Here is a 123,304-nt window from a genome sequence, read left to right as displayed (position 1 = left end):
CTGTCTCAGACTTGTTCTGTGATGAACCGGTGATCCACCCTGGGTGTCCACCGCCTCCCACCTGATATTGTTTGTTTGCCCAGAAATCAGCACTAAACAAAAGGCAATTAAAAAAACGTGTGGCATTTGCCAAGGCCCACAGCCTGCGAGAAGGATGGACATGGGAAAAGTGGCAGAAGATGGAATTCTCTTATGAATCTTCGGTTGAATTACATCACAGCCGCCGCAAATATTGCAGGAGACCTACTGGAGCCCACATGGATCCAAGATTCACCCAGAAAACAGTTAAGTTCGGTGGTGGAAAAATCATGGTCTGCGGTTACATCCAATATGGGGGTGTGCGAGAGATTTGCAGGGTGGAAGGCAATGTCAATAGCCTAAAATATCAAGAAGTATTAGCTACCTCTTACATTCCCAACCATAAAAGGGGTCAAATTAGCATGCGATGGTGCTCCATCGCATACTTCCATCTCTACATCAAAGTTCCTCAAGACGAAGAAGATCAAGGTGCTCCAGGACTGGCCAGCCCAGTCACCAGACATGAACATCATTGAACATGTCTGGGGTAGAATGAAAGAGAAAGCATGAAAGATGAAACCAAAGAATGTTGATGAACTCTGGGAAGCATATAAGACTGCTTTCTTTGCTATTCCTGATGGCTTCATCAATAAATTGTATGAATCATTGCCGAACCACATGAATGCAGTCCTTCAAGCTCATGGAAGTCATACAAGACATTAAATATGGATCTCACAGCACCACGATTTAATTCACTGATGTTATGCAACATATTTGTGTATTTGAAGTAAGTTATTTGTTCAATTTTCATATTACTCTCTGTAAGCGACAAAACTTTTGTCTTGCCAAAATCTGACCTTTCTGTGTCCATTAAATGATGAATCTTTCTTCAGTGAAGCAAATTTGTTGTCGTATATTAAACATAATTTGGGAGGGTTTCAGCTTTCATATGAGCCATTTCTAAAACCAATGGATGAATTAAAAGTCAGGTTATAAGCTTTTGTTTCTACAAAATGGATAAGCGACAAGACTTTTGTCAGGGACTATACTGTGCATTGACAATAAGGCTGAATCTTTAGCTTTATATTTATTATTTTAATTTGCACATCGCATATTTTATTGTGAAACTCACTGTTAAATTATCTATAAGCACAGTTGGTTTCATGATTAGTTATAAACGTTGGTTGTGTTAAACAAAAACATGGAAACAAACTGGAGCAAAAAACACATAAAAACAAACTGCACATGAACAGAGGAGGACGAGGAGCACGGGGAGGACTCAGATAAACAACAAGGAGATGAGATGATCAGAGAGAGACAGGGCGGCATGGCATCATCGGATTATTATTTCATTTGTAATTTAAAAAAAATCAAAAGTGGAATTCTGTTATCCATGTAGACCTGTTTCAGTTGTTTGAATCAAAAAGCAAAAAAACATCAAATTAGGTTCTGGTATGTTGAGCGTAAAGCTAGAATTTAAAGCATCATGAAGGTGTTGATTTGGCCAAAAGCTAAAGTGACAGCTTGAATTCTGGGTGTTGGTCAGACCTAAATGCACTTCCATGTAATGTCATATTTAAATATCTGTAGTCTTCATGTGCAGCTGTTATGTTAGAAATGAGAAGCTGCATTGCTCAGAAAAATAAATATATTAACATTAGCACACGATTAACAGCTTTCTGCCAACATCCCTCTCTTGAATCATTTGCAGTAACGGTGCTTATTACCATCCTACGGTGTTTTACATTCCTCTTGCACCAACCTGACTGAACTAGGCAGCACGTGATTGGTTCATTTTGTGTGGAGTTGTATGATGTGTAACATGAACATGGAAGTGTTTGTTAGTTTAGCTTCAAAGTAATTCTTGACCAATAAAATAGATGTAACTGTAGAGTTACAGTAACAGAGTCATCCAATTCATGTTCATAACCTGCAGTGTTATTCAGAGTGACTGGGGTTGTTTTAACCCCCCTATTGTCACGAATTCCCATCATACCACTTTCATTCAGACTGCAGTTGCGATAGTGTATCCCCAAAGCAGGTTTGTGCATATTCAATACATACCTCAGAACCTTTTGCAAGCACTGGTTTCTGGCAAGACCGGTCAGAGTGGGACCTAATTATGTTATTATTATTACATATCTATGTATCTATGCTCTATGTGTAATACATAAATTAACAATCTGCACTTAACTTAGCATCAGCTGGAAAGCAAAAACACAAAAAAAATGCTTTTTATCTAATTGTAAATAAATTCAGGTGTCAAAGGGTTAAAAAAAACTTGCTAACTTTTCATCCTCATCAACGAGGCTTCTTTAGTTTTAGTGATTGGAGGGTATGTCTGACTTTTTAGAACCTCCACATCACCACTAGTCTAGTATTAGAACTGAATAAGCTTCTTGGATTGGCAGCAAAACCTGAACTGTGTCATAAAAAGTCCAGCTGCTCTGAATCCTACTCCACCACAGTGACCAAAGACAGAATAAACTGTTCCTCTTTCTTGTAATACTAACCAGGACACAGGCTCAGTCCTGATCTTTAGTCACTGGACCAATGCTTCCTCTGTGAGCTGGATCTCCTGAGAGTCATCAGCAACAGCATTTATGACAGAATCTAACAAACCAATGCTGTGTTAAGTTTCTGATTGTCCTCCTACCAGTACCCCACTCAGGTTTTAGATCACCTAACCAGACTTCCCACGAGCAGTTGTGGCTTTGACATAGTCATGAATCTCCTCACACTGTTAAATCTGGTGCATAAATTGCTAATGCACTTTTCAGAGTTTCTTGTTAGGTTTTGTTTTCTTTTTTGTTTGTTAACAGATTCTGACTAAAGTAAACCCCAGTTCTTCACTGGAGGGACTGAGGCTGCATGTATGTTACTGACCATCTTTTTTTTCCATTAAATATTTAATTTGTTACTCATATGGCCTTGTACACTTGAAACAATTGCCCTCTGTTGCCACAAGGAACAGAAAATAGTTATCATCATTACTAAATTGTGTGACATTGTTCTGATCTACAACATGTTTAATGTGGCAGACACAGTGAGGAACAGTGCTGTCACCCCATGCTGCTGCAGCTCCGTACAGCTATGGGTGCAAATTAAAGCATGCTGCCCCATGGGGGATGTCATTAACAGTCTTTAGGGACACAGTCATGGATTTTTATTTTGTCTCTTTGTTCTCAATAATGTGTTTGGAGGTGAGAGGGTGGTCTCATGCTAAACATGCATACAGCTAAGCTCACAAAGTTATATGTTTGTTCATTTATAGGTATGGTAATAAATGAATACTTTTATGAAATGTGTTTAGGAGGTGCAGTGCCATGATGTGCAGTGAAGACATTTCACATGATGTATATAAGTCAGATACACTGCTTGTCTTTTAAAGGCAGAGTTACTGCTTTGTTTTCAAAGGCCAAAATAATTAAATTTTGTAAAAGAATATTTACAGCAGGCACACTTCAGGCTGCAGAATCAGTGGGATCACTGATCTCTCTGCCATGGTAATTCTCTGAACTGCAGATTTTTAAATTATTTAATTTCAGTTTAATGATGAATAGTCTTTGGCAGATTGATCTGTCCATTGTCAGATCACTGCGTGGAACGGTTCAGCACAGGCAAGAACAAACAACAGCTGTGGGGACCTCTGCTGGTCACTTCACAGAACATAAGATGAAATAAGATAATCCTTTATTACTCCCCTTGTCCGGGGAAATTTCCCATGTTACAGCAGCATGTATCATACAGTAGAGCAACAATAAGCAACAGTAAACATTAATCATCACAGTAAACAGTAATCATAATAACAATCCTAATATTTTCACGAGTGTAGAATGGAAAAAAGTGACTTATGGAATGATGAGAAGTACAAGAGGCTCAAATAGTACAAGAACTGTGCAGATTATATGATAAAAGCCAACGTGATAGAGTCCAGTTTTGTTTTAACATCAGCCATTGTTGCTGATGTTATAAAGTCTTATAGCAGATGGAATGCGATAGCGCTCCTTGCAGGTTAGGTGTCTCAGTCTACTGTTGAAAAAGCTCCTTTGAGACATCACAGTGTCATGCAGAGGGTGAAAGGGATTGTCCATGATGGATGTGAACTTTGCCAACATCCTCCTCTCACCCAACTCCTCTATGGAGTCCAGGGAACAGTCCAGCACAGAACTGGCCCTCCTGACCAGTCTGTTCAGTCTCTTTCTGTCCCTTTCAGAGCTCCCTGCTCCCCAGCAGACCACAGCATAGAAAATAACAGACGCTACCACGGAGTCATAGAATGTCCGGAGCAGAGTCCTGCACACTCCAAAGGACCTCAGTCTCCTCAGCAGGTGGAGACGACTTTGGCCTTTCTTGTACAGGACCTCTGTATTGTGTGACCAGTCCAGTTTGTTGTTGAGGTGAACACCCAGGTATTTGTATGAGTCCACTATCTCAATGTCCATACCCTGGATGTTCACTGGTGCAGTTTGAGGTGTCCTCCTCCTGCGGTAGTCGATGGTCATCTCTTTCGTCTTACTGGCGTTGAGCTGCAGATGGTTTCACTCACACCAGTCAACAAAGTCAGAGATGACTGTCCTGTACTCCAGCTCGTCCCCATTAGACACACACCCAACAATGGCTGTATCATCAGAGAATTTCTGGAGGTGACAGCTCCCAGAGTTGTAGTGGAAGTCCGATGTGTACAGGATGAAGAGAAAGGGAGAGAGCACTGTCCCCTGTGGGGACAGTGCTCTGCTGACCACTACATCAGAAACACAGTCCTGCAGCCTCACGTACTGTGGTCTGTTGGTGAGGTAGTTGATGATCCAAGCAGCAGTCTACTCCCGCTCCCTCAAGCTTCACCCTGAGCAGGGAAGGCTGGATTGTGTTGAAAGCACTGGAGAAGTCAAAGAACATGATCCTCACAGTGCTGCCGGTGTCCTCCAGGTGAGTCAGTGATCTGTGAAGCAGGTAGACGACTGTGTCATCCACTCCAACGTTCGGTTGGTAAGCGAACTGCAGTGGGTCCAGATTAGGGCTCACCAGGGGGCGTAGATTCCTGAGGATGATCCTCTCCGTCATCTTCATCAGATGAGAAGTGAGGGCCACAGCTCTGAAGTGGTTTGGTTCCCTGGGGTTCCTGGTCTTTGAGACAGGAACCAGGCAGGAAGTCTTCCACAACACAGGAACCCTCTCCAGACTCAGGCTCAGTTTGAAGATGCGGAGCAGCACCTGACAGAGCTGGTCTGCACAGTTTTTGAGGAGTCTGGAGCCGATTCCATCAGGACCTGCGGCTTTCCTGGTCTTGATCTTTTTTAGCTCACTTCTCACCTGATCAGCTGTTATGGAGAGGCTGGGGGTGGAGGAGGATGAAAGGAGAGAGGGTGATGGTGGTGGGGGGTGAGACAGGGGGAGGTGGTGGTGGTGGGGGGTGAGACAGGGGGAGGTGGTGGGGCTGTTTGTGAAGTCCAGAGGTGGTGGAGGGTGGGGGGAGGAGGAGAGGTGCTGTTGGTGAGGTGTGAAGAAGGAGGTGGCTGGTCGGTGCTTTGATGAGAGGGGGGAGGAGTGGGAGCAGAGTCAAACCTGTTAAAGAACAGATTCAGCTCATTGGTCCACTCCCGGTCTCCTGCTGCAGCACCCCTCTCATGGCCTCTGCTGTAACCAGAGATGGATCTCAGGTCTTTCCAGACCTCCCTTGTGTTATTATTCTTCAGGTGAGATTCCATCTTGATCCTGTAACTGGCCTTGTCCGCCTTGATGTTCTTCTTTATCTCCTTCTGCACCCTCCTCAGCTCCTCTTTGTCCCCAAATCCAAAAACCCTTCTCTTCTCCTTCAGCAGGGTTAGAGAAAAACCGCACTTTCCTGGTCGGTACGATATTCCCTGCACAGAAGTTAATGTATTCTGTAATAGTGTCTGTCCGTGTGTCGATGTCCACCCCGTGTGGACCACACAGCACATTCCAGTCTGTTGTCTCAAAACAGTCCTGCAGCACCTCAGAAGCCTCGTCAGACCACTTCTTCACATACCTTATGGTGGGGGGTTGTTTCTTCACCCTTGGTATATTGCACCATAGATATATACAAACACTAGATGTCTCGAGACGGAGTCGGCGGCGTCGTCACTTGGCGGCCATCTTAGGACAGGGGACTGCTCTGGCGCACTGTACTGTAGTCAATGGTAAGGTGGATGATTTCCTCACTTTAACACTCACAACTCGCTCAATTCTTGATTGATTTACAAACGGTTTAGTTTATTACAAACCTTATTAACGTGGCTATGATTCAGGTTCAATTCCGAAATCGCAGCTTTTCGTTTTGAAAAATGCGGCATAGTTGTGTGTCTTTTCTGCCTGGCTACTCACATTGAAGATGGTGTTACTCACAATCTGATTTTCAATTATTAGGTTTTCCTGAGACCAACGTTTTTTTGAGAACCTAATCTTTAGGCGAAATTACATTCTTTGTGGTTGTGGTTGTATTTATTTGCTTGTTAAGAGACTTTGATTGAGACCTTAGACTTATTGTTTGTGTACATCTATGCCTGGATTAGTGAGCCTGTAGCCGAAATGCATTGTGGGTAATGTAGGCACCGGGTTCATGAAAAGAAAAGACATCATCTCTTTTTGTTGTGCATTGATTTTGGTTGAGCTTTGTTTTTATCTGTGCATTAGAAAGCTGATAGTAATAAAAAAAAGTGCAATGTTAAATATTAAAATTACATTTACATCCATTTATGCTGAAAAAAGCTGATATCTGTGTTCATTATTATATGAATTCAATGGTTTTAATTATTCTTATGTAAGCAGTAAAACAAGTACATCTCTGACGTTTATAACAAACCAAGCTGTTCTAAAATCGGTTGAAAATTGAGCAATCTACAGTGATTTTAAAATCCATGCTCCATTGACTTTAATGTTATGAGTGATCGAGCAGCCCTGTCCCAAGATGGCCGCCATGTGGCGACGTCGCTCCCCATAGGCTGACAGCGCTCATGAGCCATCTAGTGTTTGTATATATCTATGTGTTGCACCAGGTTGTGATCTGAGCTGCCCAGCGGGGGGAGGGGGGAGGAGCTGTATGCATCTTTGATGTTTGCATACAGTAGGTCGAGGGTTTTACTGTCTCTAGTCTGGCACGTCACGTACTGTGTGAACGTGGGGAAAGTGGCAGAGAGCGATGCTTGGTTAAAGTCTCCTGAGATGATAATACGGGACTGAGGGTGAGATGTTTGCAGCTGGGACACTTCACTGTGGATGATTTCACAGGCTGCAGTCGCATCAGCCGATGGCGGGATGTACACAGTAGCAGCTATTACATGTGAAAACTCCCGGGGCAGATAGAACGGACGCAGATTAACGGCCAGTAATTCAACATCCTTAGTGCACAGCCGCTGTTTTACGCTAATGTGCCCAGCATTACACCATCTCTCATTCACATACATCGTCAGACCCCCTCCCTTCCTCTTACTGCTCTTCTTTACGTCCCGATCCGCTCTGACTAGGTGAAATCCATCCAAAATTAATAAAGAGTCCGGGGTCTGTTCGTTCAGCCATGACTCGGTAAACATCAAGATGCTGCTTTCCCTGTACTCCCGCTGCTGCCTGTATCTATCTATCTATCTATCTATCTATCTATCTATCTATCTATCTATCTATCTATCTATCTATCTATCTATCTATCTATCTGTCTGTCTGTCTGTCTGTCTGTCTGTCTGTCTGTCTGTCTGTCTATCCATCCATCCATCTATCGTTTTGGCTTGTGTTGCACTGATGCAGTCATATGTAAATTTCAATCTTATGGTGAGTTTGCTTGTAAAGTTTCATATTTTATATACTATATTAAAGTAGGTATTGTTCTTACAAAGAGAGGCTGAGTCAAATAACACATTAATTAAATGAAAGTAACATTTGCAGAACCCAGCAAATTTATCAGCCTGTTTGTTAACATACGCAGTTCATTTGATTAAACATTCCTTCACTTATGATTTCATTGTGAACTACTCACACAAACCCACAGTGACCTGATTATTGATTATTAGTTCATGGTGAGCAAAGTGTGGTCATAACTATCATTTGCTATGAAGCTATGTCATTGCTCTTTATCATTAAAGTCTATAAGCAAAGGCCCAAGCAGACACTCATTGAAGGCAGAATGTGGTTGACATCTTGTGCTGTAGCAGTTAAAAGCAAGGTGCCTCACTGGCTATAGTGGTTTCATATTTCATCTCCTCATGGGTGCAGAAGGAAAAATTGTTGGTGTACTACCTTCAGCTTTCTATCTGGGTAACGCAAACACTGTTGGAACCTAAAATTATACAATGAATCAGATTCTGTATTGGAGCACAGATTCTGCCAAGAGTGTCAAAAAAGGGGTAATCAGTAGCATGGCTACTTTGGAGAATCTAAAATAGAAAACATGTTTTGTTATTTCACACTTTTTTGTTGACTGCATAATTCCATACGTGTTCATTCACAGTTCTGATGCCTTCAGTAAGAATCTACAGTTTAAATAGTCATGAAAATAAAGAGAAACCATTCAATGAGAGCTTGTGTCCAAACCTTTGACTGGTAGCATGTATTTGACTCCACCTTCCTGTAAAGTCCATGACAGCGATGCATTTTCATTACAAACTAATTTAAATCAGAAGTGAGGACATGACAAGAACAACAGGTTGTTTCCCACCATTTTACTTTTCATTCTGTGAAATAGTCTGGTTCTGTCCATATAAACATATAAACACCGCTGAACCATATCATCATCCACAACATCTGTACAATTGTAAAAACAAAAACAGAAATCTTGATATGCTTCATTCCGTTTCAACCACGACTGAATTTGCAATTCAGATGACGGTGAACATTCGCTGTTTACGTTGGATGAATCTTCTTTGTTCGTCTTTCAGAGGCCACATCCTGAACCTGCGAGCGTCAGTTCTTTACAGTGTTTTACAGGGCAGATCTGTCCAATGGCGAACATTTTACTTGGTCACTGAGAAACATCTGAATTGATCAACTTACAACAAAACTGAAGCTGTGATTATGCTGCTCAGATAGCATGTCAAAGGCCTGTAGAGGACTGATAGTCAGGCACAGGGAAGTTCATATTCAGTTTTTCAGCTTCTTATTGACTTCACATGTCTGTTTCTTTTCCTCCTGGCACTTGACATAGATTACAAAGCTCAGAACCACTGACACTTTTGCATAATGGAAGAAAAATATGAACTCTGAAAGTAAACTTCAAATTAAACTACAAAGCGTTTCAATTCTGGTGACTGGCAGCACTGATCAGCAGACTCTCACAGTGAACAAATGAAGCCACATGACTGCACATCCTTCACTGCATGTGTTCTCTCACCACGGTGGACAAGGACAGCAGCAGAAAACACCACCTAAGCAGACCATGGGTTATTCTGTCAGCAGTCAAGAGTAAGAACTGAATCTGAAATAAAAATCAAACGTTTTCCCCACTGTAATTAGCTGCTATTGAAGAATTTTTAATAATACTCGGGTGCTCAAACCTGCCTTAAGACTTTGCCCAAAAATGGGCAAAGTCTCCAATCTGGTCTTATTGGAAAAGGAAAAAACAACAACCAAATGTCGATCAGGTGAAAGGTTTTTGCAAATTGATGTCAACATGTTCAGTTTTGACCACTTCTGCATTCATCATGTCCATGTTTGCGTGGAACAGCAAACAGATGATACATGGACCTCCCCTCTCCAAACAAAGCAGCTTTGATAGTCAGGATCCTGGTAGCACTGCAACAGGAGTGTCGATGCCGTTGTAACTGAAAAAGGAGCTCGTTGGTCTCTAGATGTAGTCGTCATCCACGGGTTCTCCTGGTGTATCACAGTGGTGAAGAAAGAGAACCACCACTCTCTGGAACACTCCTCTTTTACGCTGTCTGCGCTCTGAGATCTCTTCCCCAATGGTCTCCATGCAGATGTCAGCAGAAAGTTGTCCTTTCCGTCGCGGGGCATAGATGGTGGCTGCCACAAAACAAATCACAACAGGAAGAAAAACATTTCAAGTGCGAACATGATCCTGATCTGTCTCTGGAACAGGGACAACTCTGAGTACATACAAGTAAATACGGAGAATTCACATGAAGTGACTGCTGATTGACCAGATGGATGACTTGGACTCACTGTTTTCATCGTCCTCAAAATCGTAGCGGGCGTAGCTATTAGGATCAGCTGCTCTCAGAGTCCTCAGCCAGGGGAAATCTGTGATCATGCTGTAGGGAGCACCGTCCACCACTCCTAAACAGCAATAAAGAAGACAGTGAGCATGCTGCCTTTCTTCCATATTTTTTTATAATTGTACACATTGTTTCTTTATTTCATCTAGTAGGAGAGTAACGATACATGTATTCCTACTGAACCGTACTGAACCAAAGTAGAGAATTGTTTTAATTACGGAATTTAAAACCTCATCGTGCCCACAGTTGCGGTGGACCTTCTCTGGCTCACAATCGCACAGTATTGCCAAACTAAAAACAAGTAGGAGTTTCCAGTGGATGACAGATGTGACGGATCGTTTATTCTTCTGCTGGCGCTTCATTATAAACCCAGTCTGTATGGCTTGAGAATAGGATGGCTAATGCTAACAACAACAAAACAAGAAGCCAGAGGTGGAAGACACTCCGGTGTCAATACAATCACCTGTTTGGAATCACTTTTGTTTCCCAGTGAAGTACGAAAAAGGAGAAAACAAGTTGACAGAAAGAAAGCCGTATGTTGACACTGTGAAGCGGTCCTCAGCTATGCATCCAGCAACACGTCAAACTTAGACACACATGTGAAAAAGCACCATCCAAGCACAAGTATCCCTGCTGCTAGGAAAAACCAGCAAACTGTGCAAATGATGCTCCCAACATCATTTAATCAAACCCTGCCTAGCAATTCAGAACGGACTAAAGCAATAACCAAGTCCATTGGTGTTTTCATAGCAGCAGATCTATGGCAAGAGGTTTTAAACATAAGATGAATGTAAGCTTACATTAACTTTACATTATTGCTGTGCTCTTTGTTATAGATAAATGACTACAGTGTGTATTTTTTAGCCTACTAGTATTTTAATATATTTATGCTGCTAAATCAGACCGTACTAACTGGTATTGGTTTTTTTTTTTTTTTTTTAAAAAGCAATTACATTAAAGTATAATTTGTATTTTAGGTGATAGATTATGAAGTTCCTTCTCGTCCACACTTCAGCCAGAAAGTCAGACCAGCTCTGTATGAAGAAACCAAATCTGTGTGGTTCATGACTTGTCCATCTGCTGCAGGACTCACAGCTGAAGGGTGACATCCAGAGCTGCAGAGAGCTTCTGAACAGTGACTGTCCATCACATCACCTCTGACTGGGACACAGTGAGCCATGTGAATATGTGTATATATATATATATATATATATATATATATATATATATATATATGTATATGTATATAATTTTTTTTTATCACTGAACTTGGTTGTTTGTATGTCTTCCTTTTATACAAAAAGTAATCTCAGGTGTAGTTACAGCAGCTCAATAAGCTGGAATTGTTCATGCTGCACTTTATTTTATTTAGTTTATTTGATAATGAGAACTATGCAGCAGTGTTTCTATTCCATTTTTATACATTTAATTTGACTCACTGAGTCGCTAACAGCTCTTTGCTTTAAGAATATAAACATGTTTTAGATGAAATATGAGCACTTTTTAAAATTTTTCCTCTTAACCAAGAACCGAACCATGATTTTAGTGTACCGTTACACCCCATCATCTACTAATTGCTGATTACAATTGTTGTTTACTTGTGCTGACCTTCAAAGTGATATAGGGCGATCAATGCATCATGACAGATTAAAATTGATTTTGAACACACAGACTTAAGATATAAGACCAAACTAATGAGGTTATTTCTTAAATGCAAGCAAGGATTAAATCATATCCTGTGGAATTCATTCTGTTTTCTTTTCAAATTAAGCCCTTAACTCTCTGGTATTCATCTAACTATTTAATGTGTTCTGGGGTCAAAATTTAACTAAAAGAAAAAAGAGGCATCATTTTCTTTGTTTTGTTTTGGAACTTGTATCAGAAAAAACACATATATTACTCATTATAGACATCAGAACTATGAATGAACACATCCGGAATTATGTAGTAAACACAAAAGTGTGAAATAAGTCAGAACATGTTTTATATTTTCGATTCTTCAAAATAGCCACCCTTTGCTTTGATTACTGCTCTACACACTCTTGGCATTCTCTAAATGAGCTTCATTTAGAGAATGAAGCTCATTCTCTAAATGACACACATGTGACACACATTTCACATGTGTGTCTGAAATGGTTTTCACTTCATAGGTGTGCCTTGTCAAAGTTAATTTGTGGAGTTTCTTGCCTTCTTAATGCAGGGATGTGATTTGAGGAAAGTGAAATTATCTGAAAAATTCAGCCAGGGGTCTGGGGGTCAGCGGGTCCAGGGCAGCGCCCGGTGGGGGGACAAGGGGGGCAAAGCCCCCCGAAGCTCCTGGGTTTTAGTGTTATTTAAGTGTCAAAAGTGGACTAAAATAGCAAGTAAACATAAAAGAAACAAGTCATTATATTCATCATATACACATGTATTCAAGTCAATATGTAATATGATAAACTAACAAGGAGCAGAAATTATAATATATATGTATGAATTATATTGATAGTCTATATATGATTTATATAATAATTTTCTCTGATATATTGATTATATTAATACTCCATCTATGATTTATATATATTCATTTTCTCTGATATATAACTTCTATTTATTGTTTTATATAGAAATATGTGTTCATTAGTCAGTATTTTGTTTATATATGTATATATAGCGTAATCATATATTGTCTCTTCAAATTATTAAAATAAGCTAATTGACTTTACTGCCATTATCTGCTTCTCTAACATATATTAGTGTGTGTGTGTGTGTTTACAGTGTTTGCAAAATACTTGTCTACAGTCGAGCTTAATATCAGAATATTCTATTACTGTTAATCCCGCTATGAATATTAAAATACGCCAAACCATTTGTCCTGTATCATAGCTACATGTATGACATTTGCAGCAAAAAATAAAAATAAAAACGCGTGAAAATCAGTTTAATATTCAGAGTTAAGATGGATTAAATGCGCTGTCAAACAGCACTGAGTGGTGCGGGTGATCGGACCAAGAGGGCGGCCGTATTTCTCGCGTCTACTCTTTATTATGTCTATGGTTGCAAGTACACACTACTGATCCCGTATGTTTGGTCCTGTTGTCGCGTCTCTTCCCTCCGCCGGGTGAAAAAATTGCTGGGCATTTGGTGGTTAGAGCGCTTTTCGTACAATTTCCTGGCATGATTTGTCGTTTTCATGTGGTCTATCAGCGCTTGGCATCCTCTGTCGCTGTATTTTGTCTCATCGTCGCACACCATGCACCTCGCTTTCCCAGCTACATCTAACTTTCGATAATGCTCTCCAATCGTTGTTTCCAACTCGTGCTTTTGCCAGCGCACTGTTGACAACTACGTGCGATCCAACCCTATACCCCTTACACCCTATATTTTTTTTCTCATCGAATTTGGGCGATTCACGTTGGGTCTCAAAATTGATACACCAAATAACATGCCTGATACGGTCTCGGAATATCTAAAAGTCGTACCTTGGGGGAAACGAAATCGGATTTTTTGGGGTGAAAAAAATCAGAAATTTTAATTTTTTTTTTTTGAAACGTAAAAAAAGCGGAATTCCGCGAATTTGCGGAAAAATCACATCCCTGTTAATGGTGTTGGGACCATCAGTTGTGTTGTGGAGTAGTCAGGTTGGTCTTCTTCTTCTTTTCCTTTCGGCTTTTCCCTTCAGGGGTCACCACAGCGAATCAATTGCCTCCATCTAACCCTGTCTGCTGCATCCTCTTCTCTCACACCAACTACCTTCATGTCCTCTTTAACCACATCCATAAACCTCCTCTTTGGTCTTCCTCTAGGCCTCCTGCCTGGCAGTGGGAAACTCAGCATCCTTCTACCAATATATTCTCTCTCTCTCCTCTGGACATGTCTGAACCATCTCAGTCTGGCCTCTCTGACTTTATCTCCAAAGCCTCTAACGTGCTGTCCCTCTGATGTACTCATTCCTGATCCTATCCATCCTGGTCACTCCCAAAGAGAACCTCAGCATCTTCAGTTCTGCTACCTCCAGCTCTGCCTCCTGTCTTTTCCTCAGGGACACTGTCTCCAGACCAAACAACATGGCTGGTCTAACCACAGTTTTGTAAACCTTTCATTTTAGCTGAAACCCTTCTATCACACATCACACCTGACACTTTTCTCCAGCCGTTCCAGCCTGCCTGTACATGCTTCTTCACCTCTTTTCCACACTCTCCATTGCTCTGGACTGTTGGCCCTAAGTACTTAAAATCCTCCACCTTCTTGATCTCTTCTCCCTGTAACCTCACTCTTCCACTTGGGTCCCTCTCATTCACACACAGATACTCCGTCTTGCTGCGGCTAACCTTCATTCCTCTCCTTTCCAGGGCAAACCTCCACGCCTCTAGCTTCTCCTCCACCTGTTCCCTGCTCTCACTACAGATCACAATGTCATCTGCAAACATCATAGTCCATGGAGACTCCTGTCGAACCTCGTCTGTCATCCTGTCCATCACCATAGCAAACAAGAAGGGGCTCAGAGCTGATCCCTGATGTAGTCCCACCTCCACCTTGAACTCCTCTGTTACTCCTACAGCACACCTCACCACTGTCTTACAGTCCTCATACATGTCCTGCACCACTCTAACATACTTCTCTGCCACTCCAGACTTCCTCATACAAAACCACAGTTCCTCTCTGGGCACCCTGTCATAAGCTTTCTCCAGATCTACAAAGACACAATGCAGCTCGTTCTGACCTTCTCTGTACATCTCTATCAACATCCTCAAAGCAAATATTGCATCTGTTGTACTCTTTCTTGGCATGAAACCATACTGCTGCTCACAGATGTTCACCTCTGCCCTTAGTCTAGCTTCAACTACTCTTTCCCATAGCTTCATTGTGTGGCTCATCAGCTTTATTCCTCTGTAGTTGCCACAACTCTGCACATCTCCCTTGTTCTTAAAGATGGGCACCAGCACACTTCTCCTCCATTCCTTGGGCATCTTCTCACTATCCTGTTGAACAACCCAGTCAAAAACTCTACTGCTACCTCTCCGAGACACTTCCATACCTCCACAGGTATATCATCAGGACCAAGTGCCTTTCCACTCTTCATCCTCTTCAATGCCCTCCTCACTTCATCCTTATTAATCTTTGCAGTCACCTCTTCTACTCTTCGTTCTCTCTCATTTTCCTCGTTCATCAACTCTTCAAAGTACTCTTTCCATCTTCCCATCACACTATTGGCACCTGTCAACACACTTCCATCCTTATCCTTTATCACCCTAACCTACTGCACGTCCTTCCCATCTCTGTCTCTCTGCCTTGCCAACCTATACAGGTCAGTCAGTCTTACTGTCCAACCTAGAATACAAGTCATCGTAAGCCCCTTGTTTGGCCTTTGCCACCTCTACTTTCACCTTACGCTGCATCTCCCTGTACTCCTGTCTACTCTCTTCAGTCCTCTCAGTGTCCCACTTCTTCTTAGCTAACCTCTTTCTCTGGATCCACTCCTGTACCTCCTCATTCCACCACCAAGTGTCCTTATCTCCTTTCCTTCCAGATGACACACCAAGTACTCTCCGACCTGTCTCCCTGATCACATTTGCTGTAGTTGTCCAGTCGTCTGGAAGCCCCTCCTGACCATCCAAAGCCTGTCTCAACTCTTTCCTGAAAGTCATACAACACTCTTCCTTTTTCAGCTTCCACCATTTGGTCCTCTGCTCTGCCTTTGCCCTCTTCATCTTCTTCACCACCAGGGTCATCCTACACACCACCATCCTATGCAGAGACCGAACAAGCTGACCAAGAGGGCCAGCTCTGTCCTGGGCTGCCCACTGGACTCTGTGATGGATGTGAGTGAGAGGAGGATGTTGACCAAGCTCTCATCCATCATGGACAACAGCTCCCACCCACTGCACCGGACTGTAGTGGAGCTGAGCAGCTCCTTTAGCACGAGACTCAGACACCCTCAGTGCAAGAAGGAGCGCTACCGCAGGTCCTTCATCCCCACTGCCAGTAGTATAACACTACTGTGTAGTTGTTATTATGTGCAATATTTATTATCTTATCTTGTACTTGCACTTTCGTGACTTTTTGCACTCCTCTGTTTTTTGTTCCTAAGAGCCCTGTAACAGTAAATTTCTCCTTTGTGAGATCAATAAAGTCTATCTTATCTTACACTCTCATCTACCACTACTTTGCAGTCACTGATCTCCTTCAGATTACACCGTCTACACAAGATGTAGTCTACCTGTGTGCTCCGACTTCCACTCTTATAGGTCACCCTATGTTCCTGCCTCTTCTGGAAGAAAGTATTCACTACAGCCATTTCCATCCTTTTTGCAAAGTCAACCACCATCTGTCCTTCTGCGTTCCTCTCCTGGATACCAAACCTGCCCATGACCTCCTCATCATCTCTGTTTCCTGCACCAACATGTCCATTGAAGTCTGCACCAATGACAACGCTCTCACTTCTAGGGATGCTCTGCATCACTTCATCAAGGTCCAACCAGAATTTCTGCTTCTCCTCCAGCTCACATCCTACCTGTGGAGCATACCCACTAACAACATTGAACATCACACCTTCGATTTCTAGCTTCAGGCTCATCACTCGATCTGAAACTCTTTTTACCTCCAGGACATTCCTAACAAATTCCTCCTTCAAGATAACTCCTACTCCATTTCTCTTCCTATCTACACCATGATAGAACAACCTGAACCCTGCTCCTAAACTTCTAGCTTTACTACCTTTCAACCTGGTCTCCTGGACACACAGTATGTCCACCTTCCTCCTCTGCATCATGTCAACCAGCTCTCTATCTTTTCCTGTCATAGTTCCAACATTCAAAGTTCCTACTCTCAGTCCTAGACTCTTGGTGTTCCTCTTCTCTCTCTTCCTACGAACACACCTTCCTCTCCTCCTTCTTCGACCAACAGTAGTCCATTTTCCACTGGCACCCTGTAGGTCGACAGCACCGATGGCGGTCGTTGTTAACCCGGCCCTCGACCAATCCGGTATGAAAGTCTTACATTTGATTCGCATGATTGATTTGGCCAAAGTTTTACATCGGATGCCCTTCCTGCCACAACCCTCTGTATTTATCCGGGCTTGGGACCAGCACAATAAGACACTGGCTTGTGTCCCCTTGGTACACACTCCTATTTGACAACTGTTAGAATCCATATTATGGCAAGAACCAATCAGCTAAGTAAAAAGAAACGACAGTCCATCATTACTTTAAGAATGGAAGGAGAGTCAGTCCAGAAAACTGGAAAAACTTTGAATGTATCTCGTAGTGTAGTCGCAAAAACCATTCAGCGCTACGACCACACCAGCTGACATGAGGAAAGGAAGACCAAGAGTCACCTCTGCTGCTGAGAAGTTCATCCAAGTCACCAGCCTCAGAAAAAGCAAGCTAACATCAGCTCAGATTAGAGCCCAGATAAATGCCTCACAGAGTTCTAGCAGCAGACACATCTGTACATCAACTGTTCAGAGCAGACTGACCAATCAGACCTTTATGGTCCAATAGCTGATAAGAAATCACTACTAAGGAAAAGCAAGAAGTAGAAGAGATTAGTTTGGGCCAAGAAACACCAGGAATGGACATCAGACCAGGGGAAATGTGTACTTTGGTCTGATGAGTCCAAATTTTAGGTTCCACCCGTCGTATCTTTGTGCGATGCAGAAAAGATGAACAGATGGTCTCTACATGCATGGTTCCCACCATGAAGCATGAAGGAGGAGGTGTGATGGTGTGGAGGTGCTTTACTGGTGACACTGTTGGGGATTTATTCAAGATGGAAGGCACACTGAACCAGCATGTCTCCCACAGCATCCTGAAGCGACATGACATCCCATCTGGTTTGGTTTAGTTGGACCATCATTTATTTTCCAACAGGACAATGACCCCAAACACACATCCAAGCTGTGGAAGGACTATCTGACCAAGAAGGAGATGATGGAGTGCTGCTTAGGTCAGATCACCTGACCTCAACAGTCACCTGACCTAAACCCAATCCAGATGGTTTGGGATGAGATGAACCACAGAGTGAAGGGAAAAGGACCAACAAGTGCTCAGCATCTCTGGGAACTCCTTCAAGACTGTTGGAAAACTATTGCAGGTTCTACCTCATGAAGCTCATCCAGAGAATGCCAAGAGTGTTCAAAGCAGTCATCAAAGCAAAGAATCTCAAATATAGAACATGTTCTGACTTCATACTTTTTGTTTACTACATAATTCCATCTGTGTCTTTTCATAGTTTTGATGCCTCCAGTGAGAATCTACAATGTAAACAGTCATAAAAAATACATTTCCTGCTCATTTCTACCACAGTATTTAAATGCAGGCACAATTCAACAAAAATATCTTGAAGAAGATTGTTTAGTAGATGTGGATGTGAATTTAAACCTGCAGTGGTAAACTAAAAACCTCTGAAGCGTAATGTTGGTGTGACTATATTACCCTCTAGTGTGTAGATGTCCCGCCCCCAGGGGTATTTGGGAAACCTCTTTACATCTTCTTCTGTCCTGGTGGCCTCTGGAAAGAACTCGTACTTGATTAACTCTCTAAGGGAGACACAAACAAAGAGAGATCAGTTCATAGTTCACTAGTCATTGATCAAGTTTAAATGGAAATCAAGTCTCATACTTGCATATTGACAATACGGAAAGTTTGACTGTTCATTGTTTTGCTAGTTGCAGATCTAGGATGGCAGTAAAAATGTTTCATTCTAAGTCTATCTTTTCCAAACTGTTTGCCCACCTAAAAATTTGGTGTTCTGTCACAAATAATGCTGTCTTCTAAGTTGTGTATCAGATCCAGATGAAAATATTTCTGCACTTTTCTTTTTTACCACAATGAGATTCCATTAAAGGTTGGTAGGTACATATCAAATTTATTGACCGCTGCCCCTACAGGCAACATCTTCTTTTCAGAATGTTGGCATCAGAATGATTCCAAGCACAACATTTGGAATAAACCATGGTAAACAGTTCTTTCTAACATCAAAGAAGACTTTACTCACTGGCTGATGTTGGCTATCGTGTCCATCCAGCTGCGAATGCGAACTTTGTTGCGTATGTTTGGAGGGTTGCTGAATTCGTGCACTATAGCAACATGATACGGATAGGGCCCTTGGAAGAGCTGACGTTCCAATGCTACTGGATCAATCTGAAGAGAGGAGAGAGAAGTAAAGACTGTGAGTGTTCCAATGATGGCAAAGACAACCAGGGAGGATTAGAGGAGGCAAAGGGATGAAGAGAAACAGTGAAATAAAAAAAAAAAACAGTGTTAGTTAAAGCTGGAATGGTTGGCTGGACAGGTGCTGTTAACGTTGTTGTGAAGCACGGAGATATGAGATCCCAGAATCAGCCACAAAGGGGAGACTCTGACCGAACAACAGCTAAATAAGGGAACATTGTGATATTATAACCTGTGATTTATGATCAGATTATGCCATAACCTAATGAATGTGTTTGAACTAACCAAGTGTCTATTTTTTACGTTCCTTAATGTTGAAACAATGTAGAAATCAGAAGAGTGCCTCATTCAGAAAGAATGATGGGTTGATTATTTTTTGGGAAAATGTCTTTTCTTTATACATTTTTATAAGTTGGTTGTTTCTTTAAAAATGTCCTTTTTACTGATTTGATAGGTTTCAGAAAGAGTTTTGATAAATGTTCAAATAAGAGGGTTTTAACTTTGTAATGAGGTGAGAAGTCACGAGCAAAGTGAACCAGGGTCAAATGATTCATCGTAAAGATTAAACTCAAAATAAATTGGAATAAGTCTGGAAAATGGGAGACGGGCTGTCTAGACAGTCCAAGATAGATTGTTCCAGTTCCTTAAAAGTGCAGGTGTCCATGCCGACAGTGCATGGTACACGTGTGTACCCCCCCATCTTCCCCCCTCCCCACGTGAGTGGGGAGGGGGGAAGATGGAGTCATTGCATATGCATAAGGTTCAGTAAACTATAAATTACATCTGATCGAGACGCAAGTTGGGAGTCGTTGCGGGGGTAGCCACCTGGCTGCAACCCAGACATCAGTCTGAGCACAAGGGAGGATTACCACGTAACTTTGGATGAGTGGAATAACTTGGTCTGCAAAAGGAATAACTGTTCTGATGGAATTATGGATTAAAGGAACTGCTCTTTCTGCATTGTTGGAGGATTACAAGACTGTGATCTGGATATAACACTGACTGATGGAGTATTACTGGAATTTATTATTTCCAAAGGAATAACACCAAAGGGGATTACAACAAAGATTTTATTGGCCCAAACAGCAAAATTGGATACATGCAGATCTGAAATCCGGTCTAATACTCTCTTTCCAGCTTCACCCTGGGTTCCTGTCAGGGCTCAGGTGAGCAGCCGGGTGTGGCCACACCGTGCTGCTCTACCCACTCCAAATTACATATTTTGCATGATTATTACTCTTCTTTTAGGAAAGCATGATACCAGTTAGGAGTTAGGATGAGTGATTTGAATATTATCTAATGTTTGATTATTTGTCTGATGATTTATTGGCTATGCTTTTGCCCTGCTAAATATATTTTAAATAAAGCATTATCCTGCAATTAAAGACAACAAATTGCAAGTGCTATTTTTTATCCCTGAATAAATGCTTATACATCTAGCTCTGGATGTAAAAAGTCAGATTATTGCGTGCATAACAATAGTAGAGGTTCTGAAAGGTTACCTAATCATAGGGGCCAGGTTGGCCCGGTATAAACATATCCTAGAGGTTGTCTATATGTCCATAACCTCTGAATTGAACCTAGCAACTTACCAAGTGCAAGATCCATAAGAGGGGAAGCTGCCGTTAACAGGCGTGACTGGTGATTAAATTTAACTACACCGAAGTGGCTACTCGGTTAAATTAATTATTGGAGGTAGAAGGGATAGGCATTTGGATGTAGGCAGTGAGAAAGCTAGGCGAATTTCCCTCGTTTACCAGCTTAACAGTTCTGCAGCATCCCTCTGAGCTAGATTTCAGGGGGCAGTAGAACCAGACCCGTAGGATGGAGAGCGGGTCCAGTGATTCCTTGACAGCTGAATAAGTTAATTAGGGGGTCTCTGGCCCTGAGGATCAATAACGTCCAACAGGTATCATTAGATGGTTTAAAAGACACTGGTGGCCCATTTGGATGCATAAACTCTACTTTGGCATACTCCTCGTACACAGGAGTTCTAGGTCCCAAACAACAAATATGTAAACTTTGAACAAAGTTTGAGATGATGCAGGCAAACCCATGGACTCACCTTACTACCAACAACTTAAAGTCCAATTTCTCTTGATTCAGCCTCGGCTAATCGAGACTTCAATGACTGAGAATCTTTACAGACATCTCTTCTTGCTGAGCAACTCATTCTGACTGGATGGCAAAGTCTCAAAAGAGTCCTAAGCCTCTAATCTCTTTCTGTCAATCTGATTCAATTCAGTTTTCTTTATATAGCGCCAACTACAGTCAAATTGTCTCAAGACACTTTACAGAACCCATATGTTTGAAACCCCAGAGCAAGCCCCAAGGCAACAGTGGCAAGGAAACACCCTTTTAACAGGGGGGGAAAAAAAAAACCTTGAGCAGAACCCGGCTCTTTATGTGGGGGGACCCATCTGCTGCTGGCCGGTGGGTTGAGAGAGACAGAAGAGGTAGAGAGGTGGAGAAATCTGATGCCATCTGAACACGTCTGCTTTAATGCTGAATGTGCTTCCTGATATTTTTAAACGGAAGTTGTGATGGAAGTTGCAATGGAAATGTTAAGTTCAATCTGGTGAGATCGGACCTAATGACATTTCAATATCACTTTCTACATGGCACAGACTAAAAATGCATTCAGTTGCATCAACATATTACCATCTTCCTGCAGTTTGTAGAAATCTTTCCTCTGAGTGTCTCTAAAGCAGGGAACTGTGTCCAGGTGAGCTGTCACTCAGAGTTGTAATTTATAAGCTAGAGTTAAATGATTTATTCCATAGCGGATGTATATATTTTAAGTAACTAATACTGTAAATATCAAAACTTTCCTCTCATTGTTCTTTGAAACTTTACCAGAGCAAAACTAATTTCCAAACTGCCAAAATCCAGAAAGCACACGAGGTGTGGTAGCAGGGACAAACACCGAAGAGACTAAAGTAGAGTTCCAGCTTTGACTGCACTCATTAGAGTGTTTTTGAAACTGCAGCTACAGATCTGGAGGAACTTGCAGTGACTATGACATCATACATCAGCATCTGTAAGGACACGTGTATACCAATTAACATACAATTCCTACTCTTACACATACAATAACAAACCCTGGTTTACAGCAAAACAGGCCAAGGAAGAAGCGGGAGAAGTCAGGAGTGGAGAAAAAATCCTGTAGAACCAGGTCAGAAACACACTGCCAAAGGAGATCAGAGTATCAAAGAGGTGCTATAGTGGTCAACTTTGCCATGCCTACATGCCTAATTGTCTTGAGATGCTGTCATGTGACAGGCTGATAAGAGAGTTGTGTTAACAAGCAGTAAAAAAGGTGTAGCTAATGAGGCGGCCAGTCAGTGCAGACATGAAACAGTCCTGCTTAAAACAGAGCTAAAACCACAAGTTAGCCAGTCATGGGGAAGTTAACCATATTTTAAGGTTAAAACTTGAAAGGCACACCGGAGACATGACAGACTTTCATTAATTGTCTGAAAAGGGGCACAAAGTGGGACAAATAACATCAGTTAGATATAACCTTAATGGTTTAAAATGCATAAGAATAATGAGTAACAACGGACTGGTTGTAAGCGTCCTGACAAAAACAAAAAAGATCAAATATGCAAGATCTACAGGGAAAATGCTCCTGGGCTGCAGGGGATTTTTCAGTAGCAGTGTTACAAGTGGACACTAGGAGAAACACTCTTGAGTAGCAGGCTGCAGAGTCCTGGTGAGTTTTCTTCTTTTGAATTGCACACCTTAATTCTATTAACTTGTAGGCTACAAATAAAATCAAGTTATTTAATTAGGCTGAATGGCAGCGCTGTAACCAGCTCTCTTAATACATTCACAGTTAGAACTCATTTTGTAAGGAGACAAAAATGGCATCCCACTTTACCAACCTGGTGCATAGGGCGCATGTAGATGATGCGGTTCCTTTCAGGAGGCATTCTCAGTATTTGATCGAGGACCTGCTCCATCTCCAGTTTCTTACACTGAGCGTAGTCAAACCTGTTCACTATGGGGGCACTTTCCACTTGCAGCTGCTTCAACACTCGACATCTGGTGGCTTTTAAGAGAAAGGGAGGACACAAAGAGCCAAATCTGTTTGTGACTGAACGTTTTCCCAGTTAGCACAGAAAATAAAGGGAACATGAATGTATAAAATGTCTGCCAGCATGAGCTGTCAACACAGAGTATAGCAGATATGAGAGGCTTCCAGAGGTTAACTGGATATTCAACACGATAGACAAAGGTTATAAGGTATAATTTATTACCTAATTTTAGTCACATTTGTAATTTTATAATGATTCCCTTAAAAAAGGCTAATTAATCAACTGGTACTGCGCAACACTCTAACACAAAGTTTGCTTTTTTGGTTATTGTTTGTATGACGTTATTAGTGAATTTATCCAACACTTCGGTCCAGTCAAATCCTGACAAAATTACATTAAAACACCTATGAATATTCCATCTCCGTAGCATGCCTGGCGACCAATTAGATCTACACAAATATTCACAACTTCAATATCAGACGACAAACTCTGCACATGTAACAAATTTTGTGTTTCTTAAAAACGATAGCGTACATTCAGAAATCATACGACATTGTATTAGTTCGCTGTCACAGGTTCCTACAGTGACAGCTTTAGGTTGAAGGTTTTCACTACATTTCAAAAGCACATCAATACGACTCTTGAGTGTCTTTGTCTGTCAGTTACCATGAACAAACATCATCTTGGGGCAGTCTTTGAGGACAAGGTCAGTGATGCCACAGTTGGTCAGAGTGATTCCCACAAGGTTCTTACTCTTCAGAGACAAAACCTGTGCAAGCAAAGAATAGGGTATCTTAATTGAACGAATAACCAGTATACAGTGCATGCAGCTGATAAAGCCAGTCATACCTGCCCCTTACACGGGCACCATTGTTCAGTGGTAGATTTTAGTATCCAACAAAACCATTTGCAACAGAAAAGCAACAGAAGAACAGAAGACAAATACGTAATTTTTTTTGCATATTGTTGCCATAGCAAATGTGAAAAATAAATTCTTTAAACCTTGCATGGCCCACTCTTCAATAAACAAATGTCTACAGTTTATACTGTGTTTGTGTGTGTGTGTGTGTGTGTGTGTGTGTGTGTGTGTGTGTGTGTGTGTGTGTGTGTACACCTGTACGTGGTCATCCTCAGTAACTGGGTCTGAGGTGCTGGTTGATTTGTCAGCCATTCGTTTCCTCCTTACGGCTACTCGAGGCTTGGCTCTTGAAAGATCTATACAATAATAACAGGAAAATATCACCAAAATAACAGAACAGTTTGTATTACACTACCTGCTGATAAATAGGCTGTCGGCAAGAAAAATAAAACCACACACCATGATTCTAGTGTGCATTTCTTTAAGTACTCACAAAAAACAATTCTAAAATAAATGCAGTAGAATCACAAGTAGCCTTCTTTTCTCACACATTTATCTCACTTGTCAAACCTGTCACCAGCATTACCCACAAAGTCAGACGTTTAGGTGCATGAAGCCAGTGTGATAAAACAGCCTGGTGCCTGTTGAGGAGCATGCTACAGACTCCTGGAAAGTTTTCTTCTTTTGAATTCCACGCCTTAAGACTTTTAAACTCGTAGTCTACAGACCAAACTGAGAGTTACTCAGTTGAGATCACTTGAACAAATGTGTCGATTTTAGTGCAGCTGGTTGTAGAGACATAAAAGGACTCGTGTAATGTTAGCTGGCTGATTAACCCAACCAGCCAACAGAATGTAGAATACAGAATACAGCTTGTTGTCTTGTTCTCCAAAGACACATTTTACACGAAATACATATTTTGCCATGTCGATTTCCAGACTTTGTATGCCATGATTTTGAATGGTACAAGGACTAAAGCAGACAATTTACTGTTTATGTTCTGTGATGACCTTAGTCACGTTTGACTTTCTGAGTGTTTCTCTTTTTCCTTAACTTCTGTGTCCAGCGTTTGTAACTTCAGTCTTACCTGTCTCAGGTAACAAGGACACCGAAGATGTGCGGGTGCAAGATCGGGTCAAGGGTCTCCTAGGAACAAAGTCCTCATATCTGCCGTGACTCTGCTGTAAACCTGAGCAAACAGCAGAGGCAGGTCCAGCAGGGGCGTCTTGTCTCTCTCCTTGTCCCGTCTGCAATGCTGGTGTAGTGGAAGCATGGTTTACAGAAGCACCTCTGGTCTCACGACTGTCCACGCCATCATGACAAGAATTTTGTCTCGCCCCAGTTTCCCTGCCTCCAATCTGTGCTCCAGAGGGACCCACTGTCCCAGCATTAGTCCTGCCAGCAGGTCTATCAGTGGTTGTTGTGGCTCTGTGCGTGGTGACTACCACCACCCTCCCACATCCACCCACATGGCCGGATGTAGCTGCCACAGGTCCAACTCTTCCTACAGAGGCAGACACTGGCCTCACACCAGCCCTTGATGCAGTTCCAGTACTCCCAGTGCCCTGTATCGTCCTACTGTCAGGCCCTGGCCTTGCAGCGGCCTCCACAGTCTCAGTAGCGATTCCTTTACTGCCAGTCCTCCTGCTGCTCTCAGTAGCAGCCTTCATATCGGCCTTAATCTGTTCGCTGGTCACCTGACAGCTCTTCTCACAGCTGCTCTCCAGCACTGGAGCTTTTGGCTGATCAACAGAGACCGACACGTCTACATTGTTGCACCGCCGTAGAGGAGTTTTTCCTTTACCTGGAAAAACATATGTACACATTTAGGACACTGGTATAGTTATATTCCTGCAAATTCATTTTATTTAGGCATTTATTCTAGATTGAGCATTTCATACTATGTCTAATTTTGTACATTTATAAAAAAAAACAAATTCTAATTCTTTGGAAGTTTTTCTGTTTATTTCTTTACAACACTGAATCATGATCAATTTAATTTTGATTTTAACACAAACGACAAAAAGTCAACTAATTAAAAAGATAAAATGTCAGATAAGTGGCTGCATAGTGATTCAACCCCTTTACAGTGCCTCATTTAGTTCAACACATGTGCAACAGGTGGACAGACGGGACACAATCAGTGAAACAGTCTGAGCACAGTAAGTGTGTGGACTGTAGTAAAAAACAAAAAACACCCCATACCTGCACCTGAGGGGTTCACTGGTCAAGCAGTAATCCTGGCTATAACTACATCGTGTGTGAGGGGCTGGATACAAGAAAATTTCTGAGTCAATGAATATCCCTTGGAGTAGTTAAATCCATCCACAGTTAAATGGACACATGCGTAAAATTGCCTGGAGCAGGCCACTCTCAATAAATGAATGCCTGTGCAAGAATCGATGAATGAGGGAGGTCACCAAGATACCATGACTCCTCTGAAGGAGCTTCAAGCTTCATTAACTGAGATGAGAGCAACTACACACACATCTGATGCCCAGGTTAGTCACCAGCTTGATGTGTAAGTGGAAAAGAGAGAGCCACTGTTAAAAAAAAAAAAGTTTCTTTGTTGTCCACTATTCATAATGACAGTTTGCCAGCATTTGAGTGCCAGTTACAGTAGGAGTTATGGCCAGTGAATGACTTTTAAATGTTTTATTTTTTTTAGGAAAGGATAACAGAATTATATTTTCTGCATATATTTAGTTTTCTCTGTTGCTGCAACAAAATGTGCTAAACTGTGATCCCAAAACTGGGGTAAACAGAGAACTGTGAATTTTCTATATACACACGTGGACAAAATTGTTGGTACCCCTCAGTTAAAGAAGGAAAAACCCACAATTCTCACTGAAATCACTTGAAACTCACAAAAGTAACAATAAATAAAAATTTATTGAAAATTAAATAATCAAAAACAGCCATTACTTTTGAATTGTTGATTAACATAATTATTTTTAAAAAAAAACTAATGAAATAGGGCTGGACAAAAATGGTGGTACCCATAACTTAATATTTTGTTGCACAACCTTTTGAGGCAATCACTGCAATTAAACGATTTCTGTATTTGTCAATGAGCGTTCTGCAGCTGTCAACAGGTATTTTGGCCCACTCCTCATGAGCAAACAGCTCCAGTTGTCTCAGGTTTGATGGGTGTCTTCTCCAAATGGCATGTTTCAGCTCCTTCCACATATGTTCAATGGGATTCAGATCTGGGCTCATAGAAGGCCACTTTAGAATAGTCCAACGCTTTTCTCTCAGCCATTCTTGGGTGTTTTTGGCTGTGTGTTTTGGATCGTTGTCCTGTTGGAAGACCCATGACCTGCGACTGAGACCAAGCTTTCTGACACATTTCTCTCCAGAATGCCTTGATAGTCTTCAGATTTCATCGTACCTTGCACACTTTCAAGACACCCTGTGCCAGATGCAGCAAAGCAGCCCCAAAACATTACTGAGCCTCCTCCATGTTTCACCGTAGGGACAATGTTCTTTTCTTCGTATGCTTGGTTTTTGAGTCTATGAACATAGAGTTGATGTGCCTTACCAAAAAGCTCCAGTTTGGTCTCATCTGTCCAAAGGACATTCTCCCAGAAGCTTTGTGGCTTGTCAACATGCATTTTTGCAAATTCCAGTCTGGCTTTTTTATGAGTTTTTTTCAGCAGTGGTGTCCTCCTTGGTCGTCTCCCATGAAGTCCACTTTGGCTCAAACAACGACGAATGGTGCGATCTGACACTGATGTACCTTGGCCTTGGAGTTCACCTTTAATTTCTTTGGAGGTTGCTCTGGGCTCTTTGGATACAATTCGAACGATCCGTCTCTTCAATTTGTCATCAATTTTCCTCTTGCGGCCACGTCCAGGGAGGTTGGCTACTGTCCCGTGGGTCTTGAACTTCTGAATAATATGAGCCACTGTTGTCACAGGAACTTCAAGCTGTTTAGAGATGGTCTTATAGCCTTTACCTTTAAGATGTTTGTCTATAATTTTTTTTCGGATGTCCTGGGACAATTCTCTCCTTCGCTTTCTGTTGTCCATGTTCAGTGTGGTACACACCTTTTCACCAAACAGCAGGGTGACTACTTGTCTCCCTTTAAATAGGCAGACTGACTGATTATGAGTTTGGAAACACCTGTGATGTCAATTAAATGACACACCTGAGTTAATCATGTCACTCTGGTCAAATAGTTTTCAATCTTTTATAGAGGTACCATCATTTTTGTCCAGGCCTGTTTCATTAGTTTGTTTTTTTAAACAATTATGTTAATCAACAATTCAAAAGTAATGACTGTTTTTGATTATTTAATTTTCAATAAATTTTTATTTATTGTTACTTTTGTGAGTTTCAAGTGATTTCAGTGAGAGTTGTGGGTTTTTCCTTCTTTAACTGAGGGGTACCAACAATTTTGTCCACGTGTGTAGCTCCCTACGCTCAGCCCAAAGGGAGGTACAATGGAAACCTTATCAGCTGTATTGTTGTGAATTCAGCATGTCTTATGTGTTGTGCTGACACCTTTTGCACAGGAAGCTGTCTGCTGTAAACAGGTCGGTGGCATTAGCCTTGAAACAAGGCCTTCTTCCTCCTCACTGTCTGAGTCTGAGATGACCAACGGGGGCTTGGGGATGGCAGCACCAGCGGGTCTGCACTGCTGGACTAAACCACTGGGACCTCAAGGTGGGAGGAAAATATCAACAAAGGCACACAAAAATGAATAACAGCTTTCCGATTGGTAAAATGGCAAGTGAAACTGTTGTTTTAATCATTCAAATGATTAAAAAGAGAACCCCCACCTGCTTGTTCCTCATCATGATGTTGAGGCGCTCCAGCTGAATGACTGGGACCTGGAGTCACATCAGCTTCTTCTGCTTCTCCACCTTTTGCTCCTTTTTGCTCCATCTGAGGCTCAGTCTCCATGTTTTCATCCTCCAAGACTACCTCCTCTTCCTCCTCTTCATCCTCTTCCGCCATCCCATTTACCTCCACTGGTGCTGTAAAAACACGTACACATTCTTTACTACTTTCACAGAGAACTCTATTGTTTGTAGCAAAGTTCCACTAATATTTATAGTGGGATTTTTTTTTTTTAAATTCACATCTAAAACTTTTGATAACATTGGTAGATCATTACCTCACATTGTAAAACATTTTGCAAGTGTTTCACTGCCTTTCTTTTCTTCTTGACATATTTTCCAACATGGGAATGTTTTACAGTGAAAGTAGTTAAAACTCCACACCACACTGTAAAAACTCTAAATCTTACCAAGTCTGTTTGTCTTATTTTTAGCCAAAATGTGTCATCTCACTTGATTTGAGATAAATTCACTTAAAAAGTGACATTTCAGCAAGATGGAGGGTCTTGTTTAAAGACAATGCATCTTAAATATCATGTTAAGTCAAACAATCTTGAAATTATCTTGTTTTGAGTTGAATTTTACAAGAAAACTCAAAATAAGTTTAACCCTCGTGTCGTCCTGTGGGTCAAATCGCCATTTTTTAAAGTTTGAAATTGAGGGGAAAATATATATATTTTCACAGTGAAATTTATGACGTCCACATTCTCAGCGTTCTTGAGAAATCTTTGAACATTTTTTTGGTGAAAAAAAAAAGAAATCTTGAAGATGTTTCTTAAGAACATTCAGAAAATTTTTTTAATTGATTTTTATGTGAATGTTCTTATAGAAAAAATTACAAGTTATATTAATATATCTGTAATCATTTTAGATATTTGGAGGATTTTTTGGAAGATTTTTACTCATTTTTTGAAAAATATTTACAGTAATTTTCTTGCCAAATTTGGGGATTTTTAAAAAAATAAAACTTTTAAGGGAAACTTTTAAGGATTATTGTAATTTTCTTCCTGAGGGTTTTGCTCATTCTCAGAAATTTAGGGAATTTTTTTTGTTGAATTTTTGGATATTTTTCAGACAAGGACACACTATTTTTGATGCCCATAAATGAGGACAACAGGAGGGTTTAAACATCTCAAATTAGGAGGTTACAAGCAAAAATCTATTTTCAGTGAAATTTTTTTTAAGCATATCTGGCTTATTTTAAAAACACCTAAGATTGACAATCCTGGTAAAATAAAGCTTAAAATAAGTTTTCCCAGCTAATTTTGAGATCTGAGGATTCTAAATATATCTTATTTCAAGAAATCTTACCAAGGAATTTTCACTTGTTCTATTGGCAGATATTTTCACTTAGTTCAAGGTAAAATTCCTTGAAATAAGTTTTCTTTTCCCGTTTTGAGAGGTGCATTTTTTCCAGTGCAGACTAAAAGACTCCAGTACTTTGCCAGCAACGTTACCAAAATAAAGCCAGAATCAGGTGAAATCGTAGTAATAAACTACCATGTCATTTGACTTCATGGGCATCCTTACCCTGGAAGCAATTGAGAAGACAACTACAACAGAAGATGTAGAGAAAGCAAACTTTGATCTTCTTTGTGCTCTCAAGCATCGGTACAGACACTTGGACTCTAAACACTACAGAAGCCACATTTCATGACTGTATCGAGCTGCTGTGTTACTCTACTCTGCATTGTCTTTGTCATACTTGACATGCTCATCTCCACACTGTCTGCATCTTAATACCACCTATACATATAGTCCCCCCACATAAAGAGCTGGGTTCTGCTCAAGGGTTTTTCCTGTTAAAAGAGTGTTTTTCTTGCCACTGTCGCCTTAGGGCTGCTCTGAGGGTTTATACAGGATCTGTAAAGCGCCTTCAATCTGAGTTGTAATTCGTTTTATATAAATAAAATTTAATTGAATTGTGTTACAATTGTTGATGCTCCATTGACTAAGACTACAGTTGGGACTTGCCATCGTGCTGCTGCTGCGGTTGTGGCTGCGGCTGCCTCTGGTTGTTGTTGTTGTTGACAGGTGGAGGAGCGGGAGGCATGTTGGCCTCATTGTGGTGATGGTGGTGGTTGTCATTGTCGTTGTTGGAGTTCTGATTGCTGACCAGTGCTGAGGACACGCCAATACCAGTTCCTGCACTCAAGCCCACCCTGGCACAGCCCTAAAACACACAGAGTGCATCACATGTATCATGCTATCAGCCACAAACCAACAACTAATATTAACACAATTTTTTCACCTGATTTTGAGAACACTGTTGAAAATGATTATGTCCAGCAATAACAGAAAGTATTTGCGTATTTTAACTTTGCAGATTTTTGATGAATAAAGTACGAGTAGATCTGCTTTTGTCAGTGGCTCCCTCAACATCTCCATGTTCAAAACGTATAGCACTATTTTTATTCAAATTAGTTCATGAAAAGAGATCCTGAAAAAATGTTGATAAAAAAGAAACACACTTAATTTTACCATGTGAATAAGCAGTTTTGTCTTTCTTTAAATCGTGAAATTGACTACAGAGAGAATCTCGTTTGCTCACTAAAATACGTCAAAAAAAGTCAACTATGGGATCAATGGGATGCATTTACATTTAAAAACGACTGTACATTACAAATTTAAGTATGTGAGACAGAGACAGATATATATATATATATATATATATATATATACCTTGGGTGGTTCTCTGAACATCTGATCCAGACAGATGAACTCAAGACTGGGCAGCAACTCTATGAACTGAGAAAAAGACTCCAGTTTGATAGCATGACAGCGTACAAGAGTGAGGTCAACGAGACGGCTCCATCTGGATTGATCTGAGGACAGACACAGACAGAACAGAGCCATTACACAACACAGTGTATCGTCAGCTCAGTCAAAGAAGTGACAGATGAAGAGACCACTTGTGTCCAGCACCATTTGTTTGACTCATGTTCACCACAAACACGTGAGACCTCAAGCTTACCTGTGATCCAGTGGTGCGGGTTGTGAAGGTGAGGACAGTTGTAGATGAGCAGGTATTTAATATTCGTGAACACCTCATTCACCACCTTTATGCCAATGTCAGTGATGATTCCTGGATTCTCAATGACATCAGCCAGACCGTACTTGACCAGCTCTGAATGACTCATCTTACCTGCAATGAAACACACAGAAGACACGGCATATTTTCACATCAAAGATTAGAGATGATCAGTACTCTGTGCCTGGTGCTGGGCATGGACATTGTTTCACCCATTAGCTATCTTTGCACGTCACAGATTTACTTCTCAATTTATCTTGATATTAAAAAGCTGCACTTGAGCAGCAGAAATGGTTGATTCATTTCTACTCTTGATCATCATTATCAGTTGTTTGTTGAAAATTTAAGGATCTCACTTGATTCTTTTTTGCAGAAGTATAATTTTTTTTACTGTGGACTTGAGCTTTCTAGAAATGACTGCAATGAATTAGAACACAGCAACTGCCGGTTGTCTCAGAGCCTGAAGATGTTTCAGAGAAGGAACTAACATTGGAGTAGGAACTCATCCACATATCCCAGATGAAGTGTTTCAAATTGGGGAAACTCTAGTTCAGCCATTTTGAGAGCTGAGAAGACTCCATCTTTAGTCAGTGAAGGCTGGATACGCAGCTCATGAAGCCTGTTAAAAACACAGAAATAAAGAAACAACAAATTAAATTGATGTTTTTATCAGGATTCCCATTAAGCCGTGAAAATGACAACATACTGCAACAGACAGCTGTTTCTGCTGCTGGATAGATTTCAGAACAGCTTTGAGATAGAGAAAACAAATGGCTTATTTGCCATTTGCGATGCTTTTAGTCGCAAATGGCGACCTGGCGACCGTCGAAATTGAGCGCTCGATCGAGCTGAACCGCCTATCATGTTTTCTTCTTGGAGGCAGCCACTTTGTATGATGTCATCAACCTGCCATGATTCCCGGCGCTCGCGGTGACCTGGCGACCGTCTAAATCGAGCGCTGTTATTTGAGCTAACACTCCTATAAATTTTGATAAACACTATTAAAATGCTAATAAATTATAATTTTCATTGCTAACCAAGAACAAAAATCTGAGGTTCCACTGACCACAAAGACAGGAATGTTCTCAACATCGTATAAAATTTAACACATTGAGAACGGAGCTAATTTCACAACAGCGTTTGTATGGCGTTAGTACATCTTTCTCTTAGTTTCACAAACTGATGACTGGCTGAGGACCTGCGAGCAGCAGTGATGATGAGGTAGCCCAAGTCCACTTCAAGAGCATTCTTACAGGCTCCAAACACAATGGTGTGGAGGTTTCGAAATCCTCCTGCAGATACACATACAAACAGATCTTAGTGAAAATCAACTGATACTAATAAAGAGAATGCAAATTATCACTACAGCTCAACTACAACATACAGTAGAGAATTACTAAATAACAGAGCAAACACAAAGTTTGTAAGCCTAAAGATGAAAATGGGGCAAACAGTAAGCAGCATTCATCACAGGCCTGAAGCACTAAACAATCCTAACCCACATAAATAAATAGTTAAGTACTACTTTAACGATAATAATACTTTTCCATAAAGATGAAAATATGAAGCAATGAAAATGGTCACATGTGGTGTGTTCACATTCAAATGAGCAAGACTGGTCACAGGAAATGTTAGAAACCTGTGAACAGGACATGGATCTTACAAACTGGAGATACAGCTAAAAGCTCCAACATAACAAAAACTAAACATTTATATTGGTTGACATGTTCCAGAATTACTAATAATATTTAAATTACTTGTTTTTCATAAAGTCTTCAAGTAAAATAGTTTTTGTTTAGTGTGCTTTTTTTAATTTAACCAATTTAGCCTATTCATCAAGGTACACCAGCTTGACATGAGCGATCGTTAGTAGCTACTTGAAAGGGTGGAAGCAGTTAAGGTGATACAAGAAGTGTGTTTTATTCCCACTATTGATGTATACTGTGAAGATTTTAATAGTACCACTACTCTTACCAATACTGCATATCAATAAAATACTCTCAACAGTTTATGATTGTTCTGTAAGAGAAAAAAACTAAATAAATTCAGAACAGAATTAAGATTGCTTTATTTTCTTATATGTGCTGGATATAAATGTCCATTCTTGAACAGCAAAATAAAAAGCAATCCCTGAATAAATCCCTTTATAGACAATAATGCTGTGGTGATGATAGTGTCTATAAAGAGCACTGTGGACATAGTGTCACTGGTTTTGCTCACTAAACAAAAGGTATGACGTTGCTACAGTGCCACCTGCCGTTTGCAAGGTGCTTGTTTTCTATTGGTTATCATGGCCATGTGATTAGGCTCTTAGATCAGAGCAGCCATTTTGTTTGTTTCAGTGCAGCATGTGCCTGTGTTTTGCAATCCATTGCATCCACCGCTGTTGAGCCTTGAAAAAGCTTTGTAAGTTAATTTTACATATTATATTTGTGTAACTCATATTTTTCGGATATTGTGACGGTTTATTTCATATTTGGTTGAATTTATATACTAATGCTAAAATTCATCTTTTTCTTGCATGTAACATGGTGACTTATTTTTAGCAGCTTTTGATGGATATTTTTGTGTCTATTTTTAGTTTCACAAGAAAGATTGTTCCTGGCATTGTTACGGTGACAAAGATCTTCAGTAAACAAACTTCAACTTACTATACGTCTAAGTCATCTTTCACCTGTCCAGCAACAAAGTGTTTAGCTATCTGTCACTCCGTGAAGCAGCCCACGTAGGGGACAGAATAGTGAAAAAACAGCATCACGGCAGGCTCAACACAGCTCTTCGTCCGCTGCTCACCTCAGCATACAAGATGGACAACAATGGAAACACGGAGGATCAGCAAAATGCTCCAGCTCGACCATCATCTGTTAAGTCGCATGTGACCAGGTCTGTTGTTATTTCCTCTACTAGTTCTAGCAAATCTTCAGCTAGTTTAGTAGCAGCTAAAGCACGTGCCAGGGCAGAGGCAGCACGTGCTCGCTCTGTCTTTGTTAAAAAAGAAACCGAGCTAATGGTAGAAAAAGCTCAGCTTAAGGTAGAGGAAGTACGCATGGAGGCAGCTTTAAACGCATTAAAGCAAGAAAAGGAGGTTGCTGCTGCGGAAGCTGAAGCAGAGATTCTGGAAGCAGCTGTAGCACAACTGGAATCTGAAGCAGGCTCGCTGAACATTGCAGCTATTCCACATGAGTCCAGAGAGAAAAGAACAAGTGACTATGTAGAATGTCACTCTAGAATGCAGTCTAGTCACCAGTCATTGTCCAGTTCTCGAGTCAACGCTGCACCTGTTCAACAACATGAAGCCCCTCGATCTCTGTCACTTCATGTTAGCAAACTTAATCCCACTCACGCGACTGGAGATGATCTGCACATCACTCCTGCACCTGTCAGGCACCACACCTCCTACTCTGCAGCACGTAATATGAATCAACCAACCTCCCAACGTTCAACAGAGACACAGTCACCCATGAAGGGACCTCACAAACACAAAACCCCACTCATAACACAGACGCCGCAGCCACATGTGCCCGACTACACAGGTATGAACGACTTTGCTGCTTACATGGCTCGACGTGAGCTTGTAACATCTGGATTGGTCAAGTTTGATGACAGACCAGATAACTACTGGGGATGGAAATCAACCTTTACAAATGCTGTACAAGGACTGAGACTTACCTGCAATGAAGAACTTGACCTTCTGGTGAAGTGGTTGGGTCCTCAGTCATCAGAACAGGTTAAAAGAATCAGAGCCGTTAATGTCAGTGACCCTGTAGCTGGGCTTAGGATGGCATGGATGCGTCTAGAGGAGAGTTATGGTTCAATTGAAATAATAGAGAAGGCTCTTTTGGACAAGCTTGAGAGGTTCCCGAAGTTCGGAAATAAAGACCCCCTCAAATTAAGAGAACTTGGTGATTTGTTGAGGGAGTTGGAGTCAGCAAAGCATGAAGGTTACTTACCTGGACTTGTCTATTTGGATACATCTCGTGGTGTTAACCCAATAGTGGAGAAATTGCCGTATACACTCCAGGAGAAATGGATTTCACAAGGCAGCATCTATAAAATGCAGAACCAAGTCCAGTTTCCACCATTCTCATTCTTTGTGGATTTTGTCGTCAGAGAAGCTCAAATCCGTAATGATCCAAGTTTCACGTTCAGCTCATCTAGCATAACAGCGGTGAAGTCAGACACACTTGTAAAGAGGTATGCAGCCTCAAGAGGTCATGTATCATCACACAAAACAGAGATCACACCAGTATCTACCGCAAAACCTATGGAGACCTCTAGCAACAGCAGTAACCTGGATGTCAACAGACAGTGTCCTATTCATAGGAAGCCTCATCCTCTAAAGCGATGCAGAACCTTCCGAGCTAAGACAATAGAAGAACGCAAAGCTTTTCTTAAAGAGAGTGGGGTTTGTTTCAGATGCTGTGCATCAACCGATCACATGGCTAAGGACTGCAAAACAGTTATCGAATGCAAAGAGTGTGAAAGTAATAAACATGTGACAGCTCTTCACCCAGGACCAAGTCCATGGACCGTCAAAGAGCCAGATTCAGAGCATGGCGGGGAGGAAAAGCAGGAAGGATCTCCTGACATCATTTCCAAATGCACAGAAGTATGTGGAGACGCCAACACCTCCCGCTCTTGCTCAAAAATCTGCCTCATAAAGGTGCATTCAAGGGAGCAACCAAGCAAATCAGTAAAGGTCTATGCTGTACTCGATGACCAGAGTAACAGGTCCCTTGCTCGGTCCGAGTTCTTTGATCTGTTTAACCTAGCAGGCTCAGACTCTCCCTACACTCTTCGCACCTGTGCTGGAGTTACAGAGATGTCAGGAAGAAGAGGAACTGGCTTTATTGCTCAGCCATTGGATGGAAGTCTCAGCGTGCCTCTTCCCACTCTCATTGAGTGCAACCATATGCCGGATGACAGGTCAGAGATACCCACTCCTGCAGCTGCAGAACATCACTCCCACCTTGCACCTATTGCTCACCTGATCCCTGAACTTGAACCTGATGCACAGATTCTCCTGCTCCTTGGCCGGGACGTCTTGCAGGTCCACAAGGTGAGAAACCAGCGGAATGGGCCGAACAATGCCCCATATGCCCAAAAACTCGACCTTGGCTGGGTTATAGTTGGGGAAGTCTGTTTAGGTGCAGCACACAGGCCTAAGGGAGCCAGCACTTACCGGACTCATGTTTTGGAGAATGGACGCCATTCTCACTTCAGTCCATGTCCCAACCACTTGGTTTTGAAAGAGAAATTCACAACAGATACAAGTAGCAAACCTCTCATCTCTCATAACCTAAACTTCTCTCATTCTTCTGACAACATAAATCAGAACACTGGATATCTTCCACAGGAAAGCAAGATCTTTGAAAAAACAAAGGATGACAACAAAGTTGCTCCATCCATTGAGGACAGACATTTCATTCAGCTGATGGATAAAGAGATGTTTATGGATGATGCTAACAGTTGGGTGGCTCCACTTCCCTTTCGCACACCAAGGCCACGCCTTCCCAACAATAGAGAGCAAGCTCTCTCCCGTTTCACCAGCCTTTGCCACACTCTTGGAAAGAAACCTGTCATGAAGACTCAGTTTCTAGCTTTCATGCAGAAAATCATGGATCAAGACCATGCTGAATTAGCTCCACCTCTGCGTGAAGGAGAAGAGTGCTGGTACCTTCCCAGTTTTGGTGTGTATCATCCACGCAAACCTGACCAAATCCAAGTCGTGTTTGACTCCAGTGCTTCACATCAGGGCATCTCACTCAACGACATACTGCTGACAGGTCCAGACTTGAATAACAGCTTGCTGGGAGTACTGATGCAGTTCAGGCGTGAGCAGATAGCCATCATGGCAGACATTGAACAAATGTTCCACAGCTTCATTGTCAGGGAGGACCATAGGAACTTTCTCCGGTTTCTGTGGTTTAAAGACAATGATGCCACCAAAGAAGTTGTGGAATATAGGATGAAAGTCCATGTGTTTGGTAATCGGCCTTCTCCGGCTGTTGCTATCTATGGGCTCCGACGAGCAGCTCTGCATGGAGAAGATGAGTTTGGTGAAGATGCGAAGCAGTTCATATACAGAGACTTTTATGTTGACGATGGGCTTAAGTCACTTCCATCTGCAGCTTCAGCCATCAATCTATTGAAAGCAGCCCAAGATATGCTTGCAGTCTCTAACCTGAGACTCCACAAAATAGCATCCAACTGCCAAGCTGTCATGGAGGCATTCCCATCAACAGATCATGCAAAGGATTGGAGGGACCTTGATCTGGACACCAACTCACCCCCTGTGCAACGCAGTCTTGGCTTAAGTTGGGATCTTAGGAAGGACGTGTTCACATTCCGAGTTGGGGACAGTGAAAAGCCATTCACACGAAGAGGAGTGCTTGCAACTATTAACAGCCTCTTCGATCCACTTGGTCTTGTTGCTCCTGTCATCATCCAAGGGAAGCACTTACTACGACAGCTCACAAGGGATGTCAGCGACTGGGACACTCCTCTCTCAGCAGACAAGGAGGCTGAATGGATTATTTGGAAAGACTCTCTGCAACATCGAGAACAGTTTGAAATTCCTCGAGCCTACACCACTGCCTGCCTCTCTACTGCTCAACATACAGAGGTCCACATCTTTTCAGATGCCTCTGTTAAAGCCATTGCAGCAGTGGCATATCTTAAGGTGGTTGATGGAGAAGGGAAATGCCAGATTGGTTTCATCATAGGAAAAGCCAAGTTGGCCCCAACATCGGTCCATACTGTTCCAAGGCTTGAGTTAGGTGCTGCTGTCCTGTCAGTAGAGACTACTGAGCTGATTGTGAGTGAGCTGGACATCAAACCCGACAATCTTCACTTCTATACTGACAGCAAAGTAGTGCTTGGATACATCAATAATGAAACCAGGAGGTTCTATGTGTATGTGAGCAAAAGGGTGGAACGGATAAGGAAATCCACTCGTCCGGAGCACTGGCATTATGTCCCGACCAGCCAGAACCCTGCAGATATTGCCACCAGGTCAGTGCCTGCTGCTCGGCTCTCAGACACCATCTAGTTTACAGGTCCGGATCTCTTGAGACATTCGGTGAAGAGCAATACCACCGAAGAAGAATATGACCTCATAGACCCAGACACAGATGTGGAGGTTCGATGTCACACTGTCACAACGACAGAATCTCATAGAGACCTTGGTTCACATCGATTTGAAAAGTTTTCCACATGGCAGTCTCTTGTCAGAGGTATAGCCTCCCTCAGCCATGTTGTTCAGTCCTTCGGGGCAGAGAAAAACAGTGGCAATCAAGAATGTAGTGGTTGGCATCATTGTTTGAAGCCTCACACAGCTGATGCATTGGCACAAGCAAAGACCACCATCATTGGATGTGTGCAAAAGGAGACATATCAAGCTGAAATATCTTGTTTGGAGAAAGGAGAAGTCATTCCTAAAAACAGCCCCTTGAGAAAACTCAACCCTGTTCTTGATGACCACTCCCTCTTGCGAATAGGTGGTCGGCTGCAGCATGCATCTCTTGACATGGAGGAGAAACATCCTCTAATCATTCCTGGCCAAAGTCACATTGCTACCCTGCTGATTACTCATTACCACAAGAGAGTCCAACATCAAGGCAGAGTCTTCACTGAAGGAGCAATCCGCACAGCTGGTATCTGGATCATTGGAGCAAGGAAGCGCATTGCCAAAATTCTGCGCAAGTGTGTCACATGCAATAAACTACGTGGCAAGCCATCAGAACAGAAGATGGCGGATCTCCCATCTGACCGACTAAGCATGGAACCCCCTTTTACCAACATAGGCCTAGATGTATTTGGCCCCTGGACCATCGCCACTCGTCGCACCAGAGGAGGGGCAGCTAACAGTAAAAGGTGGGCAGTACTCTTTACATGCCTTAGCATACGTGCTGTGCATATTGAGCTGATAGAGTCAATGGACACATCAAGCTTTATCAATGCTCTATGCCGCTTCTTTGCTGTGCGCGGTCCCGTAAAGCTGATCCGATCTGACTGTGGCACAAACTTTAAAGGAGCCTGCAAAGAATTGCAAATTCTCCTGCAAGATGAGACTAACATCTCCAAGTATCTTAGTGAGGAAGGATGTACTTGGCTGTTTAATCCACCCCACTCTTCCCATATGGGGGGAGTATGGGAGAGAATGATTGGGGTTGCAAGACGCATCCTGGACTCACTGCTTTCGCAAGTCAGCCCAACACATCTCACTCATGAAGTACTTTCAACCTTTATGGCTGAAGTTTCTGCAATAATAAATGCAAGACCCCTCACAATCATCTCGACTGATGCAGATTCACCTTGTCTTCTGACTCCAACAAAGATCCTGACACAGAAAGTTTGCACCCCTCTTCCTCCTCCAGGATCATTTGAAAATGCTGATTTATATCGTCAGCAGTGGAAACAAGTCCAGCACTTGGCAAATGCGTTTTGGGAAAGATGGAGGCGAGAATACCTTTCCACTCTTCAAACCAGGAACAAGTGGGAGGATACATATCCTAATGTCAAGGAGGGAGATCTAGTTCTACTCAGAGATGCTCAAGTAAAAAGGAACCTGTGGCCAATGGCTCTTGTCACCAAGACGTACCCTGGCAAGGATGGAAAGGTCAGAAAGCTTGAGTTGAAGGTCACCAACGGTGGGACTGTTAGAACCTTGCTCAGGCCCATAACTGAAGTAGTTGTTCTCCTGTCTTCTTGACCTTCAACCATGGACAGTTCCCTGAGTTATTTACTATGTTTAACATTTGTTTAGCAATTAAAAGTGTTATTGCATGCAATACCAGATGGGGAGTATGACGTTGCTACAGTGCCACCTGCCTTTTGCAAGGTGCTTGTTTTCTATTGGTTATCATGGCCATGTGATTAGGCTCTTAGATCAGAGCAGCCATTTTGTTTGTTTCAGTGCAGCATGTGCCTGTGTTTTGCAATCCATTGCATCCACCGCTGTTGAGCCTTGAAAAAGCTTTGTTTGTAAGTTAATTTTACATATTATATTTGTGTAACTCATATTTTTCGGATATTGTGACGGTTTATTTCATATTTGGTTGAATTTATATACTAATGCTAAAATTCATCTTTTTCTTGCATGTAACATGGTGACTTATTTTTAGCAGCTTTTGATGGATATTTTTGTGTCTATTTTTAGTTTCACAAGAAAGATTGTTCCTGGCATTGTTACGGTGACAAAGCTCTTCAGTAAACAAACTTCAACTTACTATACGTCTAAGTCATCTTTCACCTGTCCAGCAACAAAGTGTTTAGCTATCTGTCACTCCGTGAAGACGCGCACGTAGGGGACAGAATAAAAGGGTATGCATTGTGTTTCATTAAATTGTCCAGCATTAGATGAGAATTGAAAGCTTAACGTTAAAGGTTAGCGAGATAAAGTACGAGCTAAGCAGTCAAGCTGCATCTCTGTGCCTTTATGTTACAACTTTTGCTGGATGTTTTGACAGATTGTGTTTCTGCTGTTACATGCAAACAACTTGTACTTGTGGCAATATCTGCATCAACTCCACTGAAGTGTAATTGCCCTTCTGAACATCTATTTCCTGCATTGTTACTGAGAGCAGAGTCTGTGCTGCACATGTACAGGTTTGGACAGATAGAACTCTCTTCTGACTTTGGAAAGTGAAAATGCACCATAGACGGATGTGTTATGGTAGGAAGACGTAGTTTTTCATGTCTAAAGTATTGACAGCAGAACTGTGAATGTAGGAGCCCTACGGAATCAATCACTGAAAGGCGTGGGTAAAAGGACAACTACAGAGTGGCTATTCATGGTTCTTTTATTGTAACAATTTCCAGGGTGATATTTATCTATTTACTTCGCTGGTTTAATCAGTAAATCATTTACCTGTAAACTATCATCATCTTCTAAGTGTACAGAGAGAAATTCAGCATAGAAGTTATTAAAAGCTGAGTACAGTGCTCACCTACTGTAACCACTTGTTAGCCAAACGCTAAAAACCTGAGAGAAAAGTCTTCAGATATTGTTTTCAGTAGGCTAGTTTGTAGTTGGGGCTGCACAGTGGCGTAGTGGTTAGCACTTTCGCCTTGAAGCAAGAAGGTCCCGGTTCAAATCCCGACTTGGGCCTGGGATCTTTCTGCATGGAGTTTGCATGTTCTCCCTGTGCATGCGTGGGTTTTCTCCGGGTACTCTGGCTTCCTCCCACAGTCCAAAAATATGCTGAGGTTAATTGGTTACTCTAAATTGTCCGTAGGTGTGAATGTCAGTGTGATTGTTCGTCTGTATATGTAGCCCTGCGACAGACTGGTGACCTGTCCAGGGTGTCCCCTGCTTTCGCCCAAGTCAGCTGGGATAGGCTCCAGCATCCCCTGCGACCCTAGTGAGGATAAAGCAGTGTATAGAGAATGGATAGTTTGTAGTTACTGTTTCCTGTCAGCTGGTATTGGACAAACTTCACGCTGTTAGAGTTGTTTTCATCTTCCATTACGCAAATTAACTCTTTTTAGAAATGGTCATAAAAAATGTTCTTGCGAACTTGAGGATGATTTTCCCTCACAGTTAGTTGTTTCCAGTGGCTTTTTCTGACGCGATATTTGAGATTAAAAGAAATGTTTTGGAAACATGGCTACTTGGAAGTGCTGATTAACTTGTGGCCTTCTCACCTGACCTCCAGCTGTCCTCCACCACATGTTGGATCAGTCCTCCCAGGAAGGGAACTCTTACCAACTCCAGCTGCTCCAGGTTCCGAGCTGATGCTAAACCAGTGACCAAGGGAACATATTTGAGGGAGTTGGTTGGCCCTGCACAGTTGCGCATGACAAAGGTTCTCAGGCTCACACACAGAAAGTCCTTAAATGGCTGTGGTTTGGTGAGACGAACCCACTTCAGGTAAAGATGCCGCAGCATGGACACACAGGGAATCTCTGGGACATTCACACCTACAACAAACACTTCATAAATAAGATATTTTGAAAACTAGAGGTGAAAAAATGGCAAGGGCCTTGTGACAGGACAACAGAAATGCACTTTTGGCCTGTTTATTTAACAAAAAAAAAACAGGTATTAACAGAAATAAAGCAGCCTTAGAGCAAATAAATCTCAGTTTCTTACGTAGTTTTTGGGTTGTTTTGTAGCTCTGATTAGTAGTAAGTCCTGTCAGGTCTTGTCAAAATATGCTACTCACCCACTAGATGTAGGGTCTGGATCTTTGCAGTTATGGGGATGGTGAGTTTGTTCTCAGTAGGAATGGGAAAAGCCCCATTACGGTTGCGGAACTTTCCCAGAATGTGAACATGTGGCATGTAATTCCAAATGGCTTCGACCAGCTCCAGATGGGACGTCTCAACACCCTGAAACGAAATCAGGACGTTTGACAAAAACACATTTTATAATGTCGTAGCTTGTTTTTTTTGTAATCAACTACTTCCTACTTGAAGACATTTCACCTCTCATCCAAGAGGCTTCTTAACCCTTTACGCTTCAGTGCGTCATAGGTGTACCACCGGCGGTACACCTACTAATTTGCATAGGAATTTCAAGAATGTCCGACGGCTGCAAACACGATTATACAAACACTATACGCCGATGGAAAGCTTAGATTCTCATGAATCCGCCGGTGTAAACCACTTTCAGATGCGATTACTACAGCGGGTGAGAAAAACACATTTGTCCGACAAAAACGAATATTCATCCATCCGTTCTCTATACACGGCTTCAACGCACACAGCGCGACTCACATTTCCGGGTTCATTACTACACACAAAAAAAAGATTCCACAAAAAACGGCCATAATCCAACCTTTTACATCCAGACGACACAAGCCAGTAAACTGTTTTGTCCAAAACATGTCCTGAAGTCGTATAAAATCCCCGAATCGGTCATTTTCAAGGAAATGCACCTCGTGATGTCCGTCCAATATTCCCCGTATTTTTCGTAATTTTTTTTATTTAAAAATAGAATATTAGCGATTTTTTGTACTGAAAACGGCTGGAATTGACTGAAGCTTAAAGGGTTAACTTCTAAACTGAAGCTGTCTACTGAAGCACCTGGGACTACCACAACCTGGATGACTCAGTTTCTACACAGACTTTGTGCAATTGTTGGTAAATTTCAGGTTCTCGCTCTATGGAACATGTATCACACCTTGTTGTGGAAGTATATCATTCTTACACTACATACTGACCAGCAGATTAGGACAGGCTTGTAGTGCCTCCAGGACTCCAGGGATGCTAAAGGCCTCGTAGCCTCGGACTCGTCTCCTTTCCAGGTATCGAGGGTGGAGTCCATACAGCTGCTCCAGATCTGGCATTTTCTTCAAAAGGAGAAGAAAGCTGCTGTCTGTAAAGCCTAAATCATCAAACGCAGTAAAGACAAATTATTAGATTAGACTATAAAAACCTGGTACTCCCTTTATGTGTGACTGAAAAGCTCTCTTCACCATAAAACCAAAAACACTAGAATATTCCCCATACCTTGGGCTTTGTAATATACCTGAATATTTTTTACAACACAATGTTTCATATCAGTCAATATCAATTATTAGAACCTTTATCCAATATTAAAAAAAAACACAAAAATGTTTTTAATTTTAAATTTAACCACCTTAACTTCAATGTAAACACTTTATTAAAGCTCACAGATAATAATTTTAATAATAACATGAAACAGGCATGTCATTGGGAAATTACCAAATATGTGAATCCTTGGAAGCGAGGGAGTGGAGCGACCGAGTCGGGGGGAGGGTTTGTGAGGGGGGCGGGGCCCCCCTCCCATGGAAGAAACCTTTGAAATTTAAAGGCTGAAATGGTGCATTCTGGTGAACTCTGACACCTAGAATTCTTTAAACATGAAGGCTTAAAAAAATGTCTGTATGGGACCTTCTAGGTACCCCCCAAAAACAGCACAAAGTCATGTTAATGTGATGAAACCAAATATTTATACTGAATTCAAATTTGAATGAGCCACATGAAGTCATCACTATGTGTGCTTTCCAATCGACCATGGGAGTGAGCCTCTTCTGTTGAGGAACTTGTGGGGCAATGCCACTGGGTTGTTGCAAGCATAGACATAATAAAGAGTAGACGCCGCATCGATCGCTACTGTCCATTGGGGCTGATGAGCGGTGGGGCCGCCATCTTGGTCCGGTCAGCCGCTCCACTCAGCACTGTTTGACAGCGCATTTAATCCATCTTAACTCTGAATATTAAACTGATTTTCACGTTTTTATTTTTATTTTTTTGCTGCAAACATCATACATGTAGCTATGATGCAGGACAAATGGTTCGGCGTACTTTAATATTCATAGCAGGAATAATAGATAATAATAATAATAGGTAATAGAATATTCTGATATTAAGCTCGACTGTAGACAGGTATTTGGCAAACACTGTAAACACACACACACTAATATATGTTAGAGAAGCAGATAATGGCAGTAAAGTCATTTTAATAATTTGAAGAGACAATATATGATTACGCCATATATACATATATAAACAAAACACTGACTAATGAACACATTTCTATATAAAACTATATATATATATTATCATTTTCTGATATATCTTTTTTAATATATATGTATGAATTATATTGATAGTCTATATATGATTTATATAATAATTTTCTCTGATATATTGATTATATTAATACTCCATCTATGACTTATATATATTCATTTTCTCTGATATATAACTTCTATCTATTGTTTTATATAGAAATATGTGTTCATTAGTCAGTATTTTGTTTAGATATGTATATATGGCGTAATCATATATTGTCTCTTCAAATTATTAAAATAGGCTAATTGACTTTACTGCCATTATCTGCTTCTCTAACATATATTAGTGTGTGTGTGTGTGTGTGTGTTTACAGTGTTTGCAAAATACCTGTCTACAGTCGAGCTTAATATCAGAATATTCTATTACTGTTAATCCCGCTATGAATATTAAAATATGCTGAACCATTTGTTCTGTATCATAGTTACATGTATGACATTTGCAGCAAAAAATAAAAATAAAAATGCGTGAAAATCAGTTTAATATTCAGAGTTAAGATGGATTAAATGCGCTGTCAAACAGCGCTGAGTGGAGCGGGTGACCGGACCAAGAGGGCAGCCGTATTTCTCGCTGCGCAGCACCCCGAGCGGCGTCTACTCTTTATTATGTCTATGGTTGCAAGTACACACTACTGATCCCGTATGTTTGGTCCTGTTGTCGCGTCTCTTCCCTTCGCCGGGTGAAAAAATTGCTGGGCATTTGGTGGTTAGAGCACTTTTCGTACAATTTCCTGGCATGATTTGTCGTTTTCATGTGGTCTATCAGCGCTTGGCATCCTCTGTCGCTGTATTTTGTCTCATCGTCGCACACCATGCACCTCGCTTTCCCAGCTACATCTAACTTTCGATAATGCTCTCCAATCGTTGTTTCCAACTCGTGCTTTTGCCAGCGCACTGTTGACAACTACGTGCGATCCAACCCTATACGCCCTTACACCCTATATTTTTTTTGGGCGATTCACGTTGGGTCTCAAAATTGATACCTCGACACGCGAATTTTCGCGGATCCGCGACCAAATAACATGCCTGATGAAACAATGAAAAACACACAAATGATTAAATTTACACACAAAAATTATAATAAACAGGCTAAAGATAGACAAATGGTCTTGAGTCGATACACATATAAAGCTAGTAAAATCACCTGTGATGTAAACAAACCTCAATAAACTCATGAATGCAATGCAACAAATAAAGAAACTAAAAAAAGCTATGAACTGAGAAAATAAATGTTTTTTTAAAGGGTGTAATATAAAATTGATTCCTTAAGATTGGGCTCATTGAGAGCAGCTGGGGTGAACCTGCTGCATCATGGCTGGTCAGGACCAAGTTACCCCAAACTCAGGCCTCTGCACACACACTGACCATCAGCCCTCACAGCAGGACTCTATTAATGTGGGGCTTAGTGGGGACGGCACTCCAGCTTGGTGATTTTTTGACCATAAAGCCATTAACCACCGGTGTGGACCAAGACGACAAGAGATAAAGAAGCCTCAGGAGACCTCTACTGAAGCCAATGGGGATAACGATGATGGGATAACAGACTACATACTATATTATCAAAGTATAATAGGCTGTTCATGAACCAGGAAAGGAGCGCATTGGGGTTTGTTCATGCAACCAAACTTTGTTTTTTTTTCATTAGGTGCATTATTGCCAGTCTAGATCTAATTTTTTTTAAGTCAAACAATGCATCAAATTATTTCTTACTGACATCTCTATCATTTTATCACCCAGCTCTATCCACACCAAATATTCTAAAACCACTTTGCTTTGATGTTCCTTGCTGCAGCTCAAAATCAGTTTAAAACTCTGGTGCTGATTTAATACCAGGTCATTCTCAGTACTATTCTTTAGCAAAACTGTTGCGTCTGCTGACTCTGGACGACTGGTAATCCCAGCCCTCAAACAAGTCAGCAATCGTATCTCATGTAAAGCTCCCCTATGTTCTGGTCCCACAGTGGTGAAATTAAGTCTCCACTAAAAACAGGCTGAAGGTGAACTTTTCAGACTGTATCTCCACATCCAAAAACATCATTTACTGTCATTTATTTAAAAAAAAAACCCTTCACAACAGCACTGCAGCAGTGAATAGTACGTTACTAAGCTGTGTTTTTGTCTTACTTCTCTCTTTTTATTTTCATTATTACTACTTGCTCTAGATTTGTATATATATTTATCCCTATTTCTTATTATGTCATTGTTGCACTGACTGCCCTGTGTGCCTATTTAATTGGCCCCTGTGGATAAATAAAGTCTTCTGAATCTGAATTAGCTATTTGTCTGTAAAGAACAGCGTGACTGTATTCGGTCTCTGACCTGAAGGCATGTACTCCCACCAGCGACCAGCACACAGATCCACTACTTTGACTACTCGCAGGTACAGAGTTACAGCCTCTCGAAGTTTTCTTGACAGACACTCCATACACATGATATCCTTCATGGGAAGATATCTACAAAACAAAACATAACAATGCTCAAATAGTCACATTTTTGGCATCTTAGGCATAGATCAAGGTGTCAGTCTCATTTAATAGCAATATATACAAATGTAATACATACAAGTGAATCACATAATTAGAATATGGAGGAAAAGGTTCAACATTTTTCACAAGACATTGTTCAAAGTGAAAAAATAGATACCCTAGAGTGTAGACATCACACAAAAGCTGAAATATTTCAAGCCTCATCTGTTTTAACTTTGATGACAACAACTTTCAGCTCATAAACCCTTCCCAAAATCAATCTCAGAATATTTCAAAAGATCATCGAAAAACGTGGGATCTATGGTGCAGAAATGTCCAAACTTTGTTCATGTATGCTCTACCCAAACTTGGTCACGCCTCCATTTGCTAGAATGACTGCAGCAATGCGCCCCGGCATGGAGGCAGTCAGCATGTTGTACTGCTGAGGAGTAACGCCTGCTCAAGCTGCCTGGACAGCAGTCTTCAGTTGTTCTTCATTTCTGGGCCTGGTTCATCCCATTCTCCTCTTTACGATACACCACAGATTTTCTATGTGGTTCCCATTTGGTAAATTGGCTGTCCAATCTAGCACTGTAATACCACGGTTAGTTTACCATTTCTGAGTGGTTATAGAAGCGTGGGGAGATGCCAGTTCCTGCTGGAAGACAAAATCTGCGTCTCGAAAAAGCTCTTCAGCAGACAGAAGCATGTAGAGCTTCAACATCTGCTCGTAGTGGGCTGTGCTGATTTTGGACCTGATTAGACACAGCTGAGCCACATCAGCAGAGGATACGGCACCAAATCATCACTGACTGTCAATACTTCACATCTAACTTCAGGCAGTTTTGATGCTGTGGCTTTCCACTTTTCCTCCAGACTCTCTGAACTATATTTCCAAAAGAAATGCAACATTTACTTTTAAAACACAACTTTGGACCACTCAGCTACGGTCCAATTTGTTCTCTGCTTAGGCCAGGTAAGAGGCTTCTGATGCTGTTGGGTGTTCAGGAGTGGCTTGACAATAGGAATTTAACACTTGTAGCCCACTTTCTGGACACATCTGTGCATGATGGCTCTAGATGCCCGGCTCCAGCCTCAGTCCACTGCTTGTTAACCTCTCCCCCATTTTTGAATCTGCTTTTCTTGACCATTCTCTCAAGTCTGTGGTCATCCCTGTTGCTTGTGCACTTTAATCTACCACACAGTCAACTTTCCATGAATATACTTTGATACAGCACTCTGTGAACAGTCGGCCCTTTCAGCGATGTACCTTTGAGTCTTACCCTCTGTATGAAGGTGTCACTTGGATGACATTTTGGCTTTTACAATGCTGTGTGGCAAGTCACAGCCAGTTGGTTTACAATTGCAGGGAGGGCCAGCAGTTTCAAAAGCAGGAGCTCACATGCACTAACATGCACATGTGGTTGAACCAGCTGACACACAGGGAGGAGTGACATCATTCTCTGCTAAGAATCTCATTACTTCCAGATATCTTATCATAGCAAATAGCTGTTCACTGCCAGATCAATGTTTTATTTATGTTGAACATCTCATATAAGAAAATTTTAAATATTTAAGCTTAACTTTTTTTAGATCAGAACTTGTAACAATTTTGAGTTTTTCTAAATTGTTAAAATTTCAAAATATTATTTAAAAAAAACAAAAAAACAGACAGCCAAGTCTCTCCTTCCAGATCTGAGAGATAACTTTTCTTTGCAGGGTTTGTTTTGAGCTTAAAGGCCGTCAGAGTAGCCAGAAAATTTAAAACTGAAGATCTTTGGGTGTACAGAGCTAAACCAGCGAGGACTGACCTGCTCTGTAGCCTCGGCCGGTTTGTGTTTCTACATTTGTTTGTTTGTTTTTTCAGCTTCTTAGATTCTGTATGTCTTCTTTCTGTCCTGGAAGCCTTAGCGCTGACATTTCTGCTTCCTTTAAGCCTCACAGTCTGTCAGCCCGAAAGTAAGAAGCGTAACTCTACACAACACAGACACTGAATGAAGGCTTTTTATTTTACAAAACGAGCCACGTTCAGCCATCCTCTGAGGCCACAAGACTGTTAGAAAACAAGATGTTAAAACCAAACCTTTGTGGGTTTTAATCTAAAGTTCATTTTCAGTTTAAAATCATCATCAAGTTCGCATGCCAATATGACAAACTTTCAATGTGGTTTCAGACCTTTGGATTAAACTGTGCATAACACAGAAGCCCACAAATGCACTGCTATGAATACAACAGTAGTATAGAGTACCTGAATATATGACAGAGGACTTCATGGGACATCTCGTTGATGTAGTCTTTGGGCTCACTGGGTCTCATGACAGGATCTCCTTCAGCGCTGCCCACTAAAGGCTGCAGTTTAGAAGCCTTCCTCCTTGGACCCATCACGTCTACGACTGTCAGGTCTGATGACTACACACACACACACACACACACACACACACACACACACACACACACACACACACACACACACACACACACACACACACACACACACACACACACACACACACACACACACACACACACACACACACACACACACACTTCCTCCCTCCCGGAGGTTCTATTCCCCCGGCATGGAGAGCAGTTCTGGACACAAAATCACAGAGAAAAGCAAGTTAATGGGAGTAAAGGCCACTTCATGCTTTCCACATCCAGGCCAATAAGCAGACTGAGGACGTGACTGTATTTACTTCAATAGAGCTGTTCCAGTCTGCTGCATGGCCAGCTGCATTTCCCCTCATTTCAAACTCAGGAAAACACATGAAAGAGGAGCAGATGCTTACAGATTGTCCTGTAGCACCCAATCAGTGTGTGAACATAGAGGCTTTCTGGAGAAATGAAGACTTTCTACTGTGTTTGGCCTCTGTGTATGAAAGCATGTGCAAACAAAACCCCTTTGATGTCCCACAGCAAACTACTTAATTATTATTATCAATTAAAACATTTTAAAGATAAAACATAAATTTGTGGATGACCAGAAATTTCCTCGTATAGTGTTTCCTCATGCCAAACATTTATTTTAAGCATCGCTTGTTTTACTGGCTCATGAACAGTTGTGACATGCTTGTAGTTTGGACAGTACATGTCCCAAAATCTGTGCTGCCAAGGACTGTGGTGGAGTCGGGGGCAAAACAACATTTATGTCACGCGTACCCTTACAGACATGGAAAGCATAAACTGGCAAAAGGACACAGAAACATGGAATGCTTCTCAATTGCCTTATTTCATATGCAAATTAGCTATATATATATATATATATATATACATATATATAAATATATATATGTGTGTATGTATCAGTCTGCGCGAATGGGCACAATTTATTACTGGACCGTGGACCAGTAAACAGTAATTTTTTACTGGACCGAATATTTTATGCACAAATGTACCAAAAGTTGATGTATAATTTAATTTTAATAATTGTTATACAAATTTACTACTTTATTAATTATGTTTGCAGGTATGTATGAAACCATGGGCGAAGAGAAATTACCGTTTTTATATAGAATAAACCATACAAAATTAACTATTGGATAAAGAAAAGCACTCATTTGAGATCAAAACATAAATCATGTACTCAACCATGCTAGAAGTACTATAAATCACAGAGCAATGTGGCTGGGTCAAGCAGAGCGACCTTGTAGAAGCGAAATGAGGTGTGGTTTATTTATTTTCTGTTTATATCATGCGTTTTTATCGTGTGATATCGCTGTTCACATGAGAGCCTCTCTGAGGAGCAGCCCTCCCCATCCGGACGGCGCGCCGCTGCGCTGCGCTTGCTGTGTGCTTTGACTTTCGGAGCAAGACAGCGGCGCTTCGTTCCGTTGCGTGGCGCGGCGCAATCGCATTATGTGGAACTTCGGGGTTACAGGAAAAAATTACACCGGACATGAGACCAGTAATGTAGTAAGTTTTACCGGACTTTTGGTACACAAATCGGATTTGACCGATGGTCCGACGTCATTGGCGCACACTGATGTATGTATAAAACTCTGGTGCAACGGTTGTCTCTTCTCCTGCTGCACTCAACCCCACCATAGACATAGACTGAATGAATTACATCAACACACAGCTTTTAAAAATAATTATCATCCTTCCCACATTTCAAGTAGTTTACACTGCATATGGTGAAATCTTGCTCAGTCTCAGGAAAAAAACACATTCCTGCACACTGCAAATATTTCTACTACTTTTATAATAAATTTAATTTATTATACTTACTGTTGATTTCACTTGTAACATTTTGTTTATCCAACTTGCAGTATTTGCTTTTTAATCTTTAGTCTCTCTCTAAAATGTTTAAACTTGTCAGTCTTTACCGTTATCTACCAAAACAAGTAAATTTTCTCGCATGTGAAAACCTGTATGGGAATAATTTGGATTCTGAATGGTTTAATAAAAAGTTGTTTGTTTATGTTTGGAGGGCTGAGGTGAGAGGAGGCTGCCAAAATGACATAAATTAGGCTAAACAAGACAATCTGTTACAGAAGTCCTGTCCTACCAATCATAATGTGTCTGTTACACCGCATCGTAAATAGCATCTTCAGCAGAGTGGCAGCAAGTTATTCATGTATGCGTGTTTACACAGATGGTGTTCAGATACAGTGTTATGTGTAGGTCAGTGCATTTTGGAAGTGCTCAGAATTGGATAACTGTAGTTAAGTGTGTCAAACAGCAAAAACAAGACTCAAAGCTTGTAGTACACAACACAAGTCATTACATCAGCAGTTTAAAGAGTTATACTGATAAAGACAGAGCCTCTTGTTCTGTAACTGTGTCCCACATGTGCATCTCACAAAAATGAGACACACAACTAAAAATGTGACTGAAATGCTTTCTATGTAGACCCGGTGTTAAAAATCCTTTCTAGTCATTCATTTAACTCCTAAAGACTTAACTTGACTCATAATTATGAGCTTGACCTCTGGATAGCTTTATTTTACGCTGATGCTCAGAGCACTTTGTAACCTTTAAAAAAAAAAATCATGAAATTTATTATCAACAAGTAATCCCAGTTAATGTATATTACTTTCAAATATAGAGTATCTGCCTTTCCTGGTTACCAATAATTGATACACATATCGGCCTTGAAAAAAACAAACCAGTGGATCCTGATACCTGTAATAAATGCAGTCTGCCCACAGCATCAGAAACATGGCTCGACAGTCAGGCCCCGGTAGCCAGTGACAAATGACCCATTCTATCAATTTAGATCAATTTTGGTATAGTATCCAGCAAGATCTGGCAGACAGGTTTTAACAGATTTGGCAGGAATCAAATAAGAAGCTCACAGAGACTACAAGACTTTCAGCATTCTGGTTACAAAGCTTCTGTCTGTTGTTTATTGCTGTTTATGTTCACAATGGATGTTCAGTATAATACAGGTCAGTCCAGGGCTTACTCATCACCCATCTCCTGTTTTACATAAGTATAATGTCATCGTGCAAGTTTCTAACTACTGTCTGCTGCCTGTTCAGGCGTGTTTTCAAATCGTGGCATCTCCACTCATCTATATAATTACTACAGAAGTCTTAATAGTTGAATGTGAACCCCTTAAATGTGTGGTTGCCTGGACATTGCTGCTTTTGGACCCTCTGTGCTGTAGTTATAAACTTCAATTATGAAAAATGACAGCAGTAATGGTGTATGATTGTTAAGTTTGAAGATCTGTTTACAGTTTCAGTAACCAGCATGTACAGTAGCATGCTTGCAGTATTAAACAGAGAGGGACTGATGATGGTGAACACATTTATGTATGCCAAAATATCTTGAGAAAAATGTGTTCAGTCTCAGCAAAACAAGACATAAGAAGATTATTAAGATGTCAAGCAGTTCTTATTATTATGTGCCATCCACATCAGCTACGTAACTGTGGTGGCTTCATAAAAGCATTTGCCACATGTATCTTCCAAATGATAAAACCGATGCACAACATCCGGATAACAACAACAAGCAGTGCTTGGAGGATGTTTTATAATGTCAGGTACATAAAATCCCATGTAACTGTAACTGGGAAGTTTGAAACACATTCTTAATTGTTGTCAAAGTACATTACATATTCTTGAACTGTATTAGACCGACGGAAATACATCGTTAATGTACTAAATGATTAACTGTTGGCTGACATTAAACTGGAGAAGCGTCATTACAACGGGCACACTGTTAGAAAGTTCCAGGTTGTCTTTGCTGAAGCTAGCTTACTAGCTAGCATCACCACAGCTAAGACTGAACACAAAGGCACACAAGTAAACAATGCAAAAAAAAAAACATGCATAGCCTTTAGGAGTCGTTGAAACCTACCAGTATTTTTTATTAAAACCGCTGTGATGTTGCTCTTCAGCCATCCTGTGTACAGCAGATCTGTTAAACACAGACAGACGTGCGCTTATGCACTTCTTTTTTTTCTTCGTTTTCCTCCTCTTCTTGCTGCACTTCTTCTAGGTTGACAGACGTTTGGCAAAACCGGCATTATCGCCACCTATCGGACTAGAATAGAATAGAATAGACACTTTATTGTCAACCAGAACACACACTGGTTGGTACACATTATGACTGAAATTTCGATAAAAAAAAGCTTGCCATCGGACTGACAAAAACAAAAACAAAAACAAAAACTATTCCAATACACACACACACACACACACACACACACACACACACACACACACACACACACACACATATATATATATATACATACATATATATATATATATATATACATACATACATATATATATATATATATATATATATATATATATATATATGTAAGCATTTTCCTCAATGACTGTGTCTGAAATCAGCCACTCATTTACTGCTCACTTTTCGCTCTCCATTCTCCATGCTTCATATTAATTGTGCTTTTTTTAAAATAATTGATTAAACTTTATTCCTTTTTGTGATACATTGCTCTGCTTCGATTAAATATCATATCAATACAACTTATTATTTTTAATCTTATGTCTGTTGTCATTTCAATAATTTACACACATAGAAAAGAAATTCTGCAGAAAACAGCAGTCCAAGTATAAGTCTGGTCCTTTAGCTCTATTTTAGAGTTGCTGCACCTAAAGATACAGTATGTTCATGATTTTTTTGTCTGCTATTCAAAACTTTATTTGTAAAGAAGGTTAAAATCATCATCTATCAGAATTATATCCACCAGGGGCATCAAACATGCGGTCCACAGGCCAAAATCACCTCACCAGAAAGTCCATGGAATGACTTTGTAAAGTGTAAAAATTACAGAGAAGATATGAACTGCGGACGAGGTACGTTTTATCCGTTTGATTCCTGGCTGTAAAAGACACAAGCAGAAACAAAAAATCAAGCCGTTTTTTCGTTTTTTCATTTTGAGCAAAAAACAAAAAAAACAGAAAACGGTTCGTTTTTTCGTTTTTTCGTTTTGAACAAAAAACAATAAAAGAGGAAACGGTTGGTTTTTTCGTTTTTTCGTTTTCACCCCCAAAATGAAAATACGACTCCATATTTCGTTTCATTGGTGGGCGGGGTTTCAGAGCCCACCGGTGCACAATAAAGCTCCTGCCCATCATAATAAAGCTCCTGCGCTGGCAGGCATTGACAGACTGACTTTCATTGTATTGCCTGCCCCCACTGCACTTCCCCTAACTCTAAATCAAAGCAAGTCGTGTACACAGTAATGACAGTCATAACCAGTGGTGTAGTCTAGTTTTTTCTAGTGGGTATACTCCAACCTCATAAACCAAAGCCAGGTCAGGTTCTCATATATGTGCGCGTGCACTCACACGTCCACGCGTACACACACACACACACACACACACACACACACAGCAGCTCCTTTATTTCAAACTACCAATCAGATACTTATAGACATTACAGCGTCAGCAGCTCCTCCTCCTGCCATCAGGTAGAGCTGATGTTTCCTCTTCATCAGGCTCCCTTTCCTGAACGTTAACCTTAGCTCCAGCTGTAGTGTTCCCTAAAGCGGCAGTATTCACAGGACAAGCAACAGGCTTATTAAAACACTGAAATAGTTTCATTTAGCTTTGCTTTCTTTTTCTCCACTGACTGATGTTGGGTCATTAAAAGATGTTGTCACGTGTTAGCTAGGCAGACCCGAGCCGAGAGCCACTATACCAGAACCGGAGAAGTTGAAAAAGGGTTTTATTGTACAGGGGTGGATATGGCTGGAGTGCAGAGACCGGGATGCAGGAACAGGGATGCTGGTGGAGGGAGGATGTGGCCGGGTGGGTCTGGGGACGGGGATCGGCGGTTGTCCAAGGTCCGGGCGGGACCGGAGCGTCGCAGATGGCTGTGGGGAATCCTTGGCGGCCAGACGTCAAAGGGCTCAGAGTTCGATGGAGGAGGAGGGGTTCGGAGGGAACGAGACGTAGCACTCTTACGATCCGGGGGGCCGAGGTGTTGGACTGGCCGGGCAGAGACGGCGTCTCGCAGGTGATGTTCCGGGAGGAGCTCCGGGAGGCAGGGAGCAGCCGGTTGACTGCTGCAGCTCCAGCGGCCGGGAAGGAAATGGGTCGGGGGTTCCAGGAGGGGGTCCGGGCGGAATGGGGGATCCGAGTGGGGAGAAGACCGGTACCGAATGGGTTGGGGGGTTCAGGTGAGGGTTTCGGGTGGGTAAGTTCCCGGGCAGCTGGGTCTGGAAGAAGGCAGGAGAGAGATACGCTAGAAAAACGTCAAATTTTCAACAAACTTTCTGGAGGCTAGAGAGTGAACTGACAGCAAAGTCTATTTCAACAATCTGGCAGGGTGTGGAGTGTTGAGCCGGTACTTATTGCTTGGTGAGTAATCAGGATGATTTCTTCCAGCTGCCCGGGACTCGTGGAGGAGGTTGATTACCTGAGTGGAGACGGCTGTGAAGCCGAACTCCACTCAGGTGCAGTGCTGTGAGGGAAAGCAGAGGAAAAGGGATGGATGGGAGACAGGAGGCAAGACAGGGAGGAAAAGGATAAGGGAGGGGGTTTTGTTTGGGATGCCAGGTGGGGAGGGAATGAGGAGAGGACCCTGACAGTTGTAGACTCATGTCCCTCTTCTGCTAAGCCAGGGGTATTCAGCTAAAATTCAGAGAGGTCCAGTCAGCAAAGGTCCAGAACATCATAATGTCTAGCTTGAGTTACTGTGATATATGCTGATGTAACCTGGTAGTTTTATTAGAGTCTGCTTGTTATCAAAAACTGACCGTCAAATAAATTCAGTATGGTTCAAAAACATTTAGACATTTATTAATAAATAACTTATATATAACAGTATATCTTAAAATAAACTGCAGAACTTAAAAAAGCATGACTGAACAACCTGAATCAACTTCTATACATCACCAATTATGTAGGAGTTCAGGCATCCCACGTGATGCTACTCAGCCAATGACATCGCTGAATTGCATCGCAGCTCTGCCTTCAAAAAGCAGCTGAGAGATGAGGGACAGAGAGGACAGTAGTGATGCAAGTTCGGCTCTTTTTTTAGAGAGCTTTTGGCACTGCTTCCAAAGAAAAGCCGGTTCTTTCGGCTCCCAAATGGCTCCTAATTTATTATTCTTTGTAGCCTCATATTTTATCCTAACCTGGCAAATATGAATCGTTTGTGTTTTGACAAACTCTTTTTCATTCAGTGTTTTTATGAGAAGCCTTATAATTGACTCATTTTGTACATTTGCTCTGTTACAAAAACGGGTATTCTTGCTTTTGTTTAATATTTCAACCAAACTTTTTTGCACAAAAACAAATGAACAAAACTCTGCACATGAACCCACAGAACCAGAACAGAAACAGAACCAGACTCAGTATTCAAACAGTATAAATGTCCTCAGAGCAGGCTGACATTCAGAAAAATCAGATGGCTGAGCTTGGATGGGCTGATACATTTCTTCTTTCAGTGAATATCTGCCGTGTTTTTGAGAAGATTCTCTCAGATGGAAGAAGTTGTCTCTCCTCCATCACCTTCACCAGGTGGGGCAGACTGAGGCCTTGTCCTGCCTCCAGCTCAGTGGGTCGTCTGCAGGTTGGATGAGGGGTTCCTCTAGATATGATCCTCCATTACCACATCAGCTGTAGGATTTCTCCTGAATCATCTCCTGTAGCTCTTCCATCAAAGAGCCTCCACACAGCAGAAGTTTGAGGTTCCTCCTCCACTTGGTCCTCTAATGGTGGAGGTGTCAGACTGCTGCTGCTGCTCTTATTCTCTGAAGTTTCTCATCAATAGCTCTGTTGCCACTGAAGGCAAGCTTCTTTAATCTAGGATCCAGTAACGTGTTTTCTGTGAGGACAGTGTTAAACTCCATACTCCATTAAATACGTTAGGAGTCGGCTCTTCAGATTCACTACAAAGCATCGGCTGTGAGAGTCCTATCTTTTGTGCCTTATACATCTCTAGAGGACAGACTGTGGTCACATGCTGACCATGTTTGGCTCAGCAAACAGCTGTAAGGCAGCTTTCTCAACTATGAACATAATCAAAATATGTTTTGAGAACGGCTCAAACAAGCAGCAGCTCAGTTCTCCCATTAAGCCACAGAGATATTAGGGGAGTGATATGAGACAGACAAAAATGTAAAAGTGTTCAAATGTTTACATTTATGAGATTTATGTATTGTTAAAGATGTATAGAAGTTGATTCAGGTTGTTCAGTCATGCTTTTTTAAGTTCTGCACTTTATTCTAAGATATACAGTTACATATAAGTTATTTATTAATAAATGTCAAAATGTTTTTGAACCGTACTGAATTTATCTGACGGTCAGTTTTTGACTACAGGCAGACTCTAATAAAACTACCAGGTTACATCAGCATATATCACAGTAACTCAAGTTAGACATTATGATGTTCTGGACCTTTGCTGACTGGACCTCTGAATTTTAGCTGAATACCCCTGGCTTAGAAGAAGAGGGACATGAGTCTAGAACTTCTAATGACCCAACATCAGTCAGTGGAGAAAAAATAAGAAAAGAAAGCAAAGCTAAATGAAACTATTTCAGTGTTTTAATAAGCCTGTTGCTTGTCCTGTGAATACTGCCGCTTTAGGGAACACTACAGCTGGAGCTAAGGTTAACGTTTAGGAAAGGGAGCCTGATGAAGAGGAAACATCAGCTCTACCTGATGAAGAGGAAACATCAGCTCTACCTGATGAAGAGGAAACATCAACTCTACCTGATGGAGAGGAAACATCAGCTCTACCTGATGGAGAGGAAACATCAACTCTACCTGATGGAGAGGAAACATCAGCTCTACCTGATGGCAGGAGGAGGAGCTGCTGACGCTATAATGTCTATAAGTATCTAATTGGTAGTTTGAAATAAAGGAGCTGCTGCTGTGTGTGTGTGTGTGTGTGTGTGCGTGCGTGCGTGCGTGTGGACGTGTGAGTGCACGCGCACATATATGAGAACCTGACCTGGCTTTGGTTTATGAGGTTGGAGTATACCCACTAGAAAAACTAGACTACGCCACTGGTTATTACGGAAGCCCTAAGCGGACATGGCAGATTTATTTTTTTGCCACCCGTTTTCTCGAGATCACAAGATATTTTTTCGTGATCTCGAGAAAACAAAGTCTGTTTTCTCGAGATCGCGAGATATTTTTTTTTCGTGATCTCGAGAAAACAAAGTCTGTTTTCTCGAGATCACGAATTAATTTTGCAGTGGACGTTGAGCTGACCTCTGCGTGGCGTGTGGGTGTATGCACAGGGTAAGATGCACACTCTTTACTTTGCAGAACTTTACAGGAACAGATCACCCCAAATTATTATTCATATTCATAATTATAAGACTGTTGCTCCGGTGCTTCTTGGTACGTGCAGACGAACTGTGGCATGTGAGGCGTGCAGGGCTGTTCGCTGACCCTCAAAACGCTGAACCGGTTGAAAATTAGCCAAAATTGTGCATGGAATGCAAGGTGGGATGTGTGTCGACTGTGTCGCGTAGTTGTAACTGCTTTTTCCCTTCATGTTCTCCTTAATTGGTTTAGTTTTGTATTTCATCTGCTGCCTTGATCTTTGCTAACGGAACTTCGTGTTTAGCTCATTGATATACGGGGAGATGATCCCCATGCTGTGCCTTGGTCCCTCATATCATCCGTGGGACACCAAGAGATGTACTTACAGCGGTCACTGTTAAGGATCACTTTTGGATTAATGGATGGATGTTGTTTGGCCCACAGCTCTGGCAGATGGACACATCTGGGTGATCCCGACTACCTGTGACAGCTGAGGCTCAGATGCTTGACCAAGTCTCCTGCCAAGGTAAAGCCCTGCATCATGACAACCATACACATCCTGTAGTATTTTAATGGATAATGTGAATGGATGGATGGGTGCATAAATAGATAGATGCATAACAAATATTGTAGATAGATAGATAGATAGATAGATAGATAGTCATAGATATATTAATAAAGATGAACTTGATAAAGGTATAGCTGATGTCAGTTTTGGTGATGGTCACAGCTGCTTTGTACAGCTACTTCAGACAGAGAAACAATCATACTGGTTAAATTATATTTCATTGGCTCAAGTACAATAGGCTGAAGCAGTGAAAAGGGAAGGAGGTTAGCATAAACTAGAATAAGGCTCCTTCTTCAAAGTGTAAATGAAATATAATGAGAAATAAATGCAGTTAATTCCAATATGTTATTCCAACAAATTAACATGCAGACATCCATGATCAAATGTCACAAATGAATAAAAGAAGTTAGCTGTAGTCCTATTTTTTTTTAGTTTGTTTCACCAGGTTGTGCTGTTCCATTTTGCCAGCTTGCTGACGTGTATTCCAAAAAAAGTGACTCTTTCATTTCTTTACCTGTATAGCAACTTTTTCTTTGTGACATGTGCATTTCTAAAACTTACATAAATTAAAATAATAAATTGTGCTTGCGTTTCATCCGTTTTCCTGAATTTGAGGGAGTTCAAATTCTCGAAATTGGTGTTAACAATCATTTTGGTCTGACAGTATTGATCATGAACTTTCCTTTGTCCTGTTTCCTTTCTTCTGTTTCAGCTTCATTCAGTCTACAGAAGTCATTCTGGGTTCCACAGATTCTGGGATTTTCTTTCCTTCTGGGGTGCCTTTGAAAGCAGAGACTCACTACACAATGTCGGAGGAGCAGGAGATTGTTGATCAGTGCATCACAAATCTTTTCAACCAGGGACTGACACAGGCTGAAATAGCTATGTGCCTTGCTGTTCGGCACAATATACATATCAGTGTGCGTCACCTTAGAAGACTGTTTGCAAGGCTTCGACTTTATCGGCGGCGTGGTCTAACTGAGCCTGATGTCATGGTTAACTACATTGCTGAGCAGCTAAGAGGTCCTGGACGTCTCCATGGTTATCGGATGATGAGTGAGAGATGTAGATCTGCAGGATTGCGGGTTACCAGAAACCAAGTGTATGAAGTGCTATGTTTTTTGGACCCAGACGGTTTACAGCAGAGAAGAGGGAGGAGACTCAGAAGAAGGCACTACAGTGTCCCAGGACCAAATTTCATTTGGCACATGGACTCTTATGATAAACTCACACCATTTGGAATCGGAGTTAATGGATGCATTGATGGCTTCTCCCGGCGTATCATCTGGATGCACGCAAACTTCACGAACAGTAAACCAGAAGTTATTGCAGCGTATTTCATTGATGCTGTTACTGAGCTTGGTGGTTGTCCAAAAATCATCCGATCTGATTTTGGTACAGAGAATGTGCATGTCAACCGATTGCAGTGTTTTTTGCGTGAAGATGAAAATGGCACTGTTCATGGACCCTGTGTACTTCAAGGAAGAAGTACGAGCAACCAAAGAATCGAAAGTTGGTGGGGCCAATATCGAAGACAAAATGCAGACTACTGGAGAGACGTGTTCCAGGAGTTCCAGTCAGTTGGTGACTTCACTGGAGATATGATTGACAAGGGTCTCATACAGTTTTGCTTTCTTAACATCATACAGGTACTCACTTACTCACAAACATGTATACACACACTGTCACATACACACATAGTCATTCTCTTTCTCTCTCTCTCTGTCATGCACACACACTCTCTCACTCATTCACACTCTCACACACACACACTCACTCATATTATCTCTCTCTCTCTTTCTCATTGTCATTGTCTGTAACAGAAGGAGATAGACACTGTGAGGAGAATGCGGAACACTCATCGGATCCGGCCTAGTGGCAATGGACGGGACCTGTATCCTGGAAGACCTTTTCTGATGTATGACACTCCAGAACTTTACCAAGCACGGGACTACCTCCAGCCAGTGGACTATGACAAGCTTGACATTATCCTAGAAGAAGAGATTTGCCTTTGGAAAACTGACATTGTCTGTGACCCAGACCTTCACGAGCTATGTTTGTTGTTAATGGGAGAACATCATCTTGAGGCCAGCCATAATGCTGCTGGGGCAACCAGACTGTACAGACAGCTGAGGCCCTTGATAAGAGCACACCTGTCAGAATCAGAGTAATCCTCACCATGCCAAATTGTTGTCTCACAACAGTCACGACAGTAATGAAGTCTTGCTGTTTAGAGTGCAGTCACTGTTTTTTACCTGCCGTTTTGATTGTTTCTTTTCATAGTGTTACCTCAGCACAAACTATACTATGGATGAAAAAAAAAAATCTGCATGTCAACATGACACGTCTCATGCCTTGTCGTGTCCTGTTTATGCTCCCTGAAACATTTCTGTGTCTGCCATTTTACAGTCCTCCTCTGGACCAATTTGTTTTTGTATTTGTTGATAAATGTTTAATGTGTAATTTTGCCTGTCAGTCATAGATTTGGGTCCTGTTAAGTTACTTAAGCATGACGGTGTGTGTGTGTCTGACATAACCTCATAAATCCAAATGTGCATAAAAAGGCTGACAAATTCTTAATGACAAAAGGCTTAACTCTCTTTGTGATTAGCTCCATTGTTTTGTGTTGAGGGGTTTCTTTCCCCTACTCATACACATTTACTCTCACTCTAACAAGTTGACACTACTTTCAAAACAAAATAACTTCATTGCTAATTGAGTGTGGTGACTGTACAGGTAAAAAGCTACTGTCAGTCTTTTCTTAATTCTTATGCCCAGCAACATAAATCAGTTCATATATGAGTCATTATAGTTTGACTTTAAAATGAGAAAGATTTACTCAAGTTCAGAACAATTTAATACAAAAAATGTGAAACAAAAACATTTTTGACATTAATGGAAAGTGTATACAAAAAAAAACTCTGTAGGCCAAACCTTTGCTTGAAGCTGCTTGGTGACTGGAAAAAAAATACAACATTCAAGTGCAGTCAGATAATGCCCATACTTGTGAACAACATGAGGTAGAAAATGCCCCACTTTTGGTACACTGAAATGCACCATAATAAAGCAGTCAGAGTAAACAAACAACATGATGGTACATACAAAACCCAATGGTCTCAATGGTCAGTGGTCAACAAATGCATCTAAAGTTATTATTAATGTTACTCTCTCACACACACTCTCTCTTGCGCACACACACACACACACACACACACACACACACACACACACACACACACACACACACACACACACACAGTGCATCTGTCCCTTTGGTGGAACTTTGCGCTTTGCATAACTAGGCAGTTCAGGGGTTCAACAGTGGCATTTGCTATTTTAACTTCAGGACAAAAACAGAGTCAAGATGGAGGCTGAACTATAACAGTGCTGTGTGTTAACACAGTCACACCAGACTGTCAAGTAAAGAAAAGCCTAACAAGTGTTGAGGTCATTTAATCTAAACAACTCTATGATGAGAAATACCTTCAATAAAATGTAGTGACACATAACCCAGGTTACTTCAGTCCCATCTCCTGTACATAGTCGACTCTTGCTAGACTCTTGCTTTCAAATTAGGTTCCAAATGGGTTGCCAGTTCACACTGTGTAATGAAGTCATACATCTTCTGGCTTCTCAGACCTCGTTCAACTTACATAATCCCTCCAACATCTTCCTGTTTCTCCTTGCAAAACTTGAGAAGCCATTTATGAAACATTTAGCAACATGACAGAGCTGAAAACCTGGGTATCATTTTCACTAAATGATAAATTGATTGTTCATTTGCCATTTCAATTAAATGTTCCCAATGTTATACTTTACATGAAAGCAGTGGAACAAAAACCACTCAGATTGCGATCAGATCATAAACTCAGAATTCAGAATCAGAATTATGCCACTCCAGTAATAATTGAACTAGTCTTAGCTTATAATAGTCCTCATGACAATGTTGTAACAGAATACTGGCACCTAGTTGCTACTGCTGCTTGGCAGTAAAGATCAGTGCATGCTCCCTTTATAAAATCAGTAGTAAAGAAAATCTTGGCTCAAGACCTTATCACAACTTTTTTCAGACCATATCCATCACCCACACTCCACTTTGCAACACAGATATGAACTCTGTTCGAAAATCTGCATAGTCCTTGTAGTTAGTTGCCAGTTGCAAAGAACAACTACAGGTGTGAGCCAAGGGCGCTCTTGCGAGCTGAAGCTGATCTGCTGTGAATGTAACTTTAATTGTCTTAGACAGAAATAAGTCAGACCCTGCACAGTACCTGAGGAACAGACCAAGCTCCTTCTCATCTCTTTCTCTGACAAATCTCAAGAGATAATTTGAGGTAGTTTGTTCGTCCACTGACATATGTCCTGGTAACTTGATGGATTTGGTGATGTTTCTCGCTTTTGGTTTCAGATCATCCAGAATCTTCTTCAGTCCTGTGGTACTCATGGTTTGTCCAATAGATTCAAGAACTGGCTTCCAACATTTTATGATAAATGCTGGTTCTTGTACCATTTCTTTGTGGGCTATTTCCTCCACCAGTCTTGGCAGATTTTCTTCAGTTGGGAAAACAGAACAATTGTGACTGCTCAGTATGCTGAGGAGTTCATCCATATCCGCCACTTTAAAGTTGTCAAGTGCCTCAGTCAGCACATCTTTCTCAGTTGTGCTGATGTAGTTGAAGAAAGCATCCAGTAGATTACTGTCTGAACAGGGGAGTGATAGAGCTTCTGTAAGGAATGGAGGTGCAAGTTGGACTGGAAAGAACTGAAAACGCTGCCATCCAAAGGCCAAGATGCGAGCAACGGCTGTCCACTCTCTCTCTTTGAATGTGTGGTGCAAACTTGGGATCTTGTAGCTGGTTCCACAGGTCTTTGTGGTATAAAAAATATCCCAGAAATCGGTTAGACAGTCCCTGATGACCCCACTCCCAACTCCGACCTCAACTTCTCCACGTTCAAGCACACGCCTGATTGAAATATTAGCATCCAGAATGTTTTCATCTGAAAATGCTGTTATCATGTGCATAAGACATTGTGCTTTGCGGATCACAATGATTTGATGCTCAACAACATTTTCTGGATTTGCAAAGAAATCTGTGCTGGTGGAACCCTGTTCCGAATCCACAGTATGAAATGTCCCACTTACTTCTTCGCTGGTTGCCGAGCTGGGTGAATCTAGGCTTATTGTTTCCTCCACAAACATCGCTAGTTGATCTCCTTGTAGAGGTGAGTATATAACTGTCTCAGCAAGACCATCAACACAGTCAAAACACATGTTTGTTTGATGTCCAATAATAACTTCATCATCAACTGATGTATCTGTGAGAGGCTGGTCTGATGTTTGAGAAACTAGAGCAGACTGGAGTGTTGAGGTACTATTGGGACTGCTTGAAGAGAGAGGCCTTCTGCAAGACCGGCGTCTTTTGACAGGACTAAGAGAGACCAGTGGTGGGCTGGATGAAGATGGAAATGAATGTGTAGCTGGAGCAGGTGCATTGTATGTGTCAGATGAATGGGGCATGTCTGCTAATGCATCACCAGGCTCGGGATTACTATACTGTATTCCCTTTGTGCAGAGGTATACTCTAAGGACCTTGTGATTAGTTTGCTCATACAAACTTCTGACTGTGACACTAGGGTTCCCAGGAAACATGACAGAAAGCAATGCACTCAAAGTCATCTAATTTGCCTTTCACTGATGTGCACCAGGGAAAAAAGTGTTTTTCCTCTTTCCAGATGCTGGATACCTCTCATCTTCTTACAATAATTTTCTCTTGTTCCCACCCCAGTTAGCCCTTCTACTTGTTTATTAATAGAGTCTTGATAGTTCATCACCGAGTTCCACTTTCCTTGTCTTTTTTCATGCATTTTTATTTCCACAAGTGCAAGCCTTGATTGAAATGCTGGTGGTTGCAGTGACTGATGAGAGTGCGGGAGAAAAAAAAAAAAAAAAAAATAATAATAATAATTAAAGCTGCAAGCAGCGATGGACGGGTCCTCGCATCCACGCTGGTCGGCGAATCCATGCACGTTCACCAGGTGGCACTGTGACTGAGAGTGTGTGTCGGCCTCTGAATCACATCTGGACCAGAGTTTAATCACACGTAAAATTTCAGCCAGATTGGAGCATGTTCAGACTAGTTATACAGCATTTCCTGCCCATCCACCACCAGGTGGCGCTGTAACTCAGAGTGTATTTCAAACAGTGGATGTGATGAGGGCTGGACTCTGATCACTCATGAAAAGTTTCAGGCTGATTTGATCATGTAGAGGCCAGTTATACAGCATTTATTGTCCCTCCAACAGGTGGCGCTGCAACTGAGAGTGTCTGTTGGCCTGTAGATGTGATCAGGATTGGATTGTGATCACACATGGAAAGTTTGAGGCAGATTGGAGCATGCAGAGGAGAGTTATACAGCAGTTGTTGTTTCATGGCGAAGCATCAAAACTCTAATGGTCGCCATGGCCACGCCATTTGGCTTCTGGTTAAACTTTTGATAACTTTTCCAAACCAAGTCCTGCTGTGTGGACTGACAAAATTTCAGGTCTCCTGGAATTATCCCCTAGGAGGTATTAACTCTCAAAAATGAGAAAATCATCAAAATCTCACAATTAATCCAAGATGGCCGACTTTCTGTTGGGTTTAGGACATGGCTCCAAGAGGCTTTTTTGTGCGTCCTGATGTGCTCTATAAGCCTCCCAAATTTCATGGATGTAGGTGAAACGTGCTGGAGGGGCTGTTTGTTAAAAATACTGTAGGGGGCGCTATAGCATGTGCAGTGCCGAGATGCATACAGTGTTGTTCCTTGGGTCAATGGTGATGTGTGTGGTAATTTTTGTGAGCATTGGAGTATTCCTAACCTGTCAGAAAGGGCTTTGTTTTCATGGCGATATTTGGTTGCTACGGCAACAGCGTTGCATGAAATGTCACACCCTTCACAGTGTGTGATTGTCAAGAGGTGAAGACTCGACTGACCAATTTCCAGCATGATATCACCAAGTTTGGGGCCATTGTACCTGAAAATATAAGGCCTTAAACTTACTATTACCAACAGGTGGCGCTATGACTTTTTCAAAATTTATGAGTGTGGATGTGTTCAGACTGGACCTGGTATCCAGCATGTGAAGTCTGAGGCAGATAGGATGTTGTTCAGCTGAGATATGAATCGTTAAATTTTCATGGCGAAACATCGAAATTGGTTTGGCCGCCACAGACACGCCCTTTGATGACAAGTCACCATTTTCACTGGGATGCATCATCAATGTGTTTAGGCTGTTGTCACTGCATTTGAAGTGAATATGATCAACCGGGTAACAATAGGGCATGAAAGTGTAAAAGATGTCTATTTCCTGAAACCACAAGGTGGCGCTATGACTGTCAATGAATATCCCTATGTGGATGACATCAGGACAGGACTGTCATCATACATGTAAAGTTTCAGGCAGATTGGAGCATGTTGAGAAGAATTAGACACCAATTCCTGTTTCATGGCGAAGGATCAGTTGTTTGAGGCTCCGCCATGGCCACACCTTTTGGCTTCTGGTTGAGTTTTTGATAACTTTTCATCAGAAAGGTCTGGTGAATGTACTGGCCAAATTTCAGTTCTCTCAGACTTATCCACTAGGAGCTATAAATTTTGACAAATGTACAGCAAATTCAAGATGGCCGACTTCCTGTTGGGTTTAGGGTGTGGCTGTGATTGACTTTTTGGTGTGTCCTGATGTGGTGCATATGCCCACCAAATATTGTAGCTGTAAATAAAACATTGTGGAAGTTGGCCTAATGACCACTTTTTCAATTTTGCAGGTGGCGCTATAGAGCCATTTTTCCACACATATGCGCAACTCCCATAAAATATCAAATTTTTCGCCAGTCCTGATGTGCACGCCAAATTTCACGCGTTTTGGTTCATGATAAGGCCGCCAAAAAGGCAAGTCATTTCCCGAGGAGCGATTAAGTTTGAAAAATTTACAGCAAATTGAAGATGGCCGACTTCCTGTTGGGTTTAGGGCGTGGCTGTAATTGACTTTTTGGTGTGTCCAGATGTTCTGCATATGCCCACCAAATATTGTAGCTGTACATGAAACATTGTGGCAGTTGGCCTAATGACTACTTTTTCAACTTTGCAGGTGGCGCTATAGAGCCATTTTGCCACGCACATGCGCAACTCCCATAAAATATCAAATTTTTCGCCAGTCCTGATGTGCATGCCAAATTTCACGCGTTTTGGAGTATGATAAGGCCGCCAAAAAGCCAATTTACTTTACGGGAGAAAAAAAAAAAAAAAATAAAAAAAAAAAAAAATAATAATAATAATAATAAACCCTAGGGTTTCAATAGGGTCCTTGGCACCGCTGGTGCCTTGGACAGTCGGTGCCCTGGCACCGCCTGTCCTTCGCACCCTCGGTGCTCGGACCCTAATAATAATAATAATAAACCCTAGGGTTTCAATAGGGTCCTTGGCACCGCTGGTGCCTTGGACAGTCGGTGCCCTGGCACCGCCTGTCCTTCGCACCCTCGGTGTTCGGACCCTAATAATAATAATTAAAGCTGCAAGCAGCGATGGACGGGTCCTCGCATCCACGCTGGTCGGCGAATCCATGCACGTCCACCAGGTGGCACTGTGACTGAGAGTGTGTGCTGGCCTCTGAATCACATCTGGACCAGAGTTTAATGACACGTAAAATTTCAGCCAGATTGGAGCATGTTCAGACTAGTTATACAGCATTTCCTGCCCATCCACCACCAGGTGGCGCTGTAACTCAGAGTGTATTTCAAACAGTGGATGTGATGAGGGCTGGACTCTGATCACTCATGAAAAGTTTCAGGCTGATTTGATCATGTAGAGGCCAGTTATACAGCATTTATTGTCCCTCCAACAGGTGGCGCTGCAACTGAGAGTGTCTGTTGGCCTGTAGATGTGATCAGGATTGGATTGTGATCACACATGGAAAGTTTGAGGCAGATTGGAGCATGCAGAGGAGAGTTATACAGCAGTTGTTGTTTCATGGCCAAGCATCAAAACTCTAATGGTCGCCATGGCCACGCCATTTGGCTTCTGGTTAAACTTTTGATAACTTTTCCAAACCAAGTCCTGCTGTGTGGACTGACAAAATTTCAGGTCTCCTGGAATTATCCCCTAGGAGGTATTAACTCTCAAAAATGAGAAAAATCATCAAAAATCTCACAATTAATCCAAGATGGCCGACTTCCTGTTGGGTTTAGGACATGGCTCCAAGAGGCTTTTTTGTGCGTCCTGATGTGCTCTATAAGCCTCCCAAATTTCATGGATGTAGGTGAAACGTGCTGGGGGGGCTGTTTGTTAAAAATACTGTAGGGGGCGCTATAGCATGTGCAGTGCCGAGATGCATACAGTGTTGTTCCTTGGGTCAATGGTGATGTGTGTGGTAATTTTTGTGAGCATTGGAGTATTCCTAACCTGTCAGAAAGGGCTTTGTTTTTCATGGCGATATTTGGTTGCTACGGCAACAGCGTTGCATGAAATGTCACACCCTTCACAGTGTGTGATTGTCAAGAGGTGAAGACTCGACTGACCAATTTCCAGCATGATATCACCAAGTTTGGGGCCATTGTACCTGAAAATATAAGGCCTTAAACTTACTATTACCAACAGGTGGCGCTATGACTTTTTCAGAATTTATGAGTGTGGATGTGTTCAGACTGGACCTGGTGTCCATCATGTGAAGTTTGGGGCAGATAGGATCTTGTTCAGCTGAGATATGAATCGTTAAATTTTCATGGCGAAACATCGAAATTGGTTTGGCCGCCACAGACACGCCCTTTGATGACAAGTCACCATTTTCACTGGGATGCATCATCAATGTGTTTAGGCTGTTGTCACTGCACTTGAAGTGAATATGATCAACCGGGTAACAATAGGGCATGAAAGTGTAAAAGATGTCTATTTCCTGAAACCACAAGGTGGCGCTATGACTGTCAATGAATATCCCTATGTGGATGACATCAGGACAGGACTGTCATCATACATGTAAAGTTTCAGGCAGATTGGAGCATGTTGAGAAGAATTAGACACCACTTCCTGTTTCATGGCGAAGGATCAGTTGTTTGAGGCTCCGCCATGGCCACACCTTTTGGCTTCTGGTTGAGTTTTTGATAACTTTTCATCAGAAAGGTCTGGTGCATGTACTGGCCAAATTTCAGTTCTCTCAGACTTATCCACTAGGAGCTATAAATTTTGACAAATGTACAGCAAATTCAAGATGGCCGACTTCCTGTTGGGTTTAGGGTGTGGCTGTGATTGACTTTTTGGTGTGTCCTGATGTGGTGCATATGCCCACCAAATATTGTAGCTGTAAATAAAACATTGTGGAAGTTGGCCTAATGACCACTTTTCAATTTTGCAGGTGGCGCTATAGAGCCATTTTTCCACACATATGCGCAACTCCCATAAAATATCAAATTTTTCACCAGTCCTGATGTGCACGCCAAATTTCACGCGTTTTGGTTCATGATAAGGCCGCCAAAAAGGCAAGTCATTTCCCGAGGAGCGATTAAGTTTGAAAAATTTACAGCAAATTGAAGATGGCCGACTTCCTGTTGGGTTTAGGGCGTGGCTGTAATTGACTTTTTGGTGTGTCCAGATGTTCTGCATATGCCCACCAAATATTGTAGCTGTACATGAAACATTGTGGCAGTTGGCCTAATGACTACTTTTTCAACTTTGCAGGTGGCGCTATAGAGCCATTTTGCCACGCACATGCGCAACTCCCATAAAATATCAAATTTTTCGCCAGTCCTGATGTGCATGCCAAATTTCACGCGTTTTGGAGTATGATAAGGCCGCCAAAAAGCCAATTTACTTTACGGGAGAAAAAAAAAAAAAAAAAAAATAATAATAATAATAATAATAAACCCTAGGGTTTCAATAGGGTCCTTGGCACCGCTGGTGCCTTGGACAGTCGGTGCCCTGGCACCGCCTGTCCTTCGCACCCTCGGTGCTCGGACCCTAATAAACCCTAGGGTTTCAATAGGGTCCTTGGCACCGCTGGTGCCTTGGACAGTCGGTGCCCTGGCACCGCCTGTCCTTCGCACCCTCGGTGCTCGGACCCTAATAATAATAAACCCGAGGGTTTCAATAGGGTCCTTGGCACCGCTGGTGCTTTGGACAGTCGGTGCCCTGGCACCGCCTGTCCTTCGCACCCTCGGTGCTCGGACCCTAATTACAGCCCTGTGACAGACTGGCGACCTGTCCAGGGTGTCCCCTGTCAGCTGGGATAGGCTCCAGCACCCCCCCCCCGCAACCCTAGTGAGGATAAAGCGGTGTATAGAGAATGGATGGATGGATAGAGACTGAATTACAAGACAAGGCTAGAATTACATGATTTTAATAGTAATAGTTTATGATCTGAATTGGGCCAGTCTGAGGCATGAAAGTCCAGGGCTGAAAATGAGTCACACTCTGGCCCTGCCCCACTGTAATTGTGTAGCAGCTTAAATTTCTTCTGAAACCCTCTACAGTTGTTGATTAAATTAGAATGTGCAGATCTGTGACGCTTCCTCCTCCTTTCACTGCAGTTCAAGCACACCGGTAATCACTCTACACAGCTGCCAGTCAGAATATTGCAGTAATTCATCCACACACTGCAAGTTGACAGGACTGGTTCTTACTCCTTTATTTGTTGTTGGGACGGCCAGTGGTATGCTGGAGTTTTAAGGTGGAAATGCTCAGTCATGGTGTTCTAGCATCTAAAAAAATTTCACATTAACACGGTAAAAAATACTGAAGGGAGTCTTTTAAACAAAACCACATGACAAAATAGAACTTGGTCATTTCAGAAAACCAAACCAAAATCTTAAAAGTATTCTTTGACCAACAAATGAATAACTTTATAAGGAGCTAGTGAAAATGTTGGAACAAATCTGCTAATCCTGCTATACTGTCAGATTAAAATGTTAAGAACTGATTTTAGGAAAAACATGACGTGTTTTCACGTCACAGAAGTTAAAGGTTTTTGTTTTTTTTAGAAATATCAAAACAATGGTGCAATCTGCAGCTTCACATAAGAAAGGATCAAACCCATGCTGTTCTCATTTTCTGTGCTGTGATAAAACCCTGAAGGTGAAAGTCACCAAAACACTCAAAGTGATTCAGATCCACTGAACATAACAGGAGGTCCTTCCTTCCTTCCTTTCTTCCCTGGTGTTGAATTCATCTTCCCGTTTCTGCTTTTTCATTTTAAAATCAGAGCAAAATGTCAGAAAGAAATTTCCCTTCTGGGATTATTCAGTAAGTCATCCTGAGTCATGGAAATGGAAATGACCAATAACTGTAATAACTCAAGAAGCTCTTAAAGGTCACCAGTGGGGGAGAAGATTTTATTGACAATGCACCACTTAGTAAACTGCTGTTTGTCAGCGATTAAATGAAATGTTCTTCCATCCACCCAGAACCAGGAGGTCCTTTAGTCTAACAGTGCAACAGTGAAAAGTCTCAACATGTCTGCTGACGACACGAGGAGGATCTCAAACTTACAACAGAAAACTCCGACACTTCACTGATTCAGGAAACGCTACAGTATCGATCAGTACAGTAAAACAGAAACAAGACAAGGAAACAATGAAGTTCTTCTCTTTCTGTAGTAGATGCCTTCAAAGTGGATCCCTGTGAGCCAGTCGTCACTCAGAAATGGAAAACTGATAGTATTTACAACAATCTTGTCCTGCTGGACTGGCACTACATCAAGTGTTACACACAAACATTGCAGGATGACAGACTGTGATGTAAACATGGCGCTGGGGTCTGCACCTCTTTGGAAATGTTTGATTTCCTGCAGGACACCGTTAAAGCTTGGCACCAACACTTTTAGGGCAGATATGCAAAATGCTCCAGGCATAAAATCAATGGTACAAAGCCTTGCAGCTCAGTTTGGAAGGAAAGTGTCAGAAAATCACAGAGTATAAAAATAACAGGCTTCAAAATCAAATGTAAAAATGCAATTATATACAGAAAAAGGCAAACAGCCAGTGAACAGCAATAAAATAAAGTGATCAGTCACAGTGAGCTGATCCTGTTTAGATAAGAATAAGTTCAAGTAACAGGAGAAAGCAAGAAGCTCATCAGCGATGTAAAGCGCTTTAATGATCCACAAAGCATCAGTGTGGGCTGAGAGGACAGACGTCCACGTCGTCCACAGACAGCCAGCTGGAGTACGAGGACCCCCAGTCTCTGAGGAACAGATCCTCTGCTTGGCTCTGCAGAGTCTGCTGGCCTTTTTCCACCACAGAGTCCGTCTGGTTCACCACCAAACCCACACCAGCAGTGTGGGTGAAGTAGTTCTCTGACCAGTTGGATGTTCCTGCAAACACAAACGCCAGTTTCACCAGTTAGACTGCAGGACAATCATAAGAAATGATGAGACCTGCTGGTGAGATTTATTTACATGGTCAGTAAGAATATCTACTAGATGTGCAAACACCAGACAGCCTGTCATCTGAATGGAACTACTGCTGTCACTAGATGATACTGCAGCTGGTTGAGGTGGAACTCAGAACTACTCTATAATCGCCGATCTGCAAAAAATCTCTATGATTACATTTAATTTTATTTATATACACACGTGGACAAAATTGTTGGTACCCCTCAGTTAAAGAAGGAAAAACCCACAATTCTCACTGAAATCACTTGAAACTCACAAAAGTAACAATAAATAAAAATTTATTGAAAATTAAATAATCAAAATCAGCCATCACTTTTGAATTGTTGATTAACATAATTATTTAAAAAAACAAACTAATGAAATAGGGCTGGACAAAAATGATGGTACCCATAACTTAATATTTTGTTGCACAACCTTTTGAGGCCATCACTGCAATTAAACGATTTCTGTATTTGTCAATGAGCGTTCTGCAGCTGTCAACAGGTATTTTGGCCCACTCCTCATGAGCAAACAGCTCCAGTTGTCTCAGGTTTGATGGGTGTCTTCTCCAAATGGCATGTTTCAGCTCCTTCCACATATGTTCAATGGGATTCAGATCTGGGCTCATAGAAGGCCACTTTAGAATAGTCCAACGCTTTTCTCTCAGCCATTCTTGGGTGTTTTTGGCTGTGTGTTTTGGATCGTTGTCCTGTTGGAAGACCCATGACCTGCGACTGAGACCAAGCTTTCTGACACTAGGCAGCACATTTCTCTCCAGAATGCCTTGATAGTCTTCAGATTTCATCGTACCTTGCACACTTTCAAGACACCCTGTGCCAGATGCAGCAAAGCAGCCCCAAAACATTACTGAGCCTCCTCCATGTTTCACCGTAGGGACAGTGTTCTTTTCTTCGTATGCTTGGTTTTTGAGTCTATGAACATAGAGTTGATGTGCCTTACCAAAAAGCTCCAGTTTGGTCTCATCTGTCCAAAGGACATTCTCCCAGAAGCTTTGTGGCTTGTCAACATGCATTTTTGCAAATTCCAGTCTCGCTTTTTTATGAGTTTTTTTCAGCAGTGGTGTCCTCCTTGGTCGTCTCCCATGAAGTCCACTTTGGCTCAAACGACGACGAATGGTGCGATCTGACACTGATGTACCTTGGCCTTGGAGTTCACCTTTAATTTCTTTGGAGGTTGCTCTGGGCTCTTTGGATACAATTCCAACGATCCGTCTCTTCAATTTGTCATCAATTTTCCTCTTGCGGCCACGTCCAGGGAGGTTGGCTACTGTCCCGTGGGTCTTGAACTTCTGAATAATATGAGCCACTGTTGTCACAGGAACTTCAAGCTGTTTAGAGATGGTCTTATAGCCTTTACCTTTAAGATGTTTGTCTATAATTTTTTTTCGGATGTCCTGGGACAATTCTCTCCTTCGCTTTCTGTTGTCCATGTTCAGTGTGGTACACACCTTTTCACCAAACAGCAGGGTGACTACTTGTCTCCCTTTAAATAGGCAGACTGACTGACTATGAGTTTGGAAACACCTGTGATGTCAATTAAATGACACACCTGAGTTAATCATGTCACTCTGGTCAAATAGTTTTCAATCTTTTATAGAGGTACCATCATTTTTGTCCAGGCCTGTTTCATTAGTTTGTTTTTTAAATAATTATGTTAATCAACAATTCAAAAGTAATGGCTGTTTTTGATTATTTAATTTTCAATAAATTTTTATTTATTGTTACTTTTGTGAGTTTCAAGTGATTTCAGTGAGAATTGTGGGTTTTTCCTTCTTTAACTGAGGGGTACCAACAATTTTGTCCACGTGTGTAGCACCAATTACAATACAGATTGTCTCAAGACGCTTTACAGGATCCATATGCCTGAACCCCAGAGCAGCCCTAAGATGACAGTGGCAAGAAAAACTCCCTTTTAACGGGGAGGAAACTTAGAGCAGAACCGGCTCTTTATGTGGGGGGACCCATCTGCTGCTGGTTGGTGGGTTAAGAGGGACAGAAGAGATAAAGGGTGATGCAGAGTAGACTGGAGGAAATGTGCAGCTGGAAGCAGTGGGCTGTAGAAAGGTCAGGAGCAGCATCCCACAGTGGACATGATGGAGGCTAGGGGGCTCGACACACGGGAGGCGACAACAGTCACGCTCCATTCATTTCCTATGGGTGCTGTGCGACGAGACGAACATCGCTTTCCCCCCTCCCAACAACGCGACGGCGACATTCGTGCATGTGAAATTTCGCACGCGTTCACGTAGACATGCACCCGCTGGCTTGCGACGCGATACAAGAAAGTAGAAAAATGTTCAACTTTTGTCGCTGTCGCCTGTAGCTTCAACCAATCAGTGAGGGTTTCACTCACTGACCAATGAGCTTACAGCATGTTACACAGTACAGTCATCTCCTATACATTAATGATCCGCTCCGTTTTCAACCATTGTTTTCAGCCCTTTTCAACATTCAGGAGCAAATCACTGTAGCCGTGATTGATTTCCCAATTCTTTATGATCCTTCCCTTAAAGCTGCTGTCCGGAGTTTGAATCGCAGCGTCTCCCAAAACACTGTTGGTCCCTCCCTCCCTCTGATTTCGCCCCTTTATTTGTGCACGCGCGCAGTACATGGCAGGAGTGCCCGGAGTGCTGCAGCATCTCGCCTGTTTTGCTGTTTTCCACTCTTCTACATTTAGTACATTTAGTAAATAATAAAGGAATTATGTTAGAATGCTGTATTGAGTCTAACTTGTCCTAATACCAAAATAACATGAATCTGCTAGGACGAACAAGTAAAGTTTCAATATGTGATTACACTCGTGTATCCCTCTCGATGACGTTGTTTATCAAACTTAGTGCATTTACGCGTGTATATGTGTTACATTGTTTATTTATTTCTATCTAGAGTTCAGAATTGCATGACTCCTCTGACGAAGAGTATGTCCCAGACGCCCCAATCTTCCTCCAGAGGTCGGGCATCTAAACGAAGCCGTCAGGCGGGCTATGAAGGCCGTGGTCGGGGAGCGATGCGAGCACCCCGAGCCAAAAAACGTCCTGCAGTCTCTTGGCCTGACAAGCCGTGGGATTGGTAACTTTTCTGGAAGTTGCTGATCCCTGATGCTCTCTCCTCCACAAGCAAAACAAATGTGTGCGCGGTTGCGTAGTGCGTAGCTCGCCCACCTCTGCATGGGCTTGCTTGCTGTGCGCGTAACCGTTGATTGACAGCATGACAAAGCTGAAGCTCGAACTTGATTGGTCGGCAGCGACCGGCGCTTTTTGGAATAACATGGGGGTCTATGAGAGGAAGGCGGAGCTCAGGAATAAATTTCCATATCGCGTTATACTAACTTTATAATATAGTATCGAACTAGACTAACACATTTAAGCTTTGTTAAAAAATGATACATAAATTGAAAACAAACGGAAACTCCGGACAGCAGCTTTAATGACTATCGTGATATAAATAAAAAAGCTGCTGGATAAATAAAGTTTGATTGATTAATTGATTTCATGGGAGTTGGTTGGCGCCAGGCTAAACTTTTATAAGCCAATGTCAAGAGTAAAATTTCGGCTAAATCAAGCAATATCTTCTGGCTCATCATCTTTATGCTTTTCTGTCATGAAAATCTTTGAAAACGTAAAAAAATCCCAGCAATTTCACAGCCAATCAGAAGTGAGGGAGACAAGCGATCTGTGCTTTTGCACAGCGCGCCATGTGTCGCCGTCGCCTGCCGCCGTCGCCTGCCGCTGCCAAGTATCGCGCACTGTGCGTTGAATCTATCTCCTGTTGCGATAACTTTCGCATTCCCCCTAAACTGTCGCTTCCCATGTGTCGAGCCCCTAAGAATCCAGTTAATCTTATCTTGCAGTGCAGCAGGAACCTTTCAACATATTTTAAACTTATGGTTTAAAAAAATGTGAAACAGAAATTTGAGAACATTTTGAACGGTTAATCTGCACCGTTCCTGCTACACTGGTAGGATTTATTCACTGTATAAACTGATTGTACATGTTGTATGAAAAATAATACACAATAATAATACACTGATGCTACTTTAAACTTTATAAAACCAAGAACAAATCAGCAGCAGTGGCTCTCCAGCTTGACCGCCAGTGGCTTCATCTAACTTTGACCAGTAACAATCTAAAAGCATCAGGAGGCTGAGCTGTTCTGAGAATTTACAGAACAGCTCAGCCTCCTGATTTAAATCTGCTGAGAATGATGCGATGAGGAAGCGGTGGTCTGATTTTGGTGGATTCATGGACAATCTGGGACTGGTAAATGTGGCTGAACCCAGTTTCCCTTTCTGATGACATCTTTTCAAAACCTAAATGCACTAACTAATGTTTTCATCACTGTGCCTTTCATTTTTTAAATAGTTTTCTGAGTTTATTTCATCTTTTATTCTCTTACTTTACAATATGGTAAATGAGGCATTCATACCTTAATGTAGTTTAAATAAAAGCTGATTGAATGAATGGAATTGGAAACCTCACAGTAGATTTCCACCATGAGTGTAAGCTACTTTCTAAGCTTAGTTTATTATTGTAGATACCTTACCCCTAAATTCCACATAACGCGAAACCGCCGCGCCACGCCGCGCTCTTGAATCGTACTGTGCAGCACTTAGAACCCATTCTCTTCTATCAGACAATTTCCACTGCACACGCTGCTGAGCGCCAGCGCCGCGTCTCTGAAGTGCCGGCGCGCACCACAGCGCTGGAGATTCGCTTCAGGTCTATTTTCTGCGCTGCCGCTTCAAAACCTCGTAAATCCGAGGGGTCACGTGATGTCACCGAGCAGGATGGTCGCCTAGTTGGAGACGTCCCGATTAACCCACCGATTTACCCCAAATTCGCTAGCTGAATCTGACAGGTCGTACTCTAAGCTTTGTGAAGCGATAGTTTAACAGTTAAACTACGTTGGGCGCTCTGGTAATTCGTGTCTTATGGAAACTAGAGCAACAAAACATGGCGCTAATATCCCGCTAGCTAGCGGGGCTAGCGCTAAGCTAGCGGACGACGCGGGCACCATGACGGGAACCGGTAAAGGAGAGTTCAATGGCGGAGGCGTCTTGGCTGCTATGCAACAGTCCCTGGAGAAAGCTACAGAAGAGATGGGACAAGTCGGGAAACTCTTGGTGGCTTTGCAGGCAGACATGACGGATATTAAGGAGGCCAGTGCCGGTCTGAGAACAGATGTCAACGCAATATTGACCCGGTTGGATGAAGCAGAAAGCCGCATCTCTGTGTTAGAGGATGAGAACCACCAGCTCCGCCAAACAGCGGATAAAAGTGCTAAAAAGTGTGAGGAATTACACCGGGCCGTTGAAGATGCTGCCAACAGAGACAGACGCCAAAATCTGCGGCTCGTCGGTCTGAAAGAAAAGATTGAAGGTAGAAACCCGGCAGACTGTGTGAAGAAAATAATCTCCGAGGCCCTGGGGATTGATTTGGATGGATCACAGCTGCAGCGAGTGCACCGTGCCCCAGTACCAATGCCCGAAGAAGGGCGGCCACCCAGACCCATTATCATGCGGTTTCTAAGTTTCCTAGAGAGGGAACGAGTATTGTCTGCTGCAAGGGAGAAATACAGGAAAAAGGAGAGTGTAATCTGGGGGGGCTGCAAGCTGTCATTTTTCCCCGACATGAATAAAGAGACGGCGGAGAAGAGGAGAAAGTTCACGGATGCCAGGAACCGGCTGCACAATCTGGATGTGCGCTTCACGCTTGCATATCCGGCCGAACTGCGCTTTACATGGAAGGGGAAAAGGATGAAGTTTACCGATCACAGTGAGGCAATGGACTTTATCAACAAGGAGGAGACGGAGCGGCGGAGAACAGCAGAGGACGAAACTTGAACTTTATCCCGGCGGACTGACAGTTTGACCAACACGGTATAAGGATCCGGATTGCTTAGCTCAATATGTACAGGACATGACTTTTAGTTTAATTGCTTTTGCACCTGTTTTCTGAACATGTTCAAGACGCAGTGAGTATGGGACTCCATCCAACTGGTTGGTTTATAGTGGCTCAAACTGTGTTATGACCTGAGTGGTCCTCTTTATGTTTGTATTTCATGTCAAAGTGACGCGGAGTGTCATAATTTACTTTTTAAGTCTACTTAGAACCAGTAATGGAAATGGACAAGCCCACGCTATCTTTTTCTTTTTTTTTTTTAGAGCTATGCAAATAATATTTTAAATACCGTTGTTTGGTTTGTGCACATGTGCCTACTACTACACAGTATGTGTGTGGCATATTGCAAAAAGAGACACCTATCAAGTGATTTCTGAGGGGTGGGGGGCGGGGACTTCTAACGGGGACCATCTAAGTGTGACTCATGGACCGAGTTTGTGGTGGGTCTCTGGACAGTGTGAGAGGAAGGGGGGGCGGGCATGATAAGGGGGCTTTGTTTAACGTTCTGTGTTTTGTAGGGGTTTTATACAAGGTTCTCTGCATGTTATTGTTAACTTGGGTTGTGACATGCAGCGGGGTGGCACCTCCTCCTTTTTCTTTTAAATTCATTTATTTGTTTGTTTTTATTCTCTCTTTTCCTCTCCTTTCTTTTCATTCTTCACCATCCTCTATGCAAGTTGTCATTTTTGCACGGTCCATATACGAGGTATCTACTAAATTATGGCTAATTGTGTGAGGATAGTATCCTGGAATGTAAACGGGCTACAAAATCCAGTGAAAAGAAGGAAATGTTTATCACACCTTAAGACCCAACAAACTCATATAGCTTTTTTACAGGAGACCCACTTGACTGATTCGGAGGCTGTTAAATTGAAAAGAGAACGGGTCGGTCAGATTTATCACAGTTCATATACGAGTAAAAAGCATGGTGTGGTTATTCTAGTTCACAAGAAGTTAAACTTTCTCATTTTAAAAGAACATAAGGATAAAGAAGGAAGAATGATATTTGTGGAAGCTAAAATTGATGGGAAAAAAGTTAATTTATGTAACATTTATGCACCGAATATCGGAGATCCGGGTTTTTTTCATGGAATAAATAATTTGATAGGGGGCATACCCGATGGGCATACAATTTTAGCGGGGGATTTCAATCAAGTGTTGGATGGGACCCTGGATAAAACCACCTTCTCTAATAATGTACCGAAAGACAGGATGGCAATTAAACTCTTGATGAAGGACTTGGGATTGATTGATATATGGAGGCTTGTCAACCCAAGACAGAAAGAATATACATTCTATTCCCATAATCACAAATCTCACTCTAGGATAGACTATTTTTTGATTGGCAAAGATCTAGTAGAGAGCATCTCAGACTGCGCAATAGGACCCATAGCACTGACTGATCATGCTGCAGTACAGCTAGATTTAGTAATTAAATCAGACGGGGCGAGGAAAAATAGATGGAGGCTAAATGTATCGCTACTACAGGATCCAGAATTTAATAGTTTATTAGAAAAAGAACTTGATGATTTCTTTCTGGTGAATACAGGGTCCGTAGATAAGTTTGGAACTGTCTGGGAGGCCTCTAAGGCATACATAAGGGGGAAAGTTATTGCCTATTCAAGCAAAAGAAAAAGAGAGGGAATACAGCGATTAAAAGATCTTGAAACCCAGCTTAAAGAATTAGAGAAATCACTGTCTGAGAAACACTCTGATGTGTTGTTGAAAAAGGTATGTGACTTGAAATTTCAAATAAATGAATTATACAACAAAAAAGCTGAATATGCCCTATTTAGGCTGAAAAGTAATTTTTATGAGAGTGGAGAAAAATCAGGGAAACTATTGGCTAGACAATTACAACAAAAGGAGACCAGTTATGCCATACCAGCTGTTAAAAATGAGAAGGGTGAATTGGTGACACAAACAGGGGATATTAATAAAGTATTTGCAAGTTTTTATGAGCAACTCTATAAATCAGAGATCAATCCGGATGTGGGTAACTACGAGACCTTTTTCTCAAAAATCAATTTGTCAGAAATGTCAGGTGATCAGAAGGACTTTTTAGACAGCCCAGTAAGTGTGGAGGAGGTTAAAAAAGCCATTTCATCAATGAGGGCTGGAAAGTCACCTGGTCTAGATGGTTTTCCCTCAGAATATTATAAAAAGTATGCTGATAAATTGGCTCCTATCTTAAAAACAGTGTATGACGAATAATTTTTATTGGGAAAACTACCAGGAACATTTAATGAAGCACTGATCTCCTTAATCGTTAAAAAAGATAAAGATCCCACTGACCCAGGAAGCTTTAGACCTATCAGTCTGATCAATGTGGATTGTAAAATCCTGACAAAGATTCTCGCTATGAGGCTAGAGAGTGTTTTACCACACTTAATACACCCTGATCAGGTGGGATTTATTAAAGGAAGATCATCTTCTGATAATGTTAGACGCTTATTACACCTCACTCAGCTTAATCGAGATGAAAGTACCCCAATAGCTGCTTTTTCCTTAGATGCCCAAAAGGCGTTTGATAGAGTGGAGTGGGGCTTTCTGCGGCATACACTTGGGATATTTGGGTTTGGGGAAGGTTTTATCAAATGGGTGAACATAATTTATTCAGACCCCAGAGCAACAGTGATAACAAATGGACTGACCTCACCCTTCTTTGGCCTAGCACGCGGGACCAAACAAGGAGACCCTCTTAGTCCTCTACTTTTTACGTTATTCCTTGAGCCATTGGCAACTGCAATCAGGACAGATACTAATATTAAAGGGGTGTCACAAGGAGGGGAGGAACACAAACTGTTTCTATATGCAGACGACATTTTATTACTTATCAAAGACCCTATATTGTCCATCCCTAATGTCTTATCAATAATCGAATCATTTTCAAAATTATCTGGCTATAAAATAAACTGGCAAAAATCCGAAGGTATGCCAATATCAAGAGGGTGCAGCCAATCAGTAATCTCTACATTCCAATTTAAGGTTATCACATCTGGAATGAAATATCTGGGGATTAGATTATGTTCAGATTTAGAAAATATAATCTCTATTAATACAGGTCCTTTAATTCAAAAAATCAAGACAAATCTGGACAAATGGAAACTGATAAACCTCACTCTATGGGGGAAAATTAATATTATTAAGATGGCAGTTGCTCCACAATTTAACTACATCTCTATGATGATACCAGTAACCATCTCTGACCGTATTTTCAAACAATATAATCGCATGATAACAGATTTCTTATGGAACGGGAATAAAAACAGAATTGCTCTAAGGAAGCTCTTAGCCTCAAAAGATATTGGGGGACTTGCTCTTCCAAATATGGAGTTATATAGCATAGCATTTGAAATGAACAAGTTAACAAATCATTGGACAGATTATGGGTCAAGCCCTAGTTGGGTTAAGATTGAGAAGGAACTTGCCGCCCCATTTAATATTGTTGAATTATTATCACAGAAGAAAACAGACAGACAGACAGATGAAGAAAACCTAATTCTACAACACTCTCGATGGGCATGGGCAAGAGCACATAAGACCTTAGGGATCTCACAGTATAAACAGGGCTATTCCTCTATATGGAATAATCCTTCAATATGTATAGGGAAAAGGACATGCTCTTGGGTTACATGGGTGGCAAAAGGGATACGTGTTGTCAGTGACCTTTACAGGAACCGGTCACTGGTATCATTTCAAGACCTTAAAGAACAATATAATCTAACAGACAAAGGGGATTTCTGGAAGTACTTACAGTTGAGGAGTAGTGCGAGTTCTACTTTTGGATTAGAATGGGCAGAGGAGGGAGAAAATAAAGTTCAAGAATTTCTCAATTGTCGTCACACTCTGCACTCAGCCTCGCTGTTTTATAGAAAAATGTCAGACATTCAAACAAAAATGTGTGAAAGCTTGAGATTAAAACGGCAAAAGGATCTCGGTGGGGAGATTAGTGAAGATGTATGGCAGGATGTGATTTCAAATGTAGGCTGGGCTACTAGGGATGCAAGGAGTAAGTTCATCCATTATAAGATCGTACATAGATATTATTTTACACCACTGAAACTGTTTAAAATGGGATTAACTCAGGACAGTAAATGTTGGAAATGCCATAAGGAGTTGGGTACATTCCTTCATGCTATATGGGACTGTCCTATGGTTCTGCCCTTTTGGAAAGTGGTGCTGAAAAACCTTGAAGGATGGCTTAAACGACCTTTACCAATATCCCCACAATTATGTCTGTTAATGGAAAAGGCTCTAATGCCACCAGGCCTTACAAAAGCAGAGCTTCAGGTGACAATAACTGTTTTTATTGTGGCAGCTCGAGTCATACTACGCAAGTGGAAAAGTCCACATAAACCTGAGCCTGTGGAGTGGTTAAAACTCATGACAGAGACTGCTGCCTTTGAAAAGATGATTGCCAAGGTTAATAATGTTCCAAATAAATTGAGTCAGGTATGGGAAGTCTTTGTGGACCACATAAGGGATGTGATACCATAGAGGGGTGCAAGGCATGGTTGGGAAGAGAATTATATCGTGTGTGTATGAAGCATGAGGGGTGCCAGGGGTAAGGGTGGGGGCTGTCTTTATGTTGCAAGACGTTGTTGTTGTTGTTGAATGTTTTATTTTTATTTTATATATATATATATATATATATATACATATTTTTTTTTTTCTATTTTATTATTATATATATGTTTTTTTTTTTTTTAATCAACAGACTATTGAGACTATGGACTATTCTTGCCATATCTGTAACATCTGAAATGTCTGTAAAGTTATGTTAAAACAAAATAAAAATTTGAATGACAAAAAAGAAAACCTCGTAAATTCACTGTCGTTGAGAAAGCACCAGACAGGAAGTTAAACCGGAACTTTCAAAATAAAACAATGCACGACCTCTCGGACGTAAATTTTTTCCTATATGTTGTTATTACACCTCCGGAGGCACGAGCATCAGGTTAACAGGGTCCCAGATACAACACGATGCCATGGGCGAAGAGAAATTACTGTTTTTTTATATAGAATAAACCATACAAAATTAACTATTGGATAAAGAAAAGCACTCATTTGAGATCAAAACATAAATCATGAACTCAACCATGCTAGAAGTACTATAAATCACAGAGCAATGTGGCTGGGTCAAGCAGAGCGACCTTGTAGAAGCGAAATGAGGTGTGGTTTATTTATTTTCTGTTTATATCATGTGTTTTTATCGTGTGATATCGCTATTCACACGAGAGCCTCTCTGAGGAGCAGCCCTCCCCATCCGGACGGCGCGCCGCTGCGCTGCGCTTGCAGTGTGCTTTGACTTTCGGAGCAAGACGGCAGCGCTTCGTTCCGTTGCGCCGTGCGGCGCGGCGCGATCGCGTTATGTGGAAATTCGGGGTTAGTCTGCAGCTGCAAAGTGACAAAAATATATAAATAACCAGTATCTTTACCACATGTTCATGATTTTTACATCGAATCCGTTTGGTTGGACTAAAACAAACTCTCTTGCCTGGTTGTATTTGGGCTGTCAATCAGTCATGCAGCACCTTTAGCAGACACCCAGCATTTCAGAGCAGAGAATACGGTTTACTTTTTCAGAATTGTGTACACTTTGACAGCATCATTCAAAACTGATCAGGTGGTTATTAACAGTTTAGTTAATATCATGTTATTATGTTATTAGTTCTGCTTTACACAGATCATAACTGGTAAAAGCAACAAAGTATGGCAGTAACTGGACTTCTTTTTTTCACCAGTCACTGTGAATATTATTGTTTAAATGATCAAAGCAGTTGTAGAAAGTGTCTGCAGCGTACCTATATAGACCACTCTGTCTGTCACCATGTACTTGGCGTGATTGACTCGTGCAAACGGGATCTTCATCTGTTCTGCTGTTGAAGGAACCGTGAAGATTTTCTGTGGAGAAACAAACATCGTCCATCACATCATCAGTCTTCGGAAGACGCTACGTTTTAGCCATGAAGGAAATAATATCATCAGACGCACCACTTCAATGCTGCACTTCAGAGGAGGCCTGCTGAGCACCAGTAGGGACTGCAGGAAGGTGAACATGGCAGCAGGTGAGTGTTTCCAGCAGCTCACCATCAGTTTGACCTCAACTCCTCTGGTGCAGGCTGCAGCTCGGAGGCTTGAGTCGATGGCAGGCCAGAACCTGAGAGCAGAAAACCACAACATACTCAGACTGTTTTCCAGGAAACACATCGACATAGTTAATATCAAACTGTCAGTTGTGTTCTCAGCCAGGGAAGAAACAGAGTAAGAAACAAAGACTGTGTGTGGTAGAAAACAACAAAACAATACTGTTTCCTCTTTACTTATCTCTAAGAAGATGACTAAGAAGTCTAAATCCCTCATAGCAGATTTCTTGCAGTCAGGTGAGTGTCCAGTATTTTAATAAAAAGATATGGAGGTATTTCAGGTGCAAAATGTTTGAGCACCTGTAACATCGAATTTGTAGTTGTGTACATTGAATTTGTATGTGTACATTGAATTTGTATGTGTATCAGCAAATCTGATTTCCCACACTCTATGAGTTGTGTACTTGTAAAATAATTTTTGTATGTGTCGATTTTTTTTTCTTCCCACAAATACAACACAAAAATACACATTCACAAATCGTAATTACAGGTGCACAAATCACATTTACAGGTGCACAAATCATATTTACAGGTGCACAAATCATATTTACAGGTGTACAAATCCTTCTCTACAAGTCACATATTTCAACACTGACACGCTCCCATTTTGCACCTATTGTTGCAGCACACTAAGTGCAAAACATACTTGTGCACCTGTATTGTACGAAGTGAAGTTGAGGTGAGAATTTGAATATGTGCAAATCTGAATGTGAACTTGTGCAATAAGTATGTGAAATAATTTACCACCAAAATACACAAATTGCTACTTACAACCACTCGAATCCTCCCCACGAGTCACACATTCTCTGTTTTCTACAGGTGCAAATCCAAAATCTACAGGTGCAAATCCGAAATGTACAGGTGCAAATCAGAAATCGTACTTCCGGTCCCGCTGAGATATTTGGTGCAAAACTACAAAATGATCCGATCTGTGTATAAATTCTATGCTCTGAGATTGACAGACTTTTCGGCCAGTCAGGGAGACGCTTTGCCCACCCAGCCAATCAGAGGTTTTTATTCCGTCTGAGGTCGCTTTACCGACTTCCGGGTGTGGAATTTCACGATGGAGAGAGTGTAGGGAGTTCTTGTTTTGGACGGCTGGTCTGCTCTAATCTCTATAATGCGCATTTCCCAATGACTCAAATAACTTATCCATTCCTCTTAGTATATTGAAATCAAAGCCTATACCAGTGGTTGGCGACTGGCGGCCCGCGGGCCAAAACTGGCCCGTCAGGAATAATATCTGGCCCACCAGATGATTTTGAAAATTTGATTTGGCACGGAGCCAAGCCGGTCCGTCACCGCAACACGAAACTCGTGTGCTATCTGATTAGCTGCATGTCACCAATAACACCCAGTCGACACTAAAAGCTACCGTAGAGACCAAGACAGACAGGTGCTTTTGCAGATCAGAGCTGTGTCTTCCACAAGCATTTCCAGTTTCCCTGTTATACTGAAAATACAAAAACATTCATTTGTTGGTGTCGGCGCAGCTAGAACTAATTTTGCTGACACCAGGCCAGACTGTCACTAAGAGGCTAACTGTCAGGGATGTGGCTAACGCTACTGGAACACTAATCTGTCTAAAGTCAGATTTACTCCAGCAGTTACCTCTGATTGAAAGAAACATCTCTGACAGAGACACAACCCATAAAAACTTAAACCCATAAAAACAATAACACAGTTTGTCGCCACAAATCAGGCACATGGCTGCTTTAGGACGCCGTCTACAAAACAATAACAATAATGTTTGAACATATAGGCTTAGTGGATTCATGATAAAATGGCTAAACGTGAAGAAAACAGAGGAGCACAACAACCACAACAATAGGAGACAAACCGATATCAAATGCTCAGTTAAGTATTAGTTTCCTCTGACACCATCACTTCTATGGCTACATACTCAGTTATAATAATCTTAGTAATGAGAAAGTCTAGTTATGAATGACAGATTCCCTGCTATTGCATGCTTCTAACATATAATAATTAATGTATGTCTGCTCCAAATATCAGTTATTGGTCTTTCTTGGTTGCCAACAATCGACATCGGCCCAGTTGATCCCTGGTGAATACGGATGAATCTCTGAGAATGGCTCGTACCTGACTGGCTCTGCAAACTGAGACAGTGGAAGGTAGTCCATGACAGAGATGTAAATGAACTTCTGGGCATCATTGATGACGGACAAGATCGTGGAAAGATCATCAGAGCGGCCTCGGGCTGAGATTTGTGGAGGGGCACTCTGCAAAACAGAAACACAACAGAGGCAGTGAGGATGATGAGAGCTGTTCTCATCTAGTCTACAACGTCATCAGTGCTCTTAGAAATGTCTATCACCTGCTATCTAAGGAAAATGAACTCAAGAGGGATAACTAAACTTGTTCAAAATGTAATTTTTAGTACCATGACTATAGTTATTCTCACATAGTACAATGTCAGGAATGAATGCAACATATCTCTGTAAATCAGGTCGACATTGGGCATTTAGGGATGTAAGGCTATAATCTGCATCAGCCAACACAGATTTAAAAATTACACATTAACATCGACCCAAAATGAACATCAACAGGCAGGTAATACCTGTCAGGCGGAATGCTTATAGTTTGACACTGCTATATAAATATATAATTATAGTGTGTTTTATGTACAAGTTAAATCTGTTTTCTTAAGGGCTAAGTAGAGGTTGTTGCTGTAGCTGCTCCAAAGCTCTGGAACAACCTTCTCCTCACAATAATAAGCTCCTCCTTCACTGACATTTTTAGGAAAAAATTCAAGACGTACATGTTTTCAGTTCTTTTGGCATTTCTTAATTATCCTAATTTTTAATATTTTACATTTATTTCATCATATACATTGATCTTATAAGTTGTTATTCAGTATTCATTGGTTGCTTTGCATTTGTTTTTAAACGTTCAGTATAAATAAACTTGATTTAATTATTTTGACTAGTGAATGTGTGCATTTGAAAAGCATTGTGGTTTATGACTGTGTGTAATAAAGTTAATTCCATTACAAGAGATATCTGATATTCTTTACAGTGTACTGGTGAAAATAAGTAAAAATACAGTTCAGTCCTGTGCATCACTACAGCATTTACTATGATGCCACATCATATGATGGTCTACATGCTGTTTCTTGTTCATGCAGCAACACAATCTCAGTATGAAAGCCCATTTGAAATCATTCCTCCTAAACGCAGGTCACTGAGTCATGTTGAACTTACAGACAGATAGACCTGAGCAGGGACTCCGTTGAACTTCAGATGTAAAGGATTTTCAGCACTGGACAGAGCAGTGAGTCGAGCAGGCCAGTACGGTGGTAGAGTACCGTTGATCAAACCGCCGACGCTCCAGTAAATGCCAAAGATCCGAAGGGCATCCTGAGCCAGACAGCTGCAGTTCTGCACGAGCAAACCCACCTCCTTCACCTGAGTTCAACAAAAAAACATTAATTCTGATAGAGCCAGACTCACAGGAAGACTTTGATAAATCATCTAAGATGCGTTCTAAGAAGATTGATGAAAACTCACACTTTTATCCATGTGCTAACATAACTGCACAAGGGCTTTCTAATCATCAATGAGCCTTTCAGCACCATTAGCTAACACAATGTAGTATTAGAACACAGGAGTGATGGTTGATGGAAATGTTCCTCAGTCTGTACCTCTATTATGTATGTATATTCCATTAAACATCAGCCGCTTCCAGCTAGAATAGTCATTTACCACATTAACAATGTCTACACTGGATTAATCATTCATTTAATGTTATCTTCATTAAAAAAACTGTTTTTCTTTTAAGAAAAAGAACATTTCCAAGTGACCATTAACTTCTGAATGGTAGTGTATGTACGCTTGTTGGGTGTTTGATGTTTCGTAAAGTCATGAAGTCCAGACCAGACATGTCACACATTGAAAGCATTTGCTGCATTATGAAATAAAAACAAAACAAAGCACAGGATGAACTTTAGAGGAACTTCAAGTCATATTAAGTAAGAAAGGGAAAACATTTCCCTTTCAAATTACAGCAACTGTTGCCTTCATTTACCAACACTTTCAGAGTGTTGGTTAAAAAAAAAAAAAAAAGGAGATGCAACGTGGCTGTAAATATGCACCTGTCCCAACTTTTCAGTTTCTACATTTGATATGCTGTCTGGGTACTGTGTTCAGTTAAATATAGGTTGAACTGATTTGTGAATCAATGCATTTGTTGTTGTTTTTGTTTTGTTTTTCTTTACAAGCCTGATCTCGTCATATCTTAAGAAGGGCTATAATGACTCTATAAAAGAGACAAAATGCATGACTGTTTAATGGGATAAATGTGCATGTGTTTCAATCATATCATAAAAAATTAGGAGCTGTAGGAGCCACTGGAAACTCAAGATTGCCATGATATAAATAAATTACTGTAGGCACGAAGAAAATGCAAAGTTTAAGAAAAAAATAGATAAGATAAAACTTTATTAATCCTGAAGGCAGTTCTTGAAAAATAAAAAATTATTCTTGATTTCAGGTTCATGCCGTCACAGTTAATGAAGTCTATTATACAATGAACTGTACTGCCCTCCTTAGAAAGAAAAACTGCTGCCTCACCGTACCACTGTCAGTTTCATTTATCTTTAAACTCTTTTTGTCTGTAGAAAAGCCCTTCTAATGATGAGTACAGCTAATGCCATTACCTGAATGACATCAGCTCTGACATTTACCGGACAATGATGCACTTTGACTCAGAGTGACGCATCTCCTCCTTTCAATTACAAATATGGTGTGATGACTGCTGGACAATATGCCAACTTGGCTGAAAACAGAGACTTGAGGGGGATAATTTTTTCCTCTGTCGCCATACCTCACTTAGAGAGCGCCAGTCCATGTTGGCACTGCCCAGGTAGAAGTGCTTCTGGTCGACCACCCACAGCTTGGTGTGGATGATTCCTCCAGTTACAGCCTTCAGGTCCACCTCTCTCACCTCAGCACCTGCAGAACACAACATGGCAGATTAACCTGGAGATCCCTCTCAACTGCACAACTGACCTAACTGTGCAACAGAATGATCTCCTCACCTGTTGCAGCCAGTTCTGCAGTGTCTTGCATTGAGGTCTGGGGGGCGTTGACAGCAATCTGGAGATTTATGCCTTTGGATTCAAGTTCCTTAAGTTTTTTGAAGACCTTTCTTCCCTGCAAAACAAGCAGGAATAAAACCAGACAAATCAGAGGCTGTATTAATAACTTAACATGTGCCATCATGAGACCTGTGCGTGCTGCTGAACTGACCTCAGAGTCGGAGGATTCGTCTAACTGCAGATCGCTGTCCCGCAGTGTGAAGTAGAAAGCAGCGATGTGGACTGAGCTGTTGGCCTCATTCAGCAGATGCAGCCAGCTGTTTGCGATGTTCCATCCTGATAAAGGAGAGGACTCATAGAGGCCGGCAGGAATGCTTTCCACCAGATGCACTCTGAACAATAGAGAGGAGAAGTCAAGTTGCAGCTCACCAAGTCAGGCTCAGGAATGTCTTGCACATTATATTTTACAGATGGAGTTGATTACTTGCTGTAAATTATGTCACCAGAATATTCTTATGAGCCCTGATAAGCTTAATAACACAAATTCTTATTTTATTCTATTAGTAATTGCCTCAAAGAACAAAATGAGTGAGAAGGATGGACATTTGGTTGATATTACTCACCGACAGTCAGTGCTACATGGCTCTGGTATTAAACCAAAGCCCTCCAGCCAGTGCAGCTCCAGCTGAGCCATGAGCTGAGCCACAGACATGGGAAGCCCGTAGTGCCAAACGTGCTGACCAAATCCTCCGAGAAGCAGCAAGGTGGTGGGCAAGAGGCAGAAGAGGGCAAAATTGGAACATTCTGACCTCTGTTAAACAAGACAGGTGGAATTTTAACTTTATAGACACACATGGACTGCATCATGCTCATAACGCAAAACACAGCAGAGGACAGTGATGCATTCCAAAGTTATTACTGCAGGGTGTGGTGAATTCCTCTAAATATCACTGACTTGGCTGAGGCCACCAAAACAGCAATGTGACTAATATCAGTGGAAACTACCACTCATAAAAAGCAACACAACTCACCCTAGTCGACTTGCTTGATGTCGCTTTAGCAGGCTTGCCTGATGCTCTGGAACTGGATTCATCAGTATCTGCTCTTTTCTCTGCAAGACTTGGAACCTCTGATTGGATTATCAGTGGTTCTTGAAGCTCCTTCAGGTCGCCTGAATCATGACTGTCAGGCTCTTCACCTGCCAAATCCTTATCCACAGATTCAGCATCTGAAGAAGATCCACTGTCCTTTAATGCAGCCGCAGTCATAGGTTCTGTCTCCCACGGTGGTTCTTCATCCATGATAGCATCCACTTCACAGACCTCGGCTGTTTTCTCTGTAGGCTTTTCAGGGGCAGAGAGGGTAATCTTGCCTTCACCTTCAACATCAAACTTCTCTGTTGTGTCTTCGCGCGGCCTCTGGCTGAGGGAGCCCTCGTTTGGAAGGAGACTTACAGGTTCAACTGGTAATGTATCGGCTTCAGTTCGTAAGATTTCGCGCTCCTCTTGCTCCGAGTCTTGCTGTGCTCTGAGGGCAGGCCTGAGGCTTGCGGTTATGAGAGGGTAAGGAACCGACTCAGACAAACTCCAACTCTTGGGTGCTGTAGGGATGGAGCTCGGAGCTGTTGAAGCTGCTTGTTCTGCACTGCTCAACACAGGAGGAGCTTCGAGGCCGATTTTGGGGACACGGACTGACGGCAGGGGGAGAGCTGTTTCTCTGACCTCGGTCGGTTTGGACTTCGAAGCTTCCACCACACCTCCAGGTTTCTCAGAAGCAACATGGACGGGAGGATCCTTTTTGGGACCAGAAACCTCCGTGCTGAAGGGTCGTTTATGGAAAGTAGGGATTCTGGAGACGCGTTTCTCACCTTTACGGCTCATGTCTTCTTTCTCCTCAAGTTCTTTGCCACCAGATTTGTCGCCAGCCTGGAGACGGTCCAACACAACGCTACAATACTTCAGCTCCTGGGGAAGACAAAACATGCACATCAGCTGTGTATAATTAGTCAAAACAGCACTACTCTCAGAATTTGCACAGATGATTCAAGCAGCGACTCTGAATAGCATTGTAGCAACACACTCATTTGCTCACAAGCTAGCAGTTAAACGTTAACAAATGCCCCCAAACTTAATATCTTGAAGTGTTTTTGCTCTTTGTCTCGACACTAGTGAACAACAGAACTCTAACACTGTGTATTACCTTGTGGATTCTGTAGCACAGCAGACTAGAAAAACCACACCTATTCAAATCAGCTGTACTGACTGACACACCTCAGCACAGACTCATACAGACATCAACAGTCAATATTACAGACTGTCAATATTTGTTTACAAAGCTGAGATGAATGTTACCATGGTGACAGCATCATATAACTTCACATTCTGAATGGAAGTCTGACCTGAAGAAAGATCCCAGATTAAAAGGTCATTTTCATAAACACACTAGTATTCCGTGACATCTGAGGCTCAGTGTTCCAGCAGGGCGTGGACAGTCCATCTAAAAGCTAAGATGACCTAAATGTAAATGCTCATGGTGCAATAAGCTTTGTTGTACTCCAATAAACAACAAATCTTATCATGTAACTGCCACAAGAACACAAAGAAAGTGTTTAATTTACTATATCCTGTGTGTGATTGAAGGAGTGTGTCTGTCGGCAATTTTAACCTGCAATTCTTCGCCCCTTTTCATCTGGAGGTTTTATTTCCTGCTTGTTTTTATGCTAGAAAATATGCTTGATTTTTAAGCTAAATTTCAATATTTAAAAAAAATCCGATCATTAGAGAATAGTCTGTAGTGTATTTCTTAAAACTGCACATCTGCAAATTTTTTGGTCATGATCCCTCAAAATTTAGTTTTAAAACCACTTTCACTCATAAGTGGGACATTTAAAAATTTAAAAAGGAAATAAAAAAAAAATTTCTTGAGCTGCATTGTTATGTCTGTAGGATACGTATTTCTATGTCTAACAGCTTTTAAAATCAAGTTATATGCACATGTTGTAAGAATATACATTTATTCTTTACAAGAAATGGACTTAATGTAAGTCTGCACTGTCTTTTTAAAACTATAATCTAAATATTAATTACATGTTATATATAATTTAGTTTTTTACGATCTGCATGTAAAGCACTTCTATTAACAGTTGTGTATGACAAGGTGCTTTAGAAATGAACTGGCTTGCTTGTTATCAGTGTTTCCCCTGGGTTGAAATGGCTGTGAGGTGGTGGGGTCACTTTCAGCTGAAAGTTGTTGCCACTTTTTTTTTTTTTTGCCGCGGACCAGTGAGGCGGCAATGTCGGCAGAATTTTAATGAGGCGGTGGTCTATACCGACGAGGCAGGCCGCCTCGCTGGTTATATGGGAGGGGAAACATTGTGTTATGTTTGCTGTTTTGAAACTGACTTTCAGATTCCTTAATGGATCCTTGGCTTTGTCATGATAAAATCAAATAGTAAGTTAAGTCATCATGATTTTTACTTCACATCTGAAACAAGAGGCTTTGAGTCAAAGTGCTTTCCAAAAGAGAAATAAGACTGACACTACAAATTTACTAGACAAGCGTAAATATCAAACATAAGAACCAACATTTTGTTATTATATAAGCTGACCTTCATTACTCAAATATTAACACTGAGACCGAAAAATATTATCAATAAAAATACAAATTTACCTGACTTAATTAAATATTGTGGTGAAGACCCCACAACATTATGTCAAATACAGATTTAGTTTAATTAAATGAATAGATTAAATCCCCACAATATTTTGAATAAAATACAAATTTGCCTGACTCATGACAACGTTAAAATTTGGACCCTACAATCTGATATATAATAAAAATGCACTGAAATTACATACAAAGGTTAAGACCATATACAATTTTAAATAAAATACAAATTTACCTAACTTAATCAAGTATTAAAGTTAGGACTCTACAAATATCCATCCATCCATTATCTATACACCATTTAATCTTCTGTAGGGTCGTGGAGGAACAGAGATTTAGAATCACCAATTAACCCCAGCATGTTTTTGGACTGTGAAAGGAAGTTAGAGAACCCGGTGAAGACCCTACAATATTATATAAGGTTAACACCCTACAACACTGTATATAAAATACAATCCACCTGACTAAAATAAATAGTAACACTGAGACCTTATAATGTGATATATAATATAAATTTGCCAAATTTAAATGCAAACAAAATATAAAATTACATTTAAAACACAAATTTACCTAAATAAGGCAAGGCAGCTGTATTTGTAGAGCACATTTCATACACAAAGGCAACTCAATGTGCTTTACATTAAAACATTAAAAACATTGGAACCATTCAGACAAGCATAAAAAGCACAATTACAATGATAAATATAATAACAGGGTTTCTGCAGAAATCAGCCACTCAAATTTAATGCTTTTTAAAGCCATTTTAATGCCATACTATAAAAATTTTAATGCCATGACCGTGAACTCAACAAATTACATGGGTTTAGGTTTTTTTTGCAAAAGATTTTTTTTAGTGAAAACTGTCCCTTCATTTCACCATTTCTGAATCCAGAAACCACCCCTCACCACCCATGGGCTGTAGTCATTCTCTGAAATCCACATTTTCTAGCGATTTTTGCTGGAATTTGCATTTCCCCATTTCCCAGTTCTCTTCCACCTGGTCCAAACATGAAGTTTTTTGGCAATTGTACCCAACCAGCCAGAGCAATTATTGCAATGCTCCACCATGTTTATGCAGATGCACATATCTGACGAATCGCTCTTCATAATTACATATTATTATGATATTATCAAATATTTTTTCTTGAAAGCGGCAGAACGAATTTTTAATGACATTGAAAATTAAATTTAATGATTTGTAATGGCATTTAATGCCTTAATTTTTGCAAAAATCAATTTAATGACTATTAATGCTTTTTCATGCTCTACAGAAACCCTGAACAAAACATGGAAAAGAATAGGAAAATTAGAAATGCATTAAAAAAAATTAAATTACACTTTGCATTTAAAACAATTTAAAATAAGCTATAATAGGAAAGCAGTGGCAAACAGAAAAGTCTTGAGCTGTGATTTAAAAGAAGTGAGAGTTGGGGCAGACCTACAGCTTTCAGGGAGTTTGTTCCAGATATGTGGAGCATAATAAGCAAACACTGCTTCACCATGTTTAGTTCTAACTCTAGAGACTGAGGGAAGACCAGGACCTGAAGACCTCAGAGGTCCAGATGGTTCATAAAGTGACAGCAGATCAGCTATGTATTTTGGGCCTAAACCATTTAGTGCTATATATAAACTATCAGCAGAATTTTAAAATCTATTCTCTGGCAGACAGGAAGTCAGTGTAGAGATCTAACAACTGGAGTGATGTGATCTACATTTTTGGTCATTGTTAGGACTCAAACAGCAGCATTCTGTATGAGTTGCAGTTATCTGATGGACTTTATCGGAAGTCCATCAGACTGGACTGATGGACCAGTCTGATGGACTGGTCCATCAGACTGGACCAGTCTGATGGACTGGTCCAAGACACTGTTACAGTAGTCTAGTCTGTTAAAGATAAATGCATGGACCAGTGTTTCTAAATCCTGCTGAGACATTAGTCCTTTAATCCTTGATATATTCTTAAAATGATAGTAGGCTGATTTTGTGATTCATGTAGCTGCTGAAACTGAGGTCTGAGTCGATGACTAGACCAAGGTTTCTGGCTTGGTTTACATGTCATTGTAAGAGATTGGAGCTGAGCAGTAACCTTTATCATTTCTTTCTTGGCTTCAAAAACAAGCATTTTAGTTTTTCTATAACTGAAGAAAATTCTGGCACATACACTCATTGACTTGTTCAATGCATCTACTCAGTGTTTGTATGAGACTATGCTGTTATAGTGATTTAAATTTGGGTGTCATCTGCATAGCTATGGTAATTTATTTTGTTATTTTCTATTGTCTGACCCAAGGGGAGCATGTAGATGTTGAATTGCAGAGGTCCCAGAATGGATCCCTGAGGTACTTCACATACCATTTTCACCTGCTCAGATGTGCAATTACCTATAGACACTCATTTAAATAGGACTTAAGCCAATTTAGAACTGCGCCAGAGTCCCACCCAGTTTTCAAGTCTGTCCAGTAGTATCTTGTGGTCAACCCTGTCAAATGCAACACTGAGATCAAGTAACACCAAACATGAAATTTTGCCACTGTCTGTGTATAAATGAATGTCACTGAGGACCTTGACAAGAGCGGTCTCTGTGCTGTGATCAGAATCCTGATTAGAAGACATCAAAACAGTCATTTATCTTTAGATAGTTGTTCAATTGTTGACAAACAGCTCTTTCAATAATTCTATGTAAAAAGGAGAGGTTTGATATCGACCCATAGTTGTTCATTTCTGATGGATCTGAACTGTTCTTCTTCGGGAGTGGTTTAATTACTGCTGTTTTCATGGCCTGAGGAAAGACACCTGACAGAAGACGATTTGAAGCAGATCTGAGGTCATGCAGTCTGAAATGTTTTTGAAAAACAAAAGGTTTGATCTAAATAATTTAAATGTTAAGAATAAAAGCCAACAATAATATTCAAAAAACTTAATTAAAATATAAAGTTTATAGCATACAATATATTATATATAAACTATAAGTTTACTTGACTTCCATGAATATTATATATATAAAATACTGATGTACCTGAATTTATTCTATATTAAAAATAAAAGTAGACAACAATATCTATAATTCAAACTTTAACTTTATGTAAATATAAAAGTTAATTCTCTGTATGATTATTGTATCCAAAATACAAATTTAGTTCATTAATTTTGAAAAACACAGTTAAGAGAAGATTAGATATTAATACACAGAACCCACAAATATTGATTTTGACTTTGTTCTCATATAGAATTAGTATTGTTTGGACTCACAGGACTCACAGGTTTAATGTCTGAATCACCCTGACTCTCTGTAAACAAAGTAAAGGACATTAAGACACTTCCGCATTAGCCTGCCAATATTTCCTGATGATGGTTGCATGCTGCTGCTGCTGCTGCTGCTGCTGCTGCTGCTGCTGCTGCTGCTGCTGCTGCTGCTGCTGCTGCTGCTGCTGCAGTCACAGTACCTTATTTCTCTCAACACAAGGCTGCACCACACCCAAGCCTCCTGGTAGATCTCGTTTTCCTGCCCCTCCAGGACAAATCAGGACACCTTCAGGGGTAGTTACTGGATAAGTGGAAGGTGACTTTACCGTTAGATGTGCCTCATCAGCAGCCTCCTCCTCCTGCTCTGCAGTGGGACTCTCCAGTGTCTCCATCACCTCTTGGCTGTGGACGGACTCAGAGTCTGACTCATCTGTGTCCTGTTAGGAAGCAAAACATTTACAGCTCAGTTACAAACAACGAAACTTCATATCTGTAAAGCACCAGTTACTGTATCCATCACATAAAAACTGGCCTATACACCTTTGTATGGGTTGTAACTTAGTACTGACAATGACAGGACCGAAATAAAACAAAAGTGTGTATAAAAAGTATTTTTTAGCATAAAAGCTGCATCATAAAGTAATAAAACTTACCATGATGCTCTGCAGTGCTGGGTACCGTTTATTAGCTTTGTGTTTACTAGGTGTTCACGCTCACCGTGCAGTTTTTTGGCTAGCTCCTAACAGTTAATATATGCTAAATGGTCAACTTCAGTAAACATCAAGTAAGTTGAAAAGGTTGCGGCAGTAAATATGAGGCAGTTGGAGGCAGTACAGTCCCCTTTCAGTCCCTCCTGGAGGCTATTTCTCGGGGGTTAGCCTGCTAACGTTGCTGCCGTTAGCGAGCGAGCTACGTGGCTGCTATGAAGTTGTGAGCAGCGGAGGAAGAGGAGGCGGAAAGACTGAGTAATAAAAAATACCCACCTCGTACGTAAGGCTCGGTTGCAGGCGGGTCGACCTTCTTGGCGTGTCCGGCTCCGGTAACTCTATCCCCGGGGCCTGAGCCATGTGGATGGTCCTCCGTGACCGCAGTATCATCGGCATCTTTAATTATGCAGCAGTTTCGTCGGCCGAGGCTTTAACGGACGGAGCAGAGCCAAAACAGCAGTTTGTGTGCGGCTCTAACGTGAGCCCGCTGTGTCGGTAATCTCCTAATACCGACCTATACTGGCTTTAAACAGCTACCGGAGGAATTAGGAGGCCGCTCTCGGTGCCTGAAAACAACCTGCGCATTTAATCTGATTTGAATGCCCCAAACAACACAAACAACAAATTGAAGTAACCGCGATTTCCCGTCGGTCCTGATTGGTCCGTTTTATTACGAACGTTGGCCCCGTCCACCAGACGTTACGCACTGGCACAACACGGAAGTGAGGGATTTGGCTGTAGATCCTGGAGGTTCATCTTCTCCTCGAATAAGGTCTGCCATTGTCCTTTAATTACCACTGAAAACTTAAATGCTTCTTTAATTTTACGAGAAGGTAAAGTACAACTGACAGGCGAGTGCAGAAATACTGAATATTGACGTTCGTTTACAAGGCTAGCTTAGCTGTAGTTTAACTCAACCGGTTGTTTACGTTCCAAAGTAACCTAAAGATCTGCGATGTACTGAGCTTCAAAGGTCACTGAAATATACTCAGGAGCATACACGCCTTTACACTGTCACAAAATCAAACACATATCAAATTATCGAAGCTTTAAATATGTATGTTATGTATGTGTTTGTCGAAACTGACAAGAGGATACGTTGGCTTAATGCTTTTATATCCAGTCTTGTGATTAGCATTCAACCATGATGTGTTTTGTCAGTGTAACTGTGTGTATTTAATATCAGATAAAAAGGCAGGCTCATAATGTTATCAATGTAGCTCAGTAGCATCATGGTATTCTTGTTACGTTGTTATAAACTTTTTTTTTTTTGTCCTGTCTAGCAACAGAGCAGGCAGAATGGGGATCTGGCTGCTGCATTGTGCCACACAAGTTTGCTTTTCCAAGGGGAGTTTATAAGTATAAGACTCCCCTTGATAATGTTCAGTAATTTATTTAGTTTGAATACTTGTTGATTAGTTAAATATCCATAAATCTGCCGGACCTGACAGGGAAACAAAGAGACAGGAAGAGAGAAACAAGAAAAGAAAAAGAAAAAAAAAACAACAACAAAGGGGGATAGAGAAGAGAAAAGGAAGAGTGCAAGAATACAATAATCTTCCAATTGAAACCGACACAACAGACAACAAGTTAGTACACCTTAACAAAGACACAGCGGAAAGCATCCTACGGGTTTTGTTAGGAAACACAGCTAGTAAATATTCAGAACAACTATGTGAAATGAACAAACTGAGGAAATATGTCTTTTGATATTTTGGCACCAGGATAAACTTAACACCCCACAAGACAACATGGTTGCTATGTCCACATGCAGAGTACGGTGCAATTGTGACTGTGATCATGCAACTATGACCTCTGACCTCCGTGAAGGCCAGAAGCGGGCCCGAGAGCCCACAAGACCCAGGTGAGCCGGCAGCAATCCCAGAGTAGAGATCCGAGCCACCAAACCACGAGGACGACCACGGATCGGCCCGGAAGGGGGCAGAGGGAGAACCCGGCCAGGACCCCCAGCGTCCAGCGGGGCCGGGCCCCAGGCGACCAAGACCGGCGGCTGCCGACCCCGCCAGGGGCCGGAGGCCCAGGGTGGACACAGCCCAGGACCCCGGGCCCCAGGCATCCAAGAGGCAACCCCCGCCCCCCCAGGCAAAGGGCCAACATCACCAGGGGAACCGGCCACCCCAGACGGCCACCTGGCATGGGCCGGCGCCTCCGCCGCAGCCCAAGATCCAGGGCACCCCACCCCCCCAGTTGTTATAAACTCTTTATGAAAGCAAATTTCTCATCGATTTTTCCCATAAATACTAGATAAGGAAGGTGAAAATGAAAGTCAGCGTTACTGTCTGACTTATTTTTATCATCCAGAATAACAACTGACGTATACATATAACGATAATAATAATATTTAATAAATTGATGGTGCAGTATTTATTATGTTTACATCAAGTGGATTGTGATGTGGCAACATCTTCTCAGTATCGACCATTAATTTCAGAGCTTTCATATAAGCAGTAAAGTCATAAAAGTACTATAACTACACTTTGAAATCACTTCACTACAAGCAAAAGTCCTGCGTTTACAACTTCATTTAAAAGCATTGTCAGCATGTTTTAAAGCATCAAAAATAGAAGTAGTTACTGTAAAGTACACGTGATGTTTCTGGATGAGTATTACTGCTGCAGTAATGTGAATGTTGCATTTTACTGCTGTAGATATTCATGGTCGAGCTAATTCTAACTACTGTATATGCATTTGAGAAGTTTAATCAGATCACATCATGTAAGATCACCGTGTTTGTAGTGTTCCTATCCTATGAGTCTGTGAGGCTGTTCAGCTGGGGTATTACTGGGGCAAAAACCTGAGGGTGGATGACACCAGAAGACCCATTAAACTTTTTCACGAGGCTTGCTCTGTCCTGGGGTGGAGCTGGTCTGTCTACATACAGTAGGGAAGAGAAGCATCTTGTCAAAACTCTCTTTTCATCATGGACAATGTCTCCCACTCTCTACAGAGACTTACGATAACAAAAGGCTCCTCTGAACATCACAGAAAGCTGTAGTTGTCTGCCTGATTGACTCGTCTTTGTGCTAAATGTTGTGTTTAACTAGATTAAGCAGGTCATCCTCCACAATCACTGAAACTGCATCAAGAAAAATCTCTTTGGAGAGTTTTGAAGCTTGTTCTCACTATAGAGCTTGTTAGAGCTTGAGCACAACACATTTTCCAGCTAATCCTCATGGGTTATTAAATGATTTATTTAAGTAGATAAATGTTGAAGTTGCCCGTTAAGTTTGTGCTTAAGTACGGAACTGGAGAAAATGTATTTAGGAACATTTTTCCATTGCTGGTTACTGGTAATTTAATAATATTTTGTGTAAAAATTTTGAATAATATTGATAAGTTCTGTGAATTAATAGATAAGTCCGTAAATTTGCACATGATTCAAATGAGCACATCTGACAATTTAAGGTATCATGTTGATGCAAAATTTGGACAAACAAAAACATCACGTGGTCTCAGAATATATCATCTAATCATATGAGTGTTATAAAGACAAAGTGTCTGTTCTGTTAGCGTCTGTTCATGACCTGCTGACCTCTTGTGAATCTGTCTCTGCCCTCAGGTCTCCTCTGTAAACGCCTCATGTGGACAGAATCAGGTGCAGCAGCTCCTCTGTAATGATGACATTTAGTTAAAGCTGTGAGTACTCCAATGGAAGCTCCGGTCACAGCTCCCAACTCCTCCACTCTGCCTCCACCGATCCCCCTGGGTCCTGCCGTCGCCCCGTCGGTGCAGCTCGGCTTCACTATCCTCTACACCACTTTGTACGCCGGCCTCTTCCTGGTGGTCTACGGCCAGCTGTGGCTCCTCTACCTCTACAGACACAAGAGATGGAGCTACCAGAGTGTCTTTCTCTTCCTCTGCCTGCTGTGGGCTGGCCTTCGCACCACGCTCTTCTCTTTCTACTTCCATAACGCTCTGGAAGCCAACCACCTTCCTGTTGCAGTCTTCTGGCTGCTCTACTGCTTTCCTGTGTGTCTGCAGTTTTTTACTTTCAGCCTTATTAACTTGTATTTTACTCAGGTAAGGCTGGGCAAGTTGTGAAAAGAGGCACTCTGTTAAAGTAAAGATACACCAGGTGTAATGAATGACTTATTTCTGTCTTGTTCCACAGGTGTTACTCAAAGCAAGAGAGGCGTACAGCTCAGAACTGAATAAACGACAGTAAGTTTCACACTCCAGTGAAAATCTCTCATGTTTCCTATACTACTACTACTAATCCATTCATCGCTTGCTCTGTGTCCTGTTCAGGTGGATCACACGGTTCATCTACGGTGCTTTTAGCGCCATCTTCCTCACCATCAACATTGTGTGTGCAGCTCTCGGGGACCGAGGCAGCAGAGGAGAGGCAGGAGACCGAACCTGGAATCTAGTCCTGGTTCGAGTGCTGGTCAATGACCTGCTCTTCATCCTGGATGCTGTCCTACTGGCTGTCGTGCTGCTGCTCCTGACACGGCACTCACGCTCCACCAGTGCCTACCTGGTCAGCAAGGTGTGCAGCAAAGTGTTGTAGCAAAATAACGAAAATCCAGCTGTAACACAAGTTAAAGGGGTTAATCAGTCCTGACAGTACAGCCCGTAAAAACAAGCGTGTCGTGTCTTCTATGGCTCCGTAGGAGCTTCGTTAGGTCTGTGACACTATCAAGGTTATCTCAGAGTGTAAAGTTTGAAAGACTAGAATGGGTCTAACACAGGGTAGTGTTGAGTTGCGTTATGGGAACTACAGGATTCAGCAAAGTTGTGATACGCTGGTTTGTTGCTGCTGCATTTGTTTAGGTACTTCTTTTACCACTGCAGGTCTTGTGAGTAACCCTGTATGCTTAAAGTGCAATACATATCACTGGAGTATCCCTGTAAGAAAGTCTGTATTTCTTTCTTTTAAACTTTATTTTTATTATTTTAGATGACGAAAAAAAATAGAAAGAAAAAAATTGGACATTCACAATGTAAAAGAAACATAGATAACAAAACAGTTCACAGGTACAAATTCACATTTTGTCAATGTCTTTATCGAAAGATTGTATATGACTGTCCCATTTTTCCCAGTATTTTCCCCCTTGTGTTGTTGTAGGCGGAGGCTGAAGGTCATGAGCTCCATTGCTCTTATGTCTTCGACAGTTTGAATCAGAAGGGCCATTGAGGGAGTGTCTCTTTTGAGCCAACATTTTGTGATTACTTTTTTTGCAGCAACAAGAATTATCCTGAACAAGTATGCACTGGTTTCCTCTGGGGGTATACGAAGAAACAACACAGAAAAAGAGATTTCTAATCGCGCTTCTGTATTTGTGGTTGGACTCCAGGCTTACAGTGTCTTTTTACCTCACCAGGGGACCACAGTGTGTCGTACAGCGGCTCTGGGAGCAGCAGTGATCTTCTTGTTTGCCAGTCGAGTCTGCTACAACCTGACAGTCCTCTTTCTGTCCGACAGCCAGCGGGTGGAGTCCTTCAACTTTGACTGGTACAACGTCTCTGACCAGGTATTCATCCCGTGTTGAAGCCAGCCTTAAGCCTTGATCATATTCCCATGTGGACACCATGTTCACATAGTTGTCTAAACAGGCTTTCTAGGCTGCTTGGATAACTATGTCAACTATTTTCAAGCAGGTAGACTCCTGCTGCATCTAGAGGCTGACCTACAGCTTTCATGGACTAGAAATGCTGTGTAATATAACAACAGCTACATGTTCAGAGGAGTCCACAGCTGGTGCTGTACACAAAATATATATAATAATGAAGAAGCATTCTTCAGGAAAACCGAACTTAATCATCAGCCAGAATGTTGGGGTACGCCCATCAAAAATGGTAAAGAAATGGCTGAATCAGGTTAAAATTAAGGTTTTGGACTGGTCTTCCCAAAGTCTGACTTAAACCTCATCGGGAACCTGTGGACTGTAATGAAAAAGACAAGTCTGTGTCAGAAAGCCAACAAATTTAGTTGAACAAGCTTGTGGATTAGCTTCCGAAAGCACTTCACTGAGCAGAAAATAACCAAGGGACTTTTAACCAGATATTGGCACTGCTGTTTGTATGTTTTGACCCAGCAGATTCTGCAGTACTTTAAGAAGACCCAAGAACCAAAATGCATTTTTGGTGACAAATACGCATTTCATCATAGACTTCTCTGGTATGCATGGTCTTTACAAGTGTATACATTCTGTTCCCAGCTGTAGATGCTGATCTGCTGTGGATGTACGGAATGAAGTCCTCCATTTGACTAGAAAGTATTTTAATAATCACAACTACATATCCACGATGTCTGCAGTTGGAGTTTTGGAGTGTTAGCGCTTAGTCAAACTGCCACACTGCAAAAAATCTTACCAAGTCTGTTTGTCTTATTTTTAGTCAAAATGTCTCATCACATTTGATTTAAGATAAATTCTCTTAACAAGTGACATTTCAGTAACATGGAGGGAGTTGTTTTAAGACAATGCATCTTAAATATCTTGTTAAATCAAACAATCTTGAAATTATGTTGTTTTAACTCTCGTGCCGTCCTGCGAGTCAAACTGACCTGTTTTAAAATTTAAAAATGTGAAAAAAATTATACTATATTTTCACAGTGAAAACTTTTGGGGAACATTTTTGATTTATGAAAAGAAATGCTTAAAAAATGTTTCTTTAGGAACATTCGGGTAAAAATCAACCAAAATCCAGTGAATTTCGCTGGATTTTGGTTGATTTTTACCCGAATGTTCTTAAAGAAAATATTAGAACTTTTACTGATATATATGAAATCACTTTAGATATTTTTTGGAACATTTTTATTCTTTTTTTAAAAAATATTTACAATTTTTAGATTTTTTTTTTTTTTTTACGTTTTTATTTCTTGCCAAATTTGAGGATTTAATAAATAAATAAAAAAAAACTTTTAAGGAATTTTCTTCCAGAAGATTTTGCAATTTTTTATAAATTTGAGGAATTTTTTTTAAAGACAAGGCAACAATATTTTTGGTGACAACAGGAGGGTTAAGACACCAAAGCTTGACAATCCTGGTAAAATAGAGCTTAAAATAAGTTTTCCAAGCTAATTTTAAGATCTCAATATTCTAAATATCACATCTTATGTCAAGAAATCTTACCAAGACATTTTTCACTTGTTCTATTGGCAGATTTTTTTTCCACTTATTTCAAAGTAAAAGTTCTTTGAAATAAGTTTTTTTTTCTTGTTTTGAGAGGGCCATTTTTTTTTCCAGTGCAGGGATGCTGTCTGCAGCTTCAACTCTCAGAACATGCAGGTCCTGATGGTTGATCATGATAAAGAGAAAAAAGGCCTGCATTAGAAATAACAACCCTTACCTGTGCTTGTTTTGTTTGCTTGTTTTGAGGCTGATTTACGCGATGAACTCGGCGACAGAGGCTACCTGGTGTTTGGAGCCATCCTCTTCATCTGGGAGCTGCTCCCAACCAGCCTGCTCATCCTCATCTTCAGAGTCCGCCGGCCTGCTCAGGAGGTGATTGGAGCATCTGAGCAGTGAAGATGTTTTCTAACCAAGCAGCATACATCATGCTAACCAGTGCTGCGTCTCATTCTCACAGAGCAGCAGCATGGTCATCAACAACAGGGTTCTGCCTCGTCCGTATTTCTTTGACGACCCTCAAGCCAGCGATGAGGACGCACCCGTTCCGTGGGCTCGCAACTCAAATCCACACACAAGGTACCACCTTTACAAACAGCTGCCAGGCAGAGATGAAATGACCAGCCACCTCAGAAAGAGCCTCAAGACCCAAAGAGTTCCTAGGCTTTTCTGTCTAAAGTGGCTGCGTTATGTTTTGATGTTGTGAGAGCAGAGGGTGGTACTATGAAGCAGATCAGTGGGTTACCAGGTGCACTAATAGTCAACCGTTTAGACACACTTTCTCATCCATTTTACATGAGAAAATGTGTCCAAATTGTTGACCACTAGTGTATGTTCAGCCAAAAATCAGAGTTTTCAGCATCATGAAGTTGTCTCTCTTTTATCCTGTTAGATCACCGTGGTAACTGTGACTGTTGAGCTGTATTTTCAATTAAATTCAAACACTTTATTTATCCCTGAGGGGCAATTCAAAAGGGATATGTCACTAAAATGTATAAAGCCGTGCAGTGACAGTATTTTACACTGTGTGCATTGTGTTGCCATGAGAACCCGACAAGTATTGAGGTTGCTATGATTAGAAAATTACAAAAATGTCATTTCTGTCCAGCGTTACGGGACGTGCCAGACCTAAATGCACTTCAATACAATATCATGTTTTACCAGACCCGAGCCTTGGTTGGGATTGCATTTTAGATTTCTTCTAGTTATTTGGGATAAGGAGTAACCTATAAATATGATAATTCTTTATTTTACCAGGTAAGCTCAGTTGAGAACAATTTCTCATTTACCGTGATGATTTGGATAGAGGCCCCAGCAGGAAGAAAGATAAAAAAACAAACAATGCATGTACAAAAAATTACACCCAGTGTTTAAACAGAGATTAAAAACACCCTAAATTAATGCTAGAAATTCAGTGAAGACATTCAGCATGTGCAGTGGTCAGCTAGGGTCTGCTGCAGCTTCTGCTTACTAATGTGAGGTGATGGAAGAGATGACAGTTTCAGAGATTTTTGGAGGGAATTCCAGTCCATCGCTGCAGCAAATCGAAAGGAATTCCAGCCAAAGACAGTGCGAACCTTCAGGACAGAAAGTGTTATGAAATCACAATAATAATCAGATAATATCGAATATCTGATTACTATGTTTGTTATATTTATTTTATGTTACATTTGTATTGCTACTACTATTGTTGTTTTTGTCGTTTTTTATATTATTGTTATTATTATTATTAACAGTACGCTCTTTTTAATAAGATGTTTACATATGTGGACGGCAGGTCTTAGGAGGTTAAATATATGAAGTTAAAAGGTTCACAGCTGTAGGTTAGAAATAACCAGCTGCACTGATCGGTACAATAAATATATTAACATACGATTAACAGTTTAAAGCCCTCATTCCTGCCCAGCAGCATTTGCGGTGGCAGAACTTTTTGCCGTCATAAATTTTTATATTCCTTGTAGGTCTACAATAAAACAACCTGAGAGTCACACGATGTGGTGAACGCCTCTATCAGTCTGTAGCAGTAAACCCGAGTTAACAGACGAAGCTGAGTCACTGTTATGACGCCTGTTATCTCAGGTTTTAGGTCGTATGGAGCTTTGAGGTTCAGCCCTCTGAACTACAGCTCAGCAGGCTCACCTGTCATTCTTCTTCTCCTTCTCCTTCTTTTTCTTCTTCTTCTTCTTCTCCTTCTTCTTTCCAGCTGGTATGGATCAGAGACGGCTCCCCTCCTGTTCTCCAGCAACCCTCCAGACCAGAACCACCAGCATCACTCTTTCTACTCCACCCCTCAGAACTGACCGCTGTGCAGCCAGCAGTACCTCCCTCTGTGAGCAGATTTGCACTGAAAACCTCAGGAAATCACCTCCCCTCAGCGACTGTGCACCTTGTAGCGTTACAGAGAATATATTTGAAACTTGTTGCTGTTTTTCTGTAAAAAGGGATCAGACTTGGTGAGCAAAAACCCTTCATGACTTTAACGGGCAGACGTTGTTCTCAGCCAGTTCCTTTTACGTGTTAAGCTGAGACTTAGACACACAGTTGGTTTGTTTTATGTCAGTGATTATTCCACTGTGGGTTTACGAGTCTGACAGTTCCTAAATATGGCACATTTAGCTTCGTCTGCATTCCTTAATACATGTGATGTAATGTAGTTCATCGGAAGCAGACTCAGATACAATCTATTGGTATTTGTAGCACAGTATAATTTTCCAATACCAGTAATGTAAGTAATAATTTCATTTACAGTAGGGTGACCATATTCTGTTTCTCTGAAAAGAACACACTTCCAGCTCGCGCAAAAATCCCCCCCAATTTTTAGGGGCTGTCCATGGGTCAGGGGGTTTTCTGGGCTTCAAACTCAGTTAAACAGATATTCTGAATTCCCCAGAAAAGAACACTTTACCTGGATATACAGAAAATTAGCCTAAAACACTCACAAACAGTTGCTTTATAAATAATATATTTATTAATTTAAAGCAATTCTCCTAAACAATATAATCAGTCACATACAAATATGGCATGCTCTAGTCTTTAATAGTTATTGACTCAAGTTATGTAGGAACACATGTATTCAGATGTTTAACAAAATAAGAAATAATCATCTCTCTTAAGTCTGACTGTTTGTCTGTCTGTCCGTCTGTGTGAGTGTGTGTGTGTTTGTCTGTTAACAGCATAACTCAAAAAGTTGTGGACGGATTTTCACCAAATTTTTTACAGAATGTCCGGAAGGCCAAAGGTAACAATCGATTAGATTTTGGAGGTGATCCGGATCACCGTCTGGATCCAGGATTTTTTTGAAGGACTTTGTACATCTCTCAATTGGATAGACAGAGGTCGCTGCAACGATCCCGGGCGACGGCCGAATCCCCCGTGGCGGGTCGGGACCGACGAAACGAAGCGGTGGCGACGCGTACGGTACCGTCACACGCGCGCAACGGTACGTGCGTGCGGCGGCGCCGCCTGCAAAACACTGTGCTGTTATACACTGTACATGCATGTTATGCTTTCTGCACAAACTGTTGAAACTCAATACAATCCATGACTTCTTGAGTTATGCTATTACACACGTGGACAAAATTGTTGGTACCCCTCAGTTAAAGAAGGAAAAACCCACAATTCTCACTGAAATCACTTGAAACTCACAAAAGTAACAATAAATAAAAATTTATTGAAAATTAAATGATCAAAAACAGCCATTACTTTTGAATTGTTGATTAACATAATTATTTAAAAAAACAAACTAATGAAACAGGCCTGGACAAAAATGATGGTACCTCTATAAAAGATTGAAAACTATTTGACCAGAGTGACATGATTAACTCAGGTGTGTCATTTAATTGACATCACAGGTGTTTCCAAACTCATAATCAGTCAGTCTGCCTATTTAAAGGGAGACAAGTAGTCACCCTGCTGTTTGGTGAAAAGGTGTGTACCACACTGAACATGGACAACAGAAAGCGAAGGAGAGAATTGTCCCAGGACATCCGAAAAAAAATTATAGACAAACATCTTAAAGGTAAAGGCTATAAGACCATCTCTAAACAGCTTGAAGTTCCTGTGACAACAGTGGCTCATATTATTCAGAAGTTCAAGACCCACGGGACAGTAGCCAACCTCCCTGGACGTGGCCGCAAGAGGAAAATTGATGACAAATTGAAGAGACGGATCGTTGGAATTGTATCCAAAGAGCCCAGAGCAACCTCCAAAGAAATTAAAGGTGAACTCCAAGGCCAAGGTACATCAGTGTCAGATCGCACCATTCGTCGTTGTTTGAGCCAAAGTGGACTTCATGGGAGACGACCAAGGAGGACACCACTGCTGAAAAAAACTCATAAAAAAGCCAGACTGGAATTTGCAAAAATGCATGTTGACAAGCCACAAAGCTTCTGGGAGAATGTCCTTTGGACAGATGAGACCAAACTGGAGCTTTTTGGTAAGGCACATCAACTCTATGTTCATAGACTCAAAAACCAAGCATATGAAGAAAAGAACACTGTCCCTACGGTAAAACATGGAGGAGGCTCAGTAATGTTTTGGGGCTGCTTTGCTGCATCTGGCACAGGGTGTCTTGAAAGTGTGCAAGGTACGATGAAATCTGAAGACTATCAAGGCATTCTGGAGAGAAATGTGCTGCCTAGTGTCAGAAAGGTTGGTCTCAGTCGCAGGTCATGGGTCTTCCAACAGGACAACGATCCAGAACACACAGCCAAAAACACCCAAGAATGGCTGAGAGAAAAGCGTTGGACTATTCTAAAGTGGCCTTCTATGAGCCCAGATCTGAATCCCATTGAACATATGTGGAAGGAGCTGAAACATGCCATTTGGAGAAGACACCCATCAAACCTGAGACAACTGGAGCTGTTTGCTCATGAGGAGTGGGCCAAAATACCTGTTGACAGCTGCAGAACGCTCATTGACAAATACAGAAATTGTTTAATTGCAGTGATTGCCTCAAAAGGTTGTGCAACAAAATATTAAGTTATGGGTACCATCATTTTTGTCCAGCCCTATTTCATTAGTTTGTTTTTTAAATAATTATGTTAATCAACAATTCAAAAGTGATGGCTGATTTTGATTATTTAATTTTCAATAAATTTTTATTTATTGTTACTTTTGTGAGTTTCAAGTGATTTCAGTGAGAATTGTGGGTTTTTCCTTCTTTAACTGAGGGGTACCAACAATTTTGTCCACGTGTGTAACAGACAGACGGACAGACACATGGCCTGGCGGAGGTCTGCGCTCTCCGAGTGCTTTTCTAGTTTCCTTCTTTTTCCTTTTCTTATTAGCTACAGAGACAGAAGTCCCAGCTTTGCAGACTGTACATTCCGCCTCCCATTTGACACGACCCGGACGAAAACAGGGGTACTTTTTTTCGCATTTCATCAGTGAAATGACATTTGCGTTTCGGTATTTTCTTTCGGTTCGATCTCGCAGTGTGCCTACCTGCCTGTCAGCCTGCGAGGAGTGAGTGAGTGTGGAGCGCCTCTGTACTGCTTTGTGATCCGGGGTTCGGCTCAAACTCCGCCTCTCAGAGCGTGTTTCCAAAAAACCATTCAACGTGAATGATAAATACACTGGTCTGTGACGCGCTCAAGCTAGGCAAGATCAAAAACCCGGACATTTGAAGGACTTTATAAACGCCGGCCGGACAGGTCGGACAGCCTCTCAAAAGAGGACATGTCCGGGCAAAAGAGGACGTATGGTCACCCTAATTTACAGGAGCAGACTCTGTATTTCCTAATGTCACACCTCCACATTGATGCAGGTTTACTGTACTTCTTCCCTTCAGGCCTGTGTCTGATATTCCTCCGGTTTGTTTGTCACATTTTTACAAAGTTCTGTTATTTTAAAAAGCTGATTTTGATTCCTTTCCTGTATAATTATATTTTGATGAAAGTTTAACTTATTTTATAACTACAGTTCTACCTTTATTTGTAGCTAAAACCTCGTTTCGCTCTACCTTCTGGCTATTTTTGGTAAGAAGTTGCTCTTGCTAGTGAGTCACCACATGACTGACGTTAACTATGTGAACCTCAAACCAATAAAAAACATCCAAACAAACATGCTGGGAACGTGGCTGGGCAAATGTGGTTTCAATTTTAGTTTCAAAACAAGTCACAGGTGGATGTCGGTTTTACTTTTACTTTTGCTTCTTAGGTTTTTGTTGAAGATACTTTTTGAAAAAAAAAAAGTACTAGTTCAATTTTATTTTCTGTGTGATTTCTGTTTGTCTGGCACTAATTATTTAGAAAATTGTTAAATTGTCAGCAAAACATAAAAAATAGTTTTGAAAACTGTAGAAAAGGACATCTAATTCAAGTTTAAAGAGCCTTTTCATCAACAAAAGTCAGATTTTCACATATTAACATCAAACCCAGCTCTCTATCTAGGAATAGTGTCTGTGCAATAAAGATTTACTCAACATTATTTTGACAATGGCAAAAGGACTCAACTGGAATTGTTTCAGGTCTTTACAAAATGATATGTGTGAATCCAAAAGTGTAAACTCGACAGAGACTCCCAATTCAAGGTGGGTTGAACCAACTAAATCTGAGATGAATCCATTTTAAAAAGGGAGATTTCACCCAATCTCTGATGTGTTAATTCAGTCTGACACGGTGCATTTCATTATGAAAATGTGGTTCAGTGTTCTTCATTATCTCCTCTACGGTAGACACAGAATTTCTGTGGCACTACAAGCTGACAAGGTCTGTATGGTATCTCCTCTGAAGTTTCCACTGAAACCACATGAGCTTCTTTAGAGCAGCGGTCTCCAAACACCAGGCTGCACAGAGAGAATAAAAACAATTCATTTTATAGCTCATTTCTGGTGGAGTCTGCAGGGTGTCTTCTTTTGAAAAAATGACTGGATCGTCTTCCCGTTGCTTCCATCTGTGCTTGTTTCCCAGGCTTCATGTTAAATGAAGTCATCGATCTGTCAAAATAATTTAAAAAAAACAACTGAGAGCTTCTGTTAAAAGAGGGAGAGACTTGATGCTGACATAGAGAAACAAGTAATATTTAGCAATAAGTAATTTCATTTGTTTAGGACTCTTTAAAAAAAAAAAATTACTCCATCAAGGAATGTGTTTGTCTGTTACCAGATACTAAAGTACCAAAATCCAGCAAATTTCGCTGGATTTTGATTGACTTTTTTCCTGAATGTTCATAAACATTTTTTAAACAGTTCTTTTTTCCCCACCACAAAATGTTCAAAAAAATTCCCAAAAATTTTGATAATGTGGAAGTTTTCACTGTGAAAAGGGTGCCTCTACTCAATACTGAGCACAGGGTCTGAATACTTATGACCATGTGATATTTCAGTTTTTCTTTTTTAATAAATTTGCAAAAAATTCTACATTTCTGTTTTTTTCTGTCAAGATGGGGTGCTGAGTGTACATTGATGAGAAATAAAATGAACTTTTTTGATTTTGGCAAATGGCTGCAATGACACAGAGAGTGAAAAATTTCAAGGGGTCTGAATACTTTCTGTACCCACTGTATATATACATACACACGTGGACAAAATTGTTGGTACCCCTCAGTTAAAGAAGGAAAAACCCACAATTCTCACTGAAATCACTTGAAACTCACAAAAGTAACAATAAATAAAAATTTATTGAAAATTAAATAATCAAAAACAGCCATTACTTTTGAATTGTTGATTAACATAATTATTTAAAAAAACAAACTAATGAAACAGGCCTGGACAAAAATGATGGTACCTCTATAAAAGATTGAAAACTATTTGACCAGAGTGACATGATTAACTCAGGTGTGTCATTTAATTGACATCACAGGTGTTTCCAAACTCATAATCAGTCAGTCTGCCTATTTAAAGGGAGACAAGTAGTCACCCTGCTGTTTGGTGAAAAGGTGTGTACCACACTGAACATGGACAACAGAAAGCGAAGGAAAGAATTGTCCCAGGACATCTGAAAAAAATTATAGACAAACATCTTAAAGGTAAAGGCTATAAGACCATCTCTAAACAGCTTGAAGTTCCTGTGACAACAGTGGCTCATATTATTCAGAAGTTCAAGACCCACGGGACAGTAGCCAACCTCCCTGGACGTGGCCGCAAGAGGAAAATTGATGACAAATTGAAGAGACGGATCGTTGGAATTGTATCCAAAGAGCCCAGAGCAACCTCCAAAGAAATTAAAGGTGAACTCCAAGGCCAAGGTACATCGGTGTCAGATCGCACCATTCGTCGTTGTTTGAGCCAAAGTGGACTTCATGGGAGACGACCAAGGAGGACACCACTGCTGAAAAAAACTCATAAAAAAGCCAGACTGGAATTTGCAAAAATGCATGTTGACAAGCCACAAAGCTTCTGGGAAAATGTCCTTTGGACAGATGAGACCAAACTGGAGCTTTTTGGTAAGGCACATCAACTCTATGTTCATAGACTCAAAAACCAAGCATACGAAGAAAAGAACACTGTCCCTACGGTGACACATGGAGGAGGCTCAGTAATGTTTTGGGGCTGCTTTGCTGCATCTGGCACAGGGTGTCTTGAAAGTGTGCAAGGTACGATGAAATCTGAAGATTATCAAGGCATTCTGGAGAGAAATGTGCTGCCTAGTGTCAGAAAGCTTGGTCTCAGTCGCAGGTCATGGGTCTTCCAACAGGACAACGATCCAAAACACACAGCCAAAAACACCCAAGAATGGCTGAGAGAAAAGCGTTGGACTATTCTAAAGTGGCCTTCTATGAGCCCAGATCTGAATCCCATTGAACATATGTGGAAGGAGCTGAAACATGCCATTTGGAGAAGACACCCATCAAACCTGAGACAACTGGAGCTGTTTGCTCATGAGGAGTGGGCCAAAATACCTGTTGACAGCTGCAGAACGCTCATTGACAAATACAGAAATCGTTTAATTGCAGTGATTGCCTCAAAAGGTTGTGCAACAAAATATTAAGTTATGGGTACCATCATTTTTGTCCAGCCCTATTTCATTAGTTTGTTTTTTTTAAATAATTATGTTAATCAACAATTCAAAAGTGATGGCTGATTTTGATTATTTAATTTTCAATAAATTTTTATTTATTGTTACTTTTGTGAGTTTCAAGTGATTTCAGTGAGAATTGTGGGTTTTTCCTTCTTTAACTGAGGGGTACCAACAATTTTGTCCACGTGTGTATATATATATTCCACATTTTTAAACTTTAAAATGGGTCTATTTGACCTGCAGAATGACAGGAGGGTTAAAACAAGATAATTTCACGATTGTTTGACTTCAGATGTTTAAGATTCATTGTCTTAAAACAAGTCCCTCCATCTTGCTGAAATGTCACTTGTTAAGTGAATTTATCTTAAATCAAGTGGGATGAGACATTTTGACTAAAAATAAGACAAACACACTTGGTAAGATTTTGAGCTTTTGCAGTGTACAAAACTAAGCTTTAAAATAGAGTATTGATTAACAGGACTTTATCCCTCAAAATGTGGATTTCAAGCAAGAAAAGCCGGAAGTCAAACATCAAATCACCTCATTGTGAAAGAAGTGATCTCCTAAAAGGCTGAACCATATTTTAGATTGACAAAATTTTAATTTTCTAACCCTGATCTTTAATTTAAAGGCAACAAAGAAGCCACAACAGAAAACCTGAATCAAAGTTCTCAGTTCTTAAGCTTCACCCAAACACACTCAGCTCCTCAGCTTGCAAACATTCAAACCAACATACGTGCTGTGCCGCTGCCATTTGAGTCAGTTTATTCTGCATTATGTACAGATCATCCTATTAAAACTCTTTATACAGTATGTACACATTCAAATGAATCAGTATGTTACAGTGTCTGCAGGGGCAACACGTTGAGAATCTGGAAACAGAACAGAGATGCATGTTAAAGAAAAGAACGCAGAAGTAACTGAATGGTTTGCTCTGATTTGAATTCACTGGATCTGGTATGGATCCGTGTGCTGTGTAACATTTTTATGTGGCGAGTGGAACCACCTTTATACGCAAGACAGCTGAATTAAACAAAAAGTGCAGGCAAAGACGTCACCGACAGCAAAACTAGCAAACACAAATCCCAACACTGCCTGTGTCACATCGATCAACCAGGACTGGGTCTGACGTCCTCTTCCTGTCTGATTAAACTTACAAACGCCTGCAGTACGACTATCGCAGCAGTCCTCCTTTAGGGGGGAAAAAGGCAGTGAAATCAAAACAACAAAAAAAAAAACAGTGCTATTGCTTTCTGACACCAAAACAGTCCAGAAGAGTCTTCTGACAGCCCAACTCGACACAGTCAGAAACCTGAGCCTGTGGAGGGCCAAGAGGCAATGAAAGAACCAAAGCAACCGTGTCAGCTCAGAGGTCCACAGCGATATGTCTGAGTCAGGACACGCCCATCAGTTGTCTGGAGGCGGTGACGACGACGCCGTCTCCAGCTTACGAAGGCGGCGGCGCCTCAGCTCAGCGGCGTTCAGCTCCCCGTCCTCGTCCTCCACCGCTGCGTCGTCCAGGTTTTCTTTTCTTTCTGTGTCTGAAGAGGTGGAGGTGGAGTCGGCGGGCTGAACTGTAGCTCCGTTCACTTGATCAGCTGGAAAAAGAAACGTGCCCGATTAGAAAAGAGGCCAATTGTTCCACTAGTGACCTGCTTTCTACATAAACCACCGACAGCATACAGCTAAAACCTGCCTTTTCAGAGGGCTGATGGGAGTAATCATCTACTTACAGATTAATGAATCCTTCTCCGTGCTCGGACTCTCTGAGTTACTGGAGGCCGAAGCAGTCGCTGCCGTTTGGTTTGTCCCGCTGGCTTCTCCAGCACCGCTCTCAGTCCGAGGAGGACTGTGGAGAAAACCAGAAAGTATGCAAGTGAAAATCACATTACATGGAGGAAGCAGCAGACATGAGCAGTGTAGGTGCTTCAGAGAAGCAGTCCCCAAACACCGGGCCGCACAGAGAGAATAAAAATGGTTTATTTTAGAGTTTATTTCTGGTGGAGTCTACAGGGTGTTTTATTTTTCGCTTTGGTTTGTGCTTGTTCCCCACATTTGATGTTAACTGAAATCATCAATCTGCCAAAATTAATAAAAAACAAAATGTCTCTGGAGAGCTGCTTTTAAAAGAGGGAGCGACTGAATGCTGACACAGAAGAAAAAGTAAATAAATATCTAGCAATAACAGGTGATTTTGTTTGTTTAGGCTCATTACTATTTTGACAAGGAATGAGGTGGAGTTACGTGATGATCAGTGTTGGTTTGTCTGTTTGTCTGTCTCTTAGCAACATTATTCAAAAACAGAACGGATTTCAATGAAATTTTCAGGGAAGGTCAGAAATGACACAAGGACCAAGTGATTAGATTTTGGCAGTGATGCAGCTTATAGTCTGGATCCACGGATTTATTAAAGATTTCTGTATCATTGTGAGATAGCAGCACAGTAACCATGACAAGTGAACACTACATCAGCTGCCTGCTGATGATCACATGATTGTGATCCTACTACAAATCCACCTCTGTGGACTTATCAGGACTTATCTGTCTGAAATGATGCAAGGAACAACTGACTAAACTGGGGGTGTTCCGCCTGCTACATATTTAGATCACGTGATTTGGTGTCCGTACATAACGTACACATGCATAACACACGCCTGTGCTCAACGCAAGGCCATTTTTTTATTAAAGATTTCATCTGTTGGAAATGATATGATGGAGCAGCCTTGGCGGAGTACTGCTTTTCTTGTTTGCTATGTGCGTGATGACCGGTTTATAGAAAATTTTCTTGCTTAAATTCAGTCCGAGGTGTAAAAACCGCTGCTGTAGAGGACACTATTAGGTTTGACACATTATCTGTTATAAGACCTGAACTGAGATTAATCCTTGAAAAAATTAAGCTTAATTTCCCAAAGGCTCGCTTACGACAGAGTGGCGACGGTGCTGAGGTAGTGGTGGATGTTCAGCATGGCGGCGTCCAGCAGGGTGTGGATGTTTTGCAGACACTGGAGTCTGGCCTCAAGGCCTCGTCGGCCTTCTGCCTCCAACTCCCTCAGCTCCTCCTCTGACAGACGGGAAAGAGACGGAGGAGGAGGAGGCATCGATGACACTGGAGGAGACAAGAGTAGAAAATAAAACTGACATGTTTGCTAAACAAACGGAATAAAACCTTGCCAAGCCACGAAACGCTTGGGGCGACTGAGAAAATGTATAAATACCAGATATGACATGTCCAGAATAAAGGGTGAAGGCTGTACTGTATCTGCAGCAGTCTATCAAGTACAGAGAGTGGAGAATCTGGCTTCTGTAAACTATCTGAGAGGGAGCTGTTGCTTTAAAGTAGTCGGCGCAGTTTATTAGACTAGATACAATGTTTTACCTTTAATTTGAAATCTAAGTGCCCAATGCACGTTCAACAAAACCCCCCTCTCAAAACAAGAAAAAAAAGTTATTTCAAGGAACTTTTACCTTGAAATAGAACAAGTGAAAAATGACTTGGTAAGATTTCTTGAAATAAGATATGATTTTTAGAATACTGAGATCTGGGAAAACTTATTTCAAGCTTTATTTTACCAGGATAGTCAAGCTTTGGTGTCTTAAACCCTCCTGTTGTCCTCATTTACGGCACCAAAAATATTGTTACCTTGTCTGAAACAAAATCCAAAAATTCAGCAAAAATTTCCCAAATTTATAAAAAAAAAAAAATATGCAAAACCTTCAGGAATAAAATTACATGAAAGTTTTATTCTTTTTTAAAAAAATCTCCAAATTCGGCAAGAAATTTAAAAAAAAAAAAAAAAAAAAAAAAAAAACTTATAAAGATTTTTAAAAAATGAATAAAAAAGTTCCCAAAAAATCCTAAAAATATCTAAAGTGATTCCATATATATATATATATATATATAAGCAACAGTTCTAATATTTTCTTTAAGAACATTCAGAAAAAATGATCCAAAATCCAGGGAATTTGACTGGATTTTAGTTGATTTTTTCTGAATGTTCTTAAAGAAAATATTAGAAGTTTTCCTGATATATATGTAATCATTTTAGATATTTTTAGGATTTTTTAGAAGGTTTTTGTTCATTTTTTGAAAATATTTACAAATTTTACAATCTTTTTATTTTCTAATTTTATTTATTTTTCATGCCAAATTTGGTGATTTTTAAAAAAAATAAAACTTCTAAGAGAAACTTTTAAGGAATTTTCTTCCTGAAGATTTGGGGAATTTTTTCACATTTCTTGTTTTCCACCAAAAAATGTTAAACAATTTCCCCAATTTTTTTTTAAATGTTGAAGTGTTCACTGTGAAAATATATAGATATTTTTTCCACATTTTTCAACTTCAAACCGGGTCAATTTGACCCGCATTATGACACGAGGGTTAAACTTATTTTGAGCTTTCTTGAAAAATTCAACTCAAAAGAAGATAATTTCAAGATCGTTTGACTTAAAGGGATAGTTCGGGATTTTTGACATTAATCTGTATGGCATCCCCGTCAGCAGTGTTGTTCATTCACACAGACTTACTGTCAACAGCGTCCAGTGAGCAGAGATCCTGTCCGGTTTTGGTCCAGACGAAGGTAGTCCGGCAAGTTTGCTGGGGTCACGAAAATAAAGCGTTTTCTTCTCAAACCAATATGTGTTCGAAAGAGTGATATATTTGCATTACAAAACCGTTGTCCACGAAAAAGTCAGACCTCGTAAACGCTTGGCACTATTTTCTCTCCCTTCATGTCACTCCGCGCTGCCTCCAGCTGGCAGCCGCGCAGGTTTCACTTTGTTTACTGCTGGTAAAGTTAACAACAACATATCTGACTATGACAGCGACGATGAATATATTGACTTCAGCATTCAGCCAAGGGGATATCTTTATGAACCCGAATATACTGAAGCCGAAATTCACCAGATGGAGTTAGAACGGGCAGAGAGAGAGAGAGAGAGAGAGAGAGAGAGAGAGAGAGAGAGAGAGAGAGAGAGAGAGAGAGAGAGAGAGAGAGAGAGAGAGAGAGAGAGAGAGAGAGGGTGGACAGAGAAGTGGAACAAGTTAGACACCGGGTGACTGATAAATGGTGGTGTACTTGTTTCAAGTGCGAAATAATGCCGACAGAGGTGGAGTCCTATTGCTGCCACGAATGGGATCTCATCATGCCACAGATGCAAGACCTTTCAATTGATGAGGAGGCCAGCTTGCCAGCTCCTGTCTGCATCACACATCATAATGACTTCCCTGCACTCCTGAATGAGGGTGTGTTGCAGACTTTTTCCACATTCCTAAAATAAACTGGAAGAAGCGTCCCAGGCCAGCTGGACCCGACGGTCAGTTGTCTTCAGAGTAAGTGTTGCCTCCTCAGTTTTTTGGTTGAATTTTATAACTTTATACAGTACAAGTGATCCACTTCTCTGTCCACCCTCTCTCTCTCTCTCTCTCTCTCTCTCTCTCTCTGCCCGTTCTAACTCCATCTGGTGAATTTCAGCTTCAGTATATTCGGGTTCATAAAGATATCCCCTTGGCTGAATGCTGAAGTCAATATATTCATCGTCGCTGTCATAGTCAGACATGTTGTTGTTAACTTTACCAGCAGTAAACAAAGTGAAACCTGCGCGGCTGCCAGCTGGAGGCAGCGCGGAGTGATATGAAGGGAGAGAAAATAGTGCCAAGCGTTTACGAGGTCTGACTTTTTCGTGGACAACGGTTTTGTAATGCAAATATATCACTCTTTCGAACACATATTGGTTTGAGAAGAAAACGCTTTATTTTCGTGACCCCAGCAAACTTGCCAGACTACCTTCGTCTGGACCAAAACCGGACAGGATCTCTGCTCACTGGATGCTGTCGGCAGTAAGTCTGTGTGAATGAACAACACTGCTGACGGGAATGCCATACAGATTCATGTCAAAAATCCCAAACTATCCCTTTAACAAGATATTTAAGATGCTTTGTCTTAAAACAAGTCCCTCCATCTGCTGAAATGTCACTTGTTAAGTGAATTTATCTTAAATCAAGTGGGATGAGACATTTGGACTAAAAATAAGACAAATAAACTTGGTAAGACTTTGTGTTTTTGAAGTGCCACGATATATTTTCAGCTTTACTAAACCTAGTTTCATAGTCAGTCTCATTCTGTGGAACTCAGTGGTCTGGCTGCACCTAATTCATTTCCTTAAAGAGGAAAAACTCTCTGGATGATTTGTATTTCTTTAAACCACATCCCAGTCATCATGGACAGAGCTAGCGAATGATGCTGCTTCCCTTAAAACAGTGACGGGAAATTTTTTGGTCAAACATTTGCATGCAAGGAAGGCAACAACTATCATTAAAATAGATAATTTATTGAAGAAAAACCGAGCAGGGCTGCTCGACTACATGATCCAAGCCTTCGAAAAAACTCTAAGTTTTCTGTGTGCAGTTGCTGCGTGAAGGTTGCTGCTGTTTGTGGCAGGGGAGGGGATTCTGAAAACAGAAACATTGAGACAGTGGAGGGAGAGGAGAACGCTGGCTGCTGGCCTTAGCCGTGGAATTATATATTCAAGCCAGGATGTTTGATTCTTGCGAAGAGCACGTTCACGTAAAGGTGCTGTGTTGGCAACAGACTGTAAAAATGGACAGTTCGAGAGCTGAATATTTCTCACAAGATGAACAAATTTTATTCCTAAACCAATATGAGGGATTTAAAAGTATAAAAGGCTGAGAAAAAAACTGTTGCAGCAGCCAAAGTTGGTAAAGGAAGCTGGGAAAAAAATGTTGCAAGTGAATACGATTATCAATACATCGCTAGATCATTACAGCACGAGGAGATCCAACCATACTTAATATTGTGTAATAAATTAGCCTGTAGTGCTTTATCAGTCTCTGTTTTAAGATTAAAATGCAATATGTACAACTACAGAATGATGAAAGGGCTGTAAAAACTCTTCAGAGACCTCACCGTCTGTGCACTGAGCTCCAAGAGATCTTACATGAGACCTGATTGGTGAGTAGGCGGTGCTTTAATACACTTTCATCTGGTATACAAAACTAAACTGGCTCCAGAGCAGCTTTGGTCTAAATCCTGTACAGCTGTGAGAAACATACCACTGTCTCAAAGTTAAACCTAAAGTTATATTTCAAATTTGAAATCCTGCCTCATACTACAGGTTTCTAAAGTCACTGATATGCTGTCATATGAGCCACTTTGACTCACTGAACATTAAAAACTATCTTAAGTTGTCTCACTTCAAAGGTTTTTAAGATTTATTCAGCATTATTTGTCACTTTTGTCATTGCATTTGACAGAAAAACAATGCGTTGTACGTGCAGACCAGTTATCACCTACATGCAGCGTTATCAACTCTTCAGTAAGGAAAGTAGCTGTTTGCTGTCCGAAAAGGTGCTGAGTGACATCATTGCCTCATTTGCATAATTTGTCCATTTGCATGTAATTGTAATGGACGTTGTAGGAAAGACAAAGTGAGTAAAAAAACACCCTAAACATGTTTAGAACTACAGGCTGTGTGAGTCAAATGCAGTGATTTATATATATTTAGTATGACAGTGAAGAAACATTTACATTTACATCCCGCTCTGTAAGCCAGGATGGATCAGCAGCGGCTTTGTGCGATTCATTTGCCATTTAGACACAGAGTGGTGTGGATCTCCTCTACTCTGACTGAAGCTGGGATTGCTGTGAGGTTTACGTGACCGTCGGTGATGCTTTAGGACAGGGAGAGTCTCACGGCTGAACCTGCTACTCGCTGAGGACAGCAACTGTCACTCCTAACCTGGCCGCCCTCCACTGGCTCCGTTTGTTTTAGAATTGATTTTAAGATTTTACTGATCACTTTTAAAGCTTGCCAAGCTCCATTCATGATCTGTTGACCCCTTATGACTCTGCTCACAGCCCTAGATACTCAGGTGGATCGTTCTAGTCATTCCAAAGTCGAAGCTTAAATCTAAAGGTGATGAGCTTTCTCCATCAAGACCTCGACTTTGAAACGACTTGCCCGAGGAGATGAGGCCTGCAGAGTCAGTAACTGCTTTTAAAATCACTTCTGAAAACTCATTTTTATAAATTTGCTTTCATGTGAAGTTTACTTTTAGCTTTAATTAGTTCTTATTGTTCTATTTTATATTATGTCCTGTTTATTTTAGATGTCCTCTCTTGTTTTATTTCACTTTTAGCTGCCTGGATCTTATTCTGATGTCGTCTCTCTAATTCATTAATTCTCTAATTTCTTGTTTTTTATCTTTAACCCTCCATCTTATTCTTTAATTTTTAAGCTGCCTAGTTTTTTTTTTTGATATGAGCACTAATCTAGCTAATTATTCATTTAATTTACTAGCATTTTTACTATTTATTTTAATTGACTGATCTGATTTGTCTCCTATATCTTGCTTGATTGCCTTATGTTTTGACTGTCAAAGCACCTTGTGATCGCTGTTCTTAAAGGTGCTATATAAATGAAGTTATTATTACCTTTACTATCGTTATTATTGTTATTATTATTATTATTATTACTATTATTATAAGTGCAGAACTATGCGTGCTTTCATGTTAGAATCTCCGAAACACCAGAAAATGTAGGACAATTTGTCGATCGTCACTGTTGAACAAAAAAAAGTCACCAGGAGGATTTGGAAAGTCGCCAGATTTAACAAGAAAGTCACCAAGTTTCAACACTCCCTACGTGGTTTTCCCACTTGCATATAACATTCTGTATTGATGTGATCTTTT

At 41.1% G+C, this 123,304-nt stretch overlaps 6 protein-coding genes and 1 long non-coding RNA gene across 12 annotated transcripts in view; 2 read left to right on the top strand and 5 right to left on the bottom strand.

The window, feature by feature from the left end:
- Positions 1 to 3,694: 3,694 nt before the first annotated feature.
- fbxo38 (F-box protein 38) lies at positions 3,695 to 54,584 on the bottom strand. 3 transcript variants are annotated; one of them, XM_051954044.1, is made up of 21 exons: positions 54,435 to 54,584; positions 50,377 to 50,720; positions 47,983 to 48,116; positions 44,290 to 44,453; positions 43,291 to 43,456; positions 42,770 to 43,057; positions 33,321 to 33,414; positions 32,611 to 32,741; positions 32,066 to 32,236; positions 31,774 to 31,916; positions 31,066 to 31,264; positions 29,032 to 29,229; positions 28,754 to 28,909; positions 25,335 to 26,051; positions 24,503 to 24,603; positions 24,055 to 24,157; positions 23,236 to 23,402; positions 19,173 to 19,318; positions 18,611 to 18,714; positions 10,147 to 10,260; positions 3,695 to 9,987 (listed from the first exon to the last, which is right to left on the bottom strand). In XM_051954044.1, the coding sequence occupies exons 2-21, from the start codon at positions 50,508 to 50,510 to the stop codon at positions 9,809 to 9,811; spliced, it is 3,609 nt and encodes a 1,202-aa protein (XP_051810004.1). In that variant the 5' UTR covers positions 50,511 to 50,720; positions 54,435 to 54,584; the 3' UTR covers positions 3,695 to 9,808. The 3 variants fall into 3 exon arrangements, with proteins under 3 accessions (XP_051810004.1, XP_051810005.1, XP_051810006.1); XM_051954045.1 differs by having other exon boundaries at positions 42,770 to 43,045; XM_051954046.1 differs by lacking the exons at positions 50,377 to 50,720; positions 54,435 to 54,584 and having other exon boundaries at positions 44,290 to 44,418; positions 47,983 to 48,105.
- On the bottom strand, positions 11,118 to 17,726 carry LOC127535662 (craniofacial development protein 2-like). The gene is made up of 2 exons (XM_051954213.1): positions 13,929 to 17,726; positions 11,118 to 13,897 (listed from the first exon to the last, which is right to left on the bottom strand). Exon 1 carries the CDS (start codon positions 17,326 to 17,328, stop codon positions 16,315 to 16,317), a length of 1,014 nt encoding a protein of 337 aa, XP_051810173.1. The 5' UTR covers positions 17,329 to 17,726; the 3' UTR covers positions 11,118 to 13,897; positions 13,929 to 16,314.
- Positions 54,585 to 56,265: 1,681 nt separating the features above from the next.
- LOC127535692 (uncharacterized) lies at positions 56,266 to 57,235 on the bottom strand. The gene is made up of 2 exons (XR_007944548.1): positions 56,857 to 57,235; positions 56,266 to 56,775 (listed from the first exon to the last, which is right to left on the bottom strand). It is a non-coding gene; the product is annotated as an uncharacterized LOC127535692 (long non-coding RNA).
- A 1,699-nt stretch (positions 57,236 to 58,934) lies between these two features.
- Positions 58,935 to 62,988, top strand: LOC127535659 (uncharacterized). The gene is made up of 4 exons (XM_051954203.1): positions 58,935 to 59,811; positions 60,283 to 60,364; positions 61,119 to 62,055; positions 62,230 to 62,988. Exons 3-4 carry the CDS (start codon positions 61,213 to 61,215, stop codon positions 62,575 to 62,577), a joined length of 1,191 nt encoding a protein of 396 aa, XP_051810163.1. The 5' UTR covers positions 58,935 to 59,811; positions 60,283 to 60,364; positions 61,119 to 61,212; the 3' UTR covers positions 62,578 to 62,988.
- Positions 62,989 to 72,733: 9,745 nt separating this feature from the next.
- pld7 (phospholipase D family, member 7) lies at positions 72,734 to 99,128 on the bottom strand. 2 transcript variants are annotated; one of them, XM_022220244.2, is made up of 12 exons: positions 98,819 to 99,128; positions 98,162 to 98,272; positions 91,958 to 92,890; positions 91,550 to 91,737; positions 91,138 to 91,318; positions 90,927 to 91,041; positions 90,713 to 90,840; positions 89,092 to 89,295; positions 87,971 to 88,110; positions 85,719 to 85,884; positions 85,529 to 85,628; positions 72,734 to 73,741 (listed from the first exon to the last, which is right to left on the bottom strand). In XM_022220244.2, exons 1-12 carry the CDS (start codon positions 98,936 to 98,938, stop codon positions 73,539 to 73,541), a joined length of 2,589 nt encoding a protein of 862 aa, XP_022075936.1. In that variant the 5' UTR covers positions 98,939 to 99,128; the 3' UTR covers positions 72,734 to 73,538. The 2 variants fall into 2 exon arrangements, with proteins under 2 accessions (XP_022075936.1, XP_022075937.1); XM_022220245.2 differs by lacking the exon at positions 98,819 to 99,128 and adding an exon at positions 98,489 to 98,786.
- A 99-nt stretch (positions 99,129 to 99,227) lies between these two features.
- Positions 99,228 to 111,699, top strand: gpr137 (G protein-coupled receptor 137). Of its 3 annotated transcripts, none has more exons than XM_051954207.1 (8): positions 99,228 to 99,314; positions 102,123 to 102,583; positions 102,675 to 102,724; positions 102,812 to 103,043; positions 103,888 to 104,037; positions 105,886 to 106,011; positions 106,097 to 106,215; positions 107,840 to 111,699. In XM_051954207.1, exons 2-8 carry the CDS (start codon positions 102,212 to 102,214, stop codon positions 107,934 to 107,936), a joined length of 1,146 nt encoding a protein of 381 aa, XP_051810167.1. In that variant the 5' UTR covers positions 99,228 to 99,314; positions 102,123 to 102,211; the 3' UTR covers positions 107,937 to 111,699. The 3 variants fall into 3 exon arrangements, with proteins under 3 accessions (XP_051810167.1, XP_022075938.1, XP_051810166.1); XM_022220246.2 differs by having other exon boundaries at positions 99,231 to 99,314; positions 102,812 to 103,052; XM_051954206.1 differs by having other exon boundaries at positions 99,232 to 99,314; positions 99,826 to 102,583; positions 102,812 to 103,052.
- A 3,645-nt stretch (positions 111,700 to 115,344) lies between these two features.
- The window catches only part of syvn1 (synovial apoptosis inhibitor 1, synoviolin), a 23,611-nt gene continuing 15,651 nt past the window's right edge, over positions 115,345 to 123,304 (bottom strand). Inside the window, exons 14-16 of the mRNA XM_022220242.2 lie at positions 117,519 to 117,702; positions 116,330 to 116,445; positions 115,345 to 116,194 (exon numbers count right to left, since the gene is read on the bottom strand). Of these exons, the coding sequence (XP_022075934.1) occupies positions 116,004 to 116,194; positions 116,330 to 116,445; positions 117,519 to 117,702 (491 nt within the window). The 3' untranslated portion in view covers positions 115,345 to 116,003. The remainder of the gene's footprint in view (positions 116,195 to 116,329; positions 116,446 to 117,518; positions 117,703 to 123,304) is intronic.

Source organism: Acanthochromis polyacanthus, chromosome 10 (genome assembly GCF_021347895.1).
Source record: "Acanthochromis polyacanthus isolate Apoly-LR-REF ecotype Palm Island chromosome 10, KAUST_Apoly_ChrSc, whole genome shotgun sequence".
In the NCBI taxonomy this organism is placed as follows: Eukaryota; Metazoa; Chordata; class Actinopteri; family Pomacentridae; genus Acanthochromis; species Acanthochromis polyacanthus.
Note: the sequence above shows the minus strand (reverse complement) of the source record. Positions and strands in the feature narration are given on the sequence as shown.

What these genes read in the sequence shown, in the direction of transcription:
- LOC127535662 (XM_051954213.1), bottom strand. Translation starts at nt 17,328, where the DNA reads ATGGATTCTAACAGTTGTCAAATAGGAGTGTGTACCAAGGGGACACAA.
- fbxo38 (XM_051954044.1), bottom strand. Translation starts at nt 50,510, where the DNA reads ATGGGTCCAAGGAGGAAGGCTTCTAAACTGCAGCCTTTAGTGGGCAGC. An exon ending in GGATGAGTTCCTACTCCAAT is followed by an intron (nt 32,237 to 32,610) that starts GTTAGTTCCTTC and finishes GTTTCATTGCAG; the next exon opens with GTAAGATGAGTCATTCAGAG. An exon ending in GGACATCTACACACTAGAGG is followed by an intron (nt 10,261 to 18,610) that starts GTAATATAGTCA and finishes ATTGCTGTTTAG; the next exon opens with GAGTGGTGGACGGTGCTCCC.
- LOC127535659 (XM_051954203.1), top strand. Translation starts at nt 61,213, where the DNA reads ATGTCGGAGGAGCAGGAGATTGTTGATCAGTGCATCACAAATCTTTTC. An exon ending in GCTTTCTTAACATCATACAG is followed by an intron (nt 62,056 to 62,229) that starts GTACTCACTTAC and finishes TGTCTGTAACAG; the next exon opens with AAGGAGATAGACACTGTGAG.
- pld7 (XM_022220244.2), bottom strand. Translation starts at nt 98,938, where the DNA reads ATGCCGATGATACTGCGGTCACGGAGGACCATCCACATGGCTCAGGCC. An exon ending in CATCAAGCAAGTCGACTAGG is followed by an intron (nt 91,738 to 91,957) that starts GTGAGTTGTGTT and finishes CTTGTTTAACAG; the next exon opens with AGGTCAGAATGTTCCAATTT. An exon ending in AGACAGAGTGGTCTATATAG is followed by an intron (nt 73,742 to 85,528) that starts GTACGCTGCAGA and finishes TTGTGTTTGCAG; the next exon opens with GAACATCCAACTGGTCAGAG.
- gpr137 (XM_022220246.2), top strand. Translation starts at nt 102,212, where the DNA reads ATGGAAGCTCCGGTCACAGCTCCCAACTCCTCCACTCTGCCTCCACCG. An exon ending in TCAGAACTGAATAAACGACA is followed by an intron (nt 102,725 to 102,811) that starts GTAAGTTTCACA and finishes TGTCCTGTTCAG; the next exon opens with GTGGATCACACGGTTCATCT. An exon ending in GTGCCTACCTGGTCAGCAAG is followed by an intron (nt 103,053 to 103,887) that starts GTGTGCAGCAAA and finishes TTACCTCACCAG; the next exon opens with GGGACCACAGTGTGTCGTAC.